This window comes from Nymphaea colorata, chromosome 2 (assembly GCF_008831285.2).
Source record: "Nymphaea colorata isolate Beijing-Zhang1983 chromosome 2, ASM883128v2, whole genome shotgun sequence".
Classification (NCBI taxonomy): domain Eukaryota; kingdom Viridiplantae; phylum Streptophyta; class Magnoliopsida; order Nymphaeales; family Nymphaeaceae; genus Nymphaea; species Nymphaea colorata.
In genome coordinates, this window is record NC_045139.1 from 8,091,393 (window position 1) to 8,233,414 (window position 142,022).

At 38.3% G+C, this 142,022-nt stretch overlaps 11 protein-coding genes across 19 annotated transcripts; 6 read left to right on the forward strand and 5 right to left on the reverse strand.

Moving 5' to 3' along the window:
* Window positions 1–2,764: 2,764 nt before the first annotated feature.
* On the reverse strand, window positions 2,765–15,512 carry LOC116246653 (OVARIAN TUMOR DOMAIN-containing deubiquitinating enzyme 1). Of its 3 annotated transcripts, none has more exons than XM_031618449.2 (10): window positions 15,337–15,512; window positions 13,895–14,169; window positions 9,356–9,421; window positions 9,052–9,135; window positions 8,780–8,902; window positions 8,561–8,613; window positions 8,194–8,243; window positions 8,021–8,121; window positions 3,280–3,543; window positions 2,765–2,993 (listed from the first exon to the last, which is right to left on the reverse strand). In XM_031618449.2, exons 2-9 carry the CDS (start codon window positions 14,129–14,131, stop codon window positions 3,298–3,300), a joined length of 960 nt encoding a protein of 319 aa, XP_031474309.1. In that variant the 5' UTR covers window positions 14,132–14,169; window positions 15,337–15,512; the 3' UTR covers window positions 2,765–2,993; window positions 3,280–3,297. The 3 variants fall into 3 exon arrangements, with proteins under 3 accessions (XP_031474309.1, XP_031474312.1, XP_049931880.1); XM_031618452.2 differs by lacking the exon at window positions 15,337–15,512 and adding an exon at window positions 15,085–15,310; XM_050075923.1 differs by lacking the exon at window positions 15,337–15,512 and adding an exon at window positions 15,096–15,309.
* Window positions 15,513–18,796: 3,284 nt separating this feature from the next.
* Window positions 18,797–24,930, forward strand: LOC116248003 (uncharacterized). The gene is made up of 5 exons (XM_031620536.2): window positions 18,797–19,351; window positions 20,213–20,298; window positions 20,626–20,931; window positions 21,800–21,883; window positions 24,086–24,930. The coding sequence occupies exons 1-5, from the start codon at window positions 18,866–18,868 to the stop codon at window positions 24,519–24,521; spliced, it is 1,398 nt and encodes a 465-aa protein (XP_031476396.1). The 5' UTR covers window positions 18,797–18,865; the 3' UTR covers window positions 24,522–24,930.
* A 7,397-nt stretch (window positions 24,931–32,327) lies between these two features.
* LOC116246927 (U-box domain-containing protein 52-like) lies at window positions 32,328–36,499 on the forward strand. Its single transcript, XM_031618849.2, has 4 exons — window positions 32,328–32,791; window positions 34,049–34,167; window positions 35,355–35,467; window positions 35,847–36,499. The coding sequence occupies exons 1-4, from the start codon at window positions 32,398–32,400 to the stop codon at window positions 36,115–36,117; spliced, it is 897 nt and encodes a 298-aa protein (XP_031474709.1). The 5' UTR covers window positions 32,328–32,397; the 3' UTR covers window positions 36,118–36,499.
* Window positions 36,500–37,625: 1,126 nt separating this feature from the next.
* LOC116247908 (serine/threonine-protein kinase D6PK-like) lies at window positions 37,626–42,484 on the reverse strand. 2 transcript variants are annotated; one of them, XM_031620354.1, is made up of 3 exons: window positions 42,218–42,484; window positions 40,470–41,922; window positions 37,626–38,947 (listed from the first exon to the last, which is right to left on the reverse strand). In XM_031620354.1, exons 2-3 carry the CDS (start codon window positions 41,720–41,722, stop codon window positions 38,074–38,076), a joined length of 2,127 nt encoding a protein of 708 aa, XP_031476214.1. In that variant the 5' UTR covers window positions 41,723–41,922; window positions 42,218–42,484; the 3' UTR covers window positions 37,626–38,073. The 2 variants fall into 2 exon arrangements, with proteins under 2 accessions (XP_031476214.1, XP_031476215.1); XM_031620355.1 differs by having other exon boundaries at window positions 42,192–42,484.
* Window positions 42,485–47,020: 4,536 nt separating this feature from the next.
* On the reverse strand, window positions 47,021–52,181 carry LOC116249109 (inorganic phosphate transporter 2-1, chloroplastic). Its single transcript, XM_031622248.2, has 3 exons — window positions 51,107–52,181; window positions 48,196–48,387; window positions 47,021–48,116 (listed from the first exon to the last, which is right to left on the reverse strand). Exons 1-3 carry the CDS (start codon window positions 51,809–51,811, stop codon window positions 47,304–47,306), a joined length of 1,710 nt encoding a protein of 569 aa, XP_031478108.1. The 5' UTR covers window positions 51,812–52,181; the 3' UTR covers window positions 47,021–47,303.
* Window positions 52,182–61,179: 8,998 nt separating this feature from the next.
* On the forward strand, window positions 61,180–73,383 carry LOC116248272 (uncharacterized). 2 transcript variants are annotated; one of them, XM_031620963.2, is made up of 12 exons: window positions 61,180–61,827; window positions 63,416–63,455; window positions 65,339–65,782; window positions 68,032–68,426; window positions 68,548–68,748; window positions 68,827–69,027; window positions 69,203–69,277; window positions 69,356–69,422; window positions 69,527–70,664; window positions 70,748–70,804; window positions 72,779–72,850; window positions 72,984–73,383. In XM_031620963.2, exons 1-12 carry the CDS (start codon window positions 61,444–61,446, stop codon window positions 73,027–73,029), a joined length of 3,120 nt encoding a protein of 1,039 aa, XP_031476823.1. In that variant the 5' UTR covers window positions 61,180–61,443; the 3' UTR covers window positions 73,030–73,383. The 2 variants fall into 2 exon arrangements, with proteins under 2 accessions (XP_031476823.1, XP_031476824.1); XM_031620964.2 differs by having other exon boundaries at window positions 68,038–68,426.
* Window positions 73,384–76,487: 3,104 nt separating this feature from the next.
* LOC116248081 (lariat debranching enzyme) lies at window positions 76,488–94,039 on the forward strand. Of its 5 annotated transcripts, XM_050076324.1 has the most exons (13): window positions 76,488–76,901; window positions 77,426–77,495; window positions 77,647–77,705; window positions 77,837–77,922; window positions 81,882–81,998; window positions 82,746–82,903; window positions 83,967–84,088; window positions 84,367–84,560; window positions 85,433–85,615; window positions 85,748–85,866; window positions 85,998–86,137; window positions 87,994–88,074; window positions 93,693–94,039. In XM_050076324.1, the coding sequence occupies exons 4-13, from the start codon at window positions 77,917–77,919 to the stop codon at window positions 93,779–93,781; spliced, it is 1,209 nt and encodes a 402-aa protein (XP_049932281.1). In that variant the 5' UTR covers window positions 76,488–76,901; window positions 77,426–77,495; window positions 77,647–77,705; window positions 77,837–77,916; the 3' UTR covers window positions 93,782–94,039. The 5 variants fall into 5 exon arrangements, with proteins under 5 accessions (XP_049932281.1, XP_031476540.1, XP_049932282.1 ...); XM_031620680.2 differs by having other exon boundaries at window positions 77,647–77,922; XM_050076325.1 differs by having other exon boundaries at window positions 77,647–77,922; window positions 81,889–81,998.
* A 639-nt stretch (window positions 94,040–94,678) lies between these two features.
* On the reverse strand, window positions 94,679–95,988 carry LOC116248082 (uncharacterized). The gene is made up of 2 exons (XM_031620683.2): window positions 95,585–95,988; window positions 94,679–95,469 (listed from the first exon to the last, which is right to left on the reverse strand). The coding sequence occupies exons 1-2, from the start codon at window positions 95,754–95,756 to the stop codon at window positions 94,931–94,933; spliced, it is 711 nt and encodes a 236-aa protein (XP_031476543.1). The 5' UTR covers window positions 95,757–95,988; the 3' UTR covers window positions 94,679–94,930.
* Window positions 95,989–98,763: 2,775 nt separating this feature from the next.
* On the forward strand, window positions 98,764–103,705 carry LOC116248080 (plant intracellular Ras-group-related LRR protein 3-like). Its single transcript, XM_031620675.2, has 4 exons — window positions 98,764–99,433; window positions 99,812–100,147; window positions 102,626–102,792; window positions 102,875–103,705. The coding sequence occupies exons 1-4, from the start codon at window positions 99,038–99,040 to the stop codon at window positions 103,518–103,520; spliced, it is 1,545 nt and encodes a 514-aa protein (XP_031476535.1). The 5' UTR covers window positions 98,764–99,037; the 3' UTR covers window positions 103,521–103,705.
* Window positions 103,706–104,055: 350 nt separating this feature from the next.
* Window positions 104,056–106,853, reverse strand: LOC116248078 (pentatricopeptide repeat-containing protein At3g46790, chloroplastic-like). Its single transcript, XM_031620674.2, has one exon. The coding sequence runs from the start codon at window positions 106,677–106,679 to the stop codon at window positions 104,796–104,798; it is 1,884 nt and encodes a 627-aa protein (XP_031476534.1). The 5' UTR covers window positions 106,680–106,853; the 3' UTR covers window positions 104,056–104,795.
* A 4,244-nt stretch (window positions 106,854–111,097) lies between these two features.
* Window positions 111,098–111,556, forward strand: LOC116247401 (uncharacterized). Its single transcript, XM_031619585.1, has one exon. It carries the CDS (start codon window positions 111,098–111,100, stop codon window positions 111,554–111,556), a length of 459 nt encoding a protein of 152 aa, XP_031475445.1.
* The last annotated feature ends 30,466 nt before the right edge of the window (window positions 111,557–142,022 follow it).

The window sequence follows — 142,022 nt, forward strand, 5'->3', positions numbered from 1 at the left end:
TTTATCATTATTTATATAATTAATATTTTTTTAATTGATGTTGACGTAGTGATCTGAGTCTCGTATGACGGTTCCATGTAACTAAACACAGGTTTAACGAGATTCAACATGTAAATTCAAAGTGTGTACAAACAAGTTCCAAAAACATGTATGTCTCACGACGCTCTCGTCATTGGTTGATTGGAGCTCTGTTTTTAACTTAATCGGTCGCCAATTGGCAAAAAATATTATATTTTTAGGCAAAGTGAAAATATTATTTTAAAAAATAAAAAATAAAAACTTAAAAATTAAAAGTGAAGACTTTAAAAAATATTTAAAATCAATCGGCCAATATTCAATTCAAACTCAGCCATTTATGCATGAGTCGGGACTATTCCATCAAACATGTCAGACCATGTGGCTTTTGCTCATCATTTAAGTAGCAACTCTTCGGATTCCCCATCGGTTCTGGTTCTTTATGAATTCCATTTTCTATATCATTCCTTTGTTTCTCTTGTTAACTTCGTTGTTTGCTGCTATGGTCATAACTTCCTTGACGATCTTGGAGGTTGAAGATGAGTAAGAAAAATAGGATAACTAGAGAATTTCGATTTGAACAACGGAAGCTGAGTTGTCTATTGGCCTTTCTTTTCATATGAACGCAAGAAAATTAATTAAGGCTTGTTGACCATATGTCATGTCTGATGTTTGTCGTATGTAACTACTTAGCTAAACATTCAAAATTTGTAACCAAAAAAATAGTTGCAACATGAGCATTAGCAAGTAACAACCATTTATGATGCAACAATTGTTTGAGGTTCCTTCAACAGCTTATGATATTTTCATCAAAAGATTTTTGTTCTTTAACCATGCATCTAGCAACATTTCTATATATGTATATATATAGAAAAGCTTGCTAGCAGCCGAACGGCTAAATATTTAAAAGTTGTAGCTAAATGCAACATAAATTGTGGCCTAAAAACACTGCAAACTGTCGCTATCCATAAATTGGTGCTAGTGTTTCCATTGTGTGGTGTTCTTAGTGATGGCTTACTCTCACAGCTGACTAATTTCAATTCTATACATTTAAATTATCATATATATATATATATATATATATATATATATATATATATATATATATATATACACACAAAGAGAGAAAGAGATAAGGGAGGTGGGAGGGACAATAACTGATTCACTTAGCCTTTATAATCTCACACTCAACATTCTTCAATACCATCAAAATAGCACCCTTCAATGTTTGAACTCAGGACGCGGTTATAACATGCTATCCGACCCAACCAGTTACACTATCCATCACTTGGTATAGAGACTTGGTATAGAGAGAGAGAGAGAGAGAGAGAAATTGGTATATGCTTAACCATTTGCATAAAAGACAAAAGCCAGACCCCTTAAATTTATGTTGAAAATATTTCAAACAAAACTTGAACATCTTATTGTATTCATACGTATCAAGTTAGTATAACCATGTTCTACTAAAACTTGTTAAATTTGAAGGCACAATAGTACATTAAAAAAAAACAGAAAGACACAGATACTTCACCTTCTAACAATTGTAAGCAAAAGTGAGATACTTTAATACATTAATTATTTTTTGGTAAAATATTTATTTATTTTTCTTGCATTAATCATCTCGTATTTTTTTCCCTTCTTCCTAATGCAGACAAGCTAACCCTAGTGTCATTTAATACGCACTAGAACTGATTAAAAAATTTAAAAATAAAATAGAACGAAAAGGAGACCCCATAACTTTGTACAAAAGAGTCCTTTCTGATCCAAGCCACTCTAGTGGCATAAATTCCTCCCATTTGAAGAAAATTCGTGTCGCTTTCGTCTGGTGCAAGGTGATTACAATAAATTTTAATATAAGCCAAAATATTATTTTTCTAAATTTTTATATAAGATAAATAATGTTTTTAATTTACATATAAATTTTTAAAAACTAAGGGATGACCCATGGGGGCCCATATAGCTCCGCCCCTAGATACAACACCGTCTGACTCTGCCCCTAGATACAACACATGTTTGAAAGAGTTGAGTCAATCATTGACAGGTTTTCCTTTTCATTTTACAGTATTTTTTATTTTAATTTGTCAAAGGTAGTTCTGTTTTTTTTTTTTGGCAAAAAAAAAAAGTAACCTTGTAGTTTTTTCATTTTGTCCTTATTGACTGTACTCCAATGGACCATTAGATTGAGTTTTGCATTTACGTGAAAACATGCACCAGGACCACCCAATGCCTTTTACCACATGCACCAGGGACCATACATGCCCCATCTGTTAGTGCCATGGGTACTAACGGTCTAACAAACAAAAGATTTCAATCAATCATCATTTAAAAATTAAATGTTGAATATGACATTGATTAATCAGTAACGTATGAAAAACAAATAAAATACAAAAAAATGTTTTTTTTTTCTAAGAAGCACTTCAAAAAGGAAGAGACCTGGTTAACCCAACCACAAATTGCATAGCATTTTTCTTCTTTCTATATTTACTTAGGAGAAATTTCATTCGGTAAAAAACAGCCAAAAGTTATGCTACATCCTTGAACTCAACTCAGGTGTATAGCTGTATAGCACTTTGATTTAATTTAGAGTTGAAATTATACGCATTTCCCTCTCACTACCTGTCTTACTGGTAAAAGACAATCTCCTAAATTAACTTAAACCAATATCTAGTCAAGAAATATTTCTCTGTATATCCAAAATTTTACTCGGAAAAGGCTATCGCTCTTTTAAGAAGCTGTGATGCTAAGACTGTAAAACATCTACCATGATTTTTGGTTTTTCAGACAATCAGGACATCGCCAACTGTATAACATTTCTCCACACGCTCTGAATGATAAGATCAATCCATGCCCATTCACACATGGGAATCTTCAAGAAAAGATTATACAACTTTAGTCCATCATTCCACAAAAACAAAGTATGTAGCCTCATTCAATTCCCTTCTCTGTTGCTCAAGACCAGTCCTTCCACCGGCACGGCCCTGAAGCAGTAAAACTGGTCATGAAAAGAATAAACCGGCCCTTTGTGGCAAATGCACAATTGAGAACACGTGAATGAAAATAATCCTTGCATGGGCAGACCCACAGATTTTGTGCAAAAGAAAAAAAGGGGACTACAGCCAAATTTGTAAACCAGAGCCAAAAGACTCAAAATGACCAACATGCATATTGCACTTTTACATTTTGAGAATACCATTCGCTTTTGGGGTCACACAAATGCGTATGAGGTTTCTGAAACAAGGAAAGAGAGGGAAGGCAGCGACTCACCAGTCTGCTTGATAGAATTCACTTTGTGTAGAGAATGTCATAGTGTCCTGGTCGATAGAGCATCGTCACTAGTGGCTCCATACTCACTTGTGGAACTTCACCTGAGGGAACAAAATCATGATGGTTTACAGTAAGGTTGCCAGAGTCGCAAGAGCTACGGTCAAGATACACCACACGGATTGGCACACCCAATGTATCCGACAAAGCAATGATGTGGACATGGTCACTCTCCTCCCCCATGGGCTCCACTGATGTCTTGCAGAACTGATGCCAGAATTCAAGTATACAGAGGCAGTTAGGCAGAGAAGATTAAAGTAGTAGAGTGACCATAAGGAACCCGATAAAGTTACCCTGCTAGGCCCTCTCTAACATCCCCTGTATATACAATAGGTAAGTATATCTCCTTCATCAAGTGCATTTGTGTGTCTGTGTGTATATGTGTATATGTGTCTATGTGTGTGTGTGTGTGTGTGTGTATATGTGTATATGTGTGTGTGTGTGTGTGTGTGTGTGTGTGTGTGTGTGTGTGTGTATATGTGTGTGTGTGTGTGTAGGGGGGTGGGGAGGGGGGGACTGAACATCTCCCCAATCTCACTTAATGTAATGGCACAGTGATCAATGTAGCATAATTTATTTATTAAAATTTTAAAAAAAAATCTTTTCCAAAAGATAAGCATATGATCTTTTAAGCCATCAAACTTCAACTCAGTTGATTTCTTGCACATTAAATAAACTAAAGATAAAATTCATATATCTTTCTTCACCATGTAATCACTTAGTTGGATGGTTTTGGATGAGGCATGTAAGGGTAACACCCTCTTTCTCTCTAGACGTGCTATATCCCATCCACATGAAACAGAAAAAAGGATCATGATTCACCAAAGTAGACCTGCATATTTGAAAGGTACACCAGAATTCAAGCACTAATTATCAAAACAGGTCGGTTTCCCAACTCCACAAAGGCTTGTTTTGAGTTGCTTTGAGCAGCACTGGTAGCAGCCGCTAGCAAGCCCCACCCTTAATAGCAAAAGAACTCATGCACACACCTAACAAAGCCCTAATCCCCGATTAGGGTAATCCCTCCCAGAGGGATATGCAACTCAAAGACTGGATAGATGCCTGGACACACAACGCCCACCTTATTTATAAGGCCAACACTGGGTCTATTTTTAGGACCGACCATTAAGACAGTTACGATCCAAGACCCAGCGACTAACAATCTCCTCCCTTTGAAAAACACCTTGTCTTCAAGGTGTGAAGAAAATTTGGTGATTGTGAGAGGCCTTCTTGCACTTGAACACCTCCCTGCCATGTCCTGAATCAAAATCTGTACGGATCAAAAAGTGATTACTATCCAAGGACCTGATGCCATGATTTTATGTATGCGCCTTGCTTGCACCCCATGACCACCTAATCTCGGGGTCTCCCATATGCTATCAGACTTAGATAGCTGTTGGTCAGCCACAGAATGCATGCGTTTCTGAAGAAATAGCAGTTGCAGGACCACCTTTGAATTTACTGCCAGATTGACCTCATGTAGAAGATGCACCTGATCAATTTCTAATTTTTCTTGGCATAATTGATCAGGAAGTGATTTCAGTCGTGCCCAATAACCATATCCTTCACCTTGGCTGCTGTTTGATAATTGCAAATCCTGCATGTAAAATTCCATATGGCCCCAACAACAATAATTAGAAAGGGATCTTCTCTTCCATGTAAACGAACACCCTTATCCTCACATCTCACATGAAATTGCAAATGTAGAACTCGACAATACCCCTATCTCTTTAGTTGGCACCCATGCCCCGTGAACATATAAAATGTTATCCTTGTCAATTACCCAACAACATTGTGATCCACTGGTATTATCAACAAAAGAAGAACCAAGCCCCCTCAATCCAACACAAGAAGTTCGTAGATTCTTAGTTGTATTTTCCATATCCCACATGATAAAGTCAGCATAAGCAGAGCTCATTGTGTATGCAACTGACCCCAAGTTCTCCAGCAGGTGACCACCATTATAAAAAGAATAATTAGTACAAATTTCTTTTGTCTTTTGTACCTTTTAACGGTCCATTTTGTTCAGGAATAGGATAGCTACTATCTCTATCTTTCCCATGACGAGATCCGTAGATGGATATGCTAAGGAGTCATCCGATCTCTAAAGCACCCTTGAATGGTTGGTATGGTTGTATTTGGGAGGCTGTCTCTATAAGAGTGAACTGCACAAAGCCCCTTCCCTAGTGCAAGCAAAAAAACTACCTCGTGGATGGCCATATAACAGTAATGTTTGTTCCATGGTAGCTTCCATGCACTGAACTCGTGCTTCCACACCCGATATGAACTCTATGGCAATGCATTCTCAGCGGTGAGTAATAGTCTTACGCGGTATTGATGGCAGGAATCCAAGTATGTTCCTTAGCTGCAACTCCCTTCCAGGATCAGCCCCAAAAACGTGGTGGTAGTTTACTGAACTCCTCCAATAAATGGCCCAAAGCTGCCTTTTTTGCTTTGGCATCCAACAGCTGGAAACAACCTTGGGACTAGATGACATGAGGACAATCTGGCCAAGTGTTGTATCTCTCCTAGTTCTTGCAGCTTCCCAATCTTCAACAAGTTTAAGGGCACTCGTTGACTCCCAACACATTACATCCATGCAAAAGGTATTCCCTCTTATGGCTTGAGCAATTTCAGCAAAAGAAACATTAACAACTGGTAACCACCACTGGCATACTTCAACCGAGGTAGGCTCTCGTTCATCATTCCATGCTGAAAAACATCGAATTATAGCACCTACCCTTGAAGAAGGTGGCACTGATGCACTTGCTAAGATACTCAATGTCTCTGAGTGGCATCCACTGGTGACAATAGTTCGAGTAAAAATTTGACGCCCTAGTGCTATCCCCCCTAGAGAAAAACCACTAATAAGCAGTGCAAATTTCACAAGACGAAAAGGGTCGTCTTTGTCAAAACGGTGCAAGAAAGGATGCTACTTTGTCAAAAATATCTTGGTTGGAAGTGTCATTGCTTATTCATATGACCCTAACTGTTATTGTCCCCATTTCTGCACTGACTAGAAAAGAATCCATCCAAGTTATTGCCATGTTCAGAACGCTACTAGGATGCTTTGGGTGCATCTGGTGGAATGTCATTCCGACCACCCACAACATCCAGAGGGACTGGTAACTCATCCATGCCTTCACATGAGCAGAAATCCTTGGATGGGCAGTAGGGACACCTTGTTACCATAGGTGCTGACGTAGTAAATGAGTCCCACAAATGATCTTCAATGCCATCCCTTACCACTGCAGTAGTTTGATCAGTAGTTAAAGGAGGAATACTGAAATTTCTATCCTAAATTTATAATACAATTCAAGAGTTTCTCTGTCGAAGCCGCCCACAATCCCCTTGTTCTGCAAAAACTCTACACAAAGTTGTGACGATTGTCGATTGTATCAATTGTTGAGTGAGCCATGTCGGTTCTCCAATTTCAAGTGACGGTTGTACCAAATGTTCTAGAGGCCTCTGCATACTTAGATGCTCATATGTAACATACCTTTTGGCAAGAGAACACCACTTCCATGCTGTTTTGTGCAATCTCCTCTTTTTGCCTCCCAAACACCCATGTTTCGTTGAAGCCTTGCACGACCTCCTCTTGTAACTCTTCACCATTACTAGGGTAACGGAAGCAATCTGCAGAGAGGACTCTCTTTTCTGCTGCTGGTACTGATTTGCAGAGATCGGGTTGTTTGTGAGCTGATTCGTAATGCCTATACCTGTTGACAGTGAGGGTTCTGAGGTTTGATGCATCTCTCCCTTATCATCCTTCCACTCTTCTCAGCTCTTTTGAGGCTGAGCAATGGGATGGTCTGTAAGAGCCATCTGGTAGCCCATGTTGTATAGCATTTCTTCTAACAATACCCTCATCAGCCGCTGTTCTGCCAACATCCTCTGCAACTTCTCCTCCATGCTAGTCAATGTCAGATTCATCTTTGCAAAGGTACTCTCTAATATTCTTTTTTTCTGTCGACCAGTGCTGGCCCTGATACCAGTAGGTAGCAGCCGCTACCAAGCCCCTACCCTTAACAGCAAAATAACTCACACACACACCTAACAAAGCCCTAGTCCCCGATTAGGGTAATCCCTCCCAGAGGGTTATGCAACTCAAAGACTGGATAGATGCCTGGACACACAACACCTGCTTATAAAGCCAACACTGGTCTATTTTTAGGACCAACCCTTAAGACAGTTATGATCCAAGACCCGGCAACTAACAAGCACTAACATGTTGGACCTTGAGCTTTGCAGCACAAAGTGGCAAAGCATGATAAGCATCAAGCTCTGCCTCACAGACTAGTGCGAAAGCATGAAGGTTAAGAATGCAATGAAATTTCAAGGGAGCCCAGTTCATTTACTCATGGAAGTTTAAACCTTAAGACACCTGCTTGACAAGACCCTGGATCCCAACCCATACACACCTAGGCTGGTGGCAATTTTGTCGTGCCAGGGAGTGGATTCACATGTAGGAATCTAAGTATCTGACTGGACCTGCCATGCATAATAGATAATGACAGATGTCCTCCAAAAACAAAAAAGGTAGGCAAAGGATTGGTTACTGCGAAATAAAATCGTTCTAGTTTGTAACTCCCTAATTTTAACATAAAAAATATGCATATTAAAGAAATTCATGTGGCAACTGACACAGCATAGAAAACAAGAAGTAAGGTCACTTCAAATGTACCTGATCCACTGTTCCATTGCTCAAGCCCATAATAAATGGTTCAAAAAACTCAGAGCGCTGACGTATTTCACCCGATGTGACAAATCTAAAGAACATCACAACTAACCAAGAAATTTTGTCTCATGAGTTACTCTTCAAAATGATGCTAGAACCAAAAAGGTGGTTTCTCTTACCATATTCAGAAACAAGAGGGTCACGGCTCCTTTTTACAAGCTCATCATGGCTGTAAATAATGTAAGTACCAGAGTTAAACCATTAAATGTACTACACCAGAACAAAACTGATGAACCTACACATGACTATATCTAAAGAAGTCCATCCCATGTGGACTGGGGATAGGGATGTGCCATGAAAAAAAAAATCAAGAATAAATGCTGACTGGTTCAAACTTGGTTTGACATGCTTGGCTTTAAAATGGTGTACCTGGATCAGGACCTATATTTACTCATGTCATTGAGGAGCAACCTTAGACTAGCTATGTAATTCATTCACCTCATTCTTATATACTCCTCTAAGAAACAAAATTATTGCAGAAATTACCTTATGGAGGTCTCTCTTCCTCCAATAACATTATCCAGCTGCTCGATGAAAAGCTGATAAAACAAAAAAAAAAAGCCAAAAGATATTATGCCCTCAAATAAAACCATGCCATGAACCAAGAAAAAACAAATATTAAGGACAATGAATAGCTACAGAGGATAAAGGCAGAAGAAAAACGAAATGTTTTGCCATCATATTCAAAAAATGAAAAAGAAATACCTCAAAAAAATCCTCAAAGGTAAACTCTGTGTATCCTAACCCCAGCAAAGTCTTCTTGCATTGCTCAATTTTCTTTTTGATACGATCAACTTCCTTTGTGTCTTGTGTTTCCAAAATATGCTCCTAATCCGTAACCTCAAGATTTCTTGTTAGCTGATACCAGAGAATCAATCCAAGTTTCCAACCACCCTCCCACACAATAGATGGAAAAAAGGGAACTAAATCACAGATAATTGATATATGATTGAAAAACTTCAGGGAATCACCATTACCAGATACGAGAACATGAAACACCGATAAAAGCAATTTCCATCTCCTCTTGTACGCCTAATTGCAGCATATTGTTCACCAAGCAACTAGACCATGAAAACTTGTTCAAAATGCAGATATAGGATAGACATAAATACGACAAGAGAGAGAGAGAGAGAGAGAGAGAGCACATCCAATGCCCTGCATTATTCTCACAAGCCTATAGATTCAGGGAGAGGATGATCACTTTTAAAAGAAAAGATACCTGTTGAAGTGTTGATGCAAAACAAAGATATATGCTAGATTTCAAAAATGACAATGCCATACCTTGATTTTGGCCTGCAGGACAGGGCTGCCAGATGCATATTCTGCGGCTAAAGCTGAGATAGGTTCCTGCATAAGCAACATCTAATTCCATAAATATTCACTTCTTTATCAGCTAGGCCATCTAGAATGTGTAACAAGCATTAAGAACTTATTAGGCATCATGAACATCAATGGCACTAAACTTTAGTCAAAAGCAGGCCTAGGCAAGTAAAAACAGAGCCTAATTCACCTTGCAAGCCCTACTAGGTGAGGAACCTAGCTACAACCTAGGTCTGCCTGGGTGACTTAAAAATGTGCTCGAACTTTTTTAGAACTGTAATTCAGCCTTTTTTTAAATTTTAAGCAAATGAAAGAGAAAAGGAGCCAGTCGAGGACCATGGTGAGAGACTGAGAGGTACACCCTTTCTCCTTCCCCTCCTTTCTTTTTCTTCTTCTTCATCTTCTTCCACCATCCCAGTTCACCATCCTCCTCTCACTTTTTCCTTTTCTCTATATGCATATTTTGCTAAATATATTTGTAAAAATTGCCGAATATTATGCTTATTGATTAATATAAGTAAATATAGCTTAACATTATACTGAGACTGAGTATATGTGGAATACATGATGACATTCTGCAATATAGTTAATATGGTTGGGAATGGTAGAGAACGCCGTTTTTAGTATTAGTATTCATATATGCTTTGTTGTTATTGCTGATTTTTCTTGTTCTGCTGAACCCAAAATTATATTCTGACTATGTATATGTCTGTGTGTGTGTTTTATTGCTGAATTATGAACTAAGATAAATACAAATGTCAATATAACTCACATTGTTAATTTTAATCCATGTAATTTGTTTTTCCTTTTTGCAATTGTCCGAACACATAAATACTTGGAGTTCTTATGTTAGTTTTAGATAGTTTCATCTTTCAATATTGTGAGCCCCATATATAAAATGACGACAAATATTCTTCTGGAATCCAATAATGGAATATCAAATGTGCTGCTCTAACTTGCTTTTATTTACTCATCCAGCCTATGCCCCGAATAGGCCTCTCTGAAGGTCCACAGCCCAGACATGCCCAGCATTTTCAATGACTTCATAACTTAGGCCACGTTTGATGGCCTGGATTTTTTTGAGGGGGAATTTTTTCAAGGGTAAATTCTCCACGGTAAACTGACAGGACGGTAAATTTTCCTTTTTCTTGTTTCAGGCCATGTTTGATGGCCTCAGGAAAATTCTTTCTAGAAAAAAATTTTTGACCGTTAAAGGGATATCATTTCTCACGTAACAAATATGCATATCAGAAATGTTAACCAGTGCCATAACATAGCAAAAAATATTGCAGGAGAGGGGGGAGGGGGAGATAGAGAGGGAGAGCATCATAGACTGCAAAATGAAAATCTTTGATGAATGGCATCATGGATGAAGGTAGAAGCAGGTCGTCGGAGGAAAAGCGACAGCAAACGATAAAAGAGCAGCAATTCAGAGTTGCTTCCTTTCACCCCCAAAATCACAAAAAAAGGACATCTGATATCAAAATCATGTCTTCAGAATAGAAACGAAGGCGAAGTGGACAATGTCGCTGGAGGAGGAACGAAACTAGCCGCCGAGAATAGTAGCAGGGTATTTTGCCGGAACAGCAACACGGCAATCCAAGCCTAGATAGTCCGATAGATGCGTCTATCTCCGAAAACAGATGGGTCGATCATCGGAAGCTGAGGAACAAGCTCTGAATCGATATTTGGAACAGTAACTTTTGCGGAGAAAAGGGGAACGAAGTAGAGATGGGGCGAAAGAGGGGAAGTGGAACGAGCTTATCTGTGAAGAAATACGATCGCCCAGCCGGCTCCATGATGAGAAGAGAATCGAAGGAGCTCGGTCGAACGGAGGAGGAAGATGCGATAGCGAGGGAGAAAGTGCTTGGTCGATCGGTAGATGAAGAGGCGGTGGCGAGGGAGAGGAGCGTGATGGAAGAAGAACGCGCACGATGGAAGAAACCCTAATGGGCAAAAAAAAATCGTCGAAAAAAAGTCGGACCCTCATGGGTCCGACTTTTTTTCAAGGTAAATTTACCCTGGAAATCGATTTTGAGCGCGGTAAAGTTTCCCACGTTTGATGGCGCTGGTTGAAAGCGTACAAAAAAGGAAAAAACCCCCGATGAACAGTATTTTTCCTAGCCATCAAGCGTGGCAGATAAGTGACCACAGCCTGGCCAGTTAACATAATGAATAATAAAAATGAAATTTGCTAGAAAATATTCACTGAATCAATTACGTAAAAGAGAAAAAATAGACAAAATATTTCCAAAAACTAAGATGAAAATTAGGTTGAAGGGTGACAACATAAACGAATCATCGCCCATTGGTGTTCCCAAATTGTGCTCCCACTAACTCTTTGTGTAGCTACAAATCTATTTAAAACTTTCAGTTGAAGGGCAATAACTAGAAGAAAAATTGGTTAAAACACCCTGCTTAAAGTTAATAACAGTTTCGTAATTAAATCCTTTAGGAAAAGAGTGGTGGATGCTCTGCATTTCAATTTCAGAGCAGTTAAGAAATAAGTAGATAAAATAAATGGGCCCAGTAATGTCACTTCATCTTTATTAGGGTGCCTCAAGTTTCGAGGACATACTCCAGGCTTCATTAGAAGTTTGAAACAAAGGAAAAGTTCAGAAAGTAAGGAGAAGTTTTTGACTAGATACTAATCTGTAGGAAGAGAAAGAATGTTAGTCTAACCAACTCAATTATTCATCAGACAATAATCCAACATTCATTTCTTTTTCCTTTAACTCTTTTTCTTCTGAAGGAGGGAAAAAAAGGGAAAACACAAAATTATTTTTCTATTTTATGATGTTTCTATTATAAAAATACAAAATTCATTTGATAATTATGCCATGATGTTCTTTGTTTCTAACTGTTCTCTTGTCCAATTTCATGGAGCATTAGTTAAAGCACTGTTGTTTTGTATTGCAGTTTCCTGTCTCTGTGGAAAAACCACAAATCATCACAAAATACAACTAACATTTTCTTTTACGTCTCATAAAGTCACAACTAAATTCCTTGTGCATTTATAGGGATTCAGAGATACTGTGCAAAACTGAGTTCTAGAAAAGGATATTTCAGCAGTTTTTGGTAGAAAACTTTTGTCATGTAGGGATAAGAACTGCAGCTATAAAATAGGATAATTGTCTCATGGGCAAGGCAAGAATGGCCTTTCAGGTCCAGAGCTTCTGTGTGAGGTTGCTGGCTTTTTTGTGATACCGGATGGTGCTTAGCATCCAGTCCCTTGTGTTGCAGCAACTAATTTTTTCTGTCTCAATGGTTTTCTCTCGACGCCCTTTTTTTTTTCTTTTGGATGGTTCAGGTTCAGGCTACTCCTTCGTTTGCAATAAAAAGATTGGGAGCCTACCTCCCAGTATGTTCTCCTGGAAATTCCTTGTGCATTTTGCTCGTGGAGGTAACATCATAATTGCAGAATCAAAATCCAGCTGGCATATGCAACTTGGCCGCAAGAAATCAATTATCTTAACACTTTATTGTCACCAAGGCTCATAAGAGAAATATGGGCCTTGCTAGTTGGCTTATGTTCAGCTCAAAAAAGTACCAGATCAAACTCATGAATAGGCTAGCTACAAGCAAACAAAACTACATTTAGGACAGCTTGGTTTGTGCAGACTTTTTTTACTAGTAACAAATATATTTTATAGTACATTGTGGAAAATTAAGGTCTACAGTTTGCAATTAACCAAATTCTACAGCCTAGAAGGTTGCAAGATTCAAAAAATGTCTTTATTTTGTAAATTAGTTGGTTTAAGATTGTCCCAGCAAGCTTAAGAATTATAAAGCTCAAATATTCTATTGTTTTAGCATCAAAAGTTTGTAAATAGACCAGCTTGGTTTCAGCTTGTAGCCTTGTACTTTGTGGTGGTCTAGAGTTTTCTTCGGCTTGTGCAAAAACTAAGTGAGCCTGAATACCTCTGTTCTGTTTGTTCAACTAGCTTAAGAGCCCTAATTGTCACCAACTTTTTGTCAATTGATAGCAGTTTTAGACCTCTACACCATTTATCAACATCGCATAGCCTTCAATTGGATGGAACGATTAACAATCTAGAGAAAAATAAAAAAGAAAATCACTCAGATCAACACAGAACTTATAATATTTATGAAACACAAGGGCAACAAAGTCAAAAGGAAAAGTATTATGAAATAAAGAATGACAAAATTGGAAGGAAAAGTAGCAGTTCCATATTTCAGCATGCCATTTCTCTCTCTCTCTCTCTCGCCCGCCCCCCCCCCAAAACCATTTTGGGAGACATACACATAGCAATCAAGAAATTTTAAGACTAAAAAAACAATAATCCTGTCGGACAGAAGTAACCAACCACTGAACTAATGAATAACTTATAAAGTAGGTAAAGGAGACTCATCAAAAAGGGAACCAGAAGATTATACAAATTTACCAGTTCCCCAGAATGAGCACCAATATCATTAAGTTTTCAAGGTTCTTACTAAAACAGTACCAGAGAAGATAATTTTGGAGATCCCAAAACATGCCTTGTCGCCCACAAAGGGCATCTTGGTGGCCTCTTCTGCCTGAATTGCAGACTGCTGTTGCATGATCTCATCATCCCTCACATTAACCCAATCCAAGGTTTCAGCAGGAACATTCTTCTCGATACCATGCTTAGTCTCTTCTTCCACAGACTTCCCTCGTTGCATTTTCCTATCGGCAGGAACATTGTTCTCGATATTTTGCTCAGTTTCCTCTTCCACAGAGTTCCCTTGTTGCATTTTCCTTTCCCTTTTCTTCCGTCTTTGGATAACCTTATCTGCTGATTTGACAATTATAGACAGGCAATAAAAATGCTATAATGGATCGACAAATCATTCCGACAAAAACAACAAAGGAAAAAATCAAGGCAACGGTTCTTGAGGCAAAGACGAAAGAAATTAATAACAGACATAAACGAACAAGATATCAAGTCCCGAAAGAGGACAATTGCTCCATTGCATACTAGACTAAAGCACCACATATTTCTTTATTACAAGAGACTCGGATTTTAAAAACCTGCAAATTCTCGTTCAATTTCATTTGAAATAATGTGAATAATGATAAGCCGCAACGAAGGTATCGCTACTTTCTAGGCGTTCATAGCTCGGACAAGGTCTTACCCTTGTCTCCACTTACACGGTTGGACCAATTCAACAAGGACATTTACACCCTATCTGCCACAACCCATTTTCACCTTACGAATGGGAGTGAAGATTTTCTCTAATGCCTAGCGGTGAGATCTTTTCGCCTTAGCCAAATCTTAATCTTGCCTTTTATCGGCATCCTCCTATTCGGACACAATAAGAGTTCATCCAGGAAAGAATTCTCATTGTCAAGTTCCACCTTGGATGCGTTTCCAAGACATTATTTCTGCAATATATCCCCACAATCAACGGCGGCATAACAATTTCACTTCCACTCTCGCATCTTGGTATTCCTTGGCCAGGTTATCCATTATAAGAGCAAAAGAAGAAGTTCCAGATATGCGGGGAACATCATGGAAGATTTCATTTATAGATTTCTTCGTCGCAATTAAGAAATAGCAAAAGTCATTTGCTGTTTCTTAACAACACAGGCTTGTTATCAGTTTGTCGTTGTGCTCTAACTCAAGAACATGGATGACGACGCTTAGACTGACAAAGCAAGAAACAAGACAGACGAGGAATTCAAGAAACTATGGAGCGTGAAGCACCAAGAAAGAACCAGGGGGTTGAAGCTCCACCAACTCCAAGGTGCGGGGAATCGCCGTCCGCCCTTAAATTTAGCGTGGTTTGGGAGAACAGATCCTAAATTAACACTTCAAGGGACGAGAGACGCACGCAGATTTATTCAAATCAGATCACAAAACCCCTTTCAAGATGAATCAATAATCGTAAATATTAAGGCCGCTGGCCATAGAGAGAGAGTGAGAGAGAGAGAGACTCCGACGGCAAGAAGATCTCACGAGTAAATGTCGGCGGCCTGAATGGGAGAGAGTCGCAACCGGATATTGGGAAATCGCCGGCAGGGAGAGCAAGTATTGGGAAAGGGGAGGAGGGACCCGCCGATTGCACCAAAAAGCCAAAAGCTTCTTCTTCGTCGTCTTCAGGCGAAAAAAATCTTGCAACCTAAAAGGACGGAAGAGATATCTGCTTCAGTTAGTTTTTTTCTTTTATATTACAAAACCACACGCAAATTGATGCGAAAATTTTCTTCGAGAAACTAAAGTTTTGATATACGAATTTTCTACGAAAATAATTTAAATTATAGGAAATGACGAAAATAATTTAAATTATAGGAAATGACGAAAATAATTTAAATTATAGGAAATGACGAAAATAATTTTACGTTCTTATTTATTTTCATTGTAAGTCTTATTTTTTGTGCAATTTGAGATGTTAAATAAAAAAAATCAGAAGTTACGTTTTTTTATTTCGTTAAATCGCCTTGTTCTTTTAGGGAAAGCTTTCACTTAATTATATTTTTTGATTGACGCACAAAATCTCCAGAATTCCTTTATTTTTATGGGTAGATTGTATAACTTTCTTATGACTAACAAACTGAAAAGCGACATTTGAACTTACTTTAACCTATGAATATTCTTTCTTGTGAAGCAATATAGAACTCACTTTTTGTGAGTTCATGGTAGAGAAGTAAACGAGTGCTATTTGGCTTTTGAGTTTTCCATTTTTTCACAGTATCTTTTACTTTCTAAATTTAAATTGTATACATCCTAATATTTCACTTTCATATTTCTTAAAGGTATAAAAGAGTTGTCCTCTTTTGAGAGTTGTCCTCTTTTGAGATCTCATATTAACTTCAACAGCTAAGCTTTTCAATATTTGCTCAAGACAAACCAACTTAGTTCAAAACTTTCAAGATCGTACCGTTCTACTTTCAAGGTTTAGTCTTGCTTTGCAAAGGTTGTGTTTGAAGGTTGTGTTTGTCACCGTTTGCAGTAAAAAAATGATAATGCAACGTAACGCAACAATAATTACGAGATTGGAAGCTTGGACCCTTTGACCACGTGTTACCTTAATGCCCGATTGTACTGCACCTCTTTAAACATAACAATTGCTAATTATAAGAGCTAATTATTTTCTTGAACTTAGGTTCTAGATCTCATCAAGTGATGCTGATCACATTTTCTTCTTTAACTAAGTTTGAAAGAAAAACATTTTAAAAGGACAATGTGAAATTTCAAACTTTTTAATATTGTAAAACAATATAATTTGGTCTAAGACGTTCCTGTTTGGCAGTTGTCCAAAGAAAATATTAAAAGTCCTGAACTCAATTTATTTAAAAAAAAAAAAGAAAGAAAAACCATCACAAAAATGTAAATCTTAATGTTGTATTTGATAGCTTTGAACCTTATATTCGATATTGCAAAAAAAGGTGTGCTTTGGTTAACCATAAACATTTTGTTTGGAAGGGGAAGGAGTCCGATCTTAAATCCTAAAATCTTAGATTCACGTTAAAATAAACACAATTTAAGGTAAGATAGTGTTGGTATAAAAAAATTTCGTCTCACAACTTTTTGCTTTTGTTTTTTCAACAAACAAGTTAAAATAGAGTTTTATGCTGTTATAAATCACCATGTTTCTATTGTTCAACGAAAAAATCTTTAAGGACCCTTGAATGATTTCGCTTAACAAGAAAGACATGCGTCAATTTCAATTTATTTAACTTAAGTGTTTCTTTTATGCATGTCTTCGGGTGTTAATTGTAATAAATTTAAAAACAAAGGTATTTTAGCTAAGCATTTTTTTGTTCTAAATTCTTTTAATATATTCTATCGTTTTTTTGTTTCCTTAAGAGGTCATTTGATTGGGACACCACGGAACTGAACAGACACATTCTGTTTTGGTAAAATCAACGCAAACGCCGAACAAAGAACAATCAGGACAGGACAGACAGAAAACAAGAGGTATAAATAGGTGAGGCGTTCTAGTGTGTTTCGTGGTTTACCACGGAACAGTGCGTCGAACGCAGACTCCCCGACCCCGAGCTCCTCTTGCCTCGCCCTTTCTCTTTCTTTCCTTCTCTCCTTCTCCTTCGTTTCCGCTCGAGCTGTTGCGTCTCCTCTGTCTCAACTCCCGAGCTTCCCCTTCTTCTCAATCACTCGAGTTGCTCAGTTCCTAAATCATTCAATGGTGAACAAGGGACATCATTGTATATGAGAACATGACAACAATGTAATGGATTGGACGTCATGTTTGTCCAGTCCTAATGGACAACAATCAAACGACCTCTAAGATTTCCAGATCCAAACTCGCGAAATCAATGCTTACATCGCACAGAAAAGCACAACGCCTCCGTGTGTTTTTGTTTTGTCTGTCTTGGATCTGAACAAGAGATTCTACTTCCAGAATTTATTTGATGGTTTGATATCCGATCCATTTAGTTGAAAGATCCCTGGGCCAATAAGATTCTGCATTTGATATGAGACATGCGCTGGTATGAAATATGCTATCTAAACAAACAATGGATTGCACTTCGGATCCACAATAGAATAAAGAACATGTGACCTCATATTGGGTTGCTTTTTTAAAAAAAAACATGGATTTGAGGTCTGAAATCACTGCAGATCACAACTATTCATCAGGAGGCAAGGCAGGGGACTTGAGCTCAAGCTCAGGCCCCGGAAATGTGTACCGAGCTGACCCTAGTTGGCTAGACTAAGCTTGATTCGGCTCCATAAGTATTTCTTAACATTTTTTATTAACATATATATATATATGTTAATAAAAATATATATATATTTTTATTAAAGGGCATACGATAGCCGGTCAATCGAAAATATCATACTGTTGATATATATTTAAATAATATAACACTCAACTATCGAAGTAATAAAACAACAAAACCCTAAAAAGAAAACGAGTGATGAACGCATGAGTCTAAATTTATTCGTGTGTCTGAAAATAAAACTGTATCTTAAAGTTTTAGGTTTCCAAAACAGGGAAAATTATTAAGGCCTCAATTAAATAATTCGCAGAGGAAAAAAGCGGGGCCGATCGAACAGTCCAGAGAAACATGAAGCCCGTTTTCACAAATTAAAATAAATTTTTTTATTATGTTAAAATAATATATAAAATTCAAAAAAGAGAACACGGTGAGAAAATATCTCCATTTTTTAAATTCCCAACAAACGATTGCGTAGCAATCACTAGTCAACGGTTAAACAGGACGGCTCACTCTCCGACCCTCCCACGACTTGTGGAGGAACAGTGGCACCGCCCATAATTTTAAACAACGTTTAGGGATAGTCGAGTACTTTTATTTGGACTTTCCCACCGACCATTCCCCGCTGCTTCGGTGATCAAATCTTCGGGACGCATAAAGTGGGGAGAGAGAGGAGAGGAGGGATTAAATAATAAAAAAAAAGATTCAGACCCGAAGTGTGCATATTCGGGTTCGGAATTGGAGTGAATTTCCGTTTCGTCCCCTTGGGCATGAAAAGGGGCGCAGAGCGTGGAGGGCGCGTGTAGCCGATGACATTTTGCTGCACTCGTTCATTTCTGTGCCTCACCGTTCTCCACCGACCCGCGCTCCCGCTTCCCCGCTCCGGCCGAACCCTAGCCGCCCTCGCCATGCCGACCTCCTTCGACGACCCCCCGGCGTCCTCCTCCCCTTTCTCCGCCAGCCCCAACGTCAACCGCCCTGACCTCCTCGACCCTTCCGCAGGCGGCGGCTCTGCAGACCACACCAACACTCTGATCGGCGGGAGCGCACCGGGACCGGAGGGCGTCCTCGCCGATCCGGCTAGCAACGGCAACGATGCCGAGTTCGGGTTCTATCGCCCGGACATGTACAAGAGTCCGCTGGTCGGCACCGTGGACATGTACGAGCGCCATGTGTTCCTCTGCTACAAGACCGCTGAGAGCTGGCCGCCCCGCATCGAGGCCTCTGAGTTCGATCGCCTGCCTCGCATCTTCGCCGCCGCCCTCAAGGCTCGCAGCGGCAGCATGCCGCGCAAGGTCGGTGCCCTCTCTTGGGGTAGTTGAATCTTTTGCTCGTCGTTTCCTGCTGCTGCGGAGTGATTTTTGAAACACTGATCGGATGATTTGGGGAGCGGAAAGTGATTCGGACACTTTAGATCTTCAGTTGTTGTAGAAAAACGAGGGATCTTGAAGTTAGGAGTTAGTACTCGATGGTCTAGGATTGGGAATTGAGGAGTTAATTTGAGGAAATTGCTCGCGTATCTTCGGTATAAGTTCATGAAACAAAAATTAGGGAGAGATGTAAATATGCAGATTGATTCGTTTCACAAGGAATAATTAAATGGATTGACTTTGGGTCATTTGAGTAGGAAATATATGTGCCAGGAGTTCATTTTTTCTTTCTTTGAATCATCAAGCACTCCATTTTCTGGGAGAACACGATCGTCTATTCATCTTCTGAACGAACCTTTTCGCTTTTACGGAGGTTTGGTGAACGAGTAAAATTAATATCAGCCTGTTACCGTTTGCTGGGATCGTTCATTCTGACTGCTCTCTTGCAAATTATGGCCGTTACTTTTTTTTTTTTCTTTTTCTCTTCTATTTTGGCTCAGTTCTAGAATTGATTGCTTGAGCTATCGTTTTAAAAAGAGGAAGGAAAGGTCACATGTTGTTGTATTAACGTTTCTGTATGTTACTCAGATAAAGGACTCTCCTAATTGACCTCATACTATTCTATTTTTCTGCAGTTTTCTTTCGTTGCCTTTTTGGCGACTTTCTATCAAATTTAAAATAATGCAGTAGATTCTGCCCATATGATGAAGCAATTGATAGTGGGGCTGCTGCACTTTTACGTTTTGGGTTGTAATGACTTTGTACTTACGTTAGCTTTTCTACCAGACTCGACTGACTATATGTGAAGGGCGCGATGGAACTGAAACTTCGAACGGCGATGTCTTAATTTTCCCTGATATGATCCGATATAGGTAACTGGATTGAGTTGGACTTCATATTTATTTTTTCCTTTCTTTCTTGGCGTAATCTGTCAATTTGGGAAAAATATATGAATAAGCTTTGTTCCTACTTGTACATTTTTTATTTATTTATCATAAATTGAAGTGCTTCCTTCATTCTGCGTAAGATGCCTGGTTTGTGCAGTAGATATGAGGATTTTGTCTTTTTTTGCATGTAACTGCTTCCTGATGTGAGGGAAGAAAGTGTCATGCAAGATGTTCTGAACACTAGTTGTGCTTGTGCTGATTTGATAGAAATACCTTCTCTGTTCAGTGATTTGTTTGGCCAAAAAAATGCAGGAGTTTGACTCATTTTGATGTGGATTCTTTCGTTGAGGATGTGCTGGTGAAAGATACTGACTGGATCTCTGGAACCCCTGAAGCATTAACAGGCTCATATGTTTTTGTTTGTGCCCATGGTAGCCGTGATCGGAAATGTGGTGTTTGTGGGCCGCCTCTTATTAAGAAGTTCAAGGATGAAATTGAAGCACATGGACTGAAGGGTCAAATTTCTGTGAGCCCATGTTCTCACATTGGTGGGCATAAGTATGCTGGCAATGTGATCATTTTTGGAGCAAGCGTTGGAGGAGTGGTCACTGGTCATTGGTATGATCTATAATTTTGTTTCGTTTAATGTTTTATGAATTTTGTTCTGGTCTGAAAATGATGTTGGCCAAGCATGTAATTTTGTTTTCATTCATTTTGTTTAATCTTTTGAATCATTGATGACATTCACCCGCTCTATAATGGGAGTTTTTTCTTCATTTCATTTATTTTCTTAATCGTTATTTTTTTGGAGGTTTCCTCAGTACATTAAATGTCTGGAATCTGCACTTTCTCATGTTTGACTAACTTGATGATGATACGATGAAAAATGAGTCATAGGCTCATTCTGGAACAATTGATCTTTCAGCTCAGCATATGGAGCATTTGTAATAGCACGATCCCATGTTTGATTTATTTGGCTGTTTTTGTTTTTGTTAATTGCTTCATTTGCTTTTTCTGACAATATCTGTTTTTGATTTAATTATGGTTGAATTTATGTTTGCATTAATTCATTGAACAGCAAATGTGACTTTGGCTTTCGTCTAACATCTGCAACCCACACGTAGCACCTTTTTGTTGGTGCCTGTTTGACGTAAGGCATGTCTGATTTTCCCCTTCATAGGGGAGCTTATTTAATCTGTTTGCTCTCATAACAATGCATGTTTAACCTGTTGATTTTCATTAGGAAGCTTGTTTAACCTGTTGATTTTGTCTTGACACTTATTTGATCATGCAAGTTCTGTAGTATGCATCTTCGTGGTTTCTACATGTGCTAATCATTTCCTATGTTTAGTTTTGCAATTACCTTTCTTGCAAGTTCACTCTTTGGTGGTATAATAATCTAGTTGTGAGAGCTTTTTTCTGTTTTTGCTTAGAAGAATGATATCAGAGGTGATCCATTTTTCATGTTTTTCCTTTTTTCTTCTAGGTATGGGTACGTCACTCTTGATGATGTTTCTGTACTCCTAAACCAACATATTGGCAAGGGAGAGATTGTTGATCGGATTTGGAGGTTTGTCCTTTAGATAATTTAATTATGCATATATTTTCTGTATGGATTATCCTATAGGAAGCATTAGAAAGTAGAGGATATGATAAATTGTTGAAGAGCTAAAACTACAGAATCTGCTGTTAGTTTTGGACATCCATGAGGTATGGAATATTTTAAGCGAATGCTATTTTTGTGAATAAACAACATAATCTGTGACTCATGCTTTGTTTACTTTTTTCTCAAGATGGATCCATCTTGGGTTTTTTAGTTTTTAGTTTGATCTTTATTAAACCATCCTCCTATTCTTCCCCCATCCTTTTCACAAAAGGAAGAAAAGAACCCAAACGGCCAAACCACACAGTCTTCGTCTATTTTTTGCTGGGAACCCGTTTTGCCCCTCTGTATAGTTTGTGTAATTTTCTATGTACTGTGCTGTCATTGCATTTCTTCCTTCGTCTGTGCTACAAAAGGTAGTAGGTGCATTAGGAGAATCTATTATTACTCCCTGTGTGTGTACCATGATGTTTTCCACAATCATCTTCAACATCAGAACCACCACCACCCTCCTGCTACCATTTCACTACCAAAACCATTGGTCTCCTGTCTTCATATTTTGATGCCTCTTTGTCCTTTTCTATTCTTCCATCTGTTTCTTAACTTTCTTTAAATCCTAGTACATATGGTTTGTTATCCAAAGAGGCACCTCATATGGGCTCTTCGTTATGTTATTTTTTAGCGTATGCCTGTAAAGAATAAAAACAGTTTGATTTGGAAACAGCCTGATATGCTATGTGCCAAAGTGATTTATTGAGATGAAGATAGGTCATTACCAACTTGTGAACTTGGTTGAGCTGATTCTAGCTCTGTTTGTCCTTCGATTATTAGTAAAGTAATACAAAAATTTAATTATTTATTTGTTTCTCTTTTAAGCTGCACCTTTTCATGCATTATTGGTATTAGCATATCTGCTTATTTGTTGTCCCTCAACCAGTGGTGGAGCTAGAAAAATTTGTCTGGAGGGGCACATGCTTCTCATCAGATTGAATTGCTAATAGATTAAAGAAACATTTTGAACATATTTTATCATATTTAAATATATTTGCAAATATTATATTTTGATGAAGTCTAATATAGTTTTGAAAATTATCGTGGATTTATTCTTGTAAGTATTTTCTGAAAAGAATTTTAAAAATATTTTTATTTTTACCTAAAACTGTTAAGTTCGTGATTTTACTAACAATAAAATGGAACATGTAGCTTTTTCTTTGTTCCAACTTTGTAAGAAAACTAAAATGACATTATATACTTTTTAAAGACAGTAACAAGTTTCCTACTTTGACAAATGTATATATGTATATTTATCTTACATTACTGATACTTAGGTTTGACTTGGTTTTTCCTTTTTGAGGTGCAAGAAACAGAAACAAAAAGGCAATCAAGTAAACTCAAGAAAGATATTAATCATTACAAATCCATTTTGAATAAAATTTATAAGTTTGGGTGGACAGAATAATGTGGCTGCACCTCTGCTCAGTTAGTATTGGTGGAACCGTGGAATAATATAACTTGTATGGCACAGGGAAATAGGTATGCATCCATGCGTATATGATTTGAATTCAAAACTCATATAGTAATTTTCAGAAATAGGACATGAAGGCAGATTTTAGACAAGTGCACGTCTGTATGCTATAAAATTTAGTATATATAATTTACTAACTAAAATAGTGAAAGGGTTGTTCATTGTTCTTAATGTTAAGGACATATGCATTTCCAAAGAGAAAGGACAAATGCAAATGAAAAAAAGAAAAAGTAAACATTAAACATTATGAAGTTCTGGTTTAATGTGGAGGATGTCAAGCGAGGGTGTATGGAAGATGCATGTCTGAGAAAGAGAAAGCCAGAGGGAGGGTCAAAAAGGGCTTAACAGATCTACCTAAGACCCAAAATCTATCTACTTAGTCAACTGGTCTATGGCCCAGTGGACTAGATCGTGAACCAGTTGCCAGTTGGCCAACCAGTTGCCTATGTTGACAGTAATTGATAGACCGAGCAAAAGGTGTATGTTTTGGGACTATATGTTCTTAGACATGTCAAGAGGAGAATCAGTTTGTTTCTGTGGCGCCTGTCATGAATGACATACCTTGGACTATTGGGTGGATAGTCTAAAGCATTTTCTCCAGCAGCTCTCACTCAATATATGCAAACCTCCACTTTATTTTGCAGGGGTCAGATGGGCCTGTCTGAGGAAGAGCAGAAAAGAAGCCAAGAGCAGAGGCTTCGGCTAAATGGAGAGGCAGTTTCTGTCGATGGAACCACTTCAGAGAAAACTGCCAGGGATAATGAAATTATCACAGAGAGCACCGCTTCTGATAAAGGTGTAATGGGCTGCTGTGGTGGCTCAGGCGGTGGGTTTACTTGTTGCCAAGATATAGGGAGGTCTGAAGGCAATGGTGGTGTTGACATAAAGAAAAAATCTGGCGGAGAGGATGCATCCCCTGCGCGCAACAAGTGTGCATCTGCGAAGAGCAAGGGATGGTCTTGTTCACTTCCATCATGGTTCGAGACATGGGAGAAGGAGGACACATTTGCAGCCTTGGCCATAATTGGAGCCGTTGCCTCGGTTGTTGTGGCCTACAGCTTCTATAGGAGGTCACACTGAAATCTTTTGGATGTTTGCTGCTTGCACCACAGAGCACTTCTACTGCCTTGTTGGAGTTTGTCATCTATTATATATTTTACTAGCGATTCTAAATGTTTTGGCACTTGGCCTTGACTTGTAGTTGTTTGGTGCTGTCCATTTTCAATAATTGTTGCTCGCTGGAAATTACCGCAAGATCAAACACATTCTGCTTTCAGCTTAATACGAGAATGCTCTTGAGTTGAAGAAATGCCGCAGCTGAACAGTCTTTTACAACGGTTGTTTAGTATTCTTGTTCCAATCTTCTGTATTTCAATTAATGTTTCCGTGGTGCACGTAACCTGGTGCTTACATGCACCTGACCTTAGCTTTGCTTTTTGGACCCTAATTCTAAAGCTGTTAGTAAAATAGAATCCGAGTTCTGGTTCTATCTCTTTCTTTCTGCTCCTTTCTGGGTCATACGCATCCACCTGTGCTAGGAATTTCCCCTCCAGGGCTTTCCTTCGGTTACTGAAGGAGGTCCCTTTGTAGTGTGATCGGTATCGATGTGCAACAAACCCTTGATATCGACGCAGGCTGATATAACTTTTCTTTGGTACCTTAATCTGAACGAAAATTTTATGAAGACAATCCTAATGTTTTGAAGAGGTAACAGAAATACCCAAGCGTGAACTTGTTCAATTTAGCAGCCTGAATTGCAGAAGGGAAGGTTAAATAGAGGGTTTTGAAATTTAAGGTTGTGTTTATTATGCCACGAAAAAGGTGAGCCTGCTTGTTGTAGAACTTTCATTTTTGACACCGATATTTGCAATCGATTGTTTGGCGGCTGGCGCTTCATTTCCTTCCCGTTGCCTGTTGAGTTATCTGCTGCATAGAAATGTAAACAAATTCAGATCGTCAATTACATATGAAATCAAAGCCCAAAGTGCAAACTTCCCAGTCAGGAGACTACATCTGATCTTAGCCATTGCCGTACTCAATGCTGGAACTCGAAAAAATGTAACACAATTTTAGAAAAAACCTTGTGGCTGGCTAGATTTTCAATCCCAATATCTGCATGTGAAAGCAGCACCATCGAAACTGTCCAAGTTTCACCATAGCCTTGATCATAGGCTTACACAAGTCGGATTGAAGATGTGCCATATAACATCTCCCAGTCTGCCCGTTTGAATTATGCCCCTCGGAGTGAGTTCAGACTGAGTTTGTGATCCTAAATGGCAAAAGGCTTGAAAATCTGAAAAAAGGCAGCGCTCTTTTAAATTGTTTCCGAAACATTTTCCTCCAAACGTCCGCCACAGCACCATATCGTCACCCCAAAAATGGGGGGAAAATAATATCTTAGCTGCTGGATTGTGCCGGTCAAAACAGTTATTAAATGAAGCTCATTCTTCTAACTCGGCACTAAAACTTGCAACCAGTATGATGTAGTCCCTGACGTGATCAGCGTGCTCTCTCTTTAATATATATATATATATATATATATATATATATATATATATATATGTTCAGGCCTATGATTTTTTTCTTATTTGCTTAAATGTTTTGACAGTTTATAGCGACCATGTGATGTGCCTATGACCTATATAAATCTTTCAGGCTCCATGTGATTGGCCCCGTCATATGCAAATCTTGACCAAGCGATAGCGACGTTTACTTTAGACAACCGATGCCATTAAGCAGGTTTTGCCGCATTCAGAAATTCCGCAAACTGGCGAGGTTTGAGCTATTTGAAATTGATGCATGATGGCGTCTATATTATCTAGTTGGGATCTAATGAAAAGCTTCTACAAGTGTCTTCAAATTTTAGTGGTGAGTTCTTTTGCTCAAATCCATCCACTTGGTTGATATTTTAGACAGTTCAGTAGAAAAAACAGATGGTCGTAACGTTTTCTTATTTGAAAAAAGGTTCTCTGCTGAAAATTCATGTCTGAGAACCGATCACAATCCATTCAATCCTGTAAAATCGCATCTGTATGGTCAAATTTTGATCAGATCAACTGAAAGCACTGAGAATATCCAAAGGAAATTTGCAGATGACTTGGACCAGATTATATACACCATATGAGTAACAAAATTATCTGTGAGCCAGCGAAGGTTGAAATTTTGATAAAGTTTGATGGAGAGTCTATTGGGGAGGGAAATTCTCAGCCACACAAAGGATTCATCGATCACCCAATAGTTCATGTGGTTCTCTTGGTCTGTAATCGAATTTTATCTTGTTAGAAAGAGATGGACCGAACAGGTGGTTCCCAAGTCTCTGCTTTTTATTGGTCCTGAACATCGTCGCGATCCACCATCGGCTTCATTTCTACTAGTGGATTCCAGACGTAGGAACACAAATGGTTCGGATTCAGGACAGCTAAATAATATATTTGAAGTCAGGCCGCCAATTAATATGATACCACAGAAGATGAAAAGACACAGTGGAAATGCTTACTGTTCAGATTGCTGACAGCTAAATACGTCAAATGTCACTGTTTCTTCTGTAATCTTCATGATGCTTTTATGATGAGGCCATTTTCTTTCTTGATCACAAGGTATTCAACTTAGCAAGCCAGAAAATTTATGGTGCTTGATGTAACTTTTCACACTTTCACTTTAAGAATCACATCTATCGAATCACATTCAGGCAGGCTTTTTCTCTGGTGCACCAAAATTAGCCAAGGATAAGAAAGCAGTGAACGTGGGTAGTTTGAATAGGTCGGTAACTCCTTGGAACTTGCATCGCTGTCCAGAGATACAGACTGAAAGTGAAACTGCCATGATTGGTTGCTTTTATGGCATTTGGAATCAAACCAAAAGATTGGCTGCCAAAATAAAATTTTCCACAGATTAATCACCCAGCAACTTCTTTCATGCAAGAAATATTTTTGGGCCCGTTTGACTATAAAGACGGCCGATCTTTTGGAATTTGCAAAAGAAAGAGAATTGCTTGAAACAAAAAAGTCAGACCACTAAAGATCGTCCCACTTTTTCCAAAAACAGAAGAGGGATTCTTTCACCATTATATAAGAAAGAAGATTTGAGATCCTCTGTATATGGCCAAAACCTCAGACTTGAGGTCGAATTGGAGGGTTGTTCGTTTGACATCAAATCCTCGAATCCAATGTCCTAGTATTCTCAGGTTACCTTGAATTTCAGACTGAGCTGGAAATGAGAAAAACCAATTTCCCGAAATCATGTAAGGATAAAGCTAAAACTGATCAGCAAATAAATAAAGTTCACGATCTAGCTTAAATGTACCTCACCAGTCACCACAGATGTTGTGTGCCATCTTATTATTGTGCTTTTGTTTCTTCTGTCATGCCATGATCGTGTCACTAACATGGTATGCATTTTCTAGTGATCTTTGCATTTTTATAATTTTTTAGGCTTCTATTTTTTTTAAAAGATTTTTATTATTAAGGAAAACAACTTTTTTTTATAGAATCTCCTGGTATTTGTTTGAGCTCTTCCTTGCTCAGTATTTACTACTACTACTTTCTCTCTCTCCCCCTCTCTCTCTTTATATATATATATATATGTTAATTAAATCATTTTTTTGGGGAAAGGGTGAATGCATTTGTCCACATCTTGTTGGTTGTACGCACCACAAGTGTTTCCCATTCTATTTAAATGGACTGACGTGTTTGTAATGTTTTATAACTAAATAACACATACTGAATTAACATTTGATTAGCTTGGAGGTGAAAAGTAAATATAGTAGTATGTAACTAGCTTGACCTAAAGATGTTTTTTAGCAAATAGCCATTGAACAACACATCTAGAGGTTACCATCATCTCCACTTGCTTCATCTTGTAGCTTCCAAAGAAATCCTTGAAATGAAACTAAGATTTGAGTTGACCAAAATAAGCGATGTGTTCTTAACATTGGTCTATTGTGGTGGGTTTATAGTGGGCCATGCTTGCTTTGCCTGAGATTCTCAAGCTTTTGCTTGATCTTGTGATGAATTTCTCATTATCTGCTCCTAAAAATTGCAAATTATGAATAAAAAACTAAAAAAAATGGAGCCAGATGTTTGATATTTTCCTGTTAAGATAAATATGCTTTATGTTTATTATCATTAATCACGAGTTTAATCCTGCAGTGAAATATACTTTACACTTTGGTAAGGAGCAGGATATTACCAATTTGTAGGGGATCCGTTTTTGCAATATGTAGTGTAACATATAATTCATGTCCACTAAAGAAGTTTATTTGTGTTTGTAGAATTCCTTTTGGAAATTTACCAAAATAGCAGGTTTTAGTATATGAGTCAAGTTGAATATATAACAGTAGGTTGAGATCAGCCAATTAAGCAGAACATTGTCTTTAATTAAAGGATCTACCCTAATTAAAGTGAGAAATACCTACTTCATAAATGTTTACCACTTTCATACAAAATTTTTAAATACACGTCTAAAAGTTGGCAATAATAAAAAAACACAGGCATAATTATATAACATATAAATATAATAATTATACACATGTATATATATATATCTATAACTATCATAAAATAAAATTATAATTAAAATATGAGGCATTTTGCAGCCTGAGCCGAGCTCATGTATTGGGTATGAGTACCCGGCCCGATGCCCAGGGGGCGATTGACTACACTAGTCAACAAAATGATCGTATTTATAGATTGATACCTTCAAAAGTTTATTTATTTACGCAAGAGCCCTTTGAAATTTACAATCCAAACTAATAAGGCCTCTTAGTAGAAATTTCTGTCATGGCCAGTCAATGTCAAAGGTAATCAAGCCCATTTTGTCACATGATAGATTCAAAATACTTTTATTCTTCAAGGAAAGAAGGAGCAAAAAGTCTTCAAAGTTTGTCATTACAACCATACAACTATTTGGCCCATGGTTTCCCATATGAAAAGCATCACATCAAATAATTCATGTTCACATGGCAATGGCATGTGAAAAGAAATCTCAAGACCCGTGTAAATCCGTGTTATAAATATCCGATTCAGCCACGTATCGGAAACCTGAATGATACGGCATATCATGAAAATAATATTTTTTTCTTTAAACTTTATATTTTAGAACAAAAATTCATGAATATTTTCCAAAAAATGGGGCATTTGTCGAGTAAATTATTTTCATTAAAGTTTAATTAATTATTAAGATGAACGACACGTCGTTGTTAAGTCCATTAATGCAGAAGCGATGACACCTTACAGTAAAATCAAAACTTAGAAGCTGGGCATTTCAATGATGCATTTTTCTTTGTAGGTGGGGACCCACCGACCAATGGGCGGGCAAGAAGTTATCTCTATGACGTCATGATCATCTTTATATTGTCGAGATCTTGCCATGCCAAACCCTAAGATCAACGGCTGACTTTTGCCAACGGAAAAGACAACCCCGTCCATGATTTCTTATCACGTCAAAACAGGGAAACAAACGGAAATTTTCCGCAGCTTGACTCGTGCATAGGCTAAAATGCCAAAGTCAAGAAGAAAAAGTTAGAGGGTTTGAAAGAACGAAGGAAAAAAAAAAAAAATTGGCCATGTTCTGTTGCGCAGACAGATTGTTTTTGGCCCCACCAAGTTAGCAGCATCAGATGTGTAGTTTGGGCATTGTTCGAAAAGCAAGTCAATCCGACACTAAGTTAAGCAAAAAGAAATGCATGAGATGTGTAGTTTGTGCATTGCTCGAAAAGCAAGTGGAATTCAATCCAACACTAAGTTAACCAAAAAGAAATGCATGAGATATGTAGTTTGGGCATTGCTCGAAAAACAAGTGGGATTCAATCCAACACTAAGTTAAGCAAAAAGAAATGCATTTAGAATATGCAAGATGATGGTGCAAAGACGAAGTGTATAAGTGCATCATGGTCATCAGTCCTTTTTTTTTTAAGTACAAGTTTTTCATTAAGAAATTGACGAGTTTTCCACGCATAGTGTTTGGATGCGAGTGTACATGGGTTAGGGGTAATTCTTCCATTGGACGCATATGTTGTGATCACAACCATGTAGAGTCACACGGAGGTGAACAAATGAAAGCTCGTCGTGGAGTAGGCCAATGGTTGGCAACATTGCTTAATGAGATATAGTCTGCAACTGACTTCGGCTCTGCCTCCAACCTAGATTTCATATGAAGTAGATAGGTGCTTGAAAAAATGATGGTGTATTGATAGGGCCTCATAATCACGGTTCGTCAATAGTCTACTGTGGGATAATCATAGGTGGTGGTGTGCGAGTGTCTATCGCTCATTGTCTAGTCGACGGTCATAAAAGATTGATGAATGCTTTCGCTACATTAAGATTGAGTTAAGACTGGCTAAAAGCTTGGGAAACCTTCGACGTCACGTGAGCCAAGTAGGTTTAAAAAAGTCAACCCGTGAATGCTCTTGAACTATATGAATGTGTTCATTTTTTAGAATAAATTCATAGAACAATGTGTTCCAAAGACACAACTTTTATGTCACCAAAAGCGCTTTTTGAGAACTAAGAAAGTAGAGTTCTTTTTCTTCTTATAATTACAATTATTATGAATAGCTATTTGCTTTTAATTGTTTTTGTGTGTTGTTTTAAGGAGTAGTAGTTGGTCAGGTTAAAGGCATTTGAGTTTTAAGTGGTAAAACATAGTACCTAAGTTAAAGGATGCATCGTTGCCATCAATGCTGTCAATATAGCCTAATAATCTAAAAAAAACTCTGTTAAATAGTAGGTTATTAACCTCCTGATCACTTAGAAATTGTTTTTATAGGTTTTTATGAATTATACCTATTCGCACAAATTGTTTCTATAGGTTTTTATGAATTATACCTATTCGCACTCTGACTTGACACATTTGTTCAACCTGTCGTGCTGTTGGGCACATATTAGTAAAACTAATCATTTTTTTAAATTTTTTATATCAAAATAATAAAATTGTAACTATTAAGAATAAAAAATATATTACAAATAGCTTCTAATTTAGGGCCCATCGGCTAGTTAAAGACTCGAAGGGCGTGACCAATATGTGGGCCAGGTTTTTGGTCCAATAATTAAAAGGCTGAGCCCACTAGCCGCCCAAGCCATTCCTTGGCCCGGTCGTACACAACTCATAAACAAGTGATCGGTCGGACTTATTTTGATTTTATTTTATATGTCTATGTCTAAGTAAGGGTCAACCGAATCATTTTAAGCATTGTAGCGTAATTGAAAGAAACTCTTGCAAAAGCGGGCTGTTTTCCATAATATAAGAAGATTAGGTGGTTGTCTGTAAATTAGCAGGTTGACGTGCCTTTAAAAGGGAAATTATGAACTCGTGGAATCTGCGGGTAAGAATACTAGTAAGGCGACATCGGACCAACAAGATGCTGACAAATGTTGTGCTCACCAAATTGACTTTCCGTTATATTCTTGTTTTTTTAATCAGGAAAACGGAGCATAAAGTATAATATTTCCCAAGTAAGACATAACCAATGATCGACTTTAAATATTTAATGCTACAGTATTTTAAAAAGTGACCAAAGTTTTACTTGGCAATGTATATGTCTATATGTCAAAACCAATGCGAGTTTATTTTTATCTACGAGAGGTTGTTTAAAGGATAATGTTGTTAAGTTTTTACGACGGTGAATATATATATATATATATATCAATTAAATAAAAAAAACCTTTCGACTACCACAACATCATCAGCACTGCATCGTACCTATTAATCATATTGGATCGGATATATATATATATATATATATATATATTCAAAAATGCACCCTTTTTATTGTATTTTTAAAAGTTTACGTTTGTTTTGGGTTTCTTGTAAATTTTAGACCTAAATTGAAAATTAGTACAAAGAAAGTTCGACAACTTCTTCTCACTCTCTCTCTCTCTCTTTCTTTCTGTCTTTCTTCTCGAATTCGTGGTAGTTAAAAAGGAGGGGAGGGGAAGAACAACCATCCTTCATTTCAACTATGAACACAATGTCCGGCGAGATACGGCCGGAAATTGAGATTGAGGAAGAGCAAAGCAGGCACGGAGGAGAAGGAAGAGGTCATCGTGGTGAGGTTCGGCAGGAGACGATTGGGTTCTCGGAGATTGAGGAAGAGGTAACAGTTGCCGGAGGACGAGGAGAAAGCGACGACGGCGCGTGGTATGTGGCAGTAGGAAGGGACGAAGAGTCGAGCTTGGACGCCCTGCAATGGACGTTGAGGAACCGCTGCCTCAACAAGGGTGGTGCCCACTTACCTTCTTCTCCCCCTTCTCCTTCTCCTTCTTCTTCAACTTCTTCCTCTTCCTCCACGTCCTATAGAGGCTGCGTCTACCTGGTTCATGTCTTCCCTCCTGTCACTCATATCCCCACTCCCGGTATGTCTTCCTCTCCATACCTAATGTTTCTTTTGCTTTTTCTCAACGAAGAAGGAAACCATCAAGTTTTTGTTGGATGTTCCGCACTTTCCCACTTCAATTGCACACGCTTACCGTGCTTGATTATTCTATAGCGACTCGATCTCCGCCGTTCACCAGGAAAATCTTCTAACCACAGCTTTATTTCCTTTAAATGTTAGAAATATTTCTCTTTCTGTTAATTTGGAAATTTCTGACAACACGACACAGGTGATTTATTTAGTTGATGCCACAACTAAGTTTCTGACCTCGTTTTAGTGTTAGAAGGGCCATAAAAATTTTGTTTTCTGCCTGAGTTGTGAAAGGGACTAAACCTCGCCTGCTGTAAATTGGGGTTTGTCTGAAGCCACCAAAAATTTAACGTGAACCACAAATATAGGCAACTAGCTGAACCGGCCCCACTTGCCCATTCTACCAAATTGAAGAACCAATGTGCTGTTCCTGTCCGGCCCATCTCAGGCTTTGAGAAGAAAGAAGAGGAAGAGAATGGCTTGGAACATTTAGATGCAAATTCAATATCACTGGAAGCATTCTTGGGTCTCTCAGTTCCACTTCTTGGTGAGATAGGATTTTGGGTTTTAGTTTCACCATGGATCAGTTTCAATACATTTTCTTCCAATCATAGCATAGTAATGTGTGTGTGTGACGAAGTATTACAAGGCTCACCTGTTAATGCATGCACAATTTTTATAAAAGAAGGAAGTCACTCTTCCGTTTCATTGAATTTGGTAGCTGATATCTTCATGAAGCGACATTTACCATGTTCCTTTTTCACTGCAACAAGGAGAAAAACTGTGTTCTTTCTTGTATTCATACTGAATTTAATCCTTTTCATTTTTCCATGTTGCTTAAAGAGTAGTTCACTGTGAACCATTTCCTTGAAGGACTTAATTTGGAACATTAGATTTCTAACTAGTCAAGAGAATGGGCAATCCGAAAATTCCTGAAATGAAGAACAAAGCAACAGTCGATTAGGAAATACGTTCTTTTCTCATCAAAATAAGAAAGGGGATTAGAAAAAACCTAATTTAGATGTTCGAGTTTTTTTATTAAGGCCACGAATGCGAGACGGAAATCGATATTTACAACATTTTGCACATCGGCTTCCGCTGGTTTGGTTCCTTGTTTCACAAGTGATCTGTTCTAAAATGTTATGGAAAGGGAAAAAAATAGAAAAACAAAAAATTCAGTATTCATGTTGCCTAGAAACTGTTGCAGTTGGGAAGCTAGCAAAGAGTCAAGTGACCCACGAGCAATTGAAACTGTACAAGAAGGAAGAGAACAACAGGAGAAGAAGTCTCCTCCAAAAGTACATAAAGCTATGCGACGACGCCAAGGTAATATATATGTTTATATATATGTCTATCTGTGTGTGTGTGAAATTAGGGAGTAGCACCATGTATACGTGCATGAGATAGACTTGGCATAAAGTTTCTGTTATTTTTTGCTACAACTTTTGAGAACACTTGACATATTTCCGGCATACATTTTTGTTTCAAAAACATCAAGTTTTGATGGTATATTTTCATTATTTTTCTCTTATTTTTACTGTATTCATTTTTTTTTTTTTTTTGCATTACCAAATCTTTCAATCGGCTGTGTTCTGCCGCCCTAGGGCATCTATATTAAGATCTGTGCGACAACGATCTATTTAGCACTATGCCTGACATCTATAAAGTGGGATCCTGTGCAAGCACTACCTGGACCCACTAAAATGGGAGTGCAGTCATATCAAATGTTCATAATGGTGTCCTTTTGTTCACCAAATATATGATCATGTGATTTCAAATCATTTTAAGAACGTAATCTGGTATATTTTCATTTTGCTCACTCAACTAGATGTCTAGGTCCGTAGAAAATTCATTTGGTTCCACCGAGCAGTCTACGCCCCAGTACGTATCAACTAGCAGGAGATACTTTTAATGGGTTAGGTCTTACCAAGATGCATCCCGACCGAGTTGTACAGGCTCAGGTCTGGGTACAACTGGCTAAGCATAGCCGGAACATGATGGTCCAACATAGGATGTCCGATTGGAACACCCATCACAGGAGAGGGTTGTTCTGTTCCCCGAGGTCGGTGGATGGAGCTAGATCAGCTGGAACACATAAAAAGTGCTTCTTAAGAACAAAATATTGAGTGGTCTCACTCTCACCAGTTTTTGTGTCCCTTGTTCGATAAGGGGTGTGCGCCCCATCGCTCAGTGTTCTCTTCTCCCACATCAAACATCAGGACAGCATAAACTAGACTGACACCATATGTTAATTGGAACAATCCTGGACGTGGGTTGAACCTCTCCCTATTTCACATTGGTCTATTTATTCATGCGGGACAAATGAAATTGGCTTCAAATACTTAATAGGATCTCTTTCTTGTATTTTTAAATCTTTTTAATTTTATTCAAATTAAGCACCAACCTTTCAAGAAATTGTGGAATGGCCTGTGCTAGATACATAAACCAAAATTGCGACTGAGCTAGAACAGGTTAAAGTGGATGGGTTTGCTGAATTTTAAACTTTCCAACAGGTTAAGGTGGATACCATACTAATAGAGAGCAGCACAACGGCGAAGGCCATACTGGAACTCATTCCAGTTCTTCAAATCAGAAGGCTTGTCATTGGTGCGAAGCGCTCCTCCAGGTAAACAAACTATTCATCATCAGAATAATGCATCTCATCATCTTCAATGCTACTATCACCACCACCATTGCTGCTACTGCTCTATCATTCCTTTGTTTCACTTGTAATCCCTGTTTCAGCCTTTGTTCTATTAAAGCTATATCCTGAACCTTTCTTCTTGTATCTGATCTGTTAAAGTACTTATTGTATCTCATTTGTTCACCGCCTTCTTCAGTAGGAAACTTTTGTTTTGATTTCTTCATTGTATCTGATCTGGAAGGAAATTTTCTTTCCATCCAAAATTTTACATCATAGTTCACATGTTAAAAGTTTAAGGATGTATGCTCATTTACTTTGTTTTTAGGTTTGGCTGTAATCTTTCCATGTTTGATATGATCAGATGGTCAAAGAAGCCATCTTCCAAAGCTGAGTTCCTCCAGAAGAATGCACCTGAGTTCTGTGAAATCATAGTTATCAGTGACGGCAAGCAACTTCCGGAAAACCAGAACGTATCTGGAACTGAACCTTCATCACCTACCACAGGCTCTTCCAGGAAAAACACTGCTACCCTCCACAGTCCTCGCAGTTCAAAGAGCAAGAGCGAAGTTTCACCACGCCAACAGGAGCGCAACTTCTTTGAGTGCACCTGCTTCTCTGGTAAATTCAGTTAATTTTCTTTTGGTAAGCCCAGAAAGCAATCTATGTTCAGTGTTGTCATGAAAATGGTTAAGGTTACTCGATCTCAAGGTGACTTCTTTGTCCACAATTTTCTTCGATAGCATTATTTCCAAAGGAAGAGTACAACTTAAATGTAAGGCATCAAAGTTTGCGGTTAGAGCAGAACAGTTTATATTTCCTATTTGTAATGATAATCTTTGCCACTAATTGAAACATTGAGGCAAAGGCGTTCTCAAGCATGGATGGTGAAGTTTTCTTCGTTGAGAGGAAATTTGCCAAACTCTGTGAAAGGCGTGATTGTATCATCTTGACAGGATTGGTATGGTGATGCCGGAAAATAGCGATGACAGTGGTTTTGGTGAGTGACAATAATAATGATAATATGCAGCCATGCAGGTCACCCACTTATACTCTTCTGCACATGATAGTGGACGTTTAGTGGTATAACAGAACACAATATCTGCCAACTGGCTGTCAAAGATATAATGATGAAACCTCTTACAAACGATCGAACTTTTTGTAACCATCAAATCAGCCATATATTTTTCTTCTCAGCAGCAGCAGCTATCAGGTAGCTATAGCATTCAGTTAACTTTTCATATCTTGGGAAGCCAAAAAAGGACGAAGAGTTTATCTGTATCAGTAGGATCGTACAGGATGTTTCTGACAATGTAACGGGATGTGAGAAAATGGTCTTCTATGCGCGATACGGTTATAACATAAACTAATTTATTAGCATCACGTAAACCAAATTAAACCAGGGCATGATAAGATTCAGATCCAATTCGATTTTCTCACTATGTTAAATGGGTGTATTTGAATATATGTGAAAGTCCATATCAGTGCATACTTTTTATCGAATGTAAATTCTGCAAATTTATGTCAGAATCAGAATAATTGATAATCTTTGAAGGGAAAATAAATGCGTAAGTAAAACAACAGAAGTTGTTTCCGTTTGAATGAAAAATAGAAAAATGATCCCCGTAGCATGCAGCGGTGGTCACATGGCTTACTGTCATAGAAGTTCAGGATTCAAGGATGGAACGTAATGACTGTGAAGGCTACAGAATATGGAACTCCCGCGTCAAGCTAAGGCAGGTGTACCATGTGAAGTTATTCTTTTTTTGGAAATGCAGGACTCTGTTTCCCCTTTAGAATAGTTCGCGAGAACGAAATGCTATTTCATTAAGAATCAAGGTTTTGCATTCTCTTACAATAAGCTAATTTTTAGTTGATTCTGGTTTTCCTCGTGCAAAAGAACATTTCAAAGAAACATGTTCAACGTCTGAAGACAGAATAAGAAATGTGCTCATGTGATATTTAACTGCCTAAATTACACATAAAAGAGGCAGGAAAATGAAAGAAAATCAAACTTGAGTGTGCTTTTGTACCACAGTAGATTTGATTTAACTCTGGATCTTCCGAAAAAAGAGAAGGAAAGAAAGGCTTTACCTCCTAAACAACTATGAACTAACAGTAGCTCAAAAGAACACAAACGACATCAATACTCATATGGCCATTATTTGGAATAGATGGCAAGAAATGAAACAGCTTCATGTGTTCCTGATGGAAAGCTACAACCTCCAGCTATGACAGAACATTCAAAACAAAGGAAAGAGAAAAAGGAAACAAAAAAGAACAGTTCTCTTCAGTACAGTGGAACAACAGGGTATAACTAGCCTCGTTTGATTGCACGGTAACGTTTTGGAAGAATGAAACACTTCTTCAGAGGAGGGCAACGCACGCCTTCCTTCAGGTTTGCTCCATGCCTCTAGCAAACATGAGGAAGCTTTATCCTGACCTTTTCTCTTAGCAATGCAGGTCTTTTTTCCAGATAAACAAGGTCCAACGTCCGTACAACAGACCTTCTCCCATGAAAATTTTCATCCTACCGTTTGCTTCTAAATGTTTGTCCAGCAAGCAAACAGGGCCTGAGAACAGAAATATGATCAAAAGAAATCAATCTCCAGATAGTTACCTGAAGATTTGACATCCATACCCGCAGCATTCTTTCCACTTGCAGAAGAAGCTGGCACCTGTACTCTGGGTGCACAATCAGCTTCAAATGGTCTTGGCACATCTGGTGGACTGGCACACCTTATAAGGGCCCAATTGACATTCTGGAAAAATGGATGTTGTTTCAATTCTGCTGCGCCCCGCCTATACGCAAGCCGGTGCTGTGGTTCTTTCACAAGCAAACCACGAATCAAGTCCCTTGCAGCAAAGCTCACCGTTGGTGACTCTGGGAACCTCAGAGGCTGCCCTATCACATTAAAAAGGGTAGCACGGTTCCCCGACCCTTTGAAAGGAGTCTTTCCAAACAAAAGTTCATATAGGAAAATCCCAAAAGTCCACCAGTCGACAGCACTTCCATGGCCTTCACCTTTGATGATCTCTGGAGCCAAGTACTCATGAGTCCCCACAAAGGACATTGACCTGGCATCTGTGGGTTCTGCGATGAGTTCTGGAAGGGGCCTTGCCGCACTGCTAGCATCATTTCTGAACTTAGGTTTGAGTTTCTTTTCCTTTCTTACAAGAAACCGTGGAGTAAAGCAGGTTGGTTGAACACATGAGGGCTGGATAACACATGAAGGTTCTATACAGGCAGGTTGGACACAGTAAGACGGATGATTTTTGGACGCGTCTGTGTTAGTAGACTTCACAAGTGTTGGGGAAAAAGCACACCTCAAAGACAGATCAAAGTCCGAGAGCATGACATGCCCATCATCCCTTACCAACACATTCTCTGGTTTCAGGTCTCTGTAAATGATCCCAAGCATGTGTAGGTACTCTAGAGCAAGTAGTACCTCCGCTACATAAAACCTATACCATAGTAGAAATCTGAAATCAGTTGCTGCGGCAGAAAAAGATTTTCTTACATAAGATAACATCACACAAAAAAAACTCTACCAAGTGGCACCTTTTAAGCACACCAAAGCAGCCACTGGTCTGAGTTGGCAATATCTAGGAGAGTATTTTTTATTGGGATAACATAAAAGCAAGAACTTTTCTTAACAGGAAAATAGGAGAGGACATTTTCAACTGCTAAAAATTCAAAAAAAAAAGTCTGGAAAGAGGAAACTCAAGTGATAATATCCTCTAAAGCCCATCAAGACATGATATTTCAGATACCTCATGAGGTTTGGCAACGCAAGAGTAGAATTGTAGAAAGTTAGAAACATAATTTCCATAGGCAAATCCTTACCTACAAAATCAAGCTTTTCTTTAGAATTTAACCCATAATATAAATTTAGAGATTAAATAAAACAAAAAATTAGCAAAATAAAAAATGACAGCTATACTAAAAGCCAACAGAAATGACCATGCAGGTAAGAGACTTCCAGAACGCATACAAGATCAGACATCTTGCTGCATCTTCTAACATACTAGTCAACATCCACTATTCATACTTGGGAAAAATACAAAATGATAAAGCTTCAGGGGGCGTTTGGGTGTCACTTCAAAACCAGGTTTTGGAGGCAAAAAGGAGTGAAAAACCTGGTTCCCTTTTACGTTATTCAAAAACCAGGTTTTGGATGTGTCACCCAAACACGAAAAAAAAAAAAAAGCCTCATTAACCGACTTGGTTTTCATAAAACCTAGTTTTTATAAAACTGGGTTAGAAGAGGGTGAAATCCAAACGCCTCCTCAAGCATTCTCATGTCTTCTGCTGAAACATAAAATAAAGCCTACCGAACTGTTTGACCGACATAGGAAGCAAGAGAACAAACGATCAGTAATTAAAATATAACCAGCACACTTTGAAGAAATAAAAGATCGACCACATTACACCAATTGAATAAGATCGGATAAAGGAATTGCACATAAAAATGATAAGGCTTCAAGCATTCTCATGTCTTCTGCTGAAACATAAAATAAAGTCTAACGAACCGTCTGACCGACATAGGAAGCAAGAGAACAAACAATTGCTAACTAAGATACAACCAGCACAATCTGAAGAAACAAAAGATCCATCGCATTACACCAACTAAAAAAACAAGCAATTGAACAAAATCAGAGAAAGGAATTACACATCAAAGATTTCAGTGCAACTTCAGTTGATGCATCATGGAATCCAAGCAGTAGACACATTCATAGGGTCGTCAGGATGTAAATTAAGAGGATAGCAGATATAGCAAGAATTTTTGGATAAGCATGAAGGCAAAACAGGAGCAGCAGTTCTGGTATCATATGTAGCCATGGACTTCCAGCATATGAGGAAAAGAGTTCAGAGTCCATGCAGGATATGTTCAGTAAAAGCTGCAAACTACAAATACCATATTCAAGATTAATGCAACCTGAGCAAGAAAAAATCTGGATGTTGAAACCGGGTCTAAGAACAAACCTAGCTGCATGTTCAGGGAAACACTTTCCTGGTTGCCTCTGCCGAAGCGTGTGCAGGTCTCCCCCAGGACAAAACTCCATAACCAAACACGAGAATGTTTCGGTTTCAAAATGAGTGTACAAAGTGGGTAGAAATGGATGGTCGAGAGACTGCAATATCTCTCTTTCAGTCTGAGCCCTCACCAATTTTTTCCTGCCAGCAAGTGCTACCTTATCCATTACCTTCATAGCGAAGAAGCATTTGGTTCCACATAGCTCCGCTAAATATACACTGCCTATATCCCCACATCCCAACCTCTTTAAAAGCCTAAAATGACTGAGTCCAAGAACTCCTTCTCGTGCTCGAACCGCTTGAATGGCTTCCCACCTAGAATCGTTCGCCTTGTGAGGCTTGTTAATGCTGCAGGAGAAGCTGCTGCAGCTGCTCTCATCACTAATGCTGCTGCTATTACTGCCTCTGCACATGCTAGTCTTCCCACTTTCAGCTAGATCTGTAGCAGAGTTATTAATTTGAGTCTTTTCACTGATGTTCGCATTTTCTTCACTTGTCCTTTCACTAACCATTGCAGTCACAGCGCTCTCCTTCATGGCGTTAGCTTCAGCGAGCTGATCTTCTGAAAGCGGACTGCCTGAAGCTGTTCCATGGTCACTGGTAGTGCATGAAGAATCCGCTCCAGGATCTGTTTGGCCCCGGTTTTGTGAATTGCACTCCGGCTCATTAGCGACCTCCGCCGTATCAGGGCAATCCTCAACCGCAACAAGCTGCTTCAGAGTGAAAGCCTTCCCTGCGCTGGTTGGAGTAACAAGTGCATCAGGCGGCGACTTGCATGGGTTTGAATGCGAATTTTGTGATAGCCCATTACGGAGTTGCGCTCGCAAAGTACTGGCTTCAGAAAAAACAGGAACAGCATTTTGGGGATGGTTACGAGAACTTCCCTGCTGAAAGCTGTTGTTTAAATGCTTCCCCGTGACGCTTACATCCGAGGAATCCCCGCCATGTTTACACTGTGATTTTAGTGATCCTGGTTGCAGAGGACAAATGCTACCCAAAGAGGAAGGAGGGGGATGAAGGGAATGTTGGTGATGGTAACAGGTTGGGAGTTCAGTAAAAAGATTGTTGATCCGAGAAGCAGAGGCGGGGGCCCCTTCAGACGTCTCTTTGGAACAATTAGGCAACGCGGAAGATGATACTTGGCGCCCTACAGGCACCGACGAATGCTTTCGAGAACTTGCTGATAAACCGGAAGCAGCCATTGCTCAAGCTGTTTGCATCAAGATTATAAAGAAAACCAAGCCACATTGATCAAACGCATCGATTTCATTACTCCTCTTCACTTCTTCATCCGCAAACCCGAACGGAACGAACGGATGCCAGATCGATCTCTTCGTACAAATTCAATTCCTACGAGAACTCATCGGCCAACCCATTCTCGACGTTGCCTAGAGAACGCTTCCTGCAGAAACCCCCAAAACCAGAAGATCGGAATTAGTCAAAACCAACGCAAAAATAGACCTGCATTCCGGTAACGAAATAAAGGAAGGAATAAAGTTAGAGAAAACAAAAATGACGGGAAAGAAGAAGATCAAGATCAAGGTTCCAACGCAACTTCAATAGTCACGAACATTGTCAAAAAATGAAAAAGGTAGCAGTCGTGAAAGAAACGAAAAACCACAGCCGTTAGAATGTACACCAAAGATATGCAAATAAAAGAAAAGGAGAGACTTTGAATCAAGTAAAGAGCACGAAACTGCCGCCTGAAGAACGCCAAGAAAGAGAAAAAGGAGGAGGATCGGTTGAGAAGCGGATCCTTCTTTGCTTTCTGCAAGTGGAGGTCAAACCATGCTCCTCTCCCTCCCTCTCTTTAGAAAGAGAGACGAAAAATGAGGTTCTTGATGTTAATGGGTTCGTCTCCTTTTCTGTGCCCTTGTTGCTTAACAGATAGCTATGATGGTGGGGGTGGCTTTCAGTTGCAGTGTCACGAAGAAAAGGACGACCCCTCCGGAGAGAGAGAGAGAGGCCAGCGTATGGAAGCCATGGTCAAGGTCTCCAATGCCTTTTTATCTTGTAAAAATCGTTTCGGATATCGCCCCTCAAATGGTCCTCCCGGTACGTATCGGTCTTTCATAAATTGTTTATTATATGAAAATTTTCAAGTTTTTATATTAATATTATATTCACATATAGCTGTATCGCTAGGTTTTGATTTGGTCAATACAGATCTTACATTGACCGATATTTTAAGGAGTCTCTCTTTTCTTTTCAGATCTGAGATCAAATTATTAGGATTTTTATAGATTTAAGATCGACTTTTTCCATTCAACCTTCAATTCATTCTTTTTTTTTTTTATATGTAACATGGATTTAAGATCTATCTCGTTGTCAATCTTTTTAAACTAAAGATCTTCTAAAACACACTTTTTATTTATTGCAGCTTTTAATTTTACCTGCAAATTGACAATGTTGTTGGGTTGTTTTTTGTGTCCAAAAAATTGTTCTACATAAATAAATGAAATTTAGTTTTTCATACTGAAGATTGTGATTCAAAGTCACCGGTACGGACCGAAGGTACCGGCTCATATTGGCCGATACGCTTTATGGTTGTGAAAACCGATACGGTTCCGAAATCGTTGAACAAGGGGTTGAAACATGGCCTTGCCTTGGCAAAGATGGGTGCATGCAATGTGCATTGGAAACCACATTTTTGTGCTTAATATATTGGTGAGATATTATGAGTTGTGTGCACATACACAATGAACAAGGTGCGAGGACCAGTGACATGAATGGCGCTGTGCATAAAGACGTGTCTGTTTTCTTTTAATGCTTCGTTTTTGAGAGGCTCAACGCAACATTGGATGGATAAAGTTTCCTTAAGACCTCAAATCGAACAGCGGTGTAGATTTCTTTTCACTTGAAATCCTAATATCCATAAGAGAGTTGCAGTTTCTACCTAATCTCTCATTCACTTAAGGTACATAGCATATTTCCAGTGTATCAGAATGTCGTTTCTGTTGTGCTTCAACTTACATGTCAGTGACTTCCCATTTATGGCGCAGAGAGTTTATATTTCAATGATTCGAAACAAAGACGGACTCCTTACTAGCCCTACACCGGTTTATTATGCCAATCTCTCGAAAACTTCTAAAATGTTTTAACTCATTGTCCACATACACAAAGCAAAAAAAGAACTTTTTCCTTTAGATGAAATTTTGATTTTTATTTTTATTAAAGAAAAGGTACCTAGCAGCTTCCTGTCCTTAGTAATATTCAGATCATTAATGAGAAGTCATCCATTTTTCTTCCTTTTTTAAGGTTTGCAAACAAACGATCATGATTATTAAACTTACATGGTCAAATTTCTTATAATAAGGGTAGTTCATAAATTTGGTCCAATCGGTATACATGAATGAAAACCTACCTACTGTTGTCAATTCAATTCCCATAAGAACTATTCTTCCACACCTATATAAAAAATAGGGTGTCGCATCGAGTTAAAGATGAACTGACGTCATCGAGGTGCATGCAGCCCTAGACCCTAGAGAGAGGGAGAAAGTGTGAAGAAGGGGTATTCTAATCTCGTTTCTTTGGGTGGTGGATCATAAGTGCTTACTAAAAACTCAAAAGTCTAGCTGATATGTTGAAACAAAATAATGTTGGATAATGCCAATATACAAACAAGATATATTAATCTCTTGACCTTGTTTAGAATTTAAGCTGAACTTTTTTATAGCCTTGTCTAATAAGAAAAAGCCAAGTCACTCTCTCATCTAGGCTCCCATGGTCTAAGGTTGCATCGGTTAGGTGAAACGAATGACTAGCTTTCTACTAGTCATTAGTCTGACCAGCTACGCTAAATTCCCGTGGGACCATTGAAAACCCTTGTCAACCTTATCAAAATCGGCCACATATTGCATGAACTGCGAATCGAAACAATGCTTAACATATTTGAGGATTGAAAAGCAACCATGGAATTAATCTTACAACACCAAAATTGGATGTGTGGTCTTTTCTCATGAAAAAGACAGAGCGTTGCCTCTAAAGCTTTTCAATCAAGTGAATTTTGCAGTGGTGATTCAAAGTAGACATGGATGAAGGACAATATCTCCATGTTCTATTGGGGGAGAATAACATTCTTGAGGGTGGACCTCTAAATCCCTTGATCTTAGGGTTTCATATGGAGAGCAGAACGGCTGTGATTCAGGTGTGAATTTGTACATCCATTGCTTTTTCTTCTTTTCTTGGATAGTTGCAGAAAGTTGTTGGGACCGGAAGACGAACCTTCATATAGCTTTTCAACCGACCGTTGGCTCCATTCAAGGAACTTAACGGGAAGAAATTTGCTTAACCTTGATCCTTTTGTCATTATTTTTAAAAGGGCTTATATATGCTAAAACTTTTCCTTTCAAAGCTTTATTGGGTGACTTCTTATAGGTTCTTCTCAATTGAAAGTTATAAAGTTCTTCCTTTGTTAGCATAGTGTAACTGGTCAAACTGGTGAAGTGGTGAAGGCTGTAATCAATTCAATCTTCATGAACGCTGCCCTTCAAAACTTTAAAGCCCTTCAAAACTTTAAATGGTGGGTATGCGATGCTTAGACAATGGATATCCCATTTTTTTCACTCGGATTCTGACGTAGTCTTGAATCCCAAAGCAAAAGGAAAGAGAGAGAAGATTTGGTCTCTTTAGGATATATTTTTTCTTCTTCTTAAAATATATATGAAAAACAAAATTATTGTCATGATTTATCTCAACAAAACATATTTGATCTTACTTTCAATAACCAAGTGATTGATGGAGATCGCCAAGCGACTCGCTTGTAGTCACATGATCGCTCTTGGTTAAGTTGTTATGTGCATTGGAGTTGGTGTTGTTATTATTGGTGCAATATTGGAGTATAGGGGTCAAATATGCATGGCACCTGTCCCATCAATCCAAAGCTAACTTATCATTCTCCACATTTATATAATTAAAAATATAACTTAACTACGTTTGAAACTTCCTCCTTGCCAAGAAAGGAAAAAACTTGCGACCGTGATCAAAATATTCGACAAGCGAGGTACCATTTCGTCATTAAGGCGGAAACATTGTGTGCCGAGTGAAATTTTTCCTCGAAAGAAGGCGACGCCAGGCCAAAACGGTTAAAACGATGGATTTTGTCGCTTGCCTAGCATTTAAAAAGTGTCGGGGAGAAAGGAAGGAGGTCACGTGATCTGCCTTGGGAACTCAGAGTGCTGACCACGTGCACGAGGCCGCTAGAGCTTGGGAAGCACGTGTGCGCAGTTAGAGAAAATGCCGCCGAACACACGTGTGAAGAAGATCTTGAAACTGTATTGGGTACGCCTTTGGGGGTACCTCTTTGGCCAGTGGAACCCCACGACATTAACACCATTAAATGTGAATGGGATAGTTCAGTTGTGTTGAATCGGAAAGGATGTCTGATGAAAAAGAATATTGTGTTTCAAACACTCCTGTTTTCAAAAAATGTTTTAAAATTACTGTATTCCTGTTATATGAAATGTGTAGTTAGATTTAATCTTTTATTATTAAATCTAATGTTGGTATCTATAATCACTTCATGTTTCTAAAAGTAATATGTCAATTGTATGATTGAACAACGTGTTTTCCACTAATACAATGTTCTTTTTATCACACGCCTTCTAACTTCCAAGAGAAACTGATAAATTCATTTTTCATCATCTAAACCCAGGTTATGATTAGATTAATGCTGCATGAAATATCATAAAACTGAATCATCTTGGTTAAGATCAGACTCGATAGATTGTAGGCCAATGACTGCATGAGTCCCTTTAAGATGTAAGAAGTTTATATTGGATTCATTTATTACCTGGATCATTAGTACGTTTGAATATATGTTCTGCTCATTGTTACACTTGAAATGGCATCTGATAAATTCAGGCACACTTGATCTAAAGTGGTCTTACTTAAGAAGTGGGCTTGGTAACGCTAGATTCCCCTAGATAGATCCACAGCCAAGCCTATATGTAATTTACAGACCAACATAACGAAACTGTTAAGAAGATATATTTGCACAGAGGGAGAGAGAGAGAGAGAGAGAGCTATCCAGTGCCTCCAAGATGGCATATGTTCATTACATCACTGATTGCCAACCACCAGGCTTTGCCAGAGTATACTTCTGAATAAACTGATGAAATACTATGGTACTTGGTTTTGATGCATGATAATATCCATATGATCGGAAGCGTTCACACGCCAAACTCCAAGTCAGGAACATAGTTTGTTCAAGCTTGGCTCATAACCTGTCCGACTAATATAAGGCGCACTCAAACAGATTAAATTGAACTCACGCCAAGGCCATGAGTCTGATTTAGCTTATAAAAATCATATGAGCTCATATGATCAGCTTGAAATCACAGGTCTCATTTGGTTCATGAGTTCATATGAGTTCAATGTTTAATTAAGATTTACAAAAAATTGGGCAACAAAAGCACAAATTACTGCATGTCATGGCAAAGAATGTTTGGCTCGAATCACACGTGCACATGGACAAAAACGATTATCAGTTTACCCAGACAGGTGATAAGCGCTTTGCTAGAGCTCTTCTTCTATTTATATGTACCATCTTCTGCATTTAGAAATATTGATCGAATCATCAAATATCAGTTCCATAGTTTAGAAATTCTGAGCGAGTGACCATTCATTTGATCAAGTTGATCCTCCAGATTCCAGCCGTCACAACATGAAAAATATCACATGTTGAACAAACAAAACAAAAAACTGAAAACTTTGAAACAGAACTGTCCTCCTGTACCTTAGAGCTTAGGAATCCTCTGAAACCAATACATTACACCACTTGATCTACAAGGAGAATGATAGTAGCCTTGTTAGGATTGCAGTATAACAAACTGATAACAATGCACCAACAGGAATGGTGACTGCCCATGATGCAACAATTTCTCGAACAGTCTCTGCCCTCACACTGTTGAGTCCCCTGGCAAAACCGACCCCCATGACTGCCCCAACGAGAGTATGGGTTGCAGATATTGGAAGGCCGAGTTTTGATGCCACCAACACCACTGATGCAGCAGCAAACTCTGCTGCAAAACCTCTGGTCGGAGTCAACTCTGTTATCTTTTTACCAATCGTCGCAATTACCCTGTATCCCCATATCAACAATCCAGCAACTATACCAAATCCACCCCAAGCGATGACATCAGTTGGGATCATGACTACAGCATCAGAGGCGCCACCATGGAGAATTGATAATGCAGCTGCCAATGGGCCAATAGCATTTGACACATCATTTGCTCCATGGGCAAAGGACATGAAACAAGCAGATAAAACCTGCATGTAGCCAAAGACACCATAGACAATCTCCAGCTCAGTGCCAGTGGGACCGGCAATATCGGACAGGAAACCTACGTTCTGAGGGCTTCTAGTTTCGCCTTTCGGTGCACCATCAGAATAGAGAAGGTGACCAAGTTGTCTGTGGATGACTTTACTTACAAGAACTGCACCTACTATGCCACACGCAAGTGCCTGCAGGCATGCAAGAACTGGAATCTTGCTAAGGGGGAAAGCAGCAAAGGAGATGCCAGTGACACCAATAAGAACTGCAACTGGAGCAGCTGCTGCTGCTGCTTGGCCTGGGTTTGGAGCACTGTACACAAACTAAAACAGCAATGTGGAAGCTCAGTAAGAAGTTGATGCAAAGCTACCAAAGGAAAGAGATTTTCTAAAAGACATTTACCCTCCGAATGCATTTGTAGACAATGAAGGACACTGCAGCTCCCATGACAGGCGAGATCACCCACGAAGAAGCTACCCTTGCTAGCGATGTCCAGAAAACTGCACCAATTCCACCATAGACCAGTCCAAATCCCACCATTGCCCCTACTATACAGTGTGTGGTGGACACTGGCCAGCCATAGAAAGAAGCAACCTGATCAGAAATAAGCACATCTATTGATTAGCCTAACGAGGGAAAAAGCAACAAAATATTTTCATGGCCACTGAAAACAAGTCCCAAGGGAAAAATAAAATATCAACTCTGTGCATGAAAAGTTACATCAATTTACACAACAACTCCTTGTAAACTTGATTTGTATATTCATTGGTCTCACTTTTTGGATTGAATGCAAAAATGTTCTATACAAGCTGACCTCATTCATGCTGAAAAATGCTTTATAGTTTATATTACTCTCTTACATGTCCAGTCATCTTTTTTCATCCTTAACTGAAACAGCAGCAGGATATCTCGCTACATGTTTCTCTTCTGGTTCTCGTCTTCTGCATATGAGTTAAGGAACATGCAACAGAATAACCTACTTATTCTGAAATAGTTTCAGTAACTTGGACTTTTCAAGGAAGCTTGATACTGTTTGTTTGTTTATTTAAGAATTGATTACAATTTTTTATACAAAATAAAACAGAAAGATAAGCAATGAACATCGAAATACTCATATGGTAGCACACAATTATGATTCTAGTCACATATTGCTTTTGCAAGCAAATGGGCTATAACATTATGTGGTACAATGTTCTTTCAGATGCCTGTAATTAGACGATACAATATCTTTCCCCCTTCAGGATGCCTTTGCAATCTTCCAGTCCTATACCTGGTAAGTTCCCATAACATAATTTCCGTGCCTTTTCTGCCAGGGATTTCATAAAAGAATAAGCAAACTAAATAGTTTTGACTCATGACTTTGCAGTCATCATTATTTTAAAGAGAGAATGTATAGCCAAAAGGAAATTCTCAATAGGTGTAAGGGGAAAAAAAGGAGTCTATGCTTAGCTACTTGAAACTCCTAGGGATCATAAGAAGGATTTTTGGAGAATCCATATAAGATTTTATACAACAGAGAGAATTGGAAAGACTGCCCCAGACCTCTATTTCAAGATAATTATGTTTAAATAGGCCTTGGATGTTCAAGTGTAGAGCCTTCTACAATGCTGGTCGTAGAGGCATGATATCTGAGAAAAATTTGTCCATCTAAGTTTATGTGATGGCACCACCCAAAGGAGAAGAAGACAGTTGAAACTCAAGAAACTCCAGGTTCTTGAAAATGCTTAGAGCTTCCTGGATATTTGTAAAGTTCAGAAATTCTAACATAACAAAAGTCATGAAAACTGTAACACATTTTCAGAAGAAAGGCATGCACTTGCTACTTGTGTCATATAATAGGAGTAAGTAATACAACGGACCACGGACAGAGAGAAACACACTATAGGTTGTCTTGGACCTACTTAGCCTAGAAAACAATTTTGTGCTTAAGCCCACGAAAACAATCAAACATGAGAAGAAAACTAAACAATGTGCTTCTAAAAGTATTATGCAAGTTTATGTTTCTGAGGCTTACAGCAAGTGGAGCAGATTTTAGCAGTCTTAGTTAGCATGTGGTCCGTGGAGCTATTCAGAGATATATAAAACTTTGTTAAAGATGTGCACTTCCTGCAACAACAAATCATATCACTACAGATTCTAAAATGTTCGAAAGAACCCCAGAAATTTTTGCTTCAGTTATTATCGTGATTTACAATGCAGGGACCCTGCCTGTACCACACAGAAAATCATAGGTTGCCTGAGATGTATTTAAATGTTATATTGTGATGTATACCAGCTAAAATGCAGAAGACCTTAAAGGCTTAAACATAAGAGAGATTCAATAACTATAAAATGATATGCCACGTGAAAATACTCAATTAAACCCAGAAGATACAGAGGAGGCTGAAAGCACAAGAGAGGAAGTCCCAGTAACTTGTCATAGATTTGGCTAAATTGATGGAGGAAAATTATCTGGAATCTAAGAGAGTATGTTAGGAAGTGCCGTCGAGTGAAAACTTTTCTTTGTATACATTAAGGGGCAGCTTCGAACTCTATGTTTGCAAATTGTGTCTTCTTTTTTCATGATCGACTTTACTTTCAGCATCACATGCATACTCATATTTCAATCAAGCCTCTCATGGACTACCAACTGTTCTGAGATGCTTTCAGCAACCAACGAAATGCAAGTTGTCGTTAAAAAAATGTACTACTTCTTGAACCTAACGGTCAAGTCAGATAGCTGCTTGCCTTCTAGTCAAAATTTTCCGGACCAACCCTTCTATGGTGATCAGCGTCCATGTATTCTCATAAATCCTGCAACAACATCCTGTACTCATGAGATGGAGCGTCTCAAAAAGAACATCTTTGAGACACTCCATCCTCCTAACATGCCCTAAACGACTTAATACTTAGTTCTCGTCACCTGTAAAAGCGGAGAGTTAAAGCATCCTTGCTACACATATAATGCCAAACTGTTAACAGATGACGATTATAAGCAGCATTCACTTTCTGATTAATTAGACCCAATTTCCGTGGAAACTTGGCATGACTCGAAGATCTCCACAATTGTCTAGTGTAGAACTGTTTGGAGCACCCTTTTCTGTTCATCCACAAATGTTTTTCCATTGCTTCGCCGTCAACCATTTTTTCGAACTTGCCGGATCAGTCATGCATAGATTTTCCGATTACCTCGGCCTTATCAAGAAAATATAAAACTCAGTTTACCAATTTCGCCACATCGCTTACTCTGAAGACTTTAAGCCCACCCACACAGCCAAGTGTGCAACTAGTAATAAACAAACTGCAAGAAGAATGAAGGGGAGAGACATGGTACCTGCAACCAGGTGCCTGCGGCAGCTAAGCAAGACAACAATCCGGCGAACAGAAGGTTTTCCTTCCCCTGGAAGACGCTGGACATAAGGATCCCCTTCTGCATAGTGCTGGTAACATGCCTTCCCATCAGGAAGGCACCGGAGAACTCGAGCACTGCGGCCGTCAGGACCGCCTGCCGCAGGCTCAGCGCCCCCGATCCCACCGACGTCCCCATTGCATTGGCTACGTCATTGGCGCCGATGTTCCACGCCATGTAGAACCCGGACAGCAAAGTGACATAGGATAGAACCTTGTTCCTTAGCCCCATGCCCTGCCCAAGTGAGGACATCGCCAGGGGCAGGCTCAGGGCAGCCATGGAAATGCACACAGAAACGGCCGTCGCCGTCCGGGACGACACGTTGAAAGCCCTCGCCATCCCTTGCGTCTCCTCCTCCTGCCTGGGCACAGCAGAGGCCGGGGCATCGTGACCTTCTTCTTCCCTGAAGGAAGCCAGAGAGGAGGCAGAGGGCAGGAATTTCGGTGTGAGGGTGATGTATCTGATTCTGGGGTTCCTCTGGAAGTTGATGTACCGTCTGGAGAAGGCAGTTGAATGAAGAAATGGAGTGCTCTTGGAGCACAGATGGTTGTGGAGACCGCTGCCATTCTTTGAGCAGAACAAGTGCAGTTGGAGACCAGAATTTTTTAAACACAGCAGATGCAAAGTCATATTATCCCTTCTCTTTTCACTTTGACGATAGATCTCCTTAAGCAAATAGAATAGTATTCGCAGAGAGAGAGAGAGAGAGAGAGAGAGAGAGAGAGAGAGAGAGAGAGAGAGAGAGAGAGAGAGAGAGAAAGAGAGATGGTAGCGGTTACTGGGTGAGTGAGGGAGACGGAAGTACTAAATCAAGAATGGAAGTTGTTCCATAAAAGAATCCGTAAGTTGGTTTGGGGCAGAAAGAGGAGGAAGAGGAGAAGATTCAGAGGGCAGTAGCTGCTACAGTTTTTGTTTGTCTGAATCTCCATTTTATCTCCATTAATAGCTCATTTTTAATGGTTTATGAGTCACGACTTTCTGCTCTCTATGAAAAATTTCACCCTCTCTTTATTCTGGAATCTGAATTATTTGGGATGAAAAAGAGAAAAATATTTGGAGTGGTAGATAAGATTCTTCGCCTTCGAAAGTGTTAGCTGCGAGCAGGTTTGTGGGGAAGAACGAGTGGCGGAGAGCGTTCTTAAAATGTCATGGTGGTGGCCATCCTTCCCCCTTGACCACAGAGCGAGCTGTAGAGAGAGAGAGAGAGAGAGAGAGATGGACGTCCCAGTCAATCATCCTGGCGCTGCCCAACGGTCGGCTGGAGGTTTGGTTTCTTATCCGAACCTGCAACCCATCATTGTCAGCAAATTGAATCGGTTTTCCGAGTTTTCTCAAATTCAGAAGCGTTTGCAACCATTGGTTGTTGCTGCCACTGACAGATTCAGTCCTGACCTTTCTGCTCAAACACAGTTCTTATAGTTTAATTATGTCTATCAAATTCTCCTTTACAAAATCAGACGAAGATGACTAAGCACTTCAAAGAAGAAAGAAAAGGATGAGTTCGAGAATTTGTGACAGTTATTGAAAGCCAGTTCTTTAAAATTTTTAAAGATCTAAAGTTAACATTTTTAGTCGGCCCATTTTTGTCTCAGCCAAGAACCGATTCGATACGTATCGGTCAATAAAAGGACGATACACAGATTCTGCAGCCCTGCTGCCAATGTCAATGTGTCTGGCTTGGCTGGCTATGGGCTCTCCCAAATTCTCCTTTCCGTTTTTTCTTTTTTTATTCTGGAGTTATTCCGGAGGCGATGACTCTTTTCCTCAGCTCTGAGAAATTAAGTCTAGAACCTTCAGGTCAGCCATGGAAAACCCTTTCCCACATTTTTTCTCATCGTTTGAAGGAGAGTGTTTATTTGGCTGTGAATTAGCTAAAAAACATATGAAAAGCATTTACAAAAGCACATGAAACGTATAAGTCAATTAAATAAAATGCAAAGAAGAATTGGAAAATGACCATCAATTGGAATCGATTTGAAACATGAATCGTTTAAAGATTTCCCATAAAATGTTTTCATCTCATATGGTTTGCCGTCTCCTTAGATAGCATAGAAAATCAAGTTACTGGAACAACCTTGTTCTTCAAACATGCCCTTCTAATCAGCAATATGGATATTCCAAAAGTCATTTAATAGTTGATTCTTGAATGACTGTCACCTATCGTTCCTTTCTTTTGTTTTTTATCGGTAAGCTAGCGGTGTGCCAAGAGAAATCTAAATTCTCAAGATTCTTCAACTCAAACTTCGTAGGTCCAGTCTTTGGATAAGTGAATAGATTTCTTGTTGCCTAGCTACAAGAATTGTGACATTTGGTGAAACTGGGAATGAGTGGAATATATAGTATACATTAATATGTCTGGGCGCTGGGCCGGGCCGCTACCAGGTCCCCGGTACCCGGCCCGGGTCTGGGTCAAGATTTTTTGCGTCGGCCTTAATCCATTATGCCCAGCCTGGCCCGACATCATAACGCGCCGGGTCCGGGTTAAGCAATCGGCCCGTTCGACCGGTTAAGTCGAATGAGTTCGTTCGTTCTTTCGACGCAGGGAGTTAACAACCAAAAAAGATGAACAAAATATCCCCTACCAAAATTGTCTTAAACAAATTGATTGGTCATATTAGTGTCATTTGTAGGGGCAGAGCTAGTTTTTTTTTTTTTTTTTTTTTTTATGGGGCACTAATTAAACAAATTTTCAGTTGGCTATGAGGTAGTGACTCCAGTTTGGTATGGCTGTCCTATATAATTGAACCCAAATCTACCCAAATTCAACTACTAATTTAAACTTTCAGAAAATGGAATCTACGCAATTCATTGTTGATTAATTGATAATTCAAAATTTTTTCTTGGTATATGATGAGCAAATGAACTGAGATTTGCAAATCGTTCGTAGAGAATTAAGGGACGACTGATAGCCTCGATGAATCTCAGAGCTGTGTATATAAGGCCATACTCCCTTCTTTTCGACTTCAAACCGGAGGTTTTGGCCATACACTGAGGATATTGAATTCTCTTTTTCACTTAGTAGTAAAGTATGGTGTTTGTTTACATAAAAAGAATTTTAAGATTCGTCAAGGTTATCGAACACAAAGGCTTTGATACTGCCACCATCTAAGAACGTCATTGATGACCATAATTAGCGGCGACGCCAAATGTCCTTTTTATATTATATTATTATTATTTATTATTATTATTATTTTATTTGGAATTTGGATTCTAAGGAAACAGCGTTGGGATAAGAGACACTGTAGGACTTATGCTTGCATAGACTTGGGGAAGAGCCAAAATTGTTGTATAGGTCAATGGAGTTTACGCATATTCCTACCTGTTTATCTCAAGAGTCACACAATGGGTTACAATGGTGACAATAAAATATACAGTGTGGACACGGAATGAGCAAGTTGCCTACGACGGTCACAACAAAATGTGCAGTGTGTCCGATATGCGTCATTGAATATTGGCATATATGGCCTCAACTATTTATTTTTTGAATTTATTTTTAAATTTATTTCAAAAATAAAAAAATACAAAATTGTAAAGTTGTATTCATCATGTTGAGAAGGGGCCAATATAAATTTAATGAGATAATAAAGACCATATGAATACCACAAATCGTGACAATTCTTATGAAACAAAGATGGCACCGAGCACAAAAAACTTGTTTTCGAGTGAACAGTGTTTCACACCGCCCGGGAAAAAACAGAAGCCTCCACTCTACCCCTTATCCGCATAAGGTATATAATTTGTTTCTAGTGTCTTGGGATGCCACCCTTGCCATGTCTGCACACCAACGGTCATTCTTTTACAACACAAAAAGTTGGTGTCATAGGAATTCGAAATGGAAACCAGCCGCCTATCGGACCCTACCCCAACCTTTGCGCCAACCCCGTTGAGGATGAGAGAGAAAGCATATTTCATTTGAGAAGTCAGTCGCAAGGGATGGTTTTGTAGCCTTCTTAGATAACTGGTTAAGTCTTCAGTTTAAGTTTAATCCAAATGAAAAGGAGATAATATTTTTGTATTAGTTCAACAAACAGCTACAACATGGTTGGTTCCTTGACGACCAGACAATAATATAGGTTCCCTTCGTAAATGAGAATTTCTTTTAGCAAAATCATGGAAAATATTTTTAACTTTTTTTTTCCTTGAAAAGAAACTTATGCAAATGTGTTCGCATGTTTAAAAGCATGTATATTTGATAACAAAAATGTTCTTCATTTGACCTGTAAGAATAATTTTAGAATCCAAAAGAATTAAGGTCATTACTTTTAAATATTGTCTAGAGTTGTAGGAAAATTAGTGTTAAAAGAAAGTATGAAAGTATGACCAACCTGCGAATAAGACCAAAAAACTATGAAAGTCTACGATACTTTCTTTTGTTTTGGTGCCAAAATCTATGTTGGAAAATTAACCCCAAAAAATCGCTTCCTCCATCATGTTGCCAAGATAGCAACATGATATTGACCATAGACTAAATATTGACATAATACTACGATGGTTTGGAATTGTAATTGTTTCTTCTTTTAAGTTTACCACAATGAATTGATAAAGACAATGACAATGAACTGAATGAAAAAGAAACAAACTGTGTGGTTATTGAATTAAACGCATTGTTTTCCTCTCATTGTGTTTGAGTTTTGCAGCTGGAGCTCCGCTCAATGAGCTCAATTGTAGGTTGACTAAGCTTGACCCAAGCTGATTCTAAAATTATATATGTAAATTTTTGCATGAGCCTAGTTGATATTATCAGAGCGCGCATGAGGCAACTCAAGCTTGCTCATTCTATATTGATCAGTTTGAACTTGAGTCTTTTATCATATGCTTGAGCTCAAATTGGATTGAACCAGGCCGAGCTCGAGCTCGGGTGACTCGACTCATTCCTTACACCTATTGACTGGGTTATATGCATCCAATTTTTGTTCTTAATCTTCAAAAACATGTAGCTAGGTAAAATATGCTTATCTTGCATAAACTTTGAAACTGAAGAAAATGTAAAGAAAATGCTCAGTTAACTTAGATTGTCAAGGACATAAGCTAAACTAAGGCCTTCTAATTCAAGAGTTTCTATAGAAAAGGTACAATTGCACAAGAGAGCAAAAATAAATGCTATATCCTGGCCTTAAAATTAAGTCTACATAGCGTGGTATGAACTTTTAATGGAAATCAAATGAAAGCTGGTGAAGTGTTTTCATGTTCAAAAGAACTTGAATACAAAACCATTTAAGGCACCTTAGATGACATTCATAATTTGGACAAGAGGCGAAAAGGGGAAGAAGTTCATGCATTCCGAACAATATATATATATACATATATATAGATATATATATATATATATATATATATATATATATATATATATATATATATATATGACTGTATACTTGTCCAAGAGAATGTTAGTAAACATCCAAGAAGCGGCAGTACAAAATGAAAGGTGTGCCACTAATGCGATCACTACTAAACATGCAAGCGTCAGAGAAGACCACTATTACTAAATACTAATATGAAAAAGGCATTACAGAAAAAACGTGTTAGAGAAAAGCGAAAGGAATGCCATTGAAAATAGCAAGTACTAATTAGCAAATATTTGTTCGGACCTTAAAAATGTGGCACTAATAATCAAGGGCCTATTTGGCAAAGGAAACAATATGTAACTATTCTATGAATATGACCCAAAGATTGAATAACATTCATGAAACACTTTAAAAAGTTCTTTATGAATCTACCTCAATTTTTGGAGTAAATTCATGAAATGATTTGTAATTGTTCCATTTGCCAAACAGGCCCTAAGAGAAACCAATGCTAATTTCCTCCTGACATCTTTCTAATCCCCATTGTCCTCTCTTCCATTAGCCATTTTGCTCACTCATTGCTTCTCTAATTGAGTGCTTCATTCCTATTTCACATACTTCTTCAAATTATTTGATTTTTGGAAAGGAGTGGTTAAAACCCTTCCACCAACCCATAGTCATCTACTTCTTTTAACTTGTCTATCATCGTTACTTTCTTCTTTAACCAATAGCTTCATGCCCACTAGGTTAACTAAGCATGCCTACTTATAATTTGAAATTTTCAGCTCCAGAACAAAGGAATTAGACCTCGGAGTTCTAAAATAACATCCTTTGCGGGAAACCATCTAGACTTTAGTATATCCCCCGAGTGCTTACCATTATAGAGCTAGAGTTGGGTGACATGAAAAAGTATGAATTAGATTGATTTTATGTTATATATTATTTCACAAGATGCTTGAAGCTGTTCAAAGTCATCAAGCTGCTTCTTCAATTATTGCAGACATGGACCATGTCAAAGATATTATATGTTGATATGTTGTATGACATGTTCATTTATTTATAAGGTTACAATGATTCATATATACACCCCTATTGGATTGTTGTATAGTTTAGTGATAATGCTTTCAAGTTGGTATTCTCTATCTTTAAAGTTTGTTTACCTCCTCTACTCGCAATTGAGATTAGGAGATTAGATTCTACTGTCTAGATATAGCTTGAATGCTCAAGCTCTAGTGTGCAACCAAGCGAATAGAATTAGAGATCCTTCTTCCTTGTGTGAAAATAATATTTGTTTTTAACAATTTTATTTTAAAGCATCATTTCACTGAAGTTAGTGATCAATCTCACTGAAGCATCAAGTATTGGAGCATTATTGGGAAACAAAGGTATCCGTAGTTAATATTCTTTAAAAAGTTTTAAACGATCAGAACACATCTTGGTACTTGGAATAAATCTAAATTTTGTTTATTTAGAAGAAGATCATATTAAAAAAAAAAAACTTGGATCAAGTGCAAGGGGTTGTGGGGGAAGGAAGCAATCAAACCATGGTAAAAAGAAAAGGAAACTAAGCAGATAAGGATTAAGCAAAGGAAAAATATATGTGGCATCACAAATCCAACATTAGATGACTTCAAGAGGGTGACAACAATTCAGCCTATGTTCAACCATGGCACATGATAGGCAAATGAACCAACAATAAGATCAAGAATGAAGTCCAACACTTTTCAATGGAAGACTCAATGATCAATAACTCTACTAGTAAAGATCGTTTCACACCTTTCTTAACAAGACAATTTGATGGATATATCAAATTGGCTCTTAACAATAATTCACCTGGTTTAGTTGACAATGTAGTCGTTCTTATACGAGTATTAGAGCATAGTTAGGAAAGATGTACCAAAGGCTATGATGATGGTCCCTGTTTGTCACATATATTCTTTGCTGATGATTTGATTCTTATAGGTGAGACTATAGTTGAGCAATATAAGACTATGATGGACTATCTTAATAAATTTTGCTTCTTTTCTGAACAGAAGGTGAATTTATCTAAATCTCTATTTTATACTTCCACTAATGTTCATGAAGATGTTGTTCAAAGTATTCAAGGGAGTTCCAGTATGCATCACTGCATTGATCTTGGCCGTTATCTAGGGTGCCACTACATACTAATCGTGTTAATAGAAATATTTATACTCAACTTCTTGACAAGGTTCGCAAGCGATTGTCTTCTTGAAAGTCTTCCCAACTCTTTTTAGCTGGATGTGCCACCTTAGTACAATCTGTGACTAGTTTCATTACAGATTATACTATGCAAACTATTAAATTGCCAATTTCTGTTACTAAAGAAATTGATAGTTTGAATAGAAATTTTCTTTGGGGATCAACGGCTGAGAAAAGGAGAGTTCATTTGTTGAATTGGGACACTGTGTGTCGTGCAAAAGATAAAGGAGGGCTTGGTATTCGTAAGTCTGCTAATATGAACAAAGCTTTGCTTGCCAAGCTAAGGTGGAAATTAGAAGATGAGGATGAAGGTCTATGGGCTCGAGTTTTGACATCCAAGTATTTGAAACAATGTTTTTTTCTTCAAGCTCGTATAACACATAATGCTTCTCACACTTGACAGAGTATAATCTCAACCAAATCTCTTGTTCATCAAGGTTGTGCACGAATTGTAGGTGATGGATCAACAACTTTGTTTTGGAAAGGTAAATGGCTTGGGGATAAGTCCTTACTTGAGCGCTGTAATGTTAATTTGTCTGATGAGGAGCATACTAAACATGTTAATGATTATATTTGTAACAACAATTGGAGTGAACAGTTGTTAGTGCTTTTGCCGGCTGATATTAGGGAACAACTTTCATTTGTGCAGCTTCAACAAGATGAGCAAGATAGAAATTTTTGGCATGCTTCAACTGATGGCAACTTTTTTGTTTCTTCTGCTTATCAATTGCTTATTGTTGGTGTTCACACACATGAATTCTGGTTTAAATTGTAGAAACTAGATATTCCCCATCGGGTTAAGTTCTTTATTTGGTTATTATTTCATAATCATCTTCTTACTAGATCTGCTTGTGTACATCAAAATATTTTGACTACCGCAGTTTGTCCTCGGTGTGGTGCTCTTGAGGAAAATACTCTGCATGTCTTCTGAGATTGTAGTTCTTCTCAAGTTATATGAGTTGGCTATTTTCATGGGGCTAAATTATAAGAGTTTAATACGGTCACTTTGGAGGTTTGGTTGAGGAATAATATTTCTAGGCATTGCCTTTTGGTTAACAATATGATTTCTTGGTCTATTTTCTTTTGCTTCGCTTGTTGACATATTTGGCAGTGGTGAAATCGAGTTGTATTTGAAACAAGTTTTTCTTGACTCGATGATATTTTATTTCACATAGCTGCTTCTATTGGAGAGTCTAAAAACCATATGGCCCAACTTCGATTATCCCAACGAAAAGTTCAAACCTTTATTGCATGGATGTCACATCACTTGGGTTTTATTAAGTTGAATGTTGATGCGGCTGCTATAACAAATCCATAAAACTTAGCGACTGGTGGTTTATTTCACAATGATAATGGAGAATGGTTATTTGGCTTCACTTGTCGTGCGAGTTATGGTCATATAACTAAGGCTGAACTTATTGTTGAATCAGATTCCTTATTAGCTGTGAACAAGGTTTTAAAAGACCTGTAGCCTCGTGATCCTTTATTTCAGATAGTGAAGCAGTGTCAAAAAATGTTGAGACATGATTGAGAGTGTGTCTTATATATGTGTGTCGATTTTCTTGCCTCATTAGTCTTTCAATGATCTTTTGGAGTGACCATTCTTACCAATCCACCTGGTTTTTTGCATCGATTGGTTGAGGAGGATCTGATTGGTGTAGCTCAACATCATGCTATAGTTAGTTAATGCGGTTCTAAACCGCTCTTATGTAATAAAAAAAAGTTTGAACTTTACCATTCATATGATCATCTCGAAATTTAAAAGAGTTTGAAAAGCTTAAGAGATGCTTCAAATAGCCCTTTTGCAAATCTTTGTACAATTTCATCTCTAAAATAAACCAAAATTTAAGGTGTCCTTTTCCTTGTTAGATCAATCTGATAGTATATATTGTTAGCCCATGAAATAGTTGTAGAGGTCCAACCTTTTCATCCCCAAGTTTGAATCCCACATATACCAAGGGTGAATATCTAATGGTTTTGCACCCAAGTGGATCAAATAGTAATCCCAAATCTAAATTTAATAAAGACTTTTGGTATCTTTATAGATCTATGCATGAAGTGATAGAGTGCACCTCAACCATTTTGTTGCCTTGGATCATAATCTTTTAGATTGAACTATCATAAGTACATTAACTCAATTAAAATGAAACTTACTAAAGACAAGTTTGATTGCCCTTAGTAGTGCTTCAAAAATGCACTCACATCATAGAACCTAGTGAACAAAACCGACTTCATTTTCCTTCAACAAAACCGACTTCATTTTCCTTCACTCTCTTCATTTGAATTCTTATATGAACTTTCTTGAATTGTGTTTAATTGTCTTCGGTGCGACGAATCAAGAGAACTGTAAAGATGTTATAATACTGAACTTGCAACCGATCTTATTAAAAACACATACAAGCGAATTTCAAACTACTTTCATATTGCATATATAATAAGTGAATTACATGCGACTCGAATCGGGGATGCTTGACATCGTTATAAACGAAAGCTAGCGCTTCCACATGGGGTTTGACAGTCACAACTTCTCCATCAACGTTTGGAATCGTGCATGCAAGAAGTAGCAATTTAGGCCCTTCTCCTAAAACCCCTCTCCGAAATCATCCTCTCTTTCCTCCCTCCGGTTCTCCTTTCCGTCTGCCCAATCCATCCCCATCATAAGCCAAACGAGCGAGAGGGATTCCTAATTCATATCTGAAGATTTCTAGGGCACAAGGGACACCGCCACATCGCAGTAGGTCTGGCAGAGAGAAGCCAATGGACGGCAGCAGCCTCCATCATCAGACGCAGAGGCACATGAGACCCATGGAGCAGCATCCTCCTCCTCCTCCACCGCCTCAGGGACCTTGGAACTCCCCCCAGTTCCAGTATCATCCGTCTCACCCTCCTCCTCCTCCTCCCTATCATCATTATCTTCACCATCAGCAGCAGCAGCTTCCGCAACCTCCCCAGCCCCAATGGGTTCCGCCTCCTGACCACCCGCAGATGCAGTTTGCGCACCCTCATCCGCCTCCTCCACCGCCGGGGCCGTCCCACTACGGTATCGGCTCGTACCCGCCTCCGCCGCACCACTACCCGCCTCCGCCTTCTCGGCCCTTGCCGCATCCCCAGGTTACTCAAATGTATGGTCAACCGGATCAGGTGATAACCTTTTCGCTTGTTAGATTGCAGTGCCATGGCTGAATCATGCGCCTTTTTTTTTTCTTTTCAATATTGATGATGTCAATGCTCTTCTTTCGGCGTCTTTTGTCTTCCTTGTTTGTTTGATTGGATCGAGCTATTTTTGATGTTCCACCTGATGAATTGCACAGTCTTTTCTGGGGCACGCTAGAATTTGTGTTCCTTCTTCCACGTGCCAAGTGCCAACGTTTGTTTGATGCCTTCCTCTACATTCTCGTTAGGCTGTGTTTATAGACTGTGCCAATCATTGTGACTTGATTGGATGGTCCTCCTTCATTTCTTGCTGTGTGGTTCTTGGTCCACCTGATCCAATGCTTCTTTATGTGAAATGATTGTGTCGAGGCATAATAGCTGCACGACTTGTGGTATAAAGGTAACAAATATGTAGCCGTTGCAGATTATGTAGTTCACCTTCCGGTTTTACTTCTATTTCATTGTGTTCATTGTTTTCCATTCTCGAAGATGATGCTCTGATTTTTTCTGGCTTAAGGGACTCGCTGCGTGAATCTTTTGCACATTTAATGTTTTCTTGTTAATTGCTCCCATACACAGAAAGTTATGTGTTTTTCACATGAAAATAGTTTACCGTAATTGGTACCACCATCCACTCACTGGACATAGTCCTTCACAGAACACGATAATGACATCTTCTTTCGGAGATCTTCTCCTTGTTTATATGCTTATAGTTCAATATAGTTGAACCAATTTTTGTGGAAAGCATTACTTTTCAATCATGTTTAACATAAACAGGTCTGTATAAATTTCTATACTCTTTTCTCCTAAAAAATGATGATAGAGAAAATTGAGTCAGAATAGTATTTGTTTGGTTGCATTGTCAAATGCTTTGGTTGAAATATCTTGAGAGAAGAGCTATTTGCAAAAAGCAAGGTGCAGTCATTCTTCTTGGTCCCTCTTTAAGAAAATTAATGTTCATGGCACACAAGATTGTTGGTATCTGGACTGCAATATCGTAAAAATGGTACAGTAGTGAGCAAGTTTTAGTTCAATTTGAACTGCCTCTTGATAGTACCACGTATGGATCAAAGGTATCTTGATAGTATTATGTCTAATAGCGTGAATGCCTTGTATCCAACATACCTTGTGCATCAATTGTATCATTGTTGTTAGGGAAGATAAATTGTAGTTCTATTTACATTTGCTGATGGTTGGATGATTGAAGCTTATCCTTTTGTTATGCAGTAATGTTGCGGATGACTTAAGTTGCTACAAGCATATGACATAACTTATTTTGTGAAAATATTAAATTATGATTTTTGTTTGGTATATCATCTACTGCAACTTATGGATTGCTTGGGTTTTTAGTGTCATAATTTTCTGCTAAAAAGATATGCTATATGACGTCTAAATTATTTTTGATCCTAAGATTGTTTCATAGCACTCCCACTTATATACGGAAGTGGTTGGTTTCTATTTTATCTTATCATTGTTTTCTTAGCTGCTAACATCTAGACAAAATGACCTTGATGTTTGTGTTATCTAAGATGTCAATATTCCCAAGAACTTACATTTAACTTATAAATACTTGCAGCCGTGGAGCAATTCTAGTTGGCCACAAAACCAATATCCAGGTACATTTGCTTCACTCTTTCTAAGATTGGTTGTTATTATGAATTACTTGGGGTGCGTTACTGAGATTGGTTATTATGGTGAATGGTTAGGGATGCTTTCAAAGCATGTTGGTAAGAATCTTTCTTGAAGTCAGTATGGTTGTATGCATCTTAATCCTGTAATACATAAATCTTCATATAATTGCAAAACAAGGAAATATGGATCAAGTACATGACTTTTGAAACTGTTGCTTTGCTTAGTCTGATTCACATGAATTAGTTTGATGTTGGGAGTAGGTACTTCTTCTATACTCTAAACTATAACTGAAAATATTGGTTGGGCCATCCATCTTTTCCACTGGCAGGTGCATTTATATTGACCTCTTATTCTTTATAATTTGTCAAAAGCTCTATTTATTCATTGATGTGCAACAACTTTTTCAAATTTTAACATGACAAATCTCTTGGTTGTTTTCTCACATATCATTCTTGTGTTGTCTTTTGCAAGGAAGCCTGCCAGAATCAAGAACTTTTGATTTCTTTTTCTTTTGAAAAAATGTTGAGAAATCTGGATGAGAATGGGATGAATGAGACAGTGAAATGTGAAAAAATTCTTGAAAATATAGAGAAAAAGGGAATTTTAGTAATTTGTCTTAAAAGTATAATAAGCCATGATGTTGCTTGTTCAAGAATTTATCTCAATATGGTCACTAAAAGTAGAGGAGGTAGGATGGGTAGTTGGTCAGATCTAGGATGGATCGTACATGAACAATAGTTGGAGTCTGTGGCTCTCCTAGGCTTACCTTATCTGGGACCCTTAGGGAAAAGGGGGTTCTTAGGAAAAATTGGGAATTCCCCCCCTTTTTTAACAATTCGACAGTGTAAGATGTAGTATAATAAATATTAATATCATACATATATATCTTCCTGTTTTTTCCCACTCTTTGTCATATATATAAATAATATAATTTCCTCAAGTGGGTATCTTGCACTACCCGTGATGAATTATTTTATTAAAATAAGATTCATGGGTTCCATAAGCGAGCCCGTCCTTTTTCAAGTTGGTCAATGGCTCTGCCACATAGTTCTTCTGAATTGCAAATAGTACTCAAAATTCTCTGCTTTTGATTATTTAAAAAGTCACTTGATGAAAGTAGGTTATCTCCCCATCAATTCCATAACTTCCACGATCTCTTCCCAAACTCAACATGAATCATTCAATTCATTTGGCTCTCACACTCAATTAAATTATTTATACTTATGGGCCAGTCCCATATCTCTTTCTTAATGAGCCTACCCTCTCTTATTTGTTTGCATTCCAGGATATATAAACTGACACAAGAAAAGCGAGGATCTCTGGAGGGATCTTCTGACCAGACCAAAAAACCTTGCTACTGCTACATCCGTGACTTTTGACTTTAAGTGTCCTATTGAATGCATGACAATCATGTAATGTAACTTAGAGTAACAGAACATTATTTTGTTGATGAAGTCATATTTTTAGGTGCAATATTCAAGCACATTAGAAACGTTCAAAAACATAAAATAAAATAATGCAGTGTGAGCCAGGCAATTCATTAAAATCAGAAGGGAGATGCCACTGCTGCCTCAGACACATGAAGTTTTCACAACTAATTTTATGACTCATAGAAAGATAATTTTGTACATGCACATGTGCACATAGTTGCATGTGTGATCAATGCCACAACGAGTCTTAATGTTTTGTTTAGGTGCTTGTGCTTGTTGGGCAACTTAGTCCAACTGAGACCCTCTTGTGTGCTTTGTGAAACAGAGAGTGCTTTTAATTTGATTTTTGCTGGTTGACTCACTTTCAGTCGTAACATAGTTAGGTGTCTGTTTTACATGCTTCTGTATCTGTTCAAAATTTAATCTATCTGTTACAGATCACAACATTTCTCACTACAATGAGCAAGATTGGGCTGCTAGGGCTAGGGCATGGGCTGCCGCTAAAGCTGCCATGGAAACCCAACAAACCTTTAGTTCTGTTGGAAGAAAGGAGGAGCAAAGCCCTGGTTATCATGAATACCAACATACTGTTGGGCCTCATGGTTCTGATACTCAACAGTCTCCTGTACCTGCTCTAAGCCACCAATCTTTTCCAGCTTCTTTGACAGATCACAGCAGATCTTCTAGCCAATACCAACTGGCCACATCATTTGGTCCTGAACCATTAACTTATCCTCATGATGGTCATCCTTCTTACACTGCAAAAGATGGAACTTTTGCTGCAGATGCAAAATTGCTATCTGCAGCTCCTGAAGGAAGTATTCTTTCAAGCTCATCAGTTTATCAACAGGAATTACCTTCTAGTTATTCTTCTGTTCCAGGTAATATTTCACTTAAATTTTGATAGTCATTTAACTAGCAATGTTCTGATCACTGATGAAGAGGAAGTATCTTTTTTGTTATTCACATTGTTTATTTGAGACATTTTATGCACTTTTGATGGCTTCAGTATGCTATGTCTTAGATTCTGGAATCCTTTTACACTGTATTTTAGTTAGTTTCAGGTAGTCATTGTCTGTTAATGGCCTTAATCTGCTGGTCAGTAAGCAGTTTTTATGCTAAACTGTTAGTCCTTCTGATTTCTCCATGTAAAATTTCTTCGTAGTCTTCATTTGCAGGTTTCTCTTCCTAAATTCATGTTTTACATATTAAACCGTTGTGGACTTTGAAGGATATCTGTTATGTTCCTCGCATCAAGATGGGATTATGGTTATGATGTTAACATTAATACCAGATGCTTTGGTTATTAGCTTATCATTTTGTCCTTTTTAATCAGTATTTTTTAGATTCATTTTCGTTGTCCTTAGTCCTTAGAAATTAGTCTGCTATTTTCTATTTTATATTCCTGTAAATGATGCTTTTCATGTTTAGTGATGTCCTCTACTGCTTCTCTTATTATATTATATATTGCTGGACTTGTCTTCTTTGTAGGATTCTGGAAATTTGATGGGTTTGTTGTTCCATTGTCCACACTTTTTTTCAGGTTTTGCGTTTCTTTTTGATATTTGCAGATCCAAAGAAATATTTTGATTTGGGAGTTTTTTGATAGTTGAATTTGAAGCTAATATTCAGATTCATCTCATATTAACGTCTACTTTTTTATTTGTTTTTGTGTCTAAATATGCCATGTCACGAGCACTGTATAAACATTTCCGTGTAATGAAAAAGCTAGTTTAAATGGTGTCATATATCTCGAGGAAACTTGTTTCCCTAATCTGCATGTATGCGCAAGCTGGCACTGGAATGGAGAGCTCTCTGTCACAAGCAAACAAGGAGCTTCCGTCCAATTTCAATCTTGCTACAGTTCTTGACCACTACCATGTTTTGCATGCGGAGTGCCAATGATGATTTATTTGCTTCAACTGTTCCTATGTTTCTAAAGAATGATTGCTACATTCATGAGGATGCAGAGTATTCAGCCATACAAATTTTGCACTCTTTCATGGACATGGTGGATCAGTCATGCAAATGTCTGTTTGTGGAGGTTGTGTAACATATTTTGATGCTTCTTTGATGGTTAAATCATCGTTCAACAATCAAATTGATGAGGACTCTGTGGCTGTGGGGACTCTTGTCTGTCTAAGTATAGCAATGTAAATGAAAAATAAAAACAATTCTTCTTAATTGATAAGAGACATCCAGTGATGAAGGGGCATGGCAACGAGCAAGCAAAAAGTAGATGCTAAATGTTTCTGGAATGTTTGAAGGGTTCATGAGTTTATGAAAGAGTAATTCAGGCTGTTGATTCTGGATTTCTGTTGAGAACAATTAGTGATTCTAAGGAAAAACAAAGAAGCTTGTGCTATCAAGTTCACTCTGTGTTGTGTTATATCAGCAGTCAACTGACCTGAAAAAAAAATGGGAAAGTTGGGAGAGTTGAGACAGTTCAAGTTTTCTTCTTCTGGTAATTTTATTATGTAATACAAATAAACAGTGTGTATTTTTATGTTTGTTCATGAGTTTAAAACTTCAAATTATAACTTGAAATTATTGACCACAAGCAACATTGCCAAATGAGTCTGGTGCGTTATGGACCGAGTGATAATTGTAAACTCAAGAGAAGCCGTCTTAAATCAGAGGCAGCTCTATGGGCTACCACAAGTGAAGCTGCTGTTCCAAATTTTTTATGTTCAGATGCACAATTGCATCAGGAATTCGAGGAAAATTGTCCCATGAATTGATTTGCTGATGATTTGATCATCTTTTGATGGATTATCTGGTAGAACTATCTACATTGGCTTGGGTTACTAACACTCAGAGTGAAGGAAGAACCAAAACTCTTTTGACATGTCCTGAATGCTATTTGAAATTGTTTGCAGGTATGCTGGTATAGAAAATGATCTCCTTGGTTTATAATCAAGCTGTGTCCAGATGGTTATCTATTTTGAGACACCAGTTTGCACAGTCTCCTTTTTCTTTCCAGACCTTTTCTCATGAATGCCATGATGTATTCCTTCGTTGATGTTGGTATTATGTTGAAGAAGGTTTCTTTAAAGAATGGTGTTAATGGGATTATGCTTGGGTGTTCCCAGTGGTACACACACTTTTTTTTTTTAACTTTGCCCTCCAGTAGCAGGTAACAATGAAGCTGGGCATGGAAGTGGGTCACATCAGTCATCATCTCTACCTCCTGTATCTTCTGGTGGTGAACTTTATTCACAACCAGTGCCACCTGTAGCTGCTGTGCTGTCTTCGATACAATCTCCTAGCTATATATATGGGAATGAGTCAGCCATGCCTGTGAAGGATGTCAGTGATCAGCCTTTGGATTATGAACATCCATCTGCATTTCACAAGCATGAGCACCAGCACCAGCACCAAATTAGTTATGGGCATAGTGCTCCATCAGGCTTGGTAGGAGGCTCCGACCAGATTTCACCTGCAGCTTCAATTCACTCATGGACATCTCCAGTTGCTGCAGGGGTTGCTTTTCCAACAGTTCCCCCTGTACCTCCTGGTCCACAGGTCTTGACTCTCTCTCTCTCCCCACACATACACACACACACACACGCAAACCAAACAATAACATTATGAAACATGAACATGTTCATAGACATGAGATAGGATTCTTTTTCCATATTGACAGCTGGAGAATTCTTTTGTGCCTCATGCACTTCCTGTGCATCCTGTCCCCGTGCTTGGGGGGGTTTCTGGACCTAATTTTCGCCCTACAATCCCCCCTATGAATTCACCTTTTGGTGTAAGTCCTGGAACTCCTTTGCAAATGGCAGCTGCCTTTCCCGCTGAGGTGAATGGGACGTTTAGTATCTCAGAGCGTCCAAAGAAGGTAATGTACTGATTTTCCTTTTGCAGATACAAATATTATCCCTTTGCCATTTTTCCTCTTATTTTCAGTAACATGCAGGCTTCAGTGCCCAGTTGGCTTCGTGAAGAAATAATGAAGAAAAAGGCTGCTGTTATATCCAGTTCTGTTCAGGACCAATCCTTTGATCTTCCTGCTCATTCCAGTGATGCTGATGGTGCTGAAAAAGTGTTCAGAAAAGTTGATCAAGAAGACAGCAAAAGCATTGATTCTGCAAAGTCGACTGAAGATGACAATGATGAGGTGTCTCTCTCTCTCTTTCTATACAAATATATATAGGAAACAACAACAGGAAAAAAATTGCAGAAGCTGCAACTCATCTTAAAAGGAAGAGTGATTTCTATTGATATGCTCTGATTCTCAGATCCAATTTGCTGACTCAATATTCTGATGAATGTCTGGTGGTGCATATGCACAGGATGATGTGGAAGCAGAACGGTCAGCTGTACTCAACCAGGAGATAAAACGTATTCTAACTGAAGTACTTTTGAAGGTTGCAAATACTTGGTTCTGCTCCCTTTTTCTGTTATTTCATTTCATTGCTGACATGTAGCATTTTTTGATTGAGTAGGTTACTGATGAACTTTTTGACGAAATTGCAACTAAAGTTATGGAAGAAGATGATCTGGTGGTTGAGGGTGAGTAGTGAGTGTAGTCTAATTTCTCTTGTTTTACGATCTGCCAGTCAAAAAGTATGTTGTGTTTTCTGAGTCAGCTTATCACATGCACTCTTATTGTATAGTGCCAGTAAGCAACAAACTGCCTTCATCAACTCCACCAACTCCTGCATCTTCTACGCCAAAATCATCTGCTAGAGTTCTAGCGCCAGTAAAGCATAACAACTCTAATGAAGCAGAAGCTGATAAAAAATCTTCTTCCGGCTCACCTGGTGGAAATGTTCTTGGTCTTGCAAACTATGCATCAGATGATGATGAAGTTGATAGCTCAGGTCCGAGCAATATGCAAAATAATGGTGTTGCTAATGGAGAAGGTTTTGTTAAGGCAGAATCAGAAGATTCGCTTGATAAATGTGGAGTATCCAATGGACGATTATCTACTTCAGATACTCAATGTAATGCTGCTATTGCAAAAACGGTTTCTCGAGGTACATCAGGTGATAAAAGTGTGGATGACACACCCAGAGTTTCTTCAGGCTTTTCTTCCAGCACATTGAAGTCTGAAAATGAAAATGTTCCTACTTTTGTGGATCATTCTGGAACAAGAGGAGGGCAATTTGATGCTGCAAACAAAGGTAAAACAGATGAGGTTGCAGTAAGTTCATCACTGCATAAGGCAAAATCTGATGGACAGTCTTGCACAAGTCCAGTTGTTCGAGAAAAATCTTCTACAGATGAACTGGCTGACAAGATTGGCAGAAAAAAACTGAGCGGCGGTGAACATGACTCCAGGAAGGGATCTAATGTTAGCAGACATGATCGGAGAGAGCTAGAAACTGACAAAAGTAAGAGAGGCCAGCATGAATCCAGTTCTAGCAATGTTGGAAAGGCACAGGAGAACCGAAATATCCACAAAGAAAAACCTGAAGAAAGAAATAAAGTGGATAAGCTGAAGGATACAGGAGCTAAACTAGTAGGAAAATCATTAGATTCTGATGGAGGCAAAAGCTTTAAACATATCAATTCCAAAGACGATGATAAATTGGTAAATAAATCCAGAGGGGCCAATGTTAAAGTTGATAGCACTAGGAAAAGAGAACGACCAACGGAAGAAAAGGAAGATAGGTCAAGGCACAGGGAGAAAAAAGATTCACACAAGAAGCATCATTCATCCTCAAATCCTAGTCGAGCTAGAGGCAGCAGGGTAGACTCATCAAGCAGTGATAGAAGCGGTGCAAGTTACGATTCGTCGGATGACGCAAGGCAAGGATGAACTTAGTTACACGACCTCTTTTCAGCTCATCTAATGCTTCATGATTTTTTTAAACCTTTGCAACTTCGTGCAGGAGAACAAGAACAAGAAAACGCAGCTCATCACCTGCTCGTAGCAGGTCTAGAAAAAGGTACTTATTTCTTGCTTGCCATGATTTCTGTTTTTGTGCTTTATCACTTTTTCTTGCATTGTTAAAATTGTCTTGTTCGTGAGCCTGTATGTGTGCATTATATATATATATATATATATATATATATATATATATATATATATATATAAGAGTATGAAAGTATGCAGCCTTGTTCGTTCATCTACTTCATTAAGTGTCATGGGTATATATTAGCAGGGTTCTGGAGGTCCACTCAGTTTTATCTACAATGTCCAACATGGACACATGTTATCTACTTTTACACATTGAATCTTGTTGGACAGGCTGGAGATATTATGTATGATGAGTCCATGGTAACATATGACACTTGAAAGCTCAAGTGTGATACTTTATCGAGTATTCTCAAATGCGATACTTTATCGAGTATCACAGCACCATGGACAATGTCAATCGAGCACTGAAAATTCCAAAGTCTTGGTTTCTTAAAATGGAACTAGTTTCCTTTAAAAGTCCATGGATGCTGTTGATTACCTTAAATTCAGGATTTTTGTCTTTTTTTTCTCTCGTGTGATAGGAGTGAAAAATGTGTTTGAGTTTGGTTTTATAGTTTTCTTTTTAACTGTATTGGGTTTATCCTATATCTGGGTTTCCATTTTTTAGCTTTTGTATATATGAGCGAAACATCTTTTTAGACAGGTAATAAACATTGGGATTGCAGAGGATTGCCGAATCAATTTAGATTTCATTTGATTAACACAAATTGAAGTACGTAGAGGGGATTATAGACATCCCCAACTTCTGATGCAAATGAATTAGAGCACAATGTGGTGGGTGTCCGTGAAATTTTCCATAGATTCTGTAGTTATCAGTTCAGCCTTTAAGGTAAACTTTGATAGACTATATCATTAGAAGAATCAGGATGCTTTTGTGTAGATGGGTTAGAAGCATGTTTCCTTTATGTTTTCTGAGTCCAACTGTAATTTATGATTTTTTTGATTTTTTTTTCCCATGTGTGATTGGTAAACTTGGACTATTTTGGTTTTCAGTGTTAGGTAGGTGTCAGTAAATATTGGAAACAGTTGTTAGTTGTTGTGCCAAGTTTATGCAAATGCTGTAATTAGAGGAATAAGATCTCCATCGAATTAATGTTTTTGAGTGTTGATTCAGGATTCAGTTTTCTGTTTGAAGGCATTTGATTCTTAGATTTAAGATTTGAAGGATAACTAGGCTTCATTCTGCTTAAAGTTTGATTTTTCCGTTTCTGAGCAACTGCTGAAATGCTTGACCAATGCCTGGCTCATGTCATCTCAGAATGTCTATATTTGACTCTTATCCCTAATTCAAGTTTCCATGTTACCACAAGGCAAAGCCCATGGATCGCCTGGAGTCAAGGGGCATTCCATGGACTTTTTGCAGAAGACTGCAATTGTAGTATGTGGGACGACCACCTTGGCCAGTTCTTTAGTCCTTGTGATGATATAGTGGCTTCTAAACTACAACTTCGTGTGCTCCTATATAGTGGATCACATTCACAGAAAAGATGAAAACTCGCTTTTTTTTTTCCTTTTGGTTTTGCTTATATGGTGATAGATTGAATGGCTGCCTATGGTGAGGGTAGAATTTTCATACTTTTGTATCCGTCAGTCATCAGTTTACTAGTTTCTTTGGGTCCAACTTGGAATTTCTTGATACTGTTTACTGGCATGCATCAATAATTTTCAATGAACTTTGAACATGCAGGCCTTTTACTATTAAACTTTGCTTTCTCAGATTGTTTTCTGCTGCCTCATATAGTTAGTTATATGCAAAGTATTTTACTTTCATCCAATTTGTCTTACGTCCTTATCAACTCAACCCGTTAATTATCTCCAGCATGTCACATATAGGCAGGAATTCAACATAGTTGAGGCTTGGGGTGCCTCTCTGCAATATTCTAAAACTGTATAGGATTAAATACTTTAAACTTACTTGATCAGTGATGATTTTTCATTCTAGACAAGTTTCGCGGTCTCCAAATTCCAGGCATTCCCAACGCAAGCATTCTCCCTATTCTTCTCATGATACTAGGTAAGCAGCTACTTTCTTCATGCTCAAGCTTTCAGGTGCTTATCAATAACATTGGAGGTGAACCACAGCACAGCGGCTTCAGTTTAATTCACTATCCTGAGCCTTATTACTAGCAGTGCTTTGCTTTATGCAGGAACAGGAATTCAAGATCAGTATCACCTGTTCGTCGGCATAGGTGATGTGAACTCCAGGGGGCTTTGGCTGTTGCAGGCGTTGCTAAAAGGTGTTTGTGCAAGATGCAGTGTTGGGCATGCAGTGTTGAACGGCATTAAAAGATTCATGATGGATACTCTCCAAGTGTTCTAATGTGGCAACTCCAACCAATACTGAAAGGGGAGAAACAAATATGGAATTTCACCTACGCAAATGTATTTTTGATATGCATTGTAAACCCTAATTACTGTATCATGCTCTTAGTAATTAAATGCCTTTTGCTTCACCTAAGTCATCATTTTTGACAATTTGTAACTGCAAATGTAAAAATGGTTGTGCAACTAGCTGTTTGTGGAAGTTTGCGATGTTGATTCTGTGCATATGGGCTCATGGTGATCCAACTCTTCCGACAGATCATTTCCCTCTGCTGTTTGATAATCCCCAAATTGCACATAGTACTCATCCGGCCTCCCAATGATTGTTTTTGGTCTGGCATATTGTTGAAAGCTTAAGTTGCGGTAGAATTAATTGTCAACGGAGCCTTTGCGTGAATCGCTTGGGAAATTCAACAAGCACTTTATACGTACAAGTACAGTCCGCAGATTTATACACAACCGTTACAGTTGATCCATTTACTTGAGAAGTGCAATTCAAATGGACAAGTTTCAAAATGAAAAAAAAAAAATCCAGCGTAAAAAAAACATGATAAACCTAAATCTTGTTTCTATTTTTCGGTGCAAATCGGCTGGGAGGATCTCTCCCTCAATTTATTCCAAAAAATAAACGAATGAACAAAAACAAAAAACAATCAGGACACTTGATTGGGAGTCTACCATTCAACAGCAGAATGTAATTCAATTCTGGGATGCAAGAATTTCGCTGCCCCATCAGAAGCAGGATTACAATGCACTAGAACAAAAAAATTTCCCTAAAGAACATGATCCCTCAATCCATAAGCTGATCAATTTCTCGTTCAGTTCTGCTCATACGATTTAAATGGCTGTCCAAATTTATTTTTTCTTCCCGCTTTCTTCCTTTATTATTATTGATCATCATCTTGTTCTCTTGTCTATGCATTTTTATGCAGATTGGACTGTAGGCTTTCCATCTTTCTTCAGTTCAAAAATCACCTACTTCTCTAGAAGTGGGGGGATGAAGGGGTCTATTTCTATAGCAATGAATTAAAATGATTCACCGAAACATATTCTTCATGGGAGGCTTTCTCAAAGTGAGAACAGCAGGTTTATTAAGATGATACATATTATTAATGGAAGTGCTTCTCAAAATAAGTGGCAGATTTAATAATGTGTAGTGGTTCCACAATATTTTGAACCATCAACATGGGAAAAAAGGTGTCCATCAAAGGTAGGGCTGTATCACTAGTCGAGCTAACTCGAACTCTCTCAGTCAAACAAGTCGAGCTTGAGCTTATAAACATGAACTTCACTCAAGTTGACTCAATTAAACTCTTCTTTTTGTAATTTCAAAACTTAAAACCAAGGAAAGCGATAAACTCAAATAGGGAGTTGGTAAATAAGCTTAAGTGAGCCAAACTCAAGCCAAGACCTGGCCTATTGAGTTGAGCTTGAACTCAAGTCGAGGGCTCCAGCTCGAACCGAGCAATATATGAGTCAAGTTGAGTCGAGTTGATGAAGCTCAAGCTCCACTTGGCTTGTGTGCAGCTCTAATTAAAAGTCTTATCTTCTGGATTTTTGAAGTGATCCATCAAGGTTGAGTAGTTTATTCAGGTAGGCTTAAATTTCAGCTTTATGGTCAAGAAGGAGCACTTCATCTGAATTAATGATATGTTAAACATCCATAATGGCCTACAAGTGGCTACTCCTTTTGATTCCCAAACCCATTGAAATTCCACTTTTTTAGTTCACAATTTATGGGTGGCACTTCAAAATCAGGTTTTGGATGGACCGGGTTTTTAAAGTGTTTGGGTGCCAAGAAAACTGGATTTTGAAGAAAACCCAGTTTTGACAAGACCTGACCTGGTTTTTGTAAAAGGGAGTGAAAAACCTAGTTCCCTTCAGGTTATTCAAACACCAGGTTTTGGATGTGCCACCCAAACAAAAAACAAAGTTTCAAAGATTCATTATAAAACTGGGTTAGAGGAGGGTGTCATCCAAACACCCTCTTAGCCTTTTGAGTTTCATGACTAGCATGAACATGGGAGCCAGTAAGACTTTCATTCCAAGCACTACAAACCGTATATCTACAATCTGGATGAGAGATCCATATGTGGGAAAATCTGATTTGGATTTTGAATGAGATAAGGAGGAAAGAACAATCACAAGCTTGTTATGATGGACGAATAGAATTTTGAACTCACTTCAACTTGAGGTGGGAGTCTAGCTACATATCCAAATCCTGGCCAGGTCAAGGTTCTTCTGTGTAGGTCCTCTCGAGTTGTTTGGCAGCAGGAACACTTTGTGAGTGTTTCATGAAATAATTTAAAAAATTGGATTAGATTCATGAAACAATAAAACTATTGTTTTATGAATCTGCTTAATCTTCCACGCAATCATAAAGTGTCTATGCTACCAAACAACCTCTAAGGGTCTGACCCACGCCTATAATTTTAACTAGAGGCTCCCTCATGCTGTTCATAATGTGAGAGTCCAAGTGCATATTTCTTTTTTTTTTTTTAAGCAAAATGAATTTTTATTAAGGCTGGCGAGTGCTCAAGGAATTTTGAAAAAGAGAAGCTTCCTTGGTGGGATCCAAAAGGCTTTGATAGATGAGCACCAGGGCAAATAAGTTGGCTAATGAACAGATTTGAGCTCCGAACGAATTTGTGTTGATACCATACAATTTGCCTTGGGACAACCATAGCTGTTAAATTTGTGATTTGGACTCAGATCGGCTGAAGAATGGTCAATAATGTTGACTCGGCTGGGTTAAATCATAAAATTTCAATAAATAAACAAAGAAGGTAAGTCTAACAGGATTTCAAGTTCAGCTTGTGATATTTCACAATTAAAAAATAACAAACTTCGATATTTAACAATAAATGACAAAAAAGAACATGGAATTAGTTAAAGATCCTAGTTGACTCCTAACTCGTGACCTAATAAATAGACGATCTAAATTGTGACTCGCAAATCGGATTAGTGAGTTTGTCAACTATAGTGAAAACTATTGCAAAAAAATCCAGCTTAATTTCCTTTTGCAGCATATAGCCTCGTAAGCTAGATTGATAACTTTGGAAGTTGAAAACCTTTGTTTCTAAATCACTTTTTGCGATATGATCTTCGGGTCCAATAAAAGGTACAAGGATAAATATAAAATCATATCTTAAGCACAAATATACAATAATATCTTTAGTTGTCTATATCATTTTTGGTACCCTAAAAGACGTCATGTTAAGGTTCAGAGATGATACCAGTTATTATACATTGTAAAACTCCTGTCGTGTATTCATTTGGCTCTAAGTTTTTGCTATAAGAACTACTTCCAAATAAGTCGTTTCGTAAAATATAGCAACAGCCAATGAGTTTCAATCTGAAATTTCCTAGAAACAATAAGTGGCAGATTCAGTCATGGCGAAAGACGACTACTATGCAGTTATCTAACCACAGGTCACCACCAAGCTGCGAGGCGCGAGCGGCGAGCCTGCGAAATGTTTGTGGGGCTGGGAATTTAAGACTCTCAGAAAGCCCGTTTCGAGTTTTCTCCTCCCGCCCAAGAAATCCCCAAGTTTCTGACTGTTGAGTCTGTCGGCATCTACAACTCTGCTCTCTCTCACCTCTGCGAGTCTGCACTCTGCAGTGCTTGTCCTTGCCATCGCCCAATGCCCATTGCAGTAGGCGGGCGCTGCAGTGTACTGGCACCGCCAACAGTGACTGTCGTCGCCGTTTCTTCCTGTTGCACTGACCGCCGGCTCTCAACTGTAAGTTCTTCTTCTTCTTCTAATTTTCTTCTTGAGTGTTTATTTTTAAGAGACACAGGCTAGCCTGTTAGGGCACCGACGCCACCTAGTAAGTCTCTCTCTCTCTCTCGCTATGTCACTATTTCTTTTGTTCCTACTTTGATTTGGGCGTCTGATTTGGGGTTGTATTTAGCCTCTTTTGATTGCTGTTTGGCCGTTTGGAGTTTTAGAATTTAGATTGCCAGTTACTGCCAGTCTCTGGGCGTTTTGATTTGCCCCTTTTAGTGCTGATTTGGGTTTTATTTAGCTACTGGATGACTGAATGGTGATGTTATAATGTTCATGTTACCCTGTTCGGCTGTTCCTTTTCAGTTTTCATAATTCCTGAAGGCATGCTATAATGTTCATGAAACCCTGTTCGTTCGGCTATTCATTTTCAGTTTTCAGAATTAGGTGGATCAAACCCCCTATCTTCTACCTGTCTCATCTAATAATCTCTATTGTGATATTACAGACAGTTCAATATTTTTTGTACATGTTTGTAGGTATATCAGAAGACTTTGTAGTGGTGCACTTTCTCTGGCGAGAGGCTGCCAGCGACTGGAACCCTCGGCGGTGAGCCTTTTCCTCCTCCTCCTCCTCCTTCTTTTCCTCCTCCTCCTCCTCCTCCTTCTTTTCCTCCTTGTTTTTTATTTCGCTTAGTTGTGTCGTCTCCTTCTTTTCTCCCGCTTCTGAGACGCCGGACTGTGTGGCTTGGTTCCGTTAGGAGTTATTACGGATGTGCACTCTCAAAAGTTCCGTCGAGATTTTGGAGTGGAGAAGAAAGTAAAGTTGCGCCAAGCAAACTATAAGTTCAAGAAACAGTCCCGACGGTTGGGGCGGCACTGAAGGATGCAGTGTTTAGCATAACATGATCCAACTGCAGATTTCCTGATAGACGGCATTTGCTCATGCAGGATTTAAAAGATCAGCTACTTCTCATCCATCCAACATAACACATTTCTTTGGCCTTTCCTGTGAGAACTGAGACGTTGAGATGAAGGTGAATAATATTTGTTCTCTTTTGGTTGTTAGCTGTTGTCTCTGCTTGTTGTTTATGATGTTACATCTGAGAACACTCTTATTGTAGCATAATATGTTGTCATTCCTTTTCACGTTTTACATTCACTTACATTATGCTGTTGACAGTGTTGCCTGGACATGATTTTTAATTAGATTTCCCTTTCATTGATTTTGATTGAAGGCTGTATCATTGTGCTTCCTGTTTTCCTCTAGATAATACTAGAAACCCGATTCCAGTGCAGCTTATCTGTCTTTATTTGAGTTAGTGCACCAGGATCCACTGCAGTACAAAATATGTGTACCATTTGCATTTCTATACTAGCCTTGTACAAATGTTGAATGCACTCATCACATCAAAGCTTATAGTTCCAGGTAGAAAGGAATAAATTGTGGAGAAGTGGAAGGGAAGTGAGAGGTAGAGGAGCCCCAATACTATTCCTACATTGCAAGATAGGTGACTCCCTTGAGCAATGATGCTAGAATGTTCCTGTTGGGGTGATTCAACAGCAACCTTAAACTCATCCAAATGAATGACCCCTTCGCTAGTTGTCTATGCCTTGAGGACAATTTAATTTATAATTCGGCTGTTGGGTTCTGTTTGAGTGAATCTAGTTTCATTCTGTTTGCCTTAAGTTTTGCCTTACACCCAAAAAATTCAGCTACCTGGAGTGTTTATTTTTTGAAAGTGTTAAGTGCACTCTGTTTTGTGTTTTTATCCCTTGGAGTCTTATTACCTGTAGAAACTTTGAAATTGCAACGCAAAGCTCCATGTGAATCCCCACTATTGAACTAGTCACACTTTTCTTCCCTACTTCTTATTGCACTAGTTGGTTAAATTCTTTGCCACATATGTACATTAAGTGGTTTTCTTTTATTCAAGGTTCCTTACCTAGTCTAAATTAATGCCAATGGTTCCTTTTTTGTCCACAGAGTTGTTTTCCAGTGAAGCTTTCTGCATGAGTGTAATGACTTATGATTCTCCACGAGGTTGTTTTTTAGTCAAACTTTCAATAATATGCCTAATTTTGGCAATAACTTAAAAAGTTAAAAGGTTTGCGAGTTCTTTGAAATGGTTAAAGTGGCATTTGGATGTTTTCATGCTTAACAGGAAAACAAAAATTAAGGCTACTTTACATCAAATTTGCTGTCAAGTTCATGCCAGTGTTGGCCCTGTGCCCTACTTTTTCTCTCTCTTGTCTCTTGTCTCATCATTTGCTGCATATTTTCCTAACTTCTTTATCTTGCTGGCGTCACCATCACCTTTTCTTGTTCATACTTTTGTTCTACATGTCCCTAAGCACATTTTTAACAACAATAAAATAAATAAATAAGAGTAGAAAGATGTAAAATATGAAAGTGAATAAAAGAAGAGAATGAGAATAACAAGTAATAAGGTTTTTGATATTGGATTTCAATTAAGTACATAGAATGCAATATGCACCCACAATGTGCACAACCTATGTCACACCCAACATGGGTGTGGGTTCGGCGATTTTGAAAATTGTGGGTATGTAGGTATGACAAATTTTTAAATTCTCAAAAATGATAAATGAAAAAAACTTTAATAGTTCATTATCTGTAATCCCATAAAAAATCTACAAAGAAAATAGTAAAAAGATGCAAAATAAAGAAAATATAATGAAAAAAAAATTCAAAGAATAAAGCAATAAGCAATCAGCTGTTATAGAAAAGTGAGAAAACCAATCACGATCAGGCGATCACTCTTCATTTAGGCTTGTGCCTAAGCTTGGCTGATCAGCAACATCACTTTTTTTTGGTTGATGTAGAGAGTTGAAAGAAATAGCTGATAGATTCATCTAACTTTTAATCAAAAGTGGCAGCAACCAAACAAAACTGGCAGCCAAAATAGCCGCTATAAATAAAATGCAACCAAACAAGATAAACACATAAAATCAAACAAAACGTCAAAACGTATATAGATCTATAGATTTACAATTCAATCTTCAAACGAAAACATCCCCAAATAAAAAAAAAATGAGAAACACGAAATCAAGAAAACGAACATTAAGTTGTAATAGTGAAATAAAAAAAAAACGACACTTACTTGGCTGCTGCCAATTGCCACTGTGCACTGCTGGATGTGGCTATCGGTCGCCGGACGTTGTTGCCACCGCCAGTAAAGCCTAGGCATCAGGCCGTCCCGATCCGGCCCGACACCTGAAACTCGGGAGCGGGCCTGGCCCGACACCCGAAACTCGGGCCCAAGCCCGGCCTGACCATTCAAACCTGAGCTCGAGCCCGACTCGATTAAATTAAAAAAATATTTTATAAATGTAAAACAATATATAAATCTAGTTAATCGTAATACAATATTATATTTATATAAAAATCAATAAAATAAATATAAAAAAACATTATCTGGCCCACCTGGGCTTATCGGGCACAACCGGGCCGGCCCGATAAGGGTAAGGAATCGGGCTGGCCCAGTACCTCTTTTTCCTGGCCCGGGCTCAAGTCAGGTCGAGTACCGGGTACCCGCTGGCGGCTGGCCCAGTGCCCAGCCTCTGCCAGTCATTGATCTACTTTGGAACTACGCCGGTCGGGTTTCTTATAATTTGGATTGGGTCTAGGTCACCCAAACCCAATCCAACCCATACCCAACACTCTCACCGTACCCAATTCCGCGTGCCCGCATGATGCATACCGGAGTGGGTACGTTGGGCAATCCCACACACCCCCCACATACCCGTGTCACATAGTGCACAATAGATACACACTGATCAAGTAGCTTGAAGCATTTATGGTGTGGTATATCATGTCTCATGATGGTAAGATATTGAGCTCATAGTAATTTTACATCTTTGACCTTAAAATCTTTACATAGGGCTGAGATATAACTTTGCTTATAAATGTACATAATATGTTAAGCTTTTTTATATTAATCACCTCGTCTAGGCAATTTTTACATTCTTCATTTTGCCATTTGTTGGAATATACTCAATGTATGCTATGTTTTCATTAATTTCTCAACTCTTTTGAATAGAGTACACTCACCCTTTTGTTCAGCTCATAGGAACTTAGGGAGGTTCGTCAAGAAGCTGTCAGCTATTTGTCCAGCCCAAACTCATAAAAATTCAATTTGATCCTGTATCTGATTAACAATATTGAAATTGATTTTCATGTTCCATTTTAATCTGCTTTAGTTTAGAGTTTAATTGTATGGGAAACTTGAATTTATAAGTACAAAATCCAAGTCGAATGCTTTTCTTGTCTGACAATATTCGATTTGAATAAATTAGTTTTTCATTTTCTATTTTAGTATTATTTCATTTAAAAAAAAAAAGTCACAATACACGTTTTTTTTCCAAAAAAATGCACATAAAACGTGAGAAATAAGTCAGCTGTTTAAAACTAAAAAAATGAAGTTCTTTTTGAAAAAGATGCCAAAAAGCGAAAAAACGCGTTTTTTTTCATGTTTTCCCCATTTTTATTCATTTTAGGCATTTTCCCCATGTTTTTAATGCCAAACTTTTTGTTTCATTTTCTAATTTTTATTTGTTTCTTATTTACTTATTTTTTGATTTTGTGTTATTAGCTTCAGTTATTTTATTTTTTTTTAATTTTTTGGATTTTTAAATTTTTTAAAGATTTACCATATTTTTTCCTTTGTTTCAAGCTCGGCGTATTATACCCGAGAAAAACCTCGCCGTTTAAAACATGAAAACATTTTGTGACTACGTTTAGAAATCAAATATATATAAAAGCTTGATTTTTACATTGCATGCTCCCTCGTGTCTATTTGAGGTATTTCTTGGATGTTCCAATAATTTTTCTATTATCATTATATTAATTTCAAATTACTTGATGAGTTCATTCTAGTAATTACATTATGTATAGCTTCATCTTCTCCACGTTAAGGCAATTTGTTTAGTTCTTTACGTGGTTATTACTCCTTAGTCCTTATTTGTTCACTAAAAGATTGCAGTTGAGGGTTGCATGCATGGAGAACTTGATAATGTCTACTCTACTCTCAAATACTTGGAAGAAGTGGAGAACACAAAGGTTGACCTGCTTATATGTTGTGGTGATTTTCAGGTATAATGTATAATTATTGAGATTTCTTGTTATCTTTTGTTGTTTTAACAAATGAATCATGCCAAATAGATAATTTTCTATTTCTTATATCAATTTAGTTCATGTCGTAACCAATTGAGTTTGCCAGTTAGTCATGTTGATGGGTTTGTTTACTTGATGAGTGATGGTCCTGTCCACAATGGAAGTAACTTCAATGCTGAAGGACATTGTGCATGGTTTACATACTATTTATTTTTTTCCGATAAATAACTTGTGGGATAGGTCTCTTCCTTTTTAAACTCCCTGATAACAAATGCAAAGCAATAATAATGAAGAAAAAGCTAAAAATTTATATATTCATAAGGATAGCACAGAGATCACCTCCCAAGCTAGAGAGTGATCTTCCAAGCAATGGTTGTCTCCATTTTCTAGTTGCATATGAGTAAACAGACAAGGATATGCATATTCCTCTGTTACATGATTCTTTCCTTGTCTGCATACCAAGCGATTGTTAGAAATCTCAGATAGAAGATTCCTTTAATAACTTATATGATCACAGTTGAGGCTGCATTGTGGTTCATTATTAATATTGCATGTGCGTTGTTCTTAATACAGCTATTGCTTTTAAAATCAATTGGACAAGCTTTTTTTTTTTTTTTTTTTTTTTTTTTTTTTTTTTTGTGGGAGGGTTGGGGGAGGTTGGTCGAGTCAATATGGTTGTGCTTTTGTGTTCTATATCTTACATTATATATTTTACTTTCCAAGCAGGCTGTTAGGAACAAAAATGATTTGGACTCTGTTAACGTCAAAGCAAAGTATCGCAATATGAATAGCTTTTGGAAGTACTACACTGGCCAAGTGATAGCTCCAGTTCCAACAGTATTTATTGGTGGAAATCATGAAGCGTCCAATTATTTATGGGAACTGTAAGTAGTCTTTCCTCACCTGTTTTTTGTTGTGAACTGTGAAGAATGCAGCTATCTAGTTACCAATGATGGCCCTTGATATATCTTTTTTTTTTTTTGCGTTTTCAATTTTATGTTTTTTTTCCTCCTCTGACTGAAGGATAAACAAGATGGTTTTGCATGTGTTTGCAACAAGGAAGTTATTCACATGGTAGAGTTGTCACGCAGAAGGGTTTTCTATAACAAATCTCTCAGCCAGACAACTTTTGCACGGTCACTATCTTTATTAATTACACTAGCTTATGGGTGAGAGTATGGGTAAGGAAACAGTATGGGTAAAAATTTACCATATTTTTTCCTTTTTTCCCCCTTTTTTCAAGCTCCCCGTATTATACCCAAGAAAAAGCTCATTGTTTAAACTCGGAGACCTTATTTGTGACTATGAAATAAAGTATAGTTGTTTGTTAGAAATTAAATACTGTAAGCCAAGTTCAACATATATAAATTAGGGTTGGCATGCATCATGCTGATCTATATGCAGCTGCCTCTTTCTAGGTACTGAAAATGCATTTATATGAACTATTTCGTCATCCTTCAGGCTGTGTGACTTATAGCATGCTTGTCATGACCTTGTAAATGTTCAAGTTATTTGTCTCAATTTCTGTGTTCTTACTTCCATCTCCAGAACACTCTTAATGAATCTAGCTGTTGTATCCAGATTTTACAGAATGATATGTTCTAATTACGAGAAACAATATTGCACATTTTTTCCACTATAATTGAAAGTGTCAACAAGACTCTTTCTCCTTATAATACTCTTGGGTTTGGATTCTGAAGCTTTAGTTTGTATTTCAAGTGTGCAGGTACTTTAAATGCTTTAGGGTTTGGTGGTAAAAATGAAACTATGTATGGACAGAGAAATGTAGATATGCCATGTGCTCTTGTGGACAATCCTTGTGGCTCATCTTCTGCAATCTTTCTTTAAAAATTGTTTAGCAGCTTGCTTTGTTCAATTCAATTAACCATTGTGAGACCATTTTATGTAGCCTTTGGATGTATGTAATGATTATATTTTTGTCTTTAGGTATTATGGAGGGTGGGCTGCACCTAACATATATTTCTTGGGTTTTGCTGGGGTGATCAAATTTGGCAACATTCGTATTGCTGGTCTCTCTGGAATTTACAAGGAATACAGCTACCATAAAGGCATGTCAACCCTGTCACTTCCATGTTGAGTAATGATTTCTTAATTTTTCAGCATGGTCTCCGTATGGATGCTTATATACATTAAGAAAGAAAGCAGGCCCGTGTGTACCTTATAATATAAATCTGCATTCATTAACTAGTCCATGGTTTATTGTCCATATGCCTCTCAATAGTAGTTTGGATGTAGTTTTTGCCATTTTTCTTTTGTTTCAATTTTTGTTTGCTCTTCTTGTTTGATAGTATGAGGAATGTAAATATATTAAGCTTTCTATTAACAGGACACTATGAACGAGCACCTTACAATGAAAAAGAAATTAGGTCCATATATCATGTGCGTGAATATGATGTATACAAGCTAATGCAAATTGAGGAGCCTATTGATATTTTCATTTCACATGATTGGCCCCGTGGTATTACAAAATATGGAGATTGGGAAAAACTGATCAGTCAAAAGCCATTCTTTAAGGAAGAGGTAATCTCACATCTGCTTGCCTTTCAATTGTTATTTCCTTGAGAAGCTATGTCAGATATGTGTCATGTGTGGGTGTGGCATTTTTTTCAAATGTTGAGGTTGCAGGTGATGTGTACATCTTTTGATATCAAAGGCAAGCAATATTTAGCGATGGTGCATTGAAAAGTATAATGCACACACAAGCAGCTTGAGTCAATATCGAGTGTAATCTGCATATATGTACATGACTGCAATCCCATGGCTGATAATTGGGTTTGACACTAATGCCTGTTTTGGATGTGATGCTGGTGCAACAGCATATCCTTAAAGGGTCTATGCCATTGTCACAAAGAACACGTCCTATTGGAAAAAAATGCGTATAATACGCCAAAACACAGTCAGCCTTATAAAAAGTGAAAAAAATGTGTCTTTTTTAAAAAAATATCAGAAAATAAAAAACGTGAAAAAAACATGTATTATATGCATATTATATGCGTTTTTTCACGTTTTTTCGTATTTTTCATGATTTTTTATTTTTTATAATTTTCGGGATTTATTAAATGTTTTTAATTTTTTAAAAATTTACAAAGCTTTTCCTAAGGTGTACAACTTTTCCATTTTAGACCTGAGAAATTCCTTGCCGTATAATACCCGTACACGTTTTTTGTGACAATGGTCTGTGCCATATAACTTTCTATTTAATTATAAATTTATAATGTAATAATGTTCTACTTTAATTATAATGTAAAGAGGCATTACTCATTGATGCCTTTACCCTTTTCTGATGTGCTTCCTAATATCATATGTACCACCACAACCATTCTTTTCTTGGAAAAATCTGTTACATGATTAGCAACTTTGGCATCTTACAAAGTCAGTTGTTGTTGGTATAGGTTATTGAGGGAATGTTGGGTAGTAAGGCTGCCGCAGAACTATTGGATAAATTAAGACCTCCTTTTTGGTTTTCTGGTCATCTTCACTGTAAGTTTTCTGCTATTATTCAACATGGAGAAGGAGGAACTGCCACAAAATTTCTTGCTTTGGATAAGTGTCTTCCTGGCCGCAAATTTTTACAGGTATACCTTCCTTATGTTGAGTGTATTTTTACTGTTTAATATATATATTTTTTTCGGAACTATGATAAGACCCATCTCAACTTTTTGCTTGACAGTTGGTTCTGTTTCTTGGTCATCTGGATTTAACTCTAGGTTATTGACATTGAGTCAGAATGTGGACCATTTGAGCTTCTATATGATGAAGAGTGGCTTGCTATAACAAGAAAGTGCAATTCGATGTTCCCTTTGACTAGGCAACCAACACTTTTTAGGTTTGTTTTTTCAAAATTTTTGTTGAAAATATTTAAAAAGGCATCCCCATTTTTTTTTGTTTCTTATTGTCATTTAGTTTGTGGTATTATTCTGTTGCAATTACTAATCCTCTAAATCATGACTGGATCAGAAACCAGCAACTTGACAGTGAAGGCCACAGGGAATGGGTCAGGAATCTCCTTAAGGAGAGAGAGTCATCCAAACCGTTTGACTTTACTTCTTCTGTGCCTGCTTATGGACATCCTTTATCAAGTGCCACTGATTCTTCTGGCAAGTTTCGTTTACATCCCAATTATATATGATTTCATTCAACTGCAACTGGAGCTTGATTAATTTTCTTTCGCTATCAGAGTAATTTGTTCATTTCATTTGATGAACCTTGTATTATGATTGTTTGTAGCTATCAGGGACATCTGATGTCTTCTGCTATTCTGCTATTTCTTTTATTAGTCCTTTTTGTTCTCTCCACCCCCGCCCCCCCTTTAGTCTTCATTTGAGTGAGATGATGATTGGCAGGAAGAAAACTATGAAATAGCATCTTTTAACTTTATGATGTATATTGTCCGGTCTCTTAACTGCTATCTCTTTCTCAATATAAGGCCAACTGGAGGTCCTTTGTGGGTTTGATGGGCCCATATGTTGCTATTGATATGCTCGTGCCTAAGCAGCTGGCGCCATTTCTCCTTTGAGTGCTCTACTGCATCTAGAGTTTTAGATATGGACTGAAATTCTTTGCACATATCCAAGAATAAGTCTCTTTCATCGCTCCCAATGTAGTCAAATGCCTATTGACCTTCAAAAAGTACTAGGTGAGGCCTAGTTGGTGCACAAGGTTAAGACTTAGTTTTAGGAAAATGAGATTACAGTGTTGAGATAAAATTAGACATATGTGAAAGCACAACAATTAACATTCAAGACTCAAGAGTCAAAACATAAGACAGGTGCATAAACAGTAACTTGCATGCTACAGATGTATATATTTCATAACAGTATAACAATACATATAATAATACCAGTGTAAGAAAGAATATATGTATATATATATATATATATATATATATATATATATATATATATTCCCTAAGTTCTGCTGTTCTCTTGGGTGCCTACAATTCATTTCTTTTATATAATCTGATGTTATGGATATGCACAACACAATTCTTTTGTCAAAAATCATGTCTTAGATCATATTTTTAAGAAATAGAAATAAAATCTTGGCTTTCTCTCCATCATATTTTAATGCATTGGGAGGCGTTAATTTTAATGCATTGATTTTTACACTTTGAGATGATGTGATCCAAAATTTGTTATTGGTTAAATAAATTATGTGGAACACAGCTATATTGTTTTGATCAACAAATCGTTTGATCAGACTATTTTGTGATTGGGAACACCAGGTAAAGTTTTCAGCACACCCTCCAATATCTCTCTCTTTATATATATATATATATATATATATATATATATATATATATAACGATACTAATAGTATATATAACTGCCAAAAGATATAGAGCAGTAACAGTATCATAATATATACAATGTAACAATATATCTAATGTAAATGATGGAACAAAAACTGAGGAAGAAGACCAAAGGACAAACAGATGAAAAGTAAGAAGGAAAAAAGTAGAAGAGAAACAGATGGAAAGTGCCTAGAGAGACCAGCATTTGTGCCTGCTTGCATACTGAAGCCTAGTTAGAAAGGTGGCTGCCCAGGGCATAGGCTTGCCTGGGCAGGCACCTAGTCACACTTTTGACCACAAGATTACTCTCGTGTATACTTCCTTTTGTTGTTTAATACAATCTGCTTTTGCCGCCAGAGTATATCTTTCTTGTTGTGATTGTGCCTAGTTTGTTGCTAAATTTATTATTTTATGCCTTTATTTGCCAAGAATGTTAATCCTTCAAGTAATTTTTCTTTGATCTTTGGATTATATTTTCTAGTAACTGAAACAGATCATTGTAATGCTTATCACGAGCTCTTTTCCAGTTCCCATAAACATAAGAAACTGATGCTTTAGTTTGCAAGTTTCTTTTTTGGTTTCTCCATTCCTTATCCCTGTCAGTGATCTCCCTTTGAAACGACCCGGAAGCATAAAAAACTGGATGCTTTTTTTATGCAGGACATGTTCGGAATCCACAAACTGAAGCCTTCCTGCAACTTTTGGAGCTTCCTTACCTTCTCGATAGTTCACCAACATGGGGTGTGTATCTTAAACTTTATATCTCTTTATAGACATTTTTTATTTGTTATGTTAGAGAATTGTTGTCAACTTTTTTCAGATGGTTAGGCTCATTTTCTTAATGTAATATTATTTTTATGTTCCATTCTAAGGGAGAGTTAAGAGGCAAATAACGGACGTGGCTGCTGTTAAATTGGAATCATAAAATAAAGAAAACTGTTAGAGTAAGCTAGCGTGTGGTTTCTTTTAAATAGCAAATTCTTTCCTTCTCATGCACTGTTTTTGAAAACAATTGTCCCTACTCCCTACCTCAAACCTGAAAAACTAAGTGTCCTTACTTTAAACCTGAAAAACTAAGGACCCTGGATAAGTAAAAAGCTTAGTAAGTGCATGTCTATATGTGAAGGAGAGGATCATAAGAATGTGCTTTTCTATGTACACACATTTTGCCTGTAAATGTGTCTATGACAATGGAACACATACACTTGTTTTGGAGGAGTATTCGTGTTGACACTGGTCGACATGGGTACTAGTACTGGTACTATGTCGGGCATGGCCTAGACATGGTGCTGACCGTGTTAGGTGCAGTCAACGCACCCAGAGCCATGTCCGTCCTTTTTGAACTCGTCAAAAATCGATTGAGTCCAATTTTGTCTTAAATTGGGGTTTTTTTATTTTACCGTGTATATATGTATGACCATTGTTTTGCTTAGATTTTCCTTGAATTACTAGATAATAAGTTTATAACAAGTTTCAATTAAGTGAAAATGGAGATGATGATATGCTTAATCATGCATAGATGTCCAGCACAAGATAGAAGCTTTGACTTCTAAGCAGCAATCTTGATTTTAAACTTGTTCACCCCTGCACAATGCTCATCTTTAAGCTTCCTAAAATAGAGGAATTCCTGACTATGTTATTGGAATATCTTGATTCTTCCAACCTTTTATTCTTGCAAACCTGGTCTGCTTAGCTTTGCTAACAATGAAGAGCGCCATAATGGACTTTCATGATTAACAGTGGGGCCCAACTTAATCTGCAGCTCTTCCATCAATGTCCTAATGCCTTTGAGAGCTTTGATTGTGGCCCTGCTAAACAATAATACTTCGTCAGCAAAGAATAGAGAAGAAAGGTCAGGAAGTTTAGGGGCATAGTTTCAAGGAGAAATCTCCTTCACATGAATCTGGTTGCAATCCCTCTTGCAAATATCTCCATTACCAAAATAAATAGATGAGAGAGGAGATCTGCTTGACAGGGACCCCTTATAAAGCTGCCCCCAACCTCTCTATTGATCAGTAGGGAGTAGGACACTGTCGAAACACATGTACTAATCATATGAATCTGGTGCTGGTGAAACCCCAAAAATTTGATGCTACTTCTGTGAGAGGCCCAAGATACCCTATGTAGGCCTTCGAAAGGTCGAGCTTTAGGCACATAATTTCCTTTTTGGTCTTCCCAAGCTTGTATATAATGTCACTGGATAGACCAGGCCCTAAATCAATCTGTTTTTCACAAAGGCTTCTTGAGAGGATCCTATGATTCTCATAAGAATCAATTGCATTCGGCCCACCATGACCTCAAAGATTATTTTATGAAGACTGTTACATTGGGCTATAGGTCTATGCTCCTGAATCTTCTCAGCTCCTGCAAATTAAGGAATTAACATCATATGAGTATGATTAGCACTAGCAACCAGCTTGGTCGTTCTAAAGAAGGAATATACAGCCTTAAAAATGTCATCTCTTACTACCTTCCAAACTTCTTGATAGAAGAAAGTCGGAATATCATCCAGACTTGCCTTTCCATATCATGTCTTCCATTAAGAGGGCTTTATCGAGCTGATCTCTACTTTGGGATTCCTTCTCCAGCGGCTGCATGTCACCCTTCTCCAATCTTGGTTAGATATTTTCTAAATCTCTATAAAGGTTGCTGATACGGGATTCCGTTCAGTTCCGCTGAAGGCGGATTTGTTCCACTGCACCAAGCTACATTTCACTCCCAAGCTTACACAATACCTTAATTAGCAGGCGGCATCTGTAATCTTTCTCTCATTCTTCTCTAATACACATTTTTAACTTCTTTTTCTAGCAGCCAAGGTTTTAAGCAAAACCTTTTTGCCTTGACACTGTCTTGCCTTCCAAGGATGACTTTCAAAACCAGCACACCTTATGGTCTGATAATTGTCTAGGCTTAGCATTTAAAATCAGCTGGCACTTAATCTGTTGAAACCAGTTTTGATTAGCTACCACCCAATCTAGCTTGCAATAGATTCTTTGATTGGCAGACCTCCTGTTAGACCATGCATATCTGCTAATAAGCCTGATAGTATCTCTAATTTCCGTTAAACCACAGGTACCAATAAATTTGTTGAAATTATGACAAGATTGGCTGTTCGGTCCCCTCCCAATTTTGTTACCTGCTACTCTCACCGCAGTGAAGTCACACATTAACCACGTGGGAACCTTGTACTTATTTATTTCTTCTTCTAAATACACAAGTGCCGATTGTCTCGTGCCAGGGTGGTTAGGGAGATAGACACCCATAACCCTTACCAGCGTGGGAAGAGGTCTACTTCTGAACCATCCAAAAGTCACCATTGTACTTATTCATGGTTTGCTTGGGAGATTCCCCCCTTGCACCAGCATTCTGCTATCATTGGTTTGCCCCTTCCAGTGCTTCCTACGAACCACTGTCAGCCTTCGTTATCCTTTAAATCTTCATTTTGTCTTTCAATGGAACCTGCCCTCTTCTTTTCTACCTACTTTTTTCTTGTAAAGGTTATACTGACCTCCCTTTCCTCTGTTTTTAGTAGTTTTCTCAAAGACAACATTATAGGTCTATGCTAGAGAATCAAAAGGATTAGAATGTGCAGGGATGGGTGGGTACTTGAATTTGGCAGATTTGGGCAAAATCTCACCTTGCTGGGTGTAGGTAGAGGAGATACATGCTGAGTCTCTTCCCACCGAGGCTGCTTCCTTTTCCTTCAGATGCTGAGCGGCATCTTCCTCTCCTTGCTTCTTTTTCTTCTTCTATCCATTCATGTTGATTCTAGGGGAGCTAATTTTGGTTCCCTACTCATCCCTCTGGTAGTCTCAGCTCCAACAGGGGCCCTAACTTCCTGAGAGCTTGAACTCTTGGTTGTCACAACATGTTTGATGCCCTTTCCTTTTTTCAGATTGTTGCCTTCAGTGGTCGTCTTTACTTTGTTCCAATGGTCTAAAGCTGATAGCCCTTCTTCCTCTGAACCAAGCCATTGCTAATTGTTAATTTATCGAGGTAAGTGGGATGAAGCCAATCTCCACTTCTATTCCTATTCTTACAAAACCCAGTTGGCCCCAAGACCTTGTAAATTGGTCTTCCCCCACCAGCGAGCCTCTGGATACTCGAGCTATTGCCTCTAAGGTATAAGTATTTCATAGATCAATCGGCAAACTAGGAAGCTGAATCAATATGCTCGTCGTTTCCTTCTCCTCTATTTTTAATTCTTTTCCAAGGACCCATTTGCTTGCTATTGAGGTTTTTGACCCAACCGTCCAAGCCCTTTTCATCAAAACATTTTCCTATTCCTCTTGCGTCTCCACTTTCACTAATAATTTGCCATTCCGGATTACGGAAAATTGAGGGTTTCTAATCAATTTCCACTGGCTCCTGAGGGAGTAAAAATGAATGTATAATCTGCTCCTCTCTTTGTTGTTCTTCCTATCAACCCGGCCACCACAGCAAATTGGAATGGGGCTCTAAGGCGTTGATGAACCTCCGGTGGGATGCAAACTTTAGGGATTTCTCCTGAAAATGACACTTCAGCTTTGGGAAGTCTCTATAGGTCTGACTGCTCGTGGTGGGCCCTCTCGTCCATACATTTTTTATTTCCTTACCTGTGGTGTGTAGGAATCCTCCAACATGGTCCACTTGACCTCCATCGCCACCTATCTCCTTTGCAGTACATAGCTCCAACTCAATTCTGTGTAGGGAAACCTGGACTTGATCCAAGGTCTTTGAGTCTTTGACTTGACGCCCTCTACATTTTCTTCTCTTGTCCAGCAATAGAATATTCAATGTATATAAGAAGGAATATAAACAGAAGCAAACCTGTAATCTCGGGTGTCCGCTTATAGCCTTACACATATATCATTGCCTCATCTTTGCTTGTCACACTTGCTAACTTTCTCAAATTAAGAGTGACCCTGACCTCTAAGCATTATGTGGACAACACCAATAGAAAGCTCAAGCTACAGGGACTTCAGGGCCTTTGGCTTGACACCAGTCACATTCTTTTCTCATGTCCAGCAATAAAATATTGAATTTCTGGCAGAAGCAGAAGCAGCTGCTTTCTGATGTCAAAATTTCGGATCGCTTTTGGGAGGTGAAAAAGCAATTGAAACAGATGAATAAAAGACAGCATCAAACATTCTTATAGGGGTTATAATCTCAGGTTGCATTGCAGTAAAGTGGTTTGCATGAAAGGATGGGCAGTTTCAGCTGAGTCTGACTACGATGTTAACCAGCTATCGGTGGAACATCTAGGCAGTTCGTGGCCCTTTTGTCTTCAAAATTAGAGCACCCATGCCACATCAAGTGAGAAGCAGGTCAGACAATTTGAAGGAACTTGTATAGGTTCCGTACTGTCGTGTAATTAGCTGTTTGCCTCTAACAAGCAGGGGAGAATGAGGAAGCCTCTTTTTGCTATTGAAGCCAACTAACTTTCTGCAGTCATATTAGTTAGCTCTCTCTCTCTCTCGTTTTTTTTCCTAAATCAAATTCTATGCAAGTGTGATGTATAGGGTTGAATTACCGGGAGACTTAATCTAACATATATCAAGGATTTTATGGTGATCCAAGTCAAAGGCGAAAACCCATGTTTTTTGGCCAAAGAACATGAATAAGTAGTCAATTTTGTAGGTTTTTGATCATGCTTTTACACGTCTACAACTGTCACATGGGGGTGTGAGTGCTGGTGCCGGTGCCAGTGCGGGATGCAGCAAGTTCCAAAAAATGTGCGGGTTCAGTGAGAGTATATTTGTTATATAAGTAATTTTATTTGTCTACATTCTAAACTTTTTCTTATCAAGTGTTACCTTAATCTCATACAAATTTTATTAAATAAAATACAGGGGGAGAGAGAGGAGGGACAAAAGAAGATGGAAAGATAGAAGAAAAAAAATTGAAAAACTTATCAAATTTTGTCGCATGCAGAGTTGGGCTGCCACCACACCCACATCGCTGTGGGTGTGCGTGTGCCACCATAGTTGGCGCACCCATGTGACTTAGGTCTACAATTGGATTAGGCCAAACAGAAATTGCAATCTGTTCATTCGGCATTTTTGTTTTGGAGATGAAATTACCATATGCATTAGTATACTATTTTCTTCCTAGTTGCTGGCTGAGTATGCACGGTAGCATGAAAAGAGTATAGTGAGACTGTCATTTTCATGTGTGCAAATGTTGACCCGGTATCCCTCTTTTCTGTTTATTTTTGGTGGAGAAGTGGGATTCAACGTCGGAACTCTACAATTTTCTGATATTGCATAATATCTATATGAAATCTTGTTTTCAGATTTTTCACTGTCGGCCATTTGGTCCATTTTTTTCAGCACTATACAGATAAAACAAATTTCTGGCTGTTGATATGTTCAAAACAGGAAGCAATGACCGCACATTTGATGATGATAGCGAGTATTCTGCTGCCGCTGATGATGTTGATGATGAGGAAGATTTTGAGGAAAGCTGAGCGTCTTGTAAATAAATCGTTAAATGTTCTGTATGATTCTTTGTGGACGAGTTGCAACTTTCCTTTGAAAAACAATTTCAAACACCACTATTTATTAGTCAAGAGGGTTTTGCAGTTTGGCGACGAGTGAAGTAATGGATAGCCGAACAGGGTGCCGCACTTTTGATATAACCAATCTCTTTTGAGCTTATTTACTTATTTGAAGTGTAGTGACCAGCTGTTTGCAGGTTAATTCAATTATTTTCTGTTTAAACAGTATATTTTGTTCATTTTTCTCTGTGCTCCTTGCGATCCTGACTTCACTGACTGGCAGCTTTAGTTTCATAATTCAGACCATTTAGATTTCCCTCTTACATCCAATCTCTATTTGGAGTGGTGTTACTTCGGCAGCATCTCAAAAACAAAATTGAGACTAAACTTTAAGTTGTTATTCAGGTTGTATGCTTTTATAAAATAAGCTACTTTAAAATAAAATGGTGAATTCTCTCCTCTCAGCAGCACATCCCCACCCTGCAACCAAACCAAACAAGCAACACGGGGGTCATGTCAACAAGTAATGAATATAAGGCCAAAGATACCAGAGAAACGTCATAAAGGAAAAAGGACAAATACAGTAACAAGAAACACGCGTAAGTTGGCATGAACAGCAGCGAAGCATCTAGAGATTCTAGTCACCACTGACCACGCAAGGGAACAAAAAAACCAGAGGGTGCAAACCAAAAACGGACGGCTAGATGACATATGCGGATAAGATCAAACGGCCAACGACTCGCTAAAAAGAGGAAAGGCGGTGACGGGTTGAGGGTGTTCATGAAGGGGAGGGAAGAAGAAAAAGAAAGCGCCGAAATCAAGGGTCAAAATTTGCACATTGCAGCACGCGACAAAAAAACCAACGGCTGCGATCCTTTCAAGCATCTCCATCACGTTTTCACAGTTTGTGTGATACACTGTTCAAAAAACAAAAAAATAAAAAACGATACAGATTGATGGAATGGAATCGGCTTCCCTCACTGTTCTACCTTTCCCTTTTTTGGGATTTTCTTCTTTTTTTTTGTTTTGTTTTTTCTAGGAGGGATTCTTGCTCTCCGGTGTGTTTTTTAGGGGAACGATGTTCCTTTCCAAGTTATTTTAGGCGCCGAAAGTATGGGATTATTGCCAGTAGTTGCCGTTATGAACCGCGTATAGATTTCTCGGAGGGATTGGAGCGGAGTACGGCAGTGGCGCATGTATCGTTCTGCGCGTATAACCAGCGGAGCCGCCGAATCCAACGACCGGGCGGGGACCCGGATGGCGGCGCCAGTTCTGCTGGTTCCTGCAAGCCCTAGCCGGGAAAACGATCGGATAAGCGCAGCATCCGCACGCGTCTATCGGAAGGAGCACTTTTCCCACTGGTCTATTCGGAGGGAGCACTTTTCCCGCTGGTCTGTGGGCCTTCCCGGCGTCGGCGATCTTCAGAGAGGGACGAGGAGAAGGCGGGGCCTCGGGTTTGCTCCTACGGGGCCAGAGGAAGGTTCTGACCTTCAAGGGAGTCGCCTTTCCCTGGTTGAACCGATCGTATTCCTCGATCAGATTGCGGACGTCCTCGTCGGAGGAGACAGAGACCAGGGCGTCTAGATCGTCCGTCGGCAACTGGCACCTGATGATCACGGAGGGCTCGGCGGACATCTCCCCGAGCTTAACCGCCAGCTCTGTGAACATCAAAAGCAGACGACAATATGAGCCCCGGCACAAACGGAGAAGAGACGTAGCGGTAAACGAGAAAAGGACGAGCAATTAAGGAAAAATAAAATAAAAAAACCCTACCTGCGAAAGTTATGGACTGGTCGACGGACAGCACCCTAGTCTCCCCGCCTACGTATCGTAGCCTGCCATCGGGATAACGAGGGAGGATCCTGCCCCCGTAGCTACAAAGGAACTTCACCGTGCCGTTACCGTTTCCGGCGACATCGCCGCTTCTCGTTGGGCTTCCCGTCATCTTCTCTCTCCGCTTTCCGTTTCGATCGGAATCTTCCTCAGCACTCAGCTTCCAGGTCAACTCAAAGAGGTAACCGACACGGAAGAAGGAGACAATGAAACGAACGACCACGAAGAAGAGAAGGAAAGAGGGAGCAGAAGACTGCACTGAGCACTCGTTCCTTCAAGCCTCTCCCAGGTGGCCAAGAGGGCAATTTATAGAGATCCACGTTGGAGAAAAGACACCGACCTGGTGAGAAAAGGTCTCTCTGTCTACGAGGAAAGAAGCTGAGTCCAAGTCCAACCAGGCCGGCTTTGTGCCCGTTAGCGGTTAACGAGCGGGTTGAATTCAAATCCACTTGGCCCCTTACCGATTCGATGCACTCTCAAAATCGGCCGATTCATCAATGAATCGGATAAATCATGAGAGAATCGGGAATTTCACATAGAAGCGGCGATTCTGACCCTTAAAAGCAAAAGGTCACGCGATGCCTGGCGGCCCTTTTGCGTAAAAGATTCCTGAGATTCCGGCAGCAGATGCCGTGCCTGAAACATGCACGACGCGTAACCGGCGGGCCCCCGGACATCACATTTCTCCGGCTCACGCCGTTGACTCTCCTGGTCAAAACAGGAAACATCGCCGCTGGCTCCTCACAATAGGGAGTGGTTATTATGTTCTTACTAATCTTTTCACTAAATTTAATTGCGTGGCTAAGTTCAACGCATCCTTCTTATAAAATTCATAATCTTGTTCATTTTTAAAATAATCATATTCTTTTAGTCCATCAAATCCTGAGATATGAAAACATTTTAAAATATCAAGATATCCCTTTTTCTTATGGACAAGATATGCATGGATTGCTCCAAGTTGGTGGCAAAAGAGGAAGAGGAATGAATGATGAGTAGGAGGAAGGGTGGCACTAAGCATCCTGAGGTGGCATCCACTAGCCTTATTGCCAAGTGGCAGCCGCGTTATCTCCCTATTCTCTTTCGTGAGTTTAGGGACGGCAACTGATCGGATTCAAATGTGATATACTCTTAGATGTAATTGTTTTTCAGTTATTCACAAATTTGAAGTAGAATTCAAATTTGAATCGACGAAAGTCATATCCAAACCCTAAATCCAATTTCACAATTCAAATCCAATCACAATCGATTTTTTACGTTTGTATCTGAATCCCAATTTTGAACTGGATCTAAGCGATTTTAAAAATGTAAGAGTGTTGAACATATGGTATTTATTTAAAACTGAAATCTGATCCGAATCTAAACATTATCCCAATATTTATATATATCAGAATTTGGTCGGATGTCATTTGTTAAATTCGAACCCAATTGGTTTTTCAATGGGATATTAATTTTTTTTTCCATATCCAATTCTTTCAAAATGATTCGGTAGGATGTTTGATTCAAATTAGATATATTGACATTTTTAACTGAGTTGTCATACTATAAATAGTATAAAGGTATAAGTAAAAGTATGCTGGGCATTCGGCCGACCTGATGTCTAAAACCTGAGCTCGATGCTAGAAACCTGAGCCTAAACCCGGCATTGCTTGGCCCCATTACAATAAAAAAATATGTTTTAAAATATAAAATAATTTTTTAAATATAAAATATATTTTAAATAACAAAATATATATTATTTTTATATTTAAAATCTATCGAACCGAACTCGGTACCCATTGGGCAGACCGGGCCCAATCTGGCCGAGTACCAGGTAAGAGTACATCTGATTCTGACAAGGTCATTTTTTTAATGTGAAAATTTTTAAATTCCATTTTTTTACATTTGTATGTTTACTTACGCGGTGAATTTGTAAATGAACTTGATAACTGTTTGCTCTCTCTTTCCTAATCATGATAAGCAATTATCTTATTCGAAACAAATAACAATTAATAATTATCCTTTACGCATTTAACAACAAAAGGCCAGCTTTTCGCTTTTGCTATATAAAAAATAGATTTAGAATAATGAACAATATCTCCTTCGTTCTTTTTTATATACAAAAATCAAGTCCAGCCCGGTGAAAGGATATTATCCAGATATTTCTGCTAAGTCAAGAGTGCTTTGAAAGATAAGATATTGTAAAAAACTTATCCAGATAACTTAATGGATCTCATTTATGCACATCCTTACCTGATTATACCATCATCTTGACTTTGGTTACTTTAGCAAGATGAAAAGTGCTAGGTTGGGCACTTATTGTTGAATATACGTCATTTTTTTCTATTTTAAACACCTTAATCAGAACATCCGTAGAGAGAATAGTCCCCAGATGTTTCATAAATTTACGGTAATTTTTTGGACAGATGTATGGAACAATATGTTACTGCTTCCATGATCAAACAACCCTGATTCTACATTTTGTTTTGGATAAGCGTGAGTAATTCACCTGATTAGTTATTTGTGATTCTATCAAACAGAAGATGAAGATAACCTTTCATAAAACCTTATCAATCTAACGATTCCTAAGCTTATCAACATAACGATACCCCCCAAGTTAATAGACTTAACCTTTGCCAAGAATTAAATAGATTTTTCAGATAAGCATGTAGATGGCATTGGTAAACAAACCATCCTGAAGGCTATGATAATTTAAACAAGATATTGCTCTTTAAAAAATATTAAAAGTATTCAAGTTATTGAAATCTTAATAGTAACATGATTTTCAAGTTTCAAACCAAGTTTTCATGTATGTCCTAACTTTTTTTTTTAAAATTTTATTTGTCGTCAGACCTAATCGAGCTTATGAACCCCAATTTGGCTGTTTGTTTGATGAATACGATAGATCCAGATTAAGAACTCAAGATGGATTCAAACTTGAGTTCTTAGATAACGAAATTTAGCGAAGGTGGCATCTAGACAGGTCCTTTTAACTTCTTTCCTGTTTTGAAGTCCACTTCATACTTTTCTTTTTTCTTCCTTTCTTTAATACTGTTAAGTTCTTTTATACAACAAAAGAAGCAACTTAAGCTGTCATCTTCTGTTCTATCAACCTTGAGCTCTGGTTAGCTAATTCACCCTTGTTGTTTCTCTGAGTAATTTGAGATATTAAAGATGTAGTTTCACTGGCCATTATTAATGGCGATGGATTCTTACAGAGGAGGCAGTAGGCACCACCTTTCTTGAGGATTTAAAAAATAACTTGCCGCCTCCATGTAAATATGAGAGTTGTCGCCATTCCAAGTTCTTCCTGAACCGGCTCGGTCGCCGCAACAGACGCCTGTGTCTTTACCTTCTGCGTTTTGGTGAAGACCATTCGACCAGGTGCGGTTTCTGTTCTGAGTTCTCTCTCTCGCCATGGCCCAAGACCACCACCACCACCACCAACATGCCCATCTTCCTCTGATAGATGAAAATAACGCCATGAGCGGAAATGGTGGGCCTTCTTCCTCCTTCTGCATCGATATCGAGGGCGGTGGCGGAGTAGGAAGTGGAAACAAAGGTGGAGGTCCCGACGAGGTGACGGCGACGGGGGGCCACGAGGCCTCGGACTCGATCAAACTAGCCTTAGCGAGCGTGGCGCAGGCGAGATCCGTGCTTCAGGGCCTGGGTGAGAGGCCGGACCACGAGTCCGTGGATTTCGCCAGGAACAAGATTGCGGAGATCGATGCCAAGCTTGCGAAGCAGCTCGAGGAGGTCGTGTTATCTCCACGACCTGAGGAGGTTGATCGGCACGATTGGAGAAATCATCAGGTTTGATGTCGATTTGGTTCGCCTGTTTCGTTATCCTCGGTTCCTTGTAAACATAATTTTGTGGGGTTTGGTTATTCAATTCGTCCCTCGTCGGTCGATAGATGGTGATTCTGGTTTCTAGCTTTTGGGTTTTGGTTCCTGAAATCTGGTGGATTAATGGATGGTGGGTTTGAGCGTGAATTAGGTGGCGAAGATTTTTGTCATCTTAAATGGTTTAATTCGTCCATAATCAAAGAGTTGATGTGAATATTGAATGAAACATGGTGGATTAGTTGATGATGGTTTGCTTTGATCTTAATGATTTTGCAAAGAATAAGTGTGCTGAATCATTTACCTCTTTCTTCTTTTCCTATCTATTTTCAATCTGTGGATTTAAAGGCAGAAAAGGAAAAGGAATACAGGCAGGAAGCAGAGAAGGAGAAACTCCCATTCAAGGCTCTGGTTCAGTTGGAAGAGATGCACGCCACATACTCGGTGCTTCTGAAGGAGGCGGAGGAGAAATTGGAGAAGCTCTACGCTGCGGAAGGGAATAGTTCTAAGTTCATGCCTGTTGAGGATGAGGTCAATGAAGAAGTTGTTAACATACTGCGTGAAGCGTCGGAGAAGAAGCTGGGGCATGTGGTTCTTTCCGGGCGCATGCTGCGGTACCTGCCGGAGGCATTCGGGCGGATTCACAGCATAGTCACTCTTAACCTTTCCAATAATCAACTTGAGGTTCGACTCGATTGTCTCTATGCTACTTGTGAATCCACTACCATTATCTTGCCCTACGTCTGTCCTTACCTTCAACTCGATTAAGAGTCATGTTATATTTAATTTTATAGCCTTCATAAACTTTTTTCAGCAACGGCGAGAGATAATTATTTATCTATTACGTGCCTTCCAATATTCATACATATATATATTCAACGTTTGGTTTTTGGACACAGGAACATCTATAATCATATCACGTAGAACAAGAATATGATGCGTTTTGGATCATGTGTTCTAACTTCTAACAATGTCTGTTCTAAGAGCCCAATGTTCCTATCAGAAGCCCTCTGAAGGACCGATGTACCACAATGCGGAAATGCTGTTTTCTGTGCTTATTTAATTTTTGCGAAAGAAACAGATTAGAATGGATCTACATGCTGTCAAATGCTAGTCTTCTTGAGCTACGAGTCAATCTGTGGCTAGTACTGCACCGAGCATTCTGAATTGGCGATTTCCATTTAGTTGTTGTTGTTGATTCTGTTGTTTTTGATTCTTTGCCATCTGTAGACTGTCATTATGATTGTTTTTGCACATCTCTCTCTCTCTCGGTGTCTGGTTTGGCGATTCAAGGGTTTTCTCTATTGCTGCCATTATGATATCTTATCAGATTGTATCAGCTTATTAACTAATACTATTGGGCGCTGTGGTTGGAAAAAGGTGGTTTCTCATTCTTTTGATTTTTACAATTTACTTTCAGTTATTTTGTAAATAGGCTGATGAATGCAGCATCAGTCTGCATGCCCATACCGGTACTAACAGCACTGGTTTTCCCAAAGTGTTAGTTGTGTCCCTGTGTTCTCCATGGAAGCTGAGTGATTGGATTATGAAAACAGTGGGATGCAAGTACTTTGGTGGCAGAATAAAAATTGAAATTAGTGACGCACCAATGAATACTAAAATGAAAAAAGTTATTTGTGAAAATTTCAAGGATGCCAACCTAGAGGTGCTGGGTGCATGGGGGATACTGACTCGTCCAGGGTCATGGACACATACACTGCATTCACCCACCGCTGGAATTTCAGGCCCCAATCTAGTTCTCTCCGATGTATTCTAGTTACTATGCGCATAAAAAAAATAGCGCTGATTACATCATTTTAATGTGTGGGGAACATCTAGAATATAAAAAATTGACTGCTTACAGTGTATGTTTGAAACATTCATTTTATTTCAGAAAGCATAATATTGTATGTTTTCAACAGAAAAGCCAGTTCTTAACCCATCCGTATGTTAGTTTTAGCCAAGTGAACATGGGGGCCCTTGAGGCATGGAATTCGGTTTTTCTATTATTTCAAATGAATATTTCTATAGTTCCCATAGCTTAATACTGTTGTCATATGTACGGTATCATTTGGTCCACATCAACTGGATTAGAATGATTAGATGAGTAGTTCTTGTCCACTTTGCAATCTTATTTATTTCTTGTAAGGAAACATGACAATCGTCAGGAATGGTATGTCTTTTACATTTCTATGAGCATGTGTAAGACAGAAAACTCCAATTTTTATAATGTGGATAAAGTAATACAGTTAAACTAAAGTGCCAAGTAGAAAGCTAAAGCTGTTTAGCTAACAAGGGGAAAGTATATTTTCCTTAAATGTCATTTTTGTTTGTGGCTTATTATTAGTTGCTGGTAATCTCTACGGAAAGATGACTCTAGGAGTCTTACCTTAGAGGATAAGGCGTACGTTTTCTTTACATCGTCTCTCTTTGGATCTGCTGGTCCCAATGAGTGTCTATGGATTCTTCTTCATGTCATTTTTTGCTAATTTTTCTCCTATTCTCATTCTCCATAGCGGGTTTTGGGAGTCATTTTATGTGTTTGAACCAGTTCAACCATTCAAAACTTTAGGGATGACACTGTTGACCAAATTCGACCTCTATGTGGATCACAAAAGAACCTTGCCAGCTTTTAGGAGGAGAAAAGATCTCTTGTTGGATTGGGTCAGTTAAATGCCTCCAGTGGAACATTTACCTCCAGTTATAGTTTGCTAAGATTGGACATCAATACAGAAGTAACAGAACCTTGCTAACTTTTAGGAGGAGATGAGAGCTCTTGTTGGACGGACCATTTAATCCCTTCTCAGGGGAAGATCTGCTTCCAGTTCTAATTGAGAAGAGTTGGACATCAGTACAGGCTATGAATATTGAATACAGCTATGTGCAATTTTTTGTTTCATATATGCAGGCTATGGATACAGCTATGTGAAATTTTTGTTTCGTATGTTTATCACTGGATTGGGAAATTCTATTGACAATTCTGTTTGAGTATCCTGGAAACAGAGATTCAGTGGCTTCTGGATAAATTTGTGACAATTGTGTACTTGATCTGATCTTTTGCATTCAGTATACTCTTTTCTTTAAGCACCCCATGATTCTCCATTTCTATTAGCCTTAACGAGATTTTTCTGATGCTACTTTTGATGTGCTCATGGAAGCTAGGCTATTCCTGACTCGATAGCCGGACTTCAAAACATGGAGGAATTGCATCTTTCTTCCAATATTCTGGTGTCACTGCCGGACTCAATTGGCCTGTTACTTAACCTGAGGATACTCAATGTCTCTGGAAACAAGCTAAAAGCACTACCCGATAGCATCTCACACTGCAGGTATACATTTTCTTTGATGGTGCAATTGTTTCTTTGACATTGGGAACCTTTAGTGGGACTCTAATGAACTCATTTGAATCAGATCATTGGTGGAGTTAGATGTGAGCTTTAATGAGCTTACCTTTCTACCAACGAACCTTGGTTATGAATTGGCGAATCTGCAAAAGCTCCTAGTTCATCTAAACAAGATACGATCTCTGCCTTCTTCAGTTTGTGAAATGAGATCTCTGAAGCAATTGGATGTTCATTTCAATGAGCTTTGTGGTCTACCTTTTGCAATAGGAAGGTTGACAAACCTTGAGGTTCTGAATTTGAGCAGCAACTTCAGTGATCTGAAAGAGCTCCCTGAGTCAATCGGGGATCTAACTAATCTCAAGGAACTTGATATTAGCAACAATCAGATTCACATCCTTCCTGATTCATTTGGTAGACTAGAGAACTTGGTGAAGCTCAATCTTGATCAGAATCCATTGGTTATCCCTCCTGTAGAAGTTGTTACACAAGGTGTTGAAGCTGTAAAAGAGTACATGGCAAAAAGATGGGTGGACCTTTTGTTGGAGGAAGAGCATAAAAGTGTACTAGAAGCTAATGCCCAAGCTCCAACTGGTTTGCTGTCTCGCAGCACTTCTTTCGTAAACAGTTGGGTTTCTAGGATTGCTGGAGGTGTTGCTGGTTATTTGGCCACAACTGGGGAACCTAAAGATCCCTTGCTTGATCAGCAATTATAGTTTTTCCAGCTGAAGCTTGCGGATGAATGCATGTTCTCCTGTAAAGTTTTGAAAGTTTTTGAGTCCTTGCCTCCATGTACTTGTTTTGTTGTTTGTAGCTCTTATCGCGAATTTTGTTTGTTGGAGCCTTACCAAAAGAAGTTGGTGAACCTTAGCCATATTTTAAGTAACTTTTGTCCTCTCTATCACTAGCTTATGTTTAAGGGAGCGGTTATTTTACTAACTTGTACCAAACATAATACGGTATTGGGCAAACAGAGAAGGGAAACTTTGTTGATGACAGGGAAAGAAGAGAGAAACTAAGCGTTTATTGAAGGTCAAATTGACATGCAAGATATCATGCTGCAAATGCAGAGGCAGTAGTAGGAGCAACGCGAATGAGCTCCTTCTCTGGTGTTAGGACATCGAGTATCTGTTACACCTTACCCTTTGCGCATAATGTGCGGATAGTGCTAGTGGCGGGGGCAGACATTTTCTGTTAAGGGAGACTAATTCAAAAAATTTTAGAATGATTGAGGGGGTTTTTAGCAAACAATTGAGAGACAGCAATATATGAAAAAGCAAATTATTATTGAGGGGGTGTTTAGCAAACAATTGAGAGGCAGCAATATATGAAGAAGCAAATTATTAGAAGCCACCAATAGGAAAATAAATAAAATTTGTGAGACTGTGTGGGCAAGTGCCAACACAAGCCCAAATAGCAGTTGATTGCAACTCTTTCAAGAAGAGGATAACAGAGTCTCTTCGAGAAAAGTTCAGACAAATAAAAGAGCAGATACCTCCAAGTTACACCTTTCAGGTTTTACTTGCACAACGAGTGATCATGCTTGAGAATTAAACCATGACTACCTTCATGATAGCAGCAGAAACGCCACAATTTACCAATTCTTGGGAGTCTATACAGAAGTGTACGTTTAAGCATGCACGTTGACCATGTTTTTCTCAAGGGGCTTTCTTACGTTCTGGCACATACCAGTGCTGTTGCATCGTTGTGAAACTGTTATTAGGAGTACAGAGCTCCTATGCGTGAGGGGGCTTGGCGTATCTGATAGGCACAACTCACGAATGTTGCTCAATCTGTGGAATATCAAGTTCACCATGAGCATGCGTTCCTTCCGGCGGATTGAAGCTTATGTATATTATGTTATCAGCAATGGAAGCTCGATGTTTTACACCGATGAACTTGGTTCGTGAGGCTGTTTGACTCCACCATGAGAAAGTGAACACATACTGCTCAGTTCCTGCCAGATTATTTTGTCCTGTTCTCGTACAGCACTACCAGTAATCCCCACAAGAGCACTGCTTATTCTTGAAATGGTGGAAGCGATTCATGTCTCTGACAATGATTACACGTTCAACAATCTTTGAAATGAACTTTGTAGCATTATGGCAATCACCACAGATTCTGAGATTTTTGGTAATCCGAATAGGAGTGCCATCGGACGTGTTCAGAAGTGCAAATGCAATAGCTAGTCTTTCACTGTGATAAGAGAGCATAGTTTCCTTCATCTCATCTTCAATGTCATGAAGCACAAAGTCTGTTAGAGGTACATAGCCCAGTGCTCTGGCTTGTGCCATCAGTTCCTCAAGAAGAGAATGCATTTGACGCCATTGCGGATGTGATGTGTCACCAACTCCGAATCGGTAAACCTGGTTGTTGAACTCCACAAAGGTGCATCCTTGAGTTTTCGTAAGTCCTCTTTCAACCATTACATTTCTCACCCTCTCCACGTCCGTCCATCTTGACTTGGAGGCATATACGTTTGAAAGCAGAACATAGTAACCAGAATGCTTGGGTTCTGTCTGGAAAAGCTTTGCAGCAGTTCTTTCTGCTAATTCTAAATTACCATGGATTCTGCAGGCGCCAAGTAAAGCTCCAAAAACACCAGCATCAGGAGGCACAGGCATTGTTTCTACAAGCTTCTCTGCATCATTCAATCGACCAGAACGACCAAGAAGATCCACCATGCAGGCATAGTGGTTTAATCTTGGTTCAATCCTGTACTCATCCACCATGGATTTAAAATATCGTTCGCCTTGTTCCAACAGGCCAGAATGGCTACAAGCAGATAGAATACACGTAAATACCACATGGTTCGGTCTTGTACCTTCGCTAATCATCCTGTTAAAGATATCAATGGCATCTTTTCCATGCCCATGCATTCCATAACTAGCTATCATTGTACACCAGCATATAACATCCTTTCCATCAGTTTGGTCAAACAAATTCCGAGCAATTTCAAGGCTCCCGCAGTTGGCATACATGTCAACCAAAGCCGTTACAACTGAAATATCAGCAGAAAATCCAGTTCTTATTATGTGGCTATGAAACCGTTCGCCCATCCTCATAGCTCCCAGATGACCACAAGCCAACAGCACACTCAACAAGCTTACTCTGTTTGGCCTCACATCTTCTCGTTGCATCACTGCAAAGAAGTCCAACGTTTCACAGTTATAACCATTATGAACATAGCCAGAGATCATGCTCGTCCACGACACCAGGTCTCTTATCAACATTTTATCAAACACTTGACGTGCATCGTCTACGGATCCACATTTAGCATACATATCGACCAGGGCAGCCCCTACAAACACATCAGTCCAGGAGCCATGAACTACTACATGCTGGTGAACCAACTTGCCCCTTTCTAAATCTGACAACGCAGCACATGATTTGAGCACAAAAGGAAAAGTAAATTTGTCCGGAAAGATACAGTGCCTCATGTCCATGTACAGCAAAATGGCTCGCTCAAACTGGTCGTGGGTGGCGTAACCCCTGATAGTAACATTCCATAAGAAGCTAGATGGGCTCCGGATCCTATCAAAGACAGCTTGGGAAGAAACCATATCACCAAAGGAAGAATACAAAAGTATGAGCTTCGTAACAAGAAACATGTTCTGTTGGAAGCCATGAATGACCAACCGAGCATGGGTTTGCTTGAGAGCACTCAAACTGGTGCAGTCTTGGAGAAGAGCAGGGAAGAAGGGAGTTGGTTCTGATGGTGCTGGCGTGGGGATGAATTGGTCGGAGGATGGGCGAAAATGGAGTTGTTTTTTACCAAGAAAACTGATAAGATTTGAAGATTGTGAGACGAGGGGACAGAGGGATAGATGTTTCGATAGATCAAATGTGTGTTCTAGACCAGCCAAGCCTCCCATATGCTATGTGGGTTTTCTACAAAGAAAATGTGAGTGCAGGAACGAGCAGAAGGATTGCTGATGGGAGCTAGAGTTTTTGTCGTTTGATGGTCTTCGACCTTTGAGGTGCTTCGAGATATTTGGAGTCTCAAATTCACCGATTTTAGATCAGAACTATCCTTCCTTAAGGCCCTGGAGGGAAAATGGAAGGAAAGAATAAACAATCATTTTGTTGGGTTGATTAATTAAGCAGAAGAAATAAAATGAAAGTCAAAAACATGTTTGGTTCAACCCCTTTCCCTCCATAAAAAAAAAGCTTAAATCTGAGCTTTTATGTTTATACTGTGAGTCCCACAAACAATGGATTTGAAATCAACCTTGGATCTCAAATACACCCTGAATAAGTTTGCATAAGGCCTTTTGGATTTAAAACTTTAAATATTCAAGCTTAAAGCATTGGCTTGAACTCAACTTGTAGGTTAAGCTTAAGTTGGAGCCGAGTCAAGTTCTGAGTTATTCGATTCTTGGCCAACTTTAATGGTGCTAGACCATTTAGGTGGTACTCGACATGAGCAATGAAAATGACCCTGCAACTATCATGAATGAAGTTGAATATGAAGGTCCCCCTTTTAGCTTGTGGGTCATGTTGGCATATAAAAAGCTACAATGATGTGTATTTAATTTGGTTGAAAGGGACAAGGGCTTTGCATTCAGCTTTCCCAAGCTGAAAAGTCAGAAAGCAGTTGAGCCAAAGGAGATAAAGTAAACTAGAGGCTTGGACAGCACTTCACCTTTTCTCATTGGACACTGGTGACTGCAAACCAATATGTGACACTCTTGCTTTAATTTGTGATGGTGAAACTGACACCTTGACTTTGTTCTATAATGAAATTTGGCTTATCGGGTCTCATATTGTGCTATAGTAAGTTGTTGCCAATCATACAAAAAGGTTGGATTTTTTTTTTAATATTTTTAAGTGAAGGCCGAAACCTCATTCCTTCTTTCCATCGCTATTAAATCTAGGGCTGCTTTTGGTGCTTCTCGTGATGCCTTCGCTATACTTTAACTTGTATGTTAGTGTCTTCATTTTTGCAGTAGAAAAGGTTAACATTCGAATTAGAGGCTAACCGCCTACCTGCCCCTGCCCCATCTATTGCACCAACACCTTTGGGATTTTTACATTTTGATCTAAGTATCATGATTATGTAAAGATAGATAGAGTTTTTTACAAGGTAGATACAACTACACATACCCAGCTTCTTTATACAATAGATGCACATTGTGGCAAACTCTTACTCAAAAGTATGGGGTTCCAAAAGGGGTAGTCCAAATATCCGCTCATATGGGGCTGGTTTGAACCAGGCTAGCCGAGATTTGGGTAGAACGGCACCTAATTTGAAGCAAGTTCCGGATTAAAATATTTTTGTAAGTTCTAAATTTGAAAAGTATATTTTATAGCCAAATACAACCAGTAATGTTGACGTGTATCCACAATAATATGCATCAATTTTGTAAAATACTTTCCAATAACAAATGAGAATCAATATTTACAAGATCGCCAAATTTAGCGATTGGTAGGTAATTGATAATACATTCATTGTTAATGTTATTCCAGGCGAGGGAGAGGTTAACAATCCACCATTTCGAAAAGCCTACCTTTATGGTCCTCAGCATCATCAGTAGTAGCAACTTGCACCCTTCAACTTAGGCATCGTAGCCCACCACTTAAGATACAAGGACATGACACCCATAGGGAACATACTAAAGATCTTTCTCTTTACAAACTCCTTACCCCACTAGCTTTGCTATACCTCTTACAAACATTATTAATGTTATTAGCGTCAATAGTTTAACTTTAATTTTCAATTGACTCACAAAATTGATAAGAAAAGCATTGTATTCTTAAACACATGTTTTTAGAATATATGATTTAGAAAACACAATGCGTTCCAGGACACATAACCTTATCATGAATATTATTCCTAACGATGAAAAAGATTACATCATCTTTCGTAGAAAGAGAGAACAAATACTTTTGAATTTATGTGTTGGGAGAAGCTATTGTTCTCCTTACGAAATCCCCCCTTGTTGGCTATTGAGGTTCATTTGATCAATTTAAACCGTGTCAATGAAATAATGTAGGTATGTTTAGGACAATGAAATGCAATGAACACAATCTGCTAAGTTTATGACTATGGTTAGCTGCAGACTCTTGTGCATCACAATAACATCGAGGCGAGACGATGAACGGAACTGGGAAGATGGCACTGACTTCTACAATTGAAATTGGTTGTTTGCAACATTTTCAAAGGAAAGCAGACGAGGACGTCAAGAAAAGAACAATGGATGGGAAAGAATTTTGGAAATATACTATTCTAAGGAGTTGTTTGGCAATAATAATACTTTGCAACTGTCTCTCTTGAAACAATGTAACAAGTATTTCATAAATTGCTTTAAGGCATAGTTGGCAAATTCGTGACTCGAACTCAGGTTGGTTGATGATTAGGTCACCGGTTCAATGAGTTGACTCGCCAAATTGGCCGAATTTTAAAATAACCTTAAATCGGGCGAGTCGGGGCCGAGTCAGATAGAGTTAGGTCAAGGTAGGGGCGAGTCTAGGGCGAGCCTGTCCAACTTTAGCTCGTGGCCGGGTTTTCTAGCGATTTGAGTTGACTCGGTAACCAACTATAGTTTTATGACAGATTTATGAGACAGTAACAATACGTTATTGTTGCCAAACGAATGTTAAGAGGTGTTGGTAAACACCCCTTGTCCCAAATAAAATTAAACGGAATGTATTAGCTGATGTGCAACATAAATTTCTAACTTAGGTACCCACACAGCCCTGAACCTTGAGGCTGGATGCGTGACTGAACTTTGCTCACCAAAAATTAAACAACAACCAAGTAGCGTTAAAATTATCAATGAATGTCACCTCCTTTTTTAGAGCCAACAAGGACTAATATCTTATATAAAGTGTGATTGATTTGGGCATCAAGATTTGAGGAAAAGAGTAAAGGTTGTTCAAAGTGAAACTCAAGCAACCAAAGGGCTCGGGCAATCCCATCGTGATCTTGACTAGCACATAGTCTACCGATCAATGGTTGAGCAAAAAACTTTTTACTTGTAATTACTACTTTGAGTAAACAAAAAAAAAACCTTGCAATTGGGTAAAAAAAAAACGTAAATAACAAAGTCGGCAACACATATATAATAAAACAAATTGTACGAGTTCATGTGGCCGACTGCCCACATGAGCCCACGCGCTGCCAATGCTTTTCATACTGAAAGATGCAAGGAGCCCATGCATGTGGTCGCAAATGAAACCGTGCAATCTTTTTATGTGGTCTTGTTTCTAGGACAACTAAACCTACTCAGCAAGAGAAATAGGCACGCCCATTTAAATCAGGATCCGAACTTAGATGTTCAAAAGCTCATTTAGGTGTAGCCGTAGTCTAACAAAGACATAACTAGAAGGGGAGGCGATTGGGCTTGCAAATTGGCCGGATTCAAGACAGCTAAATAGAGTAGAGGTAGGGTCGAAATCGAAATCTACATAAAACAAACTGACAATGCTCTCAAACCAAATCCGACCCATTTATAATCCTCAGCCAATTCTTGTTCAGATCATACGAGGGCGTTTGGCAGCTGTAAAAGTATGCTACTGTTCCAAGTATTTACCTTAAAATTGAAGCAAATTCAAGAAATATGTGTTCCAGTTATGAATCTATCCCAACTTTTATGTTAGATACATGAAAAAGTAAGACAGGGTCTTGAACTGTTAACCTTTAGATCTTAAGTCCTGGATTAATATCTATCTCCATCAATCTAATATTGTGTGTCTAAGATTTGATGGTCGGACGAAGAGATTTGATGCCCTTAAAGTTTAGAATGTGATGAAGATCTTTCAAAATAAATAAGAAGTACCCGATCTTTCTTCACAGATATTCTATGCATATACGTGTGCAATGTATTGAAGGCTTCACTCATATTTATCATTAAAATAAAGTGGAAGCACCACTAAGTAAAAGGAAACACGAATGACGAAGCGAGATGCGCTCGGGGAACCGAGGAAGTGTGGATTTGGGAGAATGATACAGAAGGATAGAACACAGCTTGAGGAGAGAAGCGAATCCGGAAAGCGAATTTCGAAAAAGAACGCGGATATCTCAACGATAATTACATTGGTTCGCTCGGTCTTCAATCTTTAGAAAACGAGGCGAAGTCGACGTTGGGCGGGGAGTACAGGGTGCCCACAGAGCAGCTCTTCTGCTCTCACTTTCTCTGCAATTTGCAGAAGCTTAATTGCCTCCTGTCTTTTTCACGGTATTATAGTGCTTCGATAACCGCCTACCTCCCTCCGAAACCATTACTAATATCATCTTCCTTAGAGGGAGAGGCCGGGCAAAGAAGAAGTTCGGTTGCTGGGAGATAGATCAATGGCAGGTGGCTCCCTGGTTCTGAGGCTGATGAGCAAGAGGAGAACGTGGGCAGCCCTCTTTGCCGTCGTCTACGCCCTTCTGCTCTCCAGTTCATGGACGTTGGTCCGCTCCACATTCTCCGCCAAGGCCACCACCACCGCGGCCGCCGCCGCCACCAAGTTCCCTTGGTCGGCCGTTTACGCATCGGTTCTGTTGGGGGCGGCGGTGGGCGTCCTGTCGATGCTGGCGGTGCTGGCCCTCGCCGTCCCTTCCATGCTGTTCGCATGGATCACCATCCTGGTGCTGCTGGCCTTGGACCAGAGGCGCCCCAGCCGCTCGCTCGTGCTCGAGGGCCGCAAGATCACCGCCGAGATGTCGGGGATGACGCTGAGGATAATGCTCCAGGAAGGCAGGACCCTTGCTGCTCTCTGTGTGATCTTCAGCTTCTTCCTTTTGACCACTCTCAGGCACATTTAAGATCTCCCTCTCTCTTTCTAGCTCTTGCTCTGAGACAGACTTGCGCAGAAACGGTTGCAACAGAGATCAGAGAAAATTGAATTAATTGGTAAGCGGTTTATGGAGCTGTCACCCCTTTCTCCTGCAAAATGTCAAGTCTCTGAACATCAAGGCAGGGTGGCCGGAGCTCGCCGGAATTTAGCAGGGAGCAGGTCGATTAAGTGGTAGAAGATTTTCTCCCTTCTCTTCACAAGATACTGTGGTTAGATTTTTCTTTTCTCCTTTCTTTGAAACCCATGGTGATCCCAACATTTCAGGCCGATGCATGTAAATTATTTTGTTGGTAGATTCCATATTTGGGAGAAGCAAACATGTTTCATATTTCTTTCTCGTTTCTCTTTGAAGATGAAGAAGTCTCCTCCAATCGGTGGCCGCATTACAATTCCAAAAGAACATTATTGGCTTCCACTATGGAAGAGGACGCCATTGATGAAGAATCCTATGTTTTCTTTTATATATTAAAAATGTTAGAAGTTTCATTCAACCGCATGTACATCTTGAAGGGAGAATTAATTAGATTCTTTTGTTGAAAACGGCAGTCTGAATTATTGAAAGTCGACTCAAAGCAGCTTTTGGTATTTGGATAGTGGATCCATTGTTTTCTATCACTGTCAATGCTATGCATAATGTTAGCACACGTTAACATCACAGAGGAAGACCTTTTTCTAGTCAAAAGTTCGTATTCGAAAGCAGTATCACTGCAACTTGATAGGATTTTGATCCCATCGATATGTATCAAAGTGTAGATCCAATAAGCTACCACTGTTATCCAAGTTAGAACATGTTAAATATATAAACAATCATGTTCTATCCTTAGATCTTCCTAGCAAATATTTATATGCTTTTGTAAGTCTAAAAGCTGTAAATCAGTGTTGTTATCAGAGCCGGCCGATTCGAATTGAATCGTTTGCGAATCGATCCATTCAACGACCGATTCGAGAGTCCCACATCTTTTTTTATTAAATGACAGCGGAAGGAGAAAGCGCGTTAAAATTAATTAATGAAAACCAATGAAGCTTTTCGGTCGTTATCTTGGCAGATTTGGTGAATACATGGGATTCGATCTGTCAACTTAATAATCTAATAGTCTTGCGGATTTAGTTACCATGTGACCTGTCTTTAAAAGCGGATCCAGCATGATCCGTTCTGATTCTATCATTACGGATCGAAATCTGACCATTTTACCCAGTAACATGGCCAACTTATTGTCAGACCAGTTCCTTGGCTCGAGGAGTTGATAACTTGATAGCCTTAACGTTTCAAACCAAAAGGCACAAAATTAACATTCTTTGGAGCTTCGTTTGGAATGTCATTGTCAAATACATGGTGAGCATTATAAGAAAAGGAATTTTTAGGGTATTATACAGTAAAGTTGTATATTTTGAGAATATCTTGAAAAAATCTACGCAAATTTTTAAAAAATTTAAAACATTCAATAAACCCTGAAAATTATAAAAAATATGATTGCGTTTTTTATTTTCTGCCGTTGAAAGAAAAACAGGTCTAATTGCCATTTTATACGGTATAACTTATTTTTCGCATATTATACACATTTTTTTCGAATAATAGGCGTTTTCTATAACAATGGTTGACAGATCAAATTGCAAGCTGCTCAAGGGTATCTTCCCTCTCATAGACCGGTGCTATGGCTGGCTTTATTTCAGAACCTAAACGCTGGAGTGTGGCACAAAAATTCTTCTTCAAACTGACGCCGAAATTGTTAAAATGCTGGCCTAGTTCTGAAATTGTTACTTTTCCCTCTTCGGTTGGGTCCACCCTTACATCCATTATTGATGTGTCCTTTTTAATTTCTGCACTCAGTGGAAGTTTTTCATGATCGTTCCGACTCGGATATCCCTCTATCCTGCCCCCACAAGATCTGGTCAGTATGGTTGGAGCCGAGTTGTCATCAGCCCCCTTAGCTCTGGTTCGACCCCCATGCCTAGATTGTTGGCCAGATGTATACATTTGATAGGGAGTTGTGGGTGTCCATCTTGGTTGGAACCTCCATTCATGGTTCCCCACTCTAAGGAGGTCATCTTCATACATTCTCTAAGGCACATGGAGCTGCAACCATCGTCCTGAAATCTAGGTTCCATATGTGAGGATAAATCAGTCACCCAAAGCTTCTTGGAGGATCTGTTTATCGTGAGATAGAAATGACTTTGGATCTCGATTTTCATTTCAGATTCTATTGCCTTAAGGGTGCAGCATATCTGATCCAGCTAGTGGATCAATGAAAGTTCATTTAGATTGTCATGCACATTGTTTCTTTGGACTACAAACTGTGACATGTGCTATTCTCGAGTTGAAGAGAGTAATCATGAATTCACCTAAGTCCTGATGGAGCACCAGACCCCAGGAGCTGGAAAAGGAGAGAGGAACTTCGGCTTGTGCAGGGTTTCACCTTTCGTGTCAGATAGCCTAAATAGCATCCTGGGTTGGATAATCAGATCACGTTTCAAAAAAAAGAATCGGTAATTGATTATATCTGATCCATTTACTTCCTTAGCTTGGCTCGTTCAGCAGGCCCAGTGCCCAAGAACTTTGGTAAATTTTTAATGGATCAATATCGAACAGTCTTTTCAATTAGTTTCAATATCAAAACCCCTCTGGTTTCACGCTGTGGCAAGAAGAAGAAGCCGAGTGACCCTTCAAAGATCAATGGTGAATATGGGATGGAGGCAGCGGAGCCTATAGAAAGAAAAGAAGAACCACACTAGTTAGGAGTTGTTTGACAGTAAAAATATCTTGTGAGTGTTTCATGAATTTATGGAAAGAAAAAAAAAGTTCTAATAAGCTAGAGGAGGATGCCTGGTCTTAGTTTACCATGTCAAAATAATATTGCAGGCAAGTTTTTCATTGGTTATCTAAATTCCATACAAAAACATATTGGTTTCAATCATTCATTTCAAGATTGTTTTTTCACTATTTGTTTTCCCGTTTTAGGTAGTGTTTGATGATACTCCAATTGGTTTTTTCTTTAGACAAAACAGTTTTTTTTTTTTTGGCTTCAAAAAAGCTTTTTGAAGTATTTGGATGACACCAGAACTAAGTTTTCTCAGAAACCTTTTTGAGAAAACCTGGTTTTATAAAAGGGATTGATAAAACAAACCTCACAGTCTCTTTTACAGAAGAGATGAATATTTCTTGCAATGCCTCTTGCACAATTCAGGAAACGTCGTCCGAAGAATTCCATCATGATGAAGACACAACATATGGAGATGTGTTTCAAATAGGCTTCCTTATAAATTCAAAGAGGAGATTTTGTCCACATAATCTGATTACCAGGATTTCGATTTGATGAACCCTTATAAATCAAAACTACCCATATATATTCTCATCTTTCCATCTAAATTGAACTATCAAACTTATTGCAGACTCACCAAAAATGTCAAAGATATCTCCACTAAACTAGTATTCACGTTTGCCCAAAACTATATAATTTGGACTTACGAAAACCAATCAACTTGCTGATGATTTTCTACTCGTAGCAGCAATAGTTCTTGGTGACCCGGCCGCCCTCAAAGACCTTCAGTTTATCTTCCAGAAGGAAGCCTATCTGAAACACATCTTCGTATGTTCTGTCTCCATCATACTGGAATCATTCGGGCCATAACGTTCCCTGAATGGTGCAAGTTGCATTGCAAGAAATATCCATCTCTTCTTCTGTAGAAGAAGACTGTGGGGTTTGTTTGACGTTATGTGGGTTGAGGTGACCTGTTTTCTTAAGTCCAGATTATATGGTTCTGGGCCAACATGAATACTAGGTAAAGGAAAGGTGATTCTTCACTCACTAAGCACATCGTATCGAGGAGGTAAAGAACAGGCCGAAATTGAATTCGATCGAGTTCCACGGCCCGGTTTCAGATAACGATCCTTCATTCCGGTTTATACCTCTCCACCATCTAAATTTGGATATAATCTTTATAAATATATGCGAAGTCCAGCTACTTAAAAGTTTTGGATCAAGATTAAAATCTACATTAGAGATGTTAATGGATTGGATTCAAATAAGGTATTAGGTTCAATTGTTTCAAATAAACCGTGAAAAAAAACATTTCAAACTAAGTAGTCATATTGGATTTGGATTTGCATTTAAGAAGTGACATCTGATCGGTTGCAGATTCTATTTTAAATACTTGATCGAATGTATACAAAGTCGTTTTTAGTGAATATTCTATATTCGATGTCCATGTATTTTGAAAGTAAGTTCTTAGAACACTTCAAATTCAATTATAAATTTGAAAGCTAGATTCAGATATCGTTTCAAAAGTCAAACTCATTTATGATATAAGACCTTTTTTGGTTCGTTTTTGAGTCTAAGTATGCGAACAACCTATCTATTGAATATGGTCAAGGGTACATAGGATTCAAAAATGATTTTGACATCTCTACCTTATACTTTATTACACGTACATATTTTTTAATGCCAAGTCAGATAAAGTTATGGACAAATTGTATGTAAATCCAAGGCAAAGAATCAACATTCACTGTTTTCACTTTTTTTTTTTATTGACAATATCAACTATATATATATATATATATATATATATATATATATATATATATATATATATATATATATATATATATATATATATATATATAAGGGTGAAGCCAATATTTTCTTCAAGCCGACAGTCCTGAATTCAAGTAGGGCCAATTGAATTCAAATTTAAAAAATACATGATGCGATTAAAAAATTTTATTTTTTTCAATGTATTTTTTTTATTGGTCGGGGTGGGGCCATGGCCTAGGAGGCCCCCTCCCTATATATATATATATATATATATATATATATATATATATATTTCACGTGGAAAAAATTAAAGCGTGCAGGAAATGCATTGCTTTCCAAACTGAATTCATACTATATAAGAGTTTAAGAACCAATTATGCTTTTCCATTGTTAAGTTAATAGTAGGACAACCACTAGCGAGCATGGCTATAACTGGCTCCTCGAGCGCATTGGCAATCATGAATGTAACATATGGGCCGATGATCAAAAACTGAGTTTTTTGTGTGCCATAGAAACACATAAACCACTTTTTAAAAAATGATTAAAAAAATAAATTTTCAAGAAACCTATTTTTTCATGATAGCTGTTTACCGAGGCATACCTTGTATAGCTGTTACCTGCTTTTTCTTTCAGTGCTCTTTCTTTTTTCGGTTTTCTTTTTCAGTTAGCTGTCTCTATCCCTTGAATCACATCAAAAGTTGGATGAAAACAATACAAGCTAGAAGCTACTAATAAAAATACTACTATGCCAGGAAAATATGCAACTTAATGACCTCCCCAGATCAACCATAAATTGGTCCATTGCTTTTTATCTTTCCCTGCAAATCAAGAGGATTTCATGAACTCAAAATATTTTAGAATTAGATTAGATTTTTTCTATATCGTGAGATTCATTCCTATGCCTATGGATGATGTTTGTATATCATGTGGATTTATTATGTTTTTTCCCTTGTTCCTGAAATCAATATTGCTTATGGAATACAATTTGTCTTGCTTTCTGGGATACCGCGATCGAAAATCACGATCGACATCGACATTGATATTTTGGATATGCAATCGATCTTGGGAATAGAAACCAAGGATAGTTTCAGTTAACTCTTTCTTTATGACTCGTCGGTCAGTTGGGTGTTACTGGGATACACACAAAATATTTGCAAATACAGGCCTACTTTCATTCACATATTTCAAAAAACCACTTCGATTTTGTGGTATTTTCCATCTACCTCACAAAGGCCGCGTGGGCCATGGCCCGGGTGAGTGCAGGAATTTTTTTTTATTGAAGAAATCAATTTTTTTTAGTTTGGCTCGACCCGTCGCTTCTCTTGACCCGATCTATCGCTCCTCTTGGCCTGACCTATCGCTCCTCTTGGCCTACCAACGGACGTGGTTCAAGTGAGCGCATGAAAAAAAAATTATATTGAAAAAATAATTTTGTTTTTTAGTTTGGCCCAACCTGTCGCTCCTCTTGGCCCGACCCCCGGACCGTTTGGCTCGTCCTAAAAAAATCCTGGCTCTTCCCCTCGTGTACTTATGTTTAAAGTTTGCTGGGTAGAAACCAGCTGTCACTCTTAAAAGAGTGATTTTCTAAGGTAGCAAATGCTCAATGAAAAATTCAAGCTACCGATAAAAAGCTGTGCACTGTGAGTTCATTCATTTTTGGGTGAGCAGAGGCACACGATAAGAATCAAAGACTGTCTCGTTCCTCCGAATGTTGGGTCATGGGTAGAATTTCGGTGTCAAGCCCCCACCTTCAATGGTTCAAGAGAATGACACCCATGGAAATCAGCCTGTCTCATCAGATATGCTATGCTACACCCCTTAAGGCAACAATTCATTCATTAGTAAGATCAGATTGCATGAAGATGCCTGTGTTTTTAACCCTTGTTTTTCATACATGGACGTGCATGCATGCATGCAAGCACTTGGTGTTATATAGCATCATCTGAAGCTGAATTTGTCAGTTTGATTATCAAAATTTTGGTAATATAGAATGAGGCCGGTGCTTTCGCTAACAATGTGCATCTGATCAATCTGATTCAAAAAATGAATCGGTAATTGATTGTATGTGATCCATTTACTTCCTTAGCTTGGCTCGTTCAGCAGGCCCAGTGCCCAAGAACAGGGTTGCCTTAATGGATCAATATTGAACAGTTTTTCCAATTAGTTTCAATATCAAAACCCCTCTGTTTTCTCACGTGGCAAGAAGAAGAAGCGGAGCGGCCCTTCGAAGATCAATGGCGAATATGGGATGGAAGCAGCTGAGCGAGAAGAAAAGAAGAACCCCACCAGTTAGGAGTTGTTTTGCAGGAGAAAGGGTATGTAGCTCCATAAACCGCTTACCAATTAATTCAATTTTATCTTATCTCTGCTGCAACTGTGTCAAAGAGAGAGAGATAGAAAGAGAGAGAGAGATCTTAAATGTGCTTGTGTCAAAGAGAGAGAGATAGAAAGAGAGAGAGAGATCTTAAATGTGCTTAAGATACTCACACGCTAGTGTTTCATAAATGTACCTCAATTTTTTGAGATGGATTCGTGTGATGTATCTTTGTTGCAAAACAACTCCTTATGAAGCAAACTCTCCAAGTCAGTAGCAATAGAGCTACTGTGTGACTAGTGTGGGCTAGTGCCCAAGCCAACCCTTGATGACTGAGCTGAACCTACGTTCACGGCGGCCATATGTTGCATCCACACTAGACTTACGTATGTGCCCCTACTACGCCAGAGGCTAGCCAGTTTCACTTACCCAAAATTTTCCGGTGCTACTACTACTACTACCTGTGATATATTATCATGGCACATAAATGCTCCGGTGCAGACGAGTCGGTCATGAGGTGAGTCCGACACTCTCCCTTCAATCATAGGTGTGTGTAAAATTGAAATATCTAATGCTTGTTCTCTTTTTTGTTTTAAGAGTTTTATTTTTAAATACAGTGCCTTAATGCGTTTGCGGATATTTGTCGGTCAGATTAGACATTCTTTTAAAAAGTGTTTATAATGGTGCAGGTTTGATACCCAACCATTGCATGACAGGTTTGTAAGTAGTACCCTTGTCATCGAAGTTAAAGCATATTAAATATATAGACAATCGTAGTTTAGATCTTTCTAGCAAATATTTATATACCTTTTATACCTTCAAAAGGACCAATTGAAACGGAGGTGGATTCAAGAGGTCTGGTTGCATTTTCCTCCAACCTCTTTTTTATCCGTGGAGCACATTGTTAGCCTTGAATATGTCATGAGATACAATGTCTATAAATATATCTACCGCAACAGTATTTCTATAAACTAAACACTTAAGTTTATATCCTTATATTTTTAAAGTTTTAATTTGCTTTGGTGCCTGGACGGTTCATCCTTCAACTGGGTGTTATGTTTTTCACTGTTTACAACGCAAGGGTGTAACGTACCTGAATTTGAACCTCGAACCTCTTGAGTATGAGGTGCCTTTTTTTTCATTCTATTTATTCTTATTAAGACAGGTAAACTAAGGATGGGCATAAGGCCGGGCCAGGCTTAGCTCGGGCTTGGCCCATTTAAAATTTAAAAACAATTTTTAATTATAAAATAATTTTTTAAAATATAAAAATTATTTTATAATTAAAAAATTATTTTTAATTTTATATTTAAAAAATTATTTTATAATTAAAAAATTATTTTTTAATTTTAAATTGGTCAAGCCTGGGCTAAGCCCGGCCCAGCCTTATGCCCACCCTTAGTTTACATGTCTTAATAGGAATAAATAGAATGGAAAAGAAGGCAGCTCATACTCAAGAGGTTCGAGGTTCGAATTCAGGTACATTACACCCTTGCGCTGTAAACAGTGAAAAACATAACACCGAGTTGAAGGATGAACCGTCCACAGGCACCAAAGCAAATTAAAACTTTAAAAATATAAGGATATAAACTTAAGTGTTTTGCACAACATTAGAAAAAAAAAAAAAAACTCTGTTTACCTATTTATAAGTCTAAAACATGTAAATCAGTGCTGTTATCAGAGCCGGCCGATTGGAATTGAATCGGTTGGGAATCGATCCAATTCAACGACCGATTCCAGAGTCCCACTTTTTTTTTTTCTTTAAAAAAATAAATTTCAAATTTTTTTTTTAATGATTCACCAATTCGGTGGCTCGGCCGACATGATTCCAGGCGGCGGTTTTAATAGCACTGCCAGTAAGCAAAATGACAGCGGAAGGAGAAAGGGCGTTAAAATTCATTAATGGGAAGGACCATTGAAGCTTTTCGGTCGTCATCTTGGCAGATTTGGTGAATACATGGGATTTGATCTGTCAACTTTATAATCTAATACTCTTGCAGATTCAGTTTGCATGAGACATATCTTTAAAAGTGGATCCAGCAAGATCCGTTCTGATTCTACCATTATACGGATCCAAACCTTCATGGAGTGCTGGTAGGTTACTATTGCAAGGTGCATAGACAAACTGACCTGTTGAAACAACACTAGACCATCCTAAAGCTAGCTGCAACATCATTTTAAAACAAACTAACAAAACTTTGCTCCCTGAAGGATTGAAATAAGCCAAAAACAAACAACTAGAAGCTCGGTTGCACAAGATCACAGCCACGGGAACCATCTATATTGGAAAATTAATCGGGCCGCCAACCATGGTAGACAAATCGGTTCGGCAGGTTGGGCAGGTCTTCGTGTTTTGTTCATTCAACCAGCGCATGATGCAAGAACGATCAAAAGTATGATGACATGCGGTGACGATGATATCCGGGGGCGAATCGAACTCGTCGGCGCATATGTTACATTCATCATCGTCGATGCGCTCGAGGAGCCGGTCATAGCCATGCTCGCCGGTGGGTCCTGACCTTTGGGAACGCTTAACTGTCGTGCAATCTATATGGAGTTCTAGTAAATAGGTCCAAAACGTATCGTCGTCGTCGGCGATCGGCAACACCGTGTTTCTAATGGCCGTAGTGACGTTAACCTTCGCCCTTGTAGCTACTTGGCTATCCATGTCCAGGTCGTTATGGAGGACATTGTAGACCAATTGCTGGAGATGCTCCTTGTTCTCAACCTGCCTGTAACGGAGGTTTATGATTTTCTGCTCGTAGCAGCATTGGTTCTTGGTGACCCGGCCGCCCTCAATGACCTTCAGGTTATCTTTCAGAAGAAAGCCAATCTGAAACACATTTCCATATGCTGTGTCTTCATCATAATCGAGTTCTTCGGGCGACAGCGCTTCCTGAATGGTGCAAGTCGCATTGCAAGAAATATCCATCTTTTCTTTTCTGTTGAAGAAGGCTGTGGGGTTTGTTTTATCTTCTATGGGGTGAGGTGACCGGTTTCCTTAAGTCCAGATTATATAGTTTTAGGCCAACATGAATACTAGGTTAGTGGAGATGTCTTTGACATTTTTGGTGAAATTGCAATAAGTTTGCTAGATCAATTTAGATGGAAAGATGATAATATATATGGGTAGTTTGGATTTATAAAGGTTCATCAAATCCAAATCCTTGCAATCAGATTCTGTGGGCAAAATCTTCTCTTTGAATTTATAAGGAAGCATATCTGAAACACATCTATGTATGTTGTGTCTTCATTATAAAGGAGCCTTCAGGCGACAACATTCCCTCAATGGTGCAAGTCGCATTGCAAGAAAAATCCTTTTCTTCTGTAAAAGAAGACTGTGGGGTTTCTTTTATCTTCTGTGGGGTGAGGTAATTAGTTTCCTTAAGTCCAGATTATATAGTTTTGGCCAACATGAATACTGGGTAAGTGGAGATATCTTGACATTTTTGGTGAGCTTGCAATAAGTTTGCTAGTTCAATTTAGATGGAAAGATGAGAATATATATGGGTAGTTTGGATTTATAAGGGTTCATCAAATCTAAATCCATGTAATCAGATTCTCTGGGCAAAATTTTCAAATGGTGGAAGGACTTTCAGAAAACTTATAGTCAGCATGAAAGTGGATCTGGATGCTTCAGAAACTGGGAGGTTGATCAGAGACTGTTTCGTCATGTACATTTGTAACCTCAATCTCGAACAGAAAGAGAAGGAAAGAATGAAATATGACGGGCTACAATCAGCAGAAAAGATTTAATACTTCTAGTGTTGATCGTACCTGATAGAAATTCCAATTTTGTGATTGAAAATTTGATAATTATATGAAGGAGTGTTGATGGTATTTATCTTCCTGTCCAAAGACCAAGACGGTTGATCGCATGACTGATCAAGAACCTAAGAAGAGTAGCTTCACTAAGATTTAACAATTCTGCCATCAAGTTCACTTGTTTCACACACTCAGTGATCTCTCTCTCCCTCTCTTTGTGGGCAGGAGAAAGGTTGCAGCATCTGCTACCAACGATGGTTGGTGGCTTCTATTGTTTTGTGATTAATAAATAAGTTTCTCTTAATCAAAGTCCACATAATAAATTTGAGTTTTTTTTTTTGTGAAAAGAAAATCTGTTTTAGATTATGAAAATTTTGAGGTTTTACTAGTACACAATCTTGCGAGGATGGATCTAAATATGTGTATATACCTAGCCTAGACAATTGTTTACCATGTCAATAAGTTCAACCATCTTCTTGGCTTCATTAGTTTTTCCAATTTATGCATATATCTATAAGTTTATTTGGCATGCAAGAAAATAATAAATGGTTTATGCTTGAAAATATTCTCGGGGTTTACCAAAGATGCAAAAAATGACTTTTTTCTCAGGCTTTATGTACTAGTTGATTGGTGATTTGTGAATATATTGATGAAGTTGAATCGTTTGTATGTTGGAGATAACTATGAACCAACACGATGTAAATATTGCTAAATATGTGTATATACTTAGATTCAACATTTGGTTGCAAGCTAGATCCATTAAACGAAAGCAACATATGAGAACATGGTAAAGCATAGTTCTACTCCTTATCTTGAATTCAATGGATCCTGATTTAATCACATGGTTCACTTTCGGATGGCATTTAATTTTTTTATATATTACATAACATAGTATGCCAATTTTGGGAGTATCTTATCTTGTTCTATTTGTTGTTATTAAAAGAGAATGAGAGATAGAAAGACAACTCAGGCAATTGAATCAATCACTTGCATTATCATTTGCAAGAGTATTCTTTAGATTATATAGTGTATTGACTAGACGTTACAAAGCTAGAGTTATTTGACAATAACGTTATACAACTGTACAATGTTACATTGCTGCTATACATATGGCAATATTACAAACGAGGAGTTATGAGTGCAGTTTGAATGTTGAAAATCTTTCCTTTGTTGAGATGATTCTTGACACGGTAATCCTTGATTGCCAATCTTTATCCATTGACATCTCTTTCCTTAATAAGATAATTCTTCACACAGTAGCCAATCTTTATTCGTTGACATCTCTTTCCTCAACATGCTCCCCTCAAGCTGAACGTTGGATCAACCACGTTTAGCTTGTCTCGAAACAAGTTGAATGAACTAGTGCTAAGAGCTTTCGTCATTCCATCTGCCAATGCTCAGCGGATCGTATGACCTTAACTTGGATATTTCCTTGATTGACATGATCCCGAACGAAATGAAAAGCCACCTCCACATGTTTAGTTCGAGCATGAAAAACTGGACTAGCTGCAAGATATAATACTCCAATGTTTATAATGATTCAACGTTATCACACCAAAGAACGGGTGAAGATGAGGAATTTATCCCCAATTCTTTGAGAAGTAATTTTAACCAAAGAAGTTCAGCACTTGCACACGCCAAGGATTTATATTTTGCTTCGGTGCTGGATCAGGCTACATTTTGTTGTTTTCTGGATGCCCAAGATATGATATTATCTCCTAAGAATACAACGATTCCACGTGTAGATTTTTGTCTTCTGGACTTCCTGCGCAGTCATCATATGCAAAGACACAAAGTTGTAATGTTGATGATGTTTTGAGATGTAACACATAGTGACTGGTTCCACTAAAGTATCACGAGATTCTTTTAACCATGATCTATTGGTTCATTATGGGAGAATGCATGAATTAGCAAACTCGATTGACTGTGAATGCTATGTCAGGTCTAGTAAAAGTAGCATATTGTAATGTGCCCACCACACTTCGATATAATGAAGGATCTTCAAAGGACATCGAAGATGAATCTTTGTCTTTACTAGTACTCATTGGTGAAACAGTAGGCTTAGCCCTGGCCATATTGGCTCGTTTGATGATATTGGTAATATTCGAATGTTGACATAGACATAATGAGTGTGTTGTTCGTTTGACTTCAATCCCAAGAAAGTATGATAAGAATCCAAAATCTTTCACTGAAAATGTATCTTGAAGTTGTCGAATAACCTAGTCAATAAGAAAAGGGGACGAGCCCGTAACGATTATATCATCAGTATAAACGAGCACGTAAATGTTGTTTTTGTCTTAGGAATAGATAAACAGTGACACATCCGATTGTGAGATGAAGAAACCAAACATCTGAAGATGACAACTGAGCCAATGGTACCAAGCTTGTGGGGCTTGTTTGAAGCCATAGATGGCTTTTTCCAGTTTGCATACATAAGTAGGATGTTCTTGATCTTCGAAGCCTTCAGGTTGAGTCAAATAGATATCTTCATCTAGGTAGCCATTAAGAAAAACATTGTCAAAATCAAGTTGACGAAGAGGCCACCCATATTGTACGGCTAAGGAAAGTAAAATCCTAATAGAAGTGGGTTTTAGTGTTGGACTAAAGGTTTTTGAGTAGTTGATGCCTTCTTCTTGAAGGAAACCATGAGCAACAAGTCGTGCCTTATGTCTAGCTATGGTCTCATCAACATTTCATTTAATCTTTGTACACCCATTCTATGGTAATCCTGTCATCGACCTAGTTACCAAAGAATGAGTATGTTGAACTGATCAAGTAAAATATGAGCTTTCTTGTATTATTGTCTCATTTTCAGCCTCTTGTGTGTCTTCATGATCAGCAAGATTGTGTATGGGTGGATGAGTAACATTATCATGAGAACATGTTCCAAGAGGTGATGAAGTCCTTGGTTGCCATGGTATGGATGTAGGTGCACCATGATCTTGTGAAGGCGAGATGGACATGTTTTGATGAGAGACTGAAAAATCATTCACGTGTGGCAAAAAAGAACTAACATGTGGAGGTGGTGAAACATGATTGACTAGTGAAAGCATATTATCTTGATATGCTAGCTCTATTAGTGAAGGACCCATGCCGTGAGAGGTGCTATGTTCAATATTAACAATCTTACCTTGATTAGTTTGAGCACTGGGCGTCTAGAGAGAAGTATCAAAGGATGTTGGTGACTGTCCAATATGCAAATTCTCATGAAAAATCAGATGCCAAGAGATAAAGTTGTTTGATAAAGAGAGAAGTGGATAACATATGAATCCAAAAACTCGTAGATGAGTATAATTAGGCACCCTATCAAACACCAATTGAAAATGAGTCTTTCGTTTAAGCTTGAGTGTCGAAAGTTGATTGATAATATATATTACTGTCCTGAAAGATTCAACCCAAAATCTGTAATCCAGACCGGAATCATGTAGATACTCAAGCCAGTTTCTACAACCCGTCTATTTTTCCTTTCAGCTACGCCATTTTGTTCAAGCGTTAAGGACATGATAATTGATGAAGGATTTCATGTTATTCACAAAATGATTCCAACGCCATGTTGCAAAATTCGCCTCCATTATCCGATTGAATAGTGGCAATTTTTTAATTCAATTGATTTTCCTCCAAAACTTTAAAATTGCAAACACAATCAACCACTTCAATTTTGTTTTAGAGGAAATAACCATAATAGCGAGAGAGATTATTAACTAATTATTTGACATCCATGTGTAAAACTTCAAGATCTACAGAAGCATGGAAATTAGAAGAAGTTCAGTTGCTGGGAGATAGACCAATGGCTGGTGGCTCGTCCGCTCCATGTTCTCCGTCAACGCCATCGCCACTGCTGCCAGCGCCACCAAGTTCCCTTGGCCGGCTGTTTACGCATTGGTTCTATTGGGGGAAGTGGTGGGCGCCCTGTCGATGCTGTCGGTGCTGGCCCTCGCCGTCCCTTCCATGCTGTTCGCATGGATCACCATCCTGGTGCTGCTGGCCTTGGACGAGAGGCGCCCCCGCCGCTCGCTCGTGCTTGAGGGCCGCATGATCACCGCCGAGATGTCGGGGATGACGCTGAGGATAATGCTCCAGGAAGGCAGGGCCCTTGCTGCTCTCTGTGATCTTCAGCTTCTTCCTTTTGACCACTCTCAGGCACATTTAAGATCTCCCTCTCTTTCTATCTCTTAATGTGAGACAGACTTACGCAGAAAAGTTGCAACAGAAATGATCAGAGAAAATTGAATTAATTGGTAAGCGGTTTATGGAGCTGTCACCCCTTTCTCCTGCAAAATGTCAAGTCTCTGAACATCAAGGCAAGGTGGCCGGAGCTCTCCGGGATTTAGCAGGGAGCAGGTCGATTAAGTGGTAGAAGATTTTCTCCTTTCTCTTCACAAGATATTGTGGTTAGGTTTTTCTTTTCTCCTTTCTTTGAAACCCATGGTGATCCCAACATTTCAGGCCGATGCATGTAAATTATTTTGTTGGTAGATTCCACATTTGGGAGAAGCAAACATGTTTCATATTTCTTTCTCGTTTCTCTTGGAAGATGAAGAAGTCTCCTCCAATCGGTGACCGCATTACAGTTCCAAAAGAACATTATTGGCTTCCACTATGGAAAACAGGACGCCATTGGTGAAGAATCCTATGTTTTCTTTTATATATTAAAAATGTTAGAAGTTTCAATGTATATATTGGAGGGAGAATTAATTAGATCCTTTTGTTGAAAACGGCAGTCTGAGTTATTGAAAGTCGACTCAAAGCAGCTTTTGGTATTTGGATGGTGGATCCATTGTTTTCTGTCACCGCCAATGATATGTATAATGTTAGCACACGTTAACATCACAGAGGAATACCGTTTTTTAGTCAAAAGTTCGTATCGAAAGCAGTATCATATATATAAACAATCATCTTCTATCCTTAGATCTTCCTAGCAAATATTTATATCCTTTTGTAAGTCTAAGAACTGTAAATCAGTGCTGTTATCACAGCCGGCCAATTCGAGAGTCCCACTTCTTGTTTCATTAAAAAAAAAAATCATTTTCAAATATATTTTTTTACTGATTCTTGGCTTGGCCGACAAGATTCCATACTGCGGTTCTAATAGCATTGCCAGTAAGTAAAATGACAGCGGAAGAAGAAAGCGCGTTATAATTAATTAATGTAAACCAATGAAGCTTTTCGGTCGTTATCTTGGCAGATTTGGTGAATACATGGGAGTTGATCCGTCAACTTAATAATCTAATAGTCTTGCGGATTTAGTTTGCATGTGACCTATCTTTAAAAGGGATCCAGCAAGATCCGTTCTGATTCTATGATTACAGATCCAAATATGTCCATTTTACCCAGTAATATGGCCATCTTATTGTCAGACCAGTTCCTTGGCTCGAGGAGTTGATAGCCTTACGTTTCAAACCAAAAGGCACAAGCACATGTAATTTGGTTGGAGCTTCATTTGGATCATTGTCATATTCATATACATCACGTACAGATATTATACTACAAAGAATTTCTCGGGTATTATACGGTAAAGTTATATATTTTGAGATATTTCTCGGGTATTATACGGTAAAGTTATATATTTTGAGAATATCTCAAGAAAATCTAGGCAAATTTTTAAAAAATTTAAAACATTTAATAAACCCTAACAATTATAAAAAAATACAAAAAAATGTGTATAATATACATTTTTTGCGCTTTTTGTTTTCTGCCATTTAAAAAAAAAACGCATCTAGTTGCCGTTTTATATGGTGTAACTTATTTTTCGCATATTATGCACATTTTTTTCGAACAATACGCGTTTTCTATAACAACGGTTTGGATCTCAATTTTCATTTCAGATTCTATTGCCCATAAGGGTGCAACATATCTGATCCAGCTAGTGTATCAATGAAAGTCCAGTTAGATTTTCATGCGCATTGTTTATTTGGGCTACAAACTGTGACATGTGCTATTCTTGAATTGAAGAGAGTAATCATGAATTCGCCCAAGTCCTGATGACCGCAGCAGGAACTAGGAAAAGGAGGAAGGAACTTTGGCTTCTACAGGGTATCACCTTTAGTTTCAGATCGCCTAAATAGCATCCTGGGTTGGATAATCAGATCAGGTTTCAAAAAAAAGAATCGGTGATTGATTATATCTGATCCATTTACTTCCTTAGCTTGGTTCGTTCAGCAGGCCCAATGCCCAAGAACAAGGTTGCCTTACAAATTTTTAATGGATCAATATCGAACAGTTTTTCCAATTAGTCCCAATATCAAAACCCATCCGGTTTCACACGGTGGCAAGAAGAAGAAGCCGAGTGACCCTTCGAAGATCAATGGCGAATATGGGATGGAGGCAGCTGAGCCTATCGGAAGAAAAGAAGAACCACACTAGTTAGGAGTTGTTTGACAGTAAAGACATCTTATGAGTGTTTTATGGATCTGCCTCAAAAAGGGAGCATCAATATTTTGATGAAGAGAAATACAGCATCTTCTACCACTTAAACGACCTGCTCCCTACTAAATTCTGGCGAAATCCGGCCACCCTGCCTTGAGGTTCAGATATTTGACATTTTGCAGGAGAAAGGGAAGGTAGCTCTATAAACCGCTTCCCATCCATATGCTTCAGATGAACCGCCCTGGTTCAAGAGTCACTTGTTCACTATATTTATAATAGTTAATGGTCTTCACTTACCATTAAGTTGGGTCTCACCCTACCTAAGTTGGGGGCATGCTTGGATTCTAATAAGCATGACGAGGATGCCTGGTCTTAGTTTACCATGTCAAAATAATATTGCAGGCAAGTTCTTCATTTGTTATCTAAATTCCATACAAAAAACATATTGGTTTCAATCACTCATTTCAAGATTGTTTGTTCACTATCTGTTTTCCCGTTTTAGGTAGTGCTTGATGATACTCCAAAATGGTTTTTTTTAGACAAACCAGCTTTTTTTTTTTTTGCTTCAAAGCTTTTGGATGACACCAGAACTAAGTTTTCTCGAAAGCAATTTTTTAGAAAATTTTTTGAGAAAACCTGGTTTTATAAAAGGAATTGATAAAACAAACCCCACAGTCTTCTTCTACAAAGAGATGGATATTTCTTGCAATGTGACTTGCACCATTCAGGGAACGCTATCGTCCGAAGGATTCCATTACGATGAAGACACAACATATGGATATGTGTTTCAAATAAGCTTCCTTATAAATTCAAAGAGGAGATTTTGCCCACATAATCTGATTACCTGGATTTGGATTTGATGAACCCTTATAAATCCAAACTACCCATATATATTCTCATCTTTCCATCTAAATTGAACTAGCAAACCTATTGCAGACTCACCAAAAATGTCAAAGATATCTCCACTAAACTAGTAATCATGCTGGCCCAAAACTATATAATCTAGACTTAAAGGAAACCACTCAACTTACCCCACCGTCTTCTTCTGCAGAAGAGATGGTATTTCTTGCAATGCAACTTGCGCAATTCAAGGAACACTATGGCCCGAAGGATTCCATTATGATGAAGATACAACATGCGGAGATGTGTTTCAGATAGGTTTCCTCCTGGAAGATAAAATGAGGGCATGTGAGGGTGGTCGGGTCACCAAAACCCAATGCTGCTACCAGCAGAAAATCATCAACATCCATTACACACGTGTTTAGGACTGGGATCGTCTCCATCAAGTGGACTGGGATCGTGCAGTGGTTGAAGAAGAATATAAAGACAGAGAGAGCGAGAGAGAGAGGGAGAGAGATAGAGAGAGAGAGAGAGAGGATCTAATATGAAATTTACCTATAACAATGGGCATCTCTTTGTTTTGCAGAAGAAGTTACATATCCCCTGTGATGAATCGTTTCTTTTAATGTTTAAATATATGTATGGTGTGGACATTGACATGAAGACTTGTATCATACCTTGTGAGTGTCAGGCACTGCACAGAATACACATGCATGCAAACACTCTCACATGCACATATAAAGTACAAGATAAAATCATAGTCATGTTTTCCTCCTTCCATTTATGATGTAACAAAAAAGGAGTAAAGGAGGGCGCTCAATCCTTACCTTTTTCTTTGCTAGTTTGATAATAAAGGGGGAGTACCTAGAATTACATATATTTTCCATTTTGCAGATAGTTACAAAAAACTTATGTTTTTAACTGGGCACACACTTCCACTGCTTGAACATTATTCAAGATGGGATATTAATATCTATATGATTTGCCCAGTTGAGGAAGTATGTAATGTTCAGGTGGGGACACAGCGTGCTTGGTGGAATGACTCAACCCATTAGACAGAAAAAGGATTCTATTAGTAGCTTGGTGGTTGGACCTTTTCAAGGCCTTGGACCTTTTCAAGGCCTTGGATTGTTGCACAAGAGAAAGCAACATCCTGGGATTTATATTGATGCTTCTAAGCAGGTTACACTACTCTTTTGGTTTTTTTATGTGTGTGCGCGCTTTCACCTGTATGTATGTGTCATTGTCACATATGTCATCAATATATTCAAAATATTGCTATAATATTAGGAAATTTCAAGAAACTGAGGAAAGGAAAATTTGTGATATTTTGAATTTATCACCACAATATGCTTATCACAATATTGTGACAATATCTTCCCTCAAAAGGAAAGTAAAATCTCTCTCTCTCTCTCTCTCTCTCTCCCTCCCCTTACTCTCCCTTTGAAATTTGGAAAACTATTATAAATGGTTTTCAATCATTTTGTAAGAAAATAAAAAAGTAGCTCACTGTTCACAATTTTTTTCTGTCAATTTTGTGTGTATTTTTAATTTTTTTCTTTTCAAGAGTTTCCCATCAAAAGAATGACTTCAGAAGAAAACCTTGCTGACAAAAATCTGAAAGGCAAAAATAATATTTGGGATGATGGCATTTGTGTACATGTGCATTTGTTCTTCATGTGATGCATAAAATGTACCTTGTTTTAAGCTCTATATGTTTATGTAGGGCGCTGTCCCAGAAAGCACTCTTACACAAACAAGTTTACCAACTTCAGAGGTTGCCTATGTGAGTTTCATCTTCTATATGATTCTCTTTTACATTGCTCTTGGACATGTGCAAAGTATGTTAGTGCAATCAATATATATATGGGAGCAAGGGCATTTTTGTTAGGCATTCCTAGTGATGTTCTGCTTTCCCTTATTCTTTATATCTTTCACTTAGAATTGGACAGACTGGAAGTCCTTGGCTGTAACATGGTGTAACCATCTGCTATGTAATGCCCCAAAGTGGGATAATGTTGGCATCATGTTTGCTGGTTGTGAGGAAGCTTGGGTGCTATATGTCCATGTCCCACTATTAATTGTTTGGCTGTCCATGCACAAGTCATTAAGGTCATTATGAAGGACATTGTAGACCACTAGCTGGAGATGCTCTCTGTTCCGAACTTGTCTGTAAATTGATGTTGATGATTTTCTGCTTGTAGCAGCAATAGTTGTTGGTGACCCGGCCGCCCTCAAAGACCTTCAGTTTATCTTTGAGAAGGAACTGAAACACATCTTCGTTTGCTGTGTCTTCATCATAATGGAATCCTTCGGGCCATAGGATTGTGCAAATTACATTGCAAGAAATATCCATGTTTCTGTAAAAGAAGACTGTGGGGTTTGTTTGATCTTCTGTGGGTTGAGGTGACTGGTTTCCTTTTAAGTCCAGATTATATAGTTTTGGGCCAACATGAATATAGGGTAGATAAGGCTGCATAAAGTGTCGAGCCAATTCGAGCTCGACTCAAACTCGCTCGAGTAAACTCGACTCAAGCTCGACTCTTTTTTTATACAAGTCAAGCTCGAGCTTAAATATAAATTCGGAGTATGTTAATGAGTCTAGTTCGAGTTACTTGAACTCAACTACATTAAACTCAACTCGACTTTAATTTCATTTGTTATTTTGCGTTTTTAATTTCTTCTCTTTTTTTTGTTTTACGTATTTTAATTTTCCTTCCTTTTTTTTTTCCTTTGTTCACCCCACGTATTTTAATTTTCCTTCCTTTTTTTCCTTTGTTCACCCCCGCAGCCACGTTTCTTTTAAACCTCATTATTATACCCCACTTTCATTATTACACTTTTCAATCAATCAATCACTTTTTTCCATTTTCCTTCCCCAATTTTTCTTTCCTCACCCTTTTCTCTTTCTCAACACCCTGCCTTTCTTCCTCCACGTCCCACATCCTCAGTGATACTTTCACCCATGCATGCTGCAAGCCCTCGGATGCAGTTAAAAAAAAGGAAGGCACCTTGAGGGCAAACTTATTAAAGCAGCAACTAGGGTTGCACACAGGCCGAGTTGAGCGCGGCTCGACTCATGTTTAGTCAAATCGAGTTCGACTTGAGCTCAACACGAGCTTCACAACTTCTTTGACTCAAGCGACTACCGAGCTCACTCGTTTATTTTTTGTAATGTGCATGCTGCGAGACTGCTGGAATAGGAAAGTACCACTTCTTGGCAAGTTGGAAAAGCTTTGGTGAGAGGGGAAGTAATGCTAATGGTCTCGGATATGGCTCAGAGTACTCTTCACTTCCAGTTGAGCTCTACTATTCAGTCAGTCTAATGAAACGTACTCCTCACTTCCAGTTGAGCTCTACTATTCCAGTTCGTGTCTCACTTGGTTGGTGGGGGAACGCGGGGGACGACCCGCTTCATTCCCATCAGAAATCACCAATAAGGTAAAGGAACCCTGAATGGTGCACGTAGAATTGCAAGAAATATCCATGTAGAAGACGACTGTGTGGTGTGGTGTGGGGTGGGGTGACTCGTTATATAGTCTTGGCCAACATAAATACTAAGTAAAGTAATATGTGCGAGACAGAAATCATATATATATCTCCAATGTTATTAGACTGTGTGGCAATTGTCCACATGTACCTTAGCTTTGCCTTTCTCTTTTACACTGAATCTGAATTAAATAAATTAAGCCAGAAGTACTGCTTTTCTTTTTAAAAATACAAAATATTTGAAAATTTTTTGAGATTTTTTTGTAGAATTTATTGAATTTCTGTTTAGTTTATCAAACAGTCGTGATTGAATGAAACTCAAAAAGACTATTTGAGTTCGTGATTGAATGAAACTCAAAAAGACTATTTGAGTGCGTTATACAACAAAATATTAAGAAAGGTGAAAACCTACTTGCACATCATTGTTGTGCCAAAACAAGTCGATGCCTTCAGAAGCAAAAAAAATATTTTATTTTAAGTTCGATAACATCACCTTCTTGGCTTTTTACTTGGTTTTTAAGATTCTCCCAGGCCCAAACAGAATTGGTGGTTAAATAGCGGGATTTTAATGGAAAAAATTCTTTATAAAGGAGTGCTTGGCTTTAGTTCTATTTATCTAAGAAAAATATACTATCTATATACGTTCCTATAAGACAAAGGTGTGGTATTTTTAAAACTTCTTAACGTTCATGCGTTCTTGTTTTCCTTCTAGTACTGCTTGAATCCCTTGTTTTCCTCCTAATACTGCTTGATATTTTTAATCTAATTATATATATATATATATATATATATATATATATATATATATATATATATATAGTGCTTTAGTGGGTTGCAATCTTGACGTGGAAAAAAAAGATTAAAGCGTAATTATTTCAGTTTGGAAAGCAATGCATATCGACTGCGTGCAGGAATATATATATATATATATATATATATATATATATATATATATATATATATATATATATATATATATATATATATATATATATTGCTTTCCAAACTGAAAGATATTGCATTCAGATTTCATTTCCTGCACGCAGTCGATGCAGAAAAAGATATAAAAAGGGCCTTTGGATCAGGCAATTCTTGCAAAGCACGCATCATGGTAGCAGATCTACATTCAACTTTACATGTGTGTTTCATAGTCTTGGACTTCAATTTCTTCGGAAGCTGATTACCTACATTCAACTTTGCATGTGTGTTTCATAGCCTTGGACTTCAATTTCTTCAGAAGCTGATTACCTAGAAATGTAATCAAAGGGCAGCTTTCATCACGCAGTCGATGCGTGCAGGAAATGAAATCAGTATAGATATATATATATATATATATATGTATATATATATATATTTCAGTTTGAAAAGCAATATATATATATTCCTCCACGCAGTCGATATGCATTGCTTTCCAAACTGAAATAATTACGCTTTAATCTTTTTTTTCCACGTCAAGATTGCAACCCACTAAAGCACTTTATATATATATAATTAGATTAAAAATATCAAGCAGTATTAGGACGAAAACAAGGGATTCAAGCAGTATTAGGAGGAAAACAAGGATGCATAAACGTTAAGAAGTTTTTAAAAATACCACACCTTTGCCATATAGGAACCTATATAGAGAGTATGTTTTTCTTAGATAAATAGAAGAACTAAAGCCAAGCACTCCTTTATAAAGAACATTTTCCTTTAAAATCCCGCTATTTAACCACGAGTTCTGTTTGGGAGAATCTTAAAAACCAAGTAAAAAACCAACAAGTTGATGTTATCGATCTAAAAATAAAACATTTTTTTAACTTCTGAAGGCATCGAATTGTTTTGGCACAACAATGATGATGTGCAAGTAGGTTTTCACCTTTCTTAATATTTCGTTGTATGAGGAACGACCTCAAATAGTCTAGCTATTTTGAGTTTCATTCAATCACGACTGTTTGATGCATTCTACTATGTTATGAGAAGCTCAAAACTAAACAGAAAATCCATAAATTCAACAAAAATTTTCAAATATTTTGTATTTTTAACATTGGACGGCAAAGCTGAGGTACATGTGGACAATTGCCACACAGGCCAATAACATTGGATATATATATATATATATAAAATTTCTGTCTCGCACATATTACTTTACTTAGTATTTATGTTGGCCAAGACTATATAACCAGTGACCCCACCCCACACCACACAATCGTCTTCTACATGGATATTTCTTGCAATTCTACGTGTACCATTCAGGGAATGGTGTGGCCTGAAGCATTCCATTATGACGAAGACCCAGCAGGCGGAGCTCTGTTTAAGATAGCCTTCCTTTTGAAAGAGACACTGAGGGCCTGTGAGGGTGGCAGGGTTACCAAGACCCAATGCTGTTGCGAGCAGAAAATCCTCGACATCCGTTACCGACATGTTCAGGACCGGGATCGTCTCCAGCAAGTGGTCTACGATGTCCTTCATAATGACTGACCTGCGCATGGACAGCCAGGTTGCAACGAGGGCGAAGGTTAACGTCTCCACGGCCATTAGAAACAAGGTGCTGCCGACCTCCGACGAAAACTATTTCTTTTGGACATATTTAGTGGAACTCCACATAGATTGCACGGTAACGAAGCGATGCAACCGGCCAGGACCCACCGGCGAGCATGGCTTTAACCGGCTCCTCGAGCGCATTCGCCATGATCAATGTAGCATATGCTTCGATGAGTTCGACTCTCCCACGGATATCATCATCACCAATTGTCATCATACCTTCGATCATGCAGTGGTTGAATGCACGAAGCACAAAGACCTGCAGAGCCGATTTGTCTACCATGGTCGGCGGCCAGGTTAATTTCCCAAGGTAGACAATCCCCGTGTTTGTTAGTTTGCTTTGAAATAATGTTGCAGCTAGCTTTAGGATGGTCTAGTGTTGCGTTCTTCTTCACGGAGCGCTGGTAGGTTAGGACTTGGACACATGCTTGTGTCACTATCATTTGATGTCTTGAGTAAACTACTCCAATGACCCTGGTGTCAGTCATTTGTCTACTATATTTATAATAGTTAGTGGTTTTTACTTACCATTAAGTTGCGGCAGGCTCGGGTTCGAATAAGCTCGAGGAGGATGCCTGGTCTTAGTTTACCATGTCAAAATAATATTGCAGGCAAGTTTTTTCACTTGTTATCTAAATTCCATACAAAAACATATTCCAATTGGCTGTTTTTGCATTAATTGCTACTTAGTGGTACCCGTTGTATTTGCTTTTAGTTAGTCAAGTAATAAAAATGTTGTATTTTTCGACCTCAAGGTGGTTTGGCTGAGAGTGGGTCAAGAAATATTGAATGGCGATGTAGGCAGAGGTTTCCGAGGAATACAAATAGCCTCCAGATTTTTTCAGATTTGGGTGCTTCACTGTTCCACAATGACTGAAAAAGGTGGCCCAGCGGAAGGTAGACTAGTGATGACCGATTTCATTGTGGCTCTCTCAATACGCCCTCAATCTTTCTGTTGATCCCTGTTCAGCCAGGAAATGAGAGGCGGACCAACGATGGGATCAACCCCAAATTTGGCTGTCTCTCCATTGCCTAGACTCCACCTTGCATGCGGCCTTCACACATGCACACCCCGAAGATTCCTTTCTCACTCCAGGAGCCCCAGTTAGCCTTCTTGAAGAGCCAAATAGACAGCCGTCGTCGATGTATGACATGAATAGGAAAAAAAGGGGGACGTTAGGAAAAAATGGGAATCTCCCCCTTTTTTTTACAATTATGTAGTGTAATACATAATATAATAAATATTAATATCGTACATATATATCTGTTCTTATATCATAAATATAGATTGATTTATCAATCATTTCTTGCAAAAATGAGCAACCTATATTTGTATTCGGGCGTTCCTAAACTTGACAACCCGACCAGTTATACTACTAAAACTATTTCTCTTTAACTAAGATCTTAGTTTTGCTTTTGTGCCCATATTTCATTGAAGTCTTTGTTGGATGTGACAACTTTTGTTTTTCAGTTAGGCACATTAAAGAAGCCAAGCTCAGTGGCTACACAATCAACTTTTTTGATACTGTCTAAGCACACCTAAGTTTGCATTGTTCCGTCCATTAAAATTTAGGTCCTTATAAGGTAGTGGTGGAGGTAATTGTGGTAACTCGAGTACAAATGCCCCTAGAAATAACACATTTAGGTGCTTCGATTGGTTTCGGAATGAGCATAGCTACTATCATATCATGGGAGCTATTTAAACACTGTTTGGTCCGACTCTCAATCGGATTCGATTCTAGATTCAAATATAAAATGAAACCATGTTCAATTTTTTTATATTTTGGCAAGAATTTCATGTGAGTTTTCTAAAAAAACACCATTATTGGAGTTGCAATAAGGGTCATAGCATAACTACGGCTGAGTGACGTGTTATTGATGTGTGCTCAGTTAGGTTCCCATTGTTGTTACTCCTTGGGACTATAAACAATAACATATGTGACACTAGAGATGAATGTTTGGTTTTGATTGTTGTTAGTCATTTGTACTACAAACAATAGCATGTGTGACACTGAAGATGAATGTTGTATAAGACCACTGAAATCCCAAAATTGCTATAGACCTTAAGGGCTGGGGAAGGAAGCGCTTTGACCTCTCACTCAAGCAGTGGGCTCCCTCATGCTCACAAAACATCTATACTGGAGTTTAGATTCAATCAATATAAACCACTGTTTTCCATTTTCTTATGGACTTATTCAGTTTATAGAAGAAAAAAAACTTAGGCATATATGCACTAATATTGAAAAGTTATATATATATATATATTTATTTATTTATTATCACTAAATTTTTAGGTGCTTTTGGGAGAAACTCTAAAACAAGTTTCGTTGTTTCATAAGGAAGCTGCTTTTTTTCAGTTTGGCACATTAAAAAAAGGCAAAAACTAACGATTCATGTGCTTGAGTGAGAAACTAGGTTTTCTGACCCAAGTCTTTGCTTTTGCATTTTATATTAAAAAAAAAAAAAACCATCGACATTGATATTTTGTATATGCAATCGATCTTGGGAATAGTAACCGAGGATAGTTTGAGTTAACTTTTTCTATGATGAGAAATAAGTGATGTGGCATGATCTATCTATTTCACTTCCATTTATTTAACTTATAGTAGAGAATGCATTCATTTCCCCTGCATTAACGTAAAACTCTAAAAAACAATATTGTGCATCTCTTACAAGGTATGAGACAATCCAAAAAGCATTTCATCGTGATCGATGTAAGCCTACTTGGGTATTGAGCATTTATTTGTACGAACATAGTTTCCTGATTGGCATATGAATATTATATGAATCCATTTCATTCATTTGATTATTGCTCGAGCTAAAAATCATCATGTCGGGTTCGTTCGAGGGATGGATCCATAAGAATTCACCTATCCCAATAACAAAGAAACCCGACTTAAATGATCTTGTATTGAGAGCAAAATTGGCTAAGGGAATGAGACATAATTATTATGGGAAACCAGATGGTATAATGATCTTATATATATATTTCTCATAGTAATTCTAGGTACTATTGCATGTAACGTCAGTTCTAAAGCCATCAATGATTGGTGAACGACAGATCCATTTGCAACTCGTTTGAAAATATTACCTGAATGATGCTTCTTTCCCGTATTTTTAAATATTCTGTACAATACCCACTAAGTTATTGGGTGTTCTTTTAATGGTTTCGGTACTACCCTTTTTGAAAAATGTTAATAAATTCTAAAATCCATTTCGGCCAATAGTTACATAGTTACAGCAGTCTTTTTGATTGATACGGATTGATACGGCAGTAGCCCTTTGGTTAACTGCTTGCTTTATTCAATACTGCGATCTAAAATCACGATCCACATCGACATTGATATTTTGGATATGCAATCGATCTTGGGAAAAGTAACCGTGGATAGTTTCAGTTAACTTTTTCTTTATGCCTCATCGGTCAGTTGGGTGTTAGTGGGATACACACAAAATATTTGTAAATACAGGCCTACTTTCATTCACAAATTTCAAAAAGCCACTTCCATTCTGTGGTATTTTTTATCTACCTCACAAAATCGTGTACAACCAAGTCCCCATATGTATAAAATTATATATGTACATATGTTCAAAGTTTGCTGGATAGAAACCAACTGTCGAGTCTTAAATGAATGATTTTCTAAGGTCGCACATGTTGAATGAAAAATTCAAGATTGTTGAAGCCTTTAAAAAGCTGCACACGGTTGACTTGTGAGTTCATTCATTTTTAGGTGAGCAGAGGCACACGATAAGAATCATCAAAGACTCTCTCATTCCTTCTGATAGAATTTCGGTGTCACGCCCACACCTTCAATGGTTCAAGAGAGTAGCACTCATGAAAAGCACCTTGTTTGATAAGCTATGCTACGCCTCTTAAAGCAATAATTCATTCATTAGTCACATCATATTGCATGAAGATGCTTGTGTTTTTCACACATGAACGTGCATGCATGCAAGCATTTGGTGTTATATATAGCATCATCTTAGCCTAGAAGTGAAGCTGAATTGAATTTGTCAGTTTGATGATCAAAATTTTGGTAATATAGAATGAAGCCTGTGCTTTCACTAACAATGTGCATGGTTTAACATGAAAATTTGCGTTCGAAACCACGTTTTAATATGTTATGAATCTGAATCCCAGTAAAACGTTTAAGCCGATTTCCACACACGCTTTCCGGTCTAAACTTGAACTTTGTTCACTAAATAGCATCCTGGGTTGGATAATCAGATCAGGATTCAATTCTTATTTTGTTTACAAATTCAGATATGCTTTCGTTTTGATAATCAAACATTTCCCAGCGGTTAATTATCGTCAGTAATATGATCGAGTTGGAGCTGTTCTATGATTTGCACTAGCCCAATCTGTGCATGAGTTATTTAGTTGTTTGAGTGTGGCGGCATAAACTGTTTGGGTTCAAGTCAGATCCAACATTGACGGAATTCCACTGCATTGTATCAAGATCATGTGTACTCGATTCAGATTTAAAACCTTTTTTTGTCTTTAGAAACCAAATTTGGATCCACAGTAGCATAGATTTGATATCTGTACATATACACGTTATCAGATTCAGATGCTGATTGATTTAGTTATGAAACTACATAGTAAATCCAAAACTGATATCATGTCCATCTATCAATTTATCGCATCTGATCAAACTGATTCAAAAAATGAATCGGTAATTGATCCTAGTGCCCAAGAACAGGGTTGCCTTACAAAATTTTAATGGATCAATATTGAACAGTTTTTCCAATTAGTTTCAACCACTAAAGACTAGATGATATATATATATATATATATATATATATATATATATATATATATATATTGAATGGTGATTCTGACTTTTGAGAGTCACTCAACCATTAAATGAAACTCAACCATTAAATGAAGACTATCATATCTATCATGATATACGATTTAAGATAAAAACAAGAAGTGATGAACATTTTTTTTTGTCTAATACTAGTCAATAGTTTTTTCCTCTTGTTTTCCTTTTACTTTTAACCATTCATATGCTTCAGATGAAGCGCCCTGGTTCAAGAGTCATTTGTTCACTATATTTATAATAGTTAATGGTTTTCACTTACCATTAAGTTTGGTTCAAGGAATCAAGAGTCATTTGTTCACTATATTTATAATAGTTAATGGTCTTCACTTACCATTAAGTTTGGTTCAAGAGTCATTTGTTCACTATATTTATAATAGTTAATGGTCTTCACTTACCACTAAGTTGGGTCTCACCCTACCTAAATTGGGGCAGGCTTGGGTTCTAATAAGCTCGAGGAGGATGCCTGGTCAAGATAATATTGCAGGCAAGTTTTTCACTTGTTACTTAAATTCCATACAAAAACATATTGGGTTCAATCAGTCATTTCAAAATTATTTTTTCATTATCTGTTTTCCCATTTCAGGTAGTGTTTGATGATACTCCAAAATTGTTTTTTTTTTTAGGCAAAACAGCTTTTTTTTTTTTTTTTTGCTTCAAAAAAGCTTTTTGAAGTATTTGGATGACACTAGAACTAAGTTTTCTCGAAAGCAATTTTTTAGAAAATTTTTTGAGAAAACGTGGTTTTATAAAAGGGATTAATAAAAAACTGGGTTCTATGTGTGCCGTCGAAACACAAACCACTTTTTAAAAAATGATTAAAAAAAATCAATTTCCACGAAACCCGTTCTTTCATAAATAGGAAGGCATACCTTTGTAGTTAGCTGTCTCTATCCCTTGCATCTGATCAAAAGTTTGATAAAAACAATACAAGCTACTGATAAAAATACTACTATGCCAGCAAAATAAGCAACTTAATGACCTCCCCAGATCAACCATAAATTGGTCCATTGCTTTTTATCTTTCCCTGCAAATCAAGAGGATTTCATGAACTCAAAATATTTTAGAATTAGATTAGATTTTCTCCGTATCGTGTGATTCGTTTCTATGCCTATGAATGATGTCTGTATATATATTGTAGATTTATGCATTTTTTTCTCCTGATCCTGAAATCAATACTTAGTGAAATTTAAGTTATACGTTTATTGAATACAATTTATCTTGCTTTTTGCGATCCCGCGATCGAAAATCACGATCTTTGGATATGCAATCGATCTAGGGGATTATGACGTCGGTGAGAGTGGGATACACACAAAATATTTGCAAATATAGGCCTACTTTTCATTCACAAATTTCAAATAACCACTTTGATTCTATGGTATTTTTCACCTACTTTGAAAATATCTTACGATGAAGTCGGTTGCTTTAACAGCTTAGTTTCTTTAATTCCTTCCTGATTTTCAGGCAACCGAACAATCTAGTTTCCAAATTTTTGCTGCTGATTGAAATTTCATCATACCGATCAATTCAACATGGTCACAAGACCAAGAAAATCATCTATATTTTCGGAAAATCATTCGCTCTTTCTGTTTTTATTTTCTTTCATTTGGTATGTTTAATAGGAAAGAAACGATTCAGAAAATAGGTTGATATGGTTCATAGAAAGTGGAGGTTGAGAGTCTCAGTTCATTCTCAACTGAAGACTGTTCCCAAAAATGAAAAAATATGAACCGCCTATGTCAAGAATGACAGCAAAAAGGAGGTCTTATATGAAAATTTTTTCTT

What these genes read in the sequence shown, in the direction of transcription:
- LOC116246653 (XM_031618449.2), bottom strand. Translation starts at nt 14,131, where the DNA reads ATGCAACAAGGGAACTCTGTGGAAGAGGAAACTGAGCAAAATATCGAG. An exon ending in GTTTCATGTTCTCGTATCTG is followed by an intron (nt 8,903 to 9,051) that starts GTAATGGTGATT and finishes GTTACGGATTAG; the next exon opens with GAGCATATTTTGGAAACACA. An exon ending in GCAATGGAACAGTGGATCAG is followed by an intron (nt 3,544 to 8,020) that starts GTACATTTGAAG and finishes TTCTGGCATCAG; the next exon opens with TTCTGCAAGACATCAGTGGA.
- LOC116248003 (XM_031620536.2), top strand. Translation starts at nt 18,866, where the DNA reads ATGACATTTTGCTGCACTCGTTCATTTCTGTGCCTCACCGTTCTCCAC. An exon ending in GGAGTGGTCACTGGTCATTG is followed by an intron (nt 20,932 to 21,799) that starts GTATGATCTATA and finishes TTTTTCTTCTAG; the next exon opens with GTATGGGTACGTCACTCTTG. An exon ending in ATTGTTGATCGGATTTGGAG is followed by an intron (nt 21,884 to 24,085) that starts GTTTGTCCTTTA and finishes TTTATTTTGCAG; the next exon opens with GGGTCAGATGGGCCTGTCTG.
- LOC116246927 (XM_031618849.2), top strand. Translation starts at nt 32,398, where the DNA reads ATGAACACAATGTCCGGCGAGATACGGCCGGAAATTGAGATTGAGGAA. An exon ending in CACTCATATCCCCACTCCCG is followed by an intron (nt 32,792 to 34,048) that starts GTATGTCTTCCT and finishes AAACTGTTGCAG; the next exon opens with TTGGGAAGCTAGCAAAGAGT. An exon ending in GGTGCGAAGCGCTCCTCCAG is followed by an intron (nt 35,468 to 35,846) that starts GTAAACAAACTA and finishes TGATATGATCAG; the next exon opens with ATGGTCAAAGAAGCCATCTT.
- LOC116247908 (XM_031620354.1), bottom strand. Translation starts at nt 41,722, where the DNA reads ATGGCTGCTTCCGGTTTATCAGCAAGTTCTCGAAAGCATTCGTCGGTG. An exon ending in TTCCCTGAACATGCAGCTAG is followed by an intron (nt 38,948 to 40,469) that starts GTTTGTTCTTAG and finishes ACTATGGTATAG; the next exon opens with GTTTTATGTAGCGGAGGTAC.
- LOC116249109 (XM_031622248.2), bottom strand. Translation starts at nt 51,811, where the DNA reads ATGACTTTGCATCTGCTGTGTTTAAAAAATTCTGGTCTCCAACTGCAC. An exon ending in CCGCAGGCACCTGGTTGCAG is followed by an intron (nt 48,388 to 51,106) that starts GTACCATGTCTC and finishes ATTTCTGATCAG; the next exon opens with GTTGCTTCTTTCTATGGCTG. An exon ending in TCTACAAATGCATTCGGAGG is followed by an intron (nt 48,117 to 48,195) that starts GTAAATGTCTTT and finishes TTGCTGTTTTAG; the next exon opens with TTTGTGTACAGTGCTCCAAA.
- LOC116248272 (XM_031620963.2), top strand. Translation starts at nt 61,444, where the DNA reads ATGGACGGCAGCAGCCTCCATCATCAGACGCAGAGGCACATGAGACCC. An exon ending in TGTATGGTCAACCGGATCAG is followed by an intron (nt 61,828 to 63,415) that starts GTGATAACCTTT and finishes AAATACTTGCAG; the next exon opens with CCGTGGAGCAATTCTAGTTG. An exon ending in TAGTTATTCTTCTGTTCCAG is followed by an intron (nt 65,783 to 68,031) that starts GTAATATTTCAC and finishes TTTGCCCTCCAG; the next exon opens with TAGCAGGTAACAATGAAGCT.
- LOC116248081 (XM_031620680.2), top strand. An exon ending in TCCAATTATTTATGGGAACT is followed by an intron (nt 82,904 to 83,966) that starts GTAAGTAGTCTT and finishes TTTTGTCTTTAG; the next exon opens with GTATTATGGAGGGTGGGCTG. An exon ending in CTGGCCGCAAATTTTTACAG is followed by an intron (nt 85,616 to 85,747) that starts GTATACCTTCCT and finishes ATTTAACTCTAG; the next exon opens with GTTATTGACATTGAGTCAGA.
- LOC116248082 (XM_031620683.2), bottom strand. Translation starts at nt 95,756, where the DNA reads ATGACGGGAAGCCCAACGAGAAGCGGCGATGTCGCCGGAAACGGTAAC. An exon ending in CCAGTCCATAACTTTCGCAG is followed by an intron (nt 95,470 to 95,584) that starts GTAGGGTTTTTT and finishes TGATGTTCACAG; the next exon opens with AGCTGGCGGTTAAGCTCGGG.
- LOC116248080 (XM_031620675.2), top strand. Translation starts at nt 99,038, where the DNA reads ATGGCCCAAGACCACCACCACCACCACCAACATGCCCATCTTCCTCTG. An exon ending in TTTCCAATAATCAACTTGAG is followed by an intron (nt 100,148 to 102,625) that starts GTTCGACTCGAT and finishes CATGGAAGCTAG; the next exon opens with GCTATTCCTGACTCGATAGC. An exon ending in GATAGCATCTCACACTGCAG is followed by an intron (nt 102,793 to 102,874) that starts GTATACATTTTC and finishes CATTTGAATCAG; the next exon opens with ATCATTGGTGGAGTTAGATG.
- LOC116248078 (XM_031620674.2), bottom strand. Translation starts at nt 106,679, where the DNA reads ATGGGAGGCTTGGCTGGTCTAGAACACACATTTGATCTATCGAAACAT.
- LOC116247401 (XM_031619585.1), top strand. Translation starts at nt 111,098, where the DNA reads ATGGCAGGTGGCTCCCTGGTTCTGAGGCTGATGAGCAAGAGGAGAACG.